At 48.6% G+C, this 144179-nt stretch overlaps 2 protein-coding genes and 1 non-coding gene across 3 annotated transcripts; 1 reads left to right on the top strand and 2 right to left on the bottom strand.

Moving 5' to 3' along the window:
* Positions 1 to 30846: 30846 nt before the first annotated feature.
* LOC144140996 (uncharacterized) lies at positions 30847 to 37763 on the bottom strand. The gene is made up of 3 exons (XM_077672482.1): positions 37504 to 37763; positions 36732 to 36850; positions 30847 to 31042 (listed from the first exon to the last, which is right to left on the bottom strand). The coding sequence occupies exons 1-3, from the start codon at positions 37625 to 37627 to the stop codon at positions 30905 to 30907; spliced, it is 381 nt and encodes a 126-aa protein (XP_077528608.1). The 5' UTR covers positions 37628 to 37763; the 3' UTR covers positions 30847 to 30904.
* Positions 37764 to 38123: 360 nt separating this feature from the next.
* Trnak-uuu (transfer RNA lysine (anticodon UUU)) lies at positions 38124 to 38196 on the top strand. Its single transcript has one exon. It is a non-coding gene; the product is annotated as a tRNA-Lys (tRNA).
* A 13055-nt stretch (positions 38197 to 51251) lies between these two features.
* LOC144140995 (tyrosine kinase receptor Cad96Ca-like) lies at positions 51252 to 108248 on the bottom strand. Its single transcript, XM_077672481.1, has 10 exons — positions 107751 to 108248; positions 75047 to 75514; positions 70829 to 70965; positions 69665 to 69805; positions 68297 to 68477; positions 67406 to 67516; positions 67039 to 67220; positions 61715 to 61843; positions 61381 to 61492; positions 51252 to 56586 (listed from the first exon to the last, which is right to left on the bottom strand). The coding sequence occupies exons 1-10, from the start codon at positions 107896 to 107898 to the stop codon at positions 56315 to 56317; spliced, it is 1881 nt and encodes a 626-aa protein (XP_077528607.1). The 5' UTR covers positions 107899 to 108248; the 3' UTR covers positions 51252 to 56314.
* Positions 108249 to 144179: the final 35931 nt, after the last annotated feature.

Below are 144179 nucleotides of genomic sequence, written 5' to 3'. Positions count from 1 at the left end.
CCAGGTCCAGCGGCGGTGACCTCGTCGAATGCGTTACCCGACGTCGGCAAGGATGGCACCTGACGGATTCAATTCGTCACAAGCGTTCGGGTGCATATATAGCACGAACGTCGAAAAGGATTGTCCAGACAACACTTCTGGGAGGCCCTCCATGGCTGCTGCGCAGAAATCCCGTTCTAACACCGCGTGGTCTTGCTGCAACGCCTTGGAGAGTAATTGCATAGTGAGATAAGAGGCGGTATTTTTTAGAGCGAATCCTCTACTATGCTAACCATTTCAAGGTCATTCATCGCGCCGCAATGACCTTCATCCGCCTCCGCGCAAGACGCGCCTTTCTTTCTGATCGATTCGCTTGCTCGGAGCGTCCTTCCGTACCACGTGACTAAGCGAGGGTAAGCCGGCTGCTTTGCCAGCGCCCTACCGCCCACCGGCGGCTGGGTCGACTGTGCACGTGCGGTTCAGCGCAAGCGAACCGCGTGACTAGGCGAAGGTTGACCGGCCGATATACGAAAACACTGCGCTGGCTCATTTTACAGTAACGAGGGCCGGAGAAACACACAATGCGCGCACACGAAATGGCTGCTTTAAAGGCCAGCGGCTTTGACGGCGCTTGGTCCCTCATTCTCGCAATCGGTGGCGCACTGGCTTGGTTGTCTATGCGTGCCTTTCAGCGCAAGCGAACGGCTGAATCCAATTATCCAGTAGATACAGCTAGACGGCAGGCGGCTAAATCTCAGGAAAAGGCAAACCTTCACGAAACACTCTGTGCATAGTCCTTGCTCTCGTTCGTGATAACATATATGCTTGAGAGATATTGAGAGACGACTGTGAAGCGACTTATTCAGATTGTTCAGATCGCGTACACCATCTAATCGCTGTTGACAAGTTCCGCTCGATACAACGCAGAAAACTCGCCCGTCTCCTCCCGACATTGGAAGGACATGACGATCGTCTGGCGCCGAGCGCATGCCGGCGACTAAAAGCAACGTCGCGTTCAGTATCCGTGGAGCGTGAGGTGACGAATGCGAGTCGTACGGCGTCGGGCCAACTGCTCTGGCAAGATCTTGTACGAACAAAGCCCTCGCTGGGCATTGATCACATTATCAGGTAAGAAAAAAAAATTCTGCAGAAATTCAGAGAATTATCTACTAATGCGTAGCATTCTTATGCCGCTTGTCTTGAGTGTGAGTTTTTTACAGCCAAATTTTTTGGTTTTTCTAAATCCTGTCCGACCAATTATCTCTATTTCGGCCATTATAACTGTGTAACTTTCGCGAAATCTGCATTATTGTGGAAATGCCATGCGTTATACGTTTTGCCATTTTCTGTAATTTTTTAATATTTTTCTTATTTTTGAGTTTTTCAAAATTTCGTCCGCCCAATTATTTTCATTTAGGTTATTATAAGGATTACATTTGGAACTTTCGGGAAATCTGCATTATTGTGTAAATGCAGGGCGTTACATGGTTCGCCAGTTTCCGTAATTATTTTACATTGTTCTCATTTTTTAGTTTTTCAAAATTTCGTTCGACCAATTATCTCCATTTACGCTATTATAAAGATTACTGGTGGAACTTTTTCGAAATCTGCATTATTGTGGTAATGCCATGCGTTATACGTTTTGACATTTTCTGTAATTTTTTAATATTTTTTCTTATTTTTGTGTTTTTCAAAATGTCGTCCGACCAATTATCTTCATTTATGTTATTATAACGATTACATTTGAAACTTTCGCGAAATCTGCATTATTTTGGAAATTGAGGGCGTTACACGTTTCGCCATTTTCCTTAATTTTTTTATTCCTATGTTTTAGTTTTTCAAAATTTCGTGGGACCAGTTATCTCTATTTACTCCATTATGGCGCTTACAGGTGGAACTTCCGCGATATCTGCATTTTTGTGGAAGTGCAGGGCGTTACACGGTTCTGGCTGTGCGGGTACCCGACAAAGAATGCTACGCATCAAAATCAGCTGAACAGTCCGTCATGCCGTGCCTTCGGCCGGTACGCCACCACGGGTGATATGACGAAGGGTGCGAGGTTATGTTGCACCGACTTCGTGATATATGTACTACGTGCGGACAGATCTCTCGCTTGAGGCGGGCGTATAAATCACATTTTGGTATAAAAAGTTGGCAGGCATCTGCGTCATCCCGAGCAATGTGCGCTACACATTCTGCGACGGCATTTCATGCACATCGCTGTGAAGTGAGAGTGATCACGCCAGAGCGCCGAGGAAATATAGTGGAATCGGAAGCGACCACGTGTACAAGGATCCACACGCGCCCTTGGGGAAATTGCACGTGGGGAGGGTGAGTAATGAAACACGGGCCTTGCTCGCTTGCACGCGAATAAAGAGCGTAACTTGTGCACCTGTGGTGTGCATCCCTGCAAGAATCTCCGACAGTTCTTGTTTATAGCACTTTAAAGGATTTGAAATCTGCCAGCCGTCAAAAAGGAGAACATGCAGGCGAACTCACGGATGCACAGCTAAAACAGGCAAATCCTCGCTACATTAGCGCCCTGCAGCTGCCAAAGGGAGGTCGGGGCGCGTTGCCATACCTTTCCCTTGTGCACGCGGCGTCGCCATCGGACTTCGTAACCATAGTGGTAAGTTATAACGCTCGAACTAGTCTAAAATCAACGTTCGGAACGGATACATTTTTATGTCCAATACTGTATATTTGCACGATTCTAACGCGCAGGCAAGTTTAATTAGAAAAATTAAAAACAAAAAGAATAATTTGACGGTGATTCTACCGCGCAGATACAAACGACATAGCATCATGTACCTCTCACAAAGCCGTAAGACATTTTACTTGACGCACGCAACTGTGGCAGCAAAAATACCTTGTTCTTAGATTACATTGAGTTGGATTTCAAGTGGAGTTATGGTCCATGGCGATACGGCCGGCCGCTTTAAAGCTGCTATCTGTTTTGAATCCGATCATAACGCGCACACGGGTTTATAGGCTACTTTTAGCGGGGGAAAAAAAAACGCCCTTTTGTTCGATATTTCGGCGCACGTTAAAGATCTTCAGGTGGTCAAAATTAATCCGGAGACCTCCACTACGGCGCTCCTCATCGCCTGTGTAGCGCCGGCGCGTTAAACCCCACAATCAATCAATCAATACTTTTAGCGAAAAAAAGTGCGCGTTAGAATCGCGCAAATGCGGTATACATAGGCCAGTTGAGCTTCTCCGTTTGCTGGGTATCACCTTCGCCTCGTGCATGCATGCACGGTCAGCCCGTGCTAAATGAAGTCGCGCTTATGCATTCCCCTCCTGCCATCAGGCACATCATCCTCGTCGTGCTCAGGTGCAGTCGGGTGCGCGTGTCTTCGCAGAAGAGTCAGATGGGAGTCAGCCAAGGAGAACTGATTAAGCTTGGCACGTCGATACTGCAAGAGATCTCTGGCCGACAGCAAAAAAAGAACGCGCTTCGAAGACGGCAGGGGACCAATTGTTCACGCAAGCCTGCCGCACGCAGTTGAAAGGGACTTATTATAGTCGTCAGGTGTACATGCTTACTGACCCTGCGGGTGCGCCTGCGTTGAACCGGCGGTGAGGGCGACGATGAGCAGCAGCGGTGCAAACATGATGGCGCGTCGGACCATCGGCGGAGAGAAGCCCTCGGTGCACGAGGCTCTATCGATATCTGGCCGACCGCTGCCCGCCTCTATATATGTGCTTTTGCTCCCCCCCACCCCTCCCCTCACCGAGCGTCGGATGTCGCGGCGAACGAGCCTTGGCTCTCACGCTCGAGTGCTGATATGGGGCCGCCGCCACCCGGCCAGCCACACGACGGGAAGAGCGCCTCCGCGCAGGCTCAGGCATCAGTGAAAACGCGTGTAGCCGCTCCATTGCACTCCTTTCGTGTTTAGTTTCAACAAAGTCTTCTTGGAGTAGTGGATGAAAATAAGCAGGATATATACCTGTCGTATAACAAGGGCCAACATTACCAGTATAGTAACTGTACTCGACGTAAGCTGGAAATCTGTTGTAGAATCGGGTAGTGATTTATATTTGAGGAGAACTTTACAGTAAAGCTGTTTATCTAGCCTCTAGCCCCCGGTTGCATTCCCAGCATGAGTTTCCATGGGGGAGGGGGTATGCTGGGCGGCTTACTTCGGTATAGGGGACAAAATGCCTTGCGGCAAAGCCAACTTCATCGCAAATATCGCAGATAACGCTTGTTTTATGAAAAACTATCCCTCCAAAATTATGACAATTGGCCGCTAAGGCGACTATATCATTACCCCGAGTTTCATTTACTTGTAGTAATTAGTTCTGCTCACAGTGAGTTGTAAACACTACAGAATTCCCGTTTGCTGTCAATATACATATGCGCATATATGGCTAAAGGAACTGGCTCTAACTCTTGCTTTGTCGAAATTGTGACAAATAGACACTCAAGTGGCTAAGGCGTTGCGCTGCTGAGCACGAGGTCGCGGGTTCGATTCCCGGCCGCGGCGGCCGCTTTTCTGATGGAGGCGAAAAGCAAAAACGCCCGTGTGTACGAGATTTCGGCGCACGATAAAGATCCCCAGGTGGTCAAAATTAATCCGGAGCCCTCCACTACGGCGCGCCTCATCGCCTGCGTTGCGTCGGCGCGTTAAACGCCACAATCAATCAATCAAATCAAATAGACACTCAGACGACTCCATCATTACGGCGAGTTTCATTTACTTTCATAATTAGGTAGTTCGCAGTGGATTTGGAAAATTTGTGAAACTTCGGGTCTGCTGCCAATACACAGGCAATTCTGCGGGAGGGTAATGGACGGCCACATGTTTGTCTGCTATAGATAAGACTGGGTCCTTACAAGTTTAATTAAGCTAACTAAAAAGTTTGCTCAATAGCAAATTGTAAAAAAAAAAAATCGGCCGCGTATCTCCTCCTTTCGTTGCAAATGCCGTCAAAAGACGATAGTCTTTATCGGCTTTTGCGAAGTAAATGCCTCCCTTCGCTTTCCCGCTCACCTCTCATGCTCCTCTTGCGTCGCGCTCCTCCCAAGGTAAAGACGCCAAAGGTTTTCTTAAGTCATTTTAAATTTCCCGCGTTCCACTGTTCCAAACCGGGTGTCTCGATGCGAACGCTGCCGTACGGCGAAGACGAGCGTTAATCGAGGCGCCCTACTTCAACGTTTATAGAACCGCGTTTCCCTACTCCACGTGCGTTGCAAGTAGAACGTGAAACCAGAGTCCGTCAAGCATTGACGGACTCTGGTGAAACCTATCTAGTGGAACCTTGCGTAGCTGTTGCCGGTTGATTTCGTAAAATGGCGCCAGAAGCTATAGTGGCGCGAGCGACAGCAGGTGACGGTGGAGTGAAATCTTTAATGAAGTATTTAATTTCGCAAAAGTCAAGCATGTTTGCTTTTTTATAAAGGAACACTGCAATTATCACTTCTGTATTGATTTGTTGTCGCATATTTGCGTAATGTCTTGTTCTTCTTCAACAATGTTGACAAGTATGAACATTACACCGGACATAGACGGGTAGATTTAGCTGTGACTATATAAGACTATTGCGGATGCACTATTTTGCTTTGGCCAGGTGGCTGAATCGAGTCACAGACAGACAGACGGATAGATAGACGTATACAGACATTCAGACACACCAAAATTTCTGGGTTTAAGTAGCCCAAGAAAGACTATCGTCTTTAAAGACGTGTTTTGTTCTGTGCACTCGTTTGGCTTTGTTGTCCAACCACGTTCCCATCATTCCACCTTCACAAAGTCGATTGGCCCTATTTTTTCTAAAGCGGAGGGCCAAAGGCCGATGTGGAGCAGGAACTTCCGCACAGGGAACCTTTTTTCCGGAGTATCTATATACTGCTAGGGAAACTTACTGCGGGGTAACATACTAGAATACTAGGCAATGCTGCGGGATAAAAAATAAACACAGAGAAACCAGAAGTAATGTGAAGCGGGGCAAACATGCAGAGATGCCCTTTAAAGGTAGGTAATGCAGTAATAGAGAAATAACTACCTTGGGAAAAATGCATAGCTGATTCAAATCACGCGAAAGAAATTAGGCGCAGAAATAGTGTGGCCTGGGCTGCATTCGGTAAGTATTCTGAAATATTCGGCAGTAAGCTACCGCAGCCACAAAAAAATGCGCTTTGAAGGCGAAATCATTATCGCTTTCCCTGGCAATGCTTATCAAAGACTTTTTTGACTGCTACGTCGTGTATACGTCTCTGGGGACATATTTTACGCGTGCACGGCTTCCCAAGAATCAGAGTTATCCCTGCCTGGCGTGCACCTGTTCAGCCCACGTGCCGTCACGTTCACCTCGCGCTGGGTGAAGGTGACGGTACGTACGCCTGGCAACGTACTGGGGTAGCGCGGTGTCAACGCGCTCCACTACGACACTGGAGACCCGGGATCAATTTTCATACGAATTAGAATGCGGTCGGTGGCGCTTCCGTCGGCACCGCGAAACCACACGAGGCGCTTGCTTGGCCTTGGCTGAGCTTGAAGGTCAGATTGACGCTACCAGGCGCTTCCTGGGTTTGTACCATGGAGTAATAAGCTTCGACGACGAGCGCTGCTTTAGGGACCCCGCAAATGACGGCCGCTTGTACGCTTCGCAAATTCGTCATTACGCTGTCGTGAGACTCGTGACGCGCTCCGACACTGCGCAGTTCTACCACGGTGGCTTTCCTGCGTGCCGTCTGGCCAGTGCGGCTCTCACACGTGCTAGCTGCTGCCGCGGTCCGTTTTCTAGCCGCCCCCTTCATGAAGCTCCAGGCGTGGAGGAATGTATTCCTGAAGTGCGGGTTCAAGCCATAGCGCGCGCCTGCCTTTTATTGCGTGCATGGGCATCACTCACGCATTACTTACTCATTTGGCGAAAAAATCGCCGTCCCCATCAGATACACGTAGACAGAACCTGTGAGCGAAATTCCCACCGGCGGCCTCACTACATTCAGGTGGACTGGCCAGTGAGGATGACAGCAGCCGTAAGATTGATTGATAGATTTTTTTATTCGAAAAAGCTGAGGACCGGGGGTCGCTGGTGCGGGAAGAGGGCGATCGAAGCTCACTGACAGTTCAACAATACCCATGTGTCCACGAAGGAGGAGTCGCGGTAGGAGTAGACATGACGGCCGTGTTAGCGGGACCCCACTTCGTCTCTCGTCTTCGTTCGTCTCCTCTTCCTCGTCGTTCGCAGCAAGCACTGGGAAAATTTGATGATGGTTGGATGTTTATGGCGCAAGGCCAACTAGGGCAAAGAGCGCCAAAACAATGGTTATGTATGACGGTTGAAGATGTAACCCCTAAGATTGCTCAACAAAAGCAGAGATTAAAATAGTAAAATCAGTAAGACAATGAGGATGGCTGGTGTAAAAGGCCAGGGTGTGATAGTGCAGGGCATGAAACTATGTGCAAGAATTACGCGTGATAGGAAATAAGCTGTAAAAATTTGATTTCGCTAAGAAACGTAAAAGTGCGTTGTATAGAGGGACTATGGGATCATCCGCTAAAAACAGTGCTGGATGTAGTGGGATGTGTTGTCTGTATAGTCGTGGGAAATGTTTGCGTCTTGTTCTGTGGAGTGCTCTGCATGTAATGAGAATGTGAATTACGGATAGGCCCTCCCCACACCTGCTACACAAAGGTCTTGGAGAATCAGTGAGCAGATGGGAGTGTGTTGCATGTGTGTGGCCTATCCGCAATCTAGCTAGTGCAACTTCAATGAATCTGTTGTGTGAGTCAGTAGTGTATGGTCCTAGGTGTGGTTTAATTAGGTGGAACTTGTTGTCTCTCTGGGTGCTCCAGTCGGCTTGCCAGGTTCTGCGAAGGTGTTCTCTTATGTATGGCTTGAGGTCGGTGTACGGTAATTTTGTAATGTCCACTGTGTTCGTGTGTGCCGCAGCGGCGGCCATTTGGTCTGCGGTCTCATTTCCTGCAATCCCACAGTGACCCGGTACCCAACATACAATCACTTCGAGATTTCTGGCATACGCTGACATTAAAGTCTTAAAAACTAGATTTATGACGTGATTTTTAGAACGCTTTTGGGATGATAATGCACGCACAACGCTGAATGAATCTGTGTAGATGATGGACTTTTGAATGTGATGTTGAACAATATGACCAGCAACAAGACAAATGCCATACGCTTCCGCCGTGAAGATGCTCGAATTTACATGCATCGATGTAGAGGCCGTAAAGTTGGGTCCGTGCGCAGCACAAGACACCGCGATGGAAGTTTCCGATGCATCACTAAAAAATTCTGCAGCCTGGTATTGTTGCTGCAGGTACTGAAAATGTTGTGAAATCGCGAATTGTGGTACCCTGCTTTTCTGTAATTGTGTAAACGACAGGTCACACGATACAGGGCGAAATTGCCAGGGGGCTATAAAGTAAATGGTAGATGTTATGAACGTGTCCAAAAAGGAGATTGACAGTTCAGAAGCTTCCCTTCTCACCCTAAGTGAGAAAGGTAGAGACAGAGATGGGCGATTTAAAAACAGCTGTGACGTGGATGTATCCATAAAAACAGGTTTAAAATGATGGTTGTCGATTGATGATATTTTACAAGCATATAAAAGATCAACATAAATTCGCTGGTACTCCGGGCATCACTTGTCACACTCCACATACAGGCTTTGGACAGGGCTTGTACGGAAAGTACCACACGAGAGGCGAAGCCCCAGGTGCAGCACTGGGTCGAGCATTTTTAGCGCTGTTTTTGTAGCCGACCTGAAGGCAACACTACTGTAATCCAAACGAGACCCTACCAAAGCGGTATAAAGGCGCAGCAGGAGTTGTTTATCTGCACCGTATGATTGGTGAGACAGGACTTTCAAAATATTCATTGTTTTTAGACATTTTTGTTTGAGTTGTTTGATGTGAGATATGAATGTGAGTTTTTCATCCATCACCACACCCAAAAACTTATGTTCCTTTTTAACAGGGATTGGGTCACCATTGAGGTTTATTTCAGGATCGGGCCTTACTCCACGTCTCCTTGAGAATACGACACAGGTACTTTTTGTGGGATTAAGTTTGAAACCATTTTCGTCTGCCCAGCGAGAGAGTTTCTTTACCCCAAGCTGGACTTGACGTTCACATATGGATATGTTACAAGATTTAAAAGATATTTGTACATCATCCACATACACTAAACAGGAGATCGATGGAGGCAATGCTTCCGAGGCGAATACATCTTGACGATAAACAGCGTGCAGCTCAAAACTCCGCCTTGAGGCACGCCATTTTCTTGAATGTGAACTCTGGACAGTGCCGACCCGACTCTCACACGAAATGTTCGTTTGAACAAGTAACTATCAAGAGTGTTCAACATATTACCTGTTACACCATACGATTTTAAGTCTGCAAGGATGCCGTAACGCCATGCCGTATCGTACGCTTTTTCGATGTCAAAAAATACGGTCATGCAATACTGTTGGTGTATAAAGGCATCTTTGATGTATGAGTCTAATGCAACAAGCTGATCATTTGTGGATCGCCCTGCCCGGAAGCCTGCCTGGCAGCTCTCGAGAAGACCATTGTACTCAAGAAAGTACATGAGCCTACGGTTTATCATCTTCTCGAGGAGCTTGCACAGGCAGCTTGTAAGGGCGATGGGCCGATAGCTAGAGGGAGAGGAAGGGTCCTTCCCTTCCTTCAGGAAAGCCACTACTATGGCCTCCCTCCAAGAGCGAGGAATGTGCCCCGAAAGCCATATGTTATTGTATAGATGTAGAAGTGTTTAAAGGGTGTCTGAGTGTAGGTGTTGTATCATGGTGTATGTGATTTTGTCTGCACCTGGAGGCTTACATGTTGTCAGGGCTGCCTTCAGCTCATGAATTGAAAAAGGAGAATTGTAAGAAGTGTGCGACTTGTTGCTATCACGCAGGGACTTCTTTTCCGCAGATGTTTTGTGTTTCATGAAAGTTTTTGTGTAGTGTGCTGAACTGAACACGTGTTCGAAGTGTTGTGCGAGTGTGTTGGCCTGGTCCTCGAGTGTGTCCCCTGTTGGGCTAACCAGAGGCAGGCTGTGTGTTTGTTGTCCTTTGAGCTGACGTATGTGTGTCCAGACTTTGTGTGTGTCTGTGTACGAGTTTATGGATGTCAAGAAGGAGTGCCAACTCTCTCGTTTTGCCCCACGGCGCACACGTTTTCCAAACGCCTTGGCCAGTTTGAACAAGAGGAGGTTACTCGACGTGGGGTACCGACGAAGGATACCCCACGCCTTGTTCTGGGCCTCTCGCGCCCGCCTACAGTCCTCATTCCACCACGGCCTCCTCTGGTTGCGTGGGGCACCAGAGGCGTGGGGAATGGACTTTTCGGCGGCGTCGAGGATGTGCGCCGTGAGGATTTGGGTAGCTTCTTCAACGTGTAGGTGTCCTATGGATGTGTGGTGTAGTTTGGATGTCTCTGTAAATGTATTCCAGTTAGCTAGTGCTTCATTGAACCTATTATGGGAAGATGAACTGCATGGGCCTTTACCTATGTATGTTAGTGAGGTGGGGAAGTGGTTACTGCCATATGGGTCAGTGCCCACACCCCACTCGAGAAGAGGAAAGAGAACTGCAGAGCCAATAGCCAAGTCAAGATATGAGTATGTGTTGTGTCCTATGTTATGGTATGTAGGCTGTTTATTGTTGAAAAGGCATGCTCCAGAGGATGTAAGAAACCTCTCTATCAGGCGACCCCGGGCATCCGTACGAGAAGAGCCCCATAGAGAATTGTGAGCATTAAGGTCGCCTGTTAAGATGTATGGTTCGGGCAGCTGGTCAACCAACGCCTCGAAGTCAGAGCTCGAAAGTGCAAGATCAGGAGGAATATATATGAAGCATACCGTTATCAACCTATTAAATATTATTGTTCGAATTGCTACAGCCTCAAGGACAGTGTTCAGAGTGACAGGGTGGCAGGCTAAGGATTTCCGGGCAATTATGGCCACACCTGCCAGAAGAGTGTGTGCAGCCATCCCTGTCCTTTCTGAAGACCATGTAACTATTCAAGAAATTTGTGTGCTTGGAATTCAAATGTGTTTCCTGAACACACATTACACTTGGCTGATTAGCATGCAGTATTTCGTATACATCGTCAAGATTTTTAAGAAGGCCTCTACAGTTCCATTGAATTATGTTTTCTCTTCTCATTATTTAGTGTGAGAGCTACTGGAGTGTGTATGTTTATGTGTCGTCTTTCGGGGCTGTGACTCTCGCCTTTTTTGGCTTGTCGGGAGGCTTTGGCGTCGGGACGCGTTCTTTGCGGTGCACCGCAGACAAGAATGGTTCGACGTCCATTTCATCTTCGGATGTCCTCGGAGCACCTGAGGGATCAGGCTCCTTGGACCGCGGACCCTTTGGGGCGCGCTTTTCCTTGCCCGCAACCGACGAGGGTTTCAAAAACGCCTCAGATGGCGCAGGCGTTGCGGTGGGGGTGGGAGCTGCCGCTGGCTCCCCCATTTCCATCTCCGTGCCCTCGCATGTGGTTTGGGACGGTGGAGCGGAAGTGGAGGATGCAGCATCACTCCCACCGGACGTGGATGCCACCACAACTGCTGCTGGCTCAGCGAGCAGTGCGGAGGCGGGTTGTGCCGCCGGAGGCGACCCGAGGAGGGGGGGGGGGGGGGGGCGGGGGCCGGACCAAGTTCGACTCGCGGTACTGGGTCCCCGCCGAGACCAGACGCCGCTCCGCCCCCCGGCGAGCTACGTCGGCGTACCTCCCCAGGGGGAAAGAGGCGAACCTCTTTCGCGCCTTTGGGAAGGTGATGTTCTCGTTTACTTTCAAGGCAATGATCTGTTTTTCTTGTTTGAATTTTTCGCAGCTCCTAGAATAGGCAGCGCGCGGTCCCAGGCAGTTCGCACAGGTGAAGCTCTCGGATTCGTATTTGTCGCTTAGGTGATCGTGTGCTGCACATTTTGCGCACGTCAGTTTACCACGCCAAGAGGATGTACCGTGCCCAAACCACTGACACTTGAAGCAGCGGCGTGGGTTTGGCACGTAGGGTCGGACCGGACATCTCATGAAGCCTGCGTTGACCGACTCAGGAAGTGTTGAGCGGTCAAACGTCAGGATTATGTGTTTAGTAGCTATTATTTGGTCGTTTCGGCGTATCGTGATTCGCCGCACTGCTGTCACGCCCTGATCGCGAAGGCCGTCGAGCAGATCTGCTTCAGTCTCATTTATTAGATCTCTATCAGAGATCACGCCCTGGCAGCTATTGAGGCTGCGATGGGGCGTGATCTTGATGTCAACATCGACCATGCGCGTTTGCTTCAAGAGGTTACAGGATTGTTGTTGGTTTTGGACTTCAATTAGGACTTCTCCGGTTGTGAGCTTTTTAGCCTTGTACGATTTGCCTACAAGGCTTTCAAGAAACTTGGAAATGAGAAAGACAGACAGGGATTCCATTACCAAAAAGCGCGAGAAATTATCGGGCTTTGGAATGGAGATCGAAGACAAAGGAGGAAAGGATGCGGCCCCTTTTCAGGGACCGATCACGTCTGGGGGGGGGGGGGGGTTAGAAAATGCCATATATCATAGTATAGAAGCAGGGGACGGGGGTACTTCCTTCGCTCGGGTTACCCTGATACTGAGAGAGGTCCCGGAGCTCCCTGCCTGGTAAACAGACAGGGAGCCCATCCGCCGGAGCTTGACCTGGGCTCCGATGGCCACCGTTTGTGGTTTATGCCGTCCACCTTAAAACTCGTAGCCACGGTAGATTACAGCAAGACTATGGGGGCTCGGGGTCCGCGGTATCGCCAGTACCGTCACCATGAATACTCAAGGTGCCCCGTGCGGGGACTGGGAAAATTTACCTTGGGACATTGCTCCGTGGTATTCCTGGTTGGGCTCGTCTATCCATCACTTGTCTCCACATCTTGTCTCCGACCCACACAGGTGGATCGGCCTGTGACGATGACAGCAGCCGTCAAAAGATCACGTTCGTCTGATTTGCCAATTTCCATTCACCACCCCCACAATTCATAGGTGCCAACTCACGGGAACTGATTGGCGAATGACGATGTCAGCTGCCGTCAGAAGCTCACACCCAATTCCCGACTTCGTACCAACCCCCAGTGCCCAAATATACCCCACTCGGGGAGTCTGGCCAGTGGCGATGACAGCAACCGCAAGAGGCTCACGGCCGATACACGAGTTCCCATTGCCAGCGAAGCCAAAATACCCGTCCTCTCATGTGCTTTTGCAGCTCGACCAGAAGGTGATGCCCAAGCTTAGGTGCCTCATAACTTTTTCTTGTTTGCATTGCCATTTAAGCGACACAGTTACCGAGAATAACGAGTTCCATTCGCTTTTTACTTTGGTACACTTCATCAAGCAGACAATACCATCGTGATGGTACCTGTGGCTTCTCTCGTTTCATAAAAGGCTTAGCCAACACGCGCCCTGTCATTCTCTGCACTTCTGTCGACGAATTGGCGACTAGAATTTTTGTCGTAATGAGGCATCTATTTCGCACGCAATAATAATAAAAAGACAACAATTACGCACACATAAACCCAGGTGCCGGCAGGCATCAAACGTCAACGCAAAGAAACAGCAGTGAGAGCGAGCCTGAGCGAAACAGACAGCTGCAAGCCTCTCTCCTGCCTGCAACAACTGTGCCGAGCCCGAGACGGCCAAGCATGATCTCCGCCTGTGCCCGCACCATGCCACAGCAAGGACCCACCTGGAAGCCGTTTACCGACGCCTGGGGCTGACAACCATCGCCCCAAAGTTCACTCCTGTGCTAACTGCGACCAGTTTATCCCCGCAAACTTCTTGATCTCACCTGCCCATCTAACCTAGCTTCTGCCGCCCCCTGCCACGCTTGCCTTCTCTAGGGATCCACTCTGTTACTCTTAATAACCAACGGTTATCTTGCTTTCGCATTACATGCCGTGCCCACAACCATTTCTTCTTAATTTCTACTAATATGTCCTTAACACGCGTTTGTTCCCTGACCCACTCCACCCTCTTCTTGTCCTTTAACGTTACACCTGTCATCTCGCAGGTACTTTGCAGCAACCCTCCCCGTTGACACTGCCAATAAAGACAGTGTGAAAACGGAACCCAACGTTGAAGCACATATCTTCTGTGTAAGGGTCCTGCACGCGTGGCCTTGTCACCCCGAACAATGCGTGCAGCAAAGTTGTAGCTTGTTTGCAAAAAGCGTATGCCTCAAACAATTTATCCATACGCTCGTAATTCACAGAATGGAAAGAACTACAAAACATTAACAACACCTTTCGTCTGCGGCACCGCGGAAGGCCTGAAGATGCACGTGGAATCAATTTTATCAAGCCGGCACCATCGTTAGAAAACAATGACACATGCAGTATATTGGTATGCCATCACCTGTCCGCTGCCGCGAACGAACCGTCGTTGCAGCGAAGCGGACTTACGGCCAGCCGTCTGAAGCCGTGGTGGGCGCTCAATTTAAAATTTTCTAATTTTCTCGCCTCACCAAGAAGTACTCCGATTGAACTTTCTGAAATAAACGCCCTTTGTACACACTTTCAAATGAACGTAAGCCTGTTATTTTTACACGGTCCGCCACACAGCGCGATAAGCGTCTTAACATAAGTAATTTTGCAATGTTTTCAAAGTTAATGCCTTTACCACGCTGAAACTACCCGCTTCCCGGCTCCCATATTTTTTCCCGCACTTAACGTCAACACTATAAACAAACTATGCAGCTGCATTGTCTCTAGAAAGGTTTTACAGCTGTAAAAAATGTGGAAAATTCGCCCACAAACGCCGCTTTGCTTCACCGCAAAGCCCATTTTCAAATACACCAAGCAACAGTCAATGCATTGTAACAAGGAAGTGCGCTTTCTTTTCTGTCACCTGGAATTATTTCACCTTGCTCTGTTTATTTATTGTATTTTTGCGATTTTTTTCGCAAGGTAGGTTTTCGTCACCGCCGCGATTTTCGAACTGCCGTAAGAGACGAAAATGTATTGCGCCAAGAAATCGGCTACGAGAACGAATAGTGTAGGGAACAGATCAATCATGAATATCTGTAGTATAATCGGAGATGGTCCAGCGAACTCTCTGGGACGTTTGGCGTGGAATGACCCTTGCTTTACCGTAAAGTGAAGTGCGGCGGTGATGATGGGGGCTTTAAAGAGCCATGAAGAATACAACTTCGTTTAATTTGAAAGAACTAGGATTCAGTATCTCACTCAGCTCCATTACAGCCACAAAAGATGTTTTTTTTTAACGAAAAAAAAGCAAGAAGTATTTAAAACTTTCAAATTTTGCGCCACAGTGACGTGTTATGAGCAAGAATGACGTCATACGGGCCAACAATAAAACAAAATTATCAGTGCGTTAACTGCACGTTAGCATTCTAGTTATGCGGTCAAATGGAACTAGAGGCCCCATTACAGACGTCCAGTCATGTGTCGTCGCGACAGGTCAGTTAGGCGGCCGCCAATCGCACAAACAAGGTTCCGTGACGTCATAGAAAAGTTGCGGGAATTGGCTAGGGGGTCGCGACTGCTTCACACGTTTTCTTTAATATCTCCGTTATTTGTTCGAAGATTGCGATGATATTGGTATCATTGTTATTGGGACTAAGCAGTCTTTCTAATAAACCCAACTTGTATTTTGCCTTCATGGCTTTTGAAACCGGGGCGTTATTTTTGCTCCAAAGTGGGGCTGGTTTTAAGACTGTACATACGCTGGAAATGAAATGGAAGAGTTCTAAGTTGCCAACGCCATTTTTTTTCTTCACACTTCGCATTCCCTAGCAAAGTCCAAGATTACAAAAACTATCATTTCTGTATTACTGAAGACATACTTGGCCGCACGCGGTTTCCTCTGGTGAAATTTTTAAAAGATGCAGCTGAGAACTTCGATTTTTAAAATTTTCCCCTCCATCACAGCAAAACATTTCAAATTCCAAGGCAATGAAGAATATAACGGCTCTTTATATCTTTATATAAAGTAAACGCTTTATATCTTTTTTGTGCAATGAAAGAATTCTATAGATGATCGGCATGGGACCTCCTAAGACAATATAATCCCCAGAAATGCGAAAGAACCATATAATTTCAAAATGATTTTTGCAACTATAGCAGCTATACATACCGACACCATGTGAGAATACCTCCTCTAAAAATTAGGCAACATTTATGATAGCTGGCACAAGTCATGGATATGAAACACGTCAAAAGTTCAACTTCTTGAGTAGTGTCTGCCCAGAATAAAGGGATTCAGCTGAAAATTCCACTGGCTTCATTAAGTCGACAGCTGGCGTCAGTTATGTGCAAAATGAATGTCTCTTGCTATGGAAGCCCTAAACTGAAAGTAACACAACTGAAAATGCCCCCATGTAGCAGGTGCGGTGAGGCCCTATTCGTAATTCACATCTTGAGTACATACAAGGCACTCGACACCACACGACACGAACATTTTCCTGAACTATGCAGACAACATATTCCCCAACACCCATCATACTTTTTAGGAGACAAGCCCATGTTTTCCACCAAACGCGTTTTCAAATTTCTCACCGACGTCAAATTTTTACATCTCATTTCTTATCATGCATCTTAGCAACCTGGCCCTTTACACCAGTCATCTTCATTGCCTTTTATTTCACTGAATGTTTATTTTTATAGAAATGTTGGAGGTATAGTCATATCAATTTCATGAAATAACTATTCTTTGGTGCTTTTTTCCCTCAGTCGGCCTTGCACCATAAAATTCCAATCACCGTCGTCATCATAAAAATCCCCCCAACCCCTTCTGAAAATCTTCGGACAGATCCCCCCAACCCTTGGATTTAGGGACGAAGGAGCATTATCGTCCAGTTTCAATGGAACCAAAGGTGACAACATAAAACTTTGCTTTATTTGATAAATTCGGCAGCTCCTACTTTAACAAAGTGGAATGTTGGCCTGGTTGGTGCAATTTCAACTCTGTGGAAACAGTGCATGGATAGGACATGCATGGATAGGATGAGGGACTACAACCAAATGCTTTAGTTCCATGAACAGCTTATAAATACATGATGTAGGGGAAATACAAACAGACAAAAAGCATAGAGAGAGAGAGAGAGAGAGAGAAAAGACCTTTATTCGGCCGAAGTTACAGGCCGAGCATGTCCACCGCCTGGGCGACCAGTCTGCGCTGTTCTTCTTCTCCTTCAGAGCCAAGCCAGTCGGTCCAGGTGGTGATGGAAAGGGATGGGGAGGGATAGCAGCCGGATAGCTGAGCCACCGGGCAGTAGAATAAGCAATGAGGTAAATCAGCGTAGGCAGTGGGGCAGTTGGGACAAGAGGGGTCAGACCTATAGCGATAGAGGAAAAGGCGGGAGGGAGTGATCAGGGCATTCATTTGGATGTGCCGGAGGAGTCGAGCCTCCGTTACGGTGAGTGATGGGTGAGGAGGCGGGTAGAGGCGTTTGTCAAGACGGAGCTGAAGGTAGACCTCCTTGATGGTACGGCGAAGGGAGAGCCTCGCACCGTCCTCCGAGGGCCCGGGCCAGGGGATCAACGGTGCCCGGTGAAGAGTTTCGCGGGCGAGTTGATGCGCCAACTCATTGCCGTCAATCCCGGAATGTCCAGGGACCCAACGGAGGAAAACGATGGATGGCTGTAGAGCGGAGACCGCTCGTTCGACCTCCTGTTGAAGGATAGAAGGTAGTGAGCGATTTTGTATCTGTATAATAGCGGCGTGAGAGTCAGAAAAGACTGTGTATTCGGGGACGGGGGGGAGAGAAGCAAAGGACTGAAGGGCATGGGCAATGGCGAGAACCTCAAGAGACATTGATTCCGGAGGGTGAAGGTACGGGCCGCTAGTGTGGGTTTCTGCTTCAGCAAGGTGAGGGTGGTACAGAATGTAACCGCACGAGCCTCGAGGCGCCACAAAGGAGGCATCTGTGTAAGCAATTCCCTGGGTCGCGAAAAGAGGAGAATGATGCTGCGCGGCCGCATGACGACGACCTGCATGAAGGACAGGGGACATGTTTGACGGGAGAGGGAGAATACGAAGGTTGGGCGTCCAAATTGCGTCGGGAGGGGTAATGGGGGAGACGGGAATCGGAGATATACCCGCCTGAACCAGTAACCATTGACCTTGACGGGTAAGGGAGAGCCGAGAAACCTGTGTTACGAATCGGCCAGCAACACGTGTTTTCCCGCATCAGCGACCACGTGGGAATCGACCATGTGCGCCCGCGTGTTGGTGAATCATACTTTCGTGTCTCGACATGCCGGGTCAATCACCTCGCTTTGCAACTTGCTTCCGGCAGCTGCCAGCGCCACACCCTTCAGGCACCTGCTTGACCTTCCCGGCTTAGCCGTTTCGCTATCAGCGCGATCAGAGTTGATAGCGCGACCCCGGCACCTTTCAAGGACACTCTCCCCCCTCTCTCGGACGCCACAAGGGGCGAAGATGACTCGCGATCTTGGAAAGACTGGGCGTGTGTGTGTCTGTGATTTCGTGGCGTGTTACTCTTGGGGGCGTTTTCTGGGTATAAAAGAAGCAGCACAAACGCTGATAATCATTCCTGTCTGAGCAGCGAATCCATGCGGTCGCTCTGCTCCTGTCCTGCATTGTAACCTCGCCCGTCGGGGCATTGTATGTTTTTTTGGCTTCGGCTCACCTCTCGCTATGAAGTAAACAGTTACGTTACCCTACTGCTCTGGACTTCTTCACGGCTGCAACAGAGGCTGGCCGCTCGCTTCACACCACGCTACCACACGTATGTCGCAGGCGACGGAGCTCGGCTCGAGTCGGCCTTCCCGCACGGAACAACTGGGGGCAGCGGTGGGATGACAATGTCGCAACAACTTGTTGGCAGCGGTCGGATGGCAACTTCGTAACACCTGGAGCCAGCGGTGCGAGATCCAACACCACGGACGTCAAGGCGGCTTCGGACTTCGCAGAATTCACGGCGGTCAAGGGTGAGTGCGGGACTTTTCTTCACTGAGTTTTACCAGGCTTCTGAGGATAGCTGGTAGGGCGTCTGTTTTTGTCGCGTGGGTTATTCGCGCAAAACAATTTTGGAGCAGTGGGAAAGCAGTACTCTAGACCGGCCATGAATTTGAAGGCGTTGAAAAAACCGCAGTTGTTGGAGCTTGCAAAAGAGTTGCGCTTGGATGTTACAGACGCGCTGAGAAAGCCAGAGCTGATACAGGCTATACTCGCTGTTGGGGCTGACGATGACGAGCTGTCCGAGTGCATTGAGACGATCAATGACAGGGAGACCGCTAAACGTCAGGCTGCAGAGGCTGTGCGCCAGCGTCAGGAACGCGAGGAAAGAAAGCGCGAAGAGGAACGCGAGGAAAGAAAGCGCGAAGAGGAACGCGAGCAAAGAAAGCGCGAATTGGAACGCGAGGAAAGAAAGCGAGAACAGGAACGCGAAGATAGAAAGCGAGAACAGGAGCGACAGCATGAGCTGGAAATGAAGCGTCTAGACGTCGAGGCGTCTCGAACTAGACGTCAGAGTGGCAGCAGCGTGCAGTCTGCGGCGACTGAGCGACCTACGTTGCGAATGTGTGACCTAATGCGACCCTACAAGGTAGGAGAAGACATCGGTCTTTTTTTGGTCAACTTCGAGCGTACGTGTGAGAGGGCCCAGTTTAGCCGAGACTCATGGCCGCAAAAGCTGCTTACGCTTTTGCCAGGTGAGGCATCCGACGTGATGGCCCGCTTGCCGAAGGAGGAGGCGGAGGACTACCAGAAAGTCAAGTCTAGCCTCCTGCGTAAGTACAGGCTGTCAGCAGAGGCATTTCGCCAGAAGTTCCGCGAAGCCGAGAAAGCTAGAGGCGAGTCGTACTCGGAGTTCGCCTACAAGCTGAGGGCAAATATGGAAGAGTGGCTCAAAGAGGCCGAGGCCTTCGGAGAGCACGACAAAGTGGTTGAGTGCTTCGGTCTTGAGCAGTTTTACCGCCGTCTACCAGAGAACCTGAGACTCTGGGTGCAAGATAGGCCAGGGGTAAGTACTGTGGATCAGGCAGCTCAGCTAGCCGACGAGTTCGTCGCACGTCGAGGTGCGCAGGGGCCGAAAGACGGCCACAAAGAGTTCAGGCCGAGGCCTGACAAGTCAGGGCCGAAAGGCAGAGCTTCCCAGGTAGACGGTGGAGCAAGGGATGTCGTTCTCGTGGATAGAGAAACTGGCCACGATAACGAAGAGAGAGCAGCAGACGCTGAGGAGCAGCGCAGAAAGAAAGCTTTCGAAGCGCGCAGACAGGCTGCATGTTACAACTGCGGCGAGACGGGACATTTTGCTGCCAGGTGTAACAAGGGAAAACTAGTATTTCACGTACTAGATCAGAGTGAGGACAGCAGACAGTTTCTAGAGCCGTACGTACGGGAGCTAGTCGTCAATGGTAAACCGTGCCGAGTTCTTCGTGACTCCGCGGCGACGGTAGACATGGTCCACCCTTCGTACGTGGAACCGGATAAGCTAACAGGGCAGTGTGTTTGGGTGAAGCCAGCCGTAGGTGCACGAAACGTTCGTCTGCCGATTGCTAAGGTCAGCATCGGAGGTCCGTTTGGTGAACTTGTGACGCACGCAGCAGTATCCCCACAACTACTTCCGGAGTACAAGTACCTATTCTCGAACAGGACGGATCAGCTGTTAAGGGAAAAGGGGTACCATTTTGAGAAGCTGCCGAGGAAAGAACCAGCGGGGCTCGCTGCGAAGAGCTCGAGTAACGATAGGGTCGCCACCTCTGTGAGGAATGGCGAAACTCAGACAGAAAGCGATGATGGGGCATTTCTAGAGACTCACGACGGAGGGCAGCGTAAGTACACTGTGTGTAAGGTCCCTACGGTGAGCGGAGATGTTTCGTCGCCATGTTCAAAGTACGCTAGATCACTGGAATCCCTGAAAACGGCTGTCGACCCGAACGCGAGCAGTTCGCGGGCAACTGAGCCGTCTTTTGAGACAGGGCAGCCTAGGTGTAGTGTGGTTCTAGCAGGAAGGAAGGAGAACGGAAACACGCTTCGGTCTTCGCGTGCCGAGGTTGTCGCTGAAAGCGCGAGGGACGACGAGGTAGTGACTGTTGGGAACTGCAAGGTGTCTAATGGGCTCGTCGTGCCCGTTTCACTCCCAGCTAAGGCTCCCGATGATAGGTCAACATCGGCTGAACTAGTTAAGGTTCCGGTGTCGCCTGTGGCTGCACCGAAGTCGGGAACCGACCAGCCTGGAAGAGAGAACGGAAACGTGTTCCGGCGTTTGCTTGCCGAACGCGTTCGTAAAAAGGCGAGCAATGAGGAGGTAGCAAAAACTTCAGCGCGTAATTGTGGCGCGTGTTTCAGTGCGAGCAAAGCCGTGAGCTCGCATCGCGCCGAGGGAACGCCGCCTAGAAGCAGTGCGCGCACAACGTATGAACGGGGGAAAATCCCGCTCGCTCCTCCGCGCGCTCGACCTTTGTCGAACAAGACGACCGGTGTCATTTCACGCGGTCACAGCAGCGTTGAGAGAACGGCTGCAACTAAAGTGCGGTACCGAAAGGGAAAGGCTCAAGGCATTGACGAGAGCTCAAATCGCAGCTCTCGGCGCGAGAAGTGGCCTGTTGACGCCTGACTTTCTCAAATTTCTTTGTTTTTCCTGAAGCAGGTTTCGCCTTTATGATTACGTTTTTTTTTGTGTGTGTGGGACATTTCCAATCTCGCGAAATGTCACCTTTCAGGTTTGTGCACTTGTCTAAAGTACTGCTGGGCAAAAAAATAACTAGTGTAGATAGTTATGAGCGTATTTTTTTCGCAACTAAAAGCCTGGTAGATCTTCAGTGTGGATTTGTCTTCGCACTTGCCGGCGATGCGGTTGTGTCTTCCTGTGTTGTTCTGTTGCTTGCCTGTCCAAGCCAGAGACGTTCTTGGGGAGCCACTACTCGTCCAGTGATCGGCCCTGTGAAGCTCCAGCACGGTGTCGTACAGCCCCGGCCTGGAGTCGAGCGTCTGCTGAGCACTTCACTGCGAAAGCATCCCTCCGGACAACGGTTGCAGACCCTTATCCATCGGGATCTCGGACCCCCGGCGGAGAAGCTGTTACGAATCGGCTAGCAACACGTGTTTTCCCGCATCAGCGACCACGTGGGAATCGACCATGTGCGCCCGCGTGTTGGTGAATCATACTTTCGTGTCTCGACATGCCGGGTCAATCACCTCGCTTTGCAACTTGCTTCCGGCAGCTGCCAGCGCCACACCCTTCAGGCACCTGCTTGACCTTCCCGGCTTAGCCGTTTCGCTATCAGCGCGATCAGAGTTGATAGCGCGACCCCGGCACCTTTCAAGGACACTCTCCCCCCTCTCTCGGACGCCACAAGGGGCGAAGATGACTCGCGATCTTGGAAAGACTGGGCGTGTGTGTGTCTGTGATTTCGTGGCGTGTTACTCTTGGGGGCGTTTTCTGGGTATAAAAGAAGCAGCACAAACGCTGATAATCATTCCTGTCTGAGCAGCGAATCCATGCGGTCGCTCTGCTCCTGTCCTGCATTGTAACCTCGCCCGTCGGGGCATTGTATGTTTTTTTGGCTTCGGCTCACCTCTCGCTATGAAGTAAACAGTTACGTTACCCTACTGCTCTGGACTTCTTCACGGCTGCAACACCGGCTGGCCGCTCGCTTCCTACACGCTACCCATCGTATGTTGGAGGCCACGGAGAAAGGATCGGGTGCCCCCGCCCGGTCGCAACACCTGGGAATCTCGATGGAGATTGAGGAGAGAACGAAGGGAATGGAAGAGGCCCGTGGCAAAAAGCTTATCTGTAGAAGTGGTGATAGGGAGGTTCAGTGCTGCTTTGTAGAGTCCCACCAAGGCGGTCTCAAGGGTATTGAGTTGAGTGTTGGTGAAGGAGATGTAAGGGATAAAGTATAAGAACTTGTTGAGCGCGAGGGCGTGAGCAACCCTGCAGGCATTAGCTTCGTGAAGACCCGCACGTCGAGTGACCACACGACGTAGAAGGTGGGTTACCGAGTGGCAGGTCGCGACGGCGCTGTGTAGGGCTTGTATGTTCTTGGCTGCATGCAAAGGAAAACCAAGAACCTTGCATTTGGTGACGACAGGAATGGGAGAACCAGAAATATGGAGAGAGATGAGGGAATTGTGTGCACGCTGGTAAGAGGAACGGTTGAGAAGGAGAAGCTCGGACTTTTCCGGAGCAGGGAAAGACCAACAGCGGCGAGAAAAGAGTCGATGAGATCCAAGCCACGTTGCAGGGTGCTCTGCACATGGCCCGGAGAGCCAGATGAACACCAAAGGGTGATGTCGTCGGCGTAAAGAATGTGATGAAGATCAGGGATTTCAGATAGTTGGGAAGCCAGAGGAGTCATAGCAATATTGAAAAGGGTGGGGGAAAGAACAGCACCCTGAGGAGTGCCTCGAGTGATGTGGTGGGGGTCGGACAGATGAGAGTCGACTTGAAAGCGAGCCACTCGGTGAGAGAGGAAGGAGCGGAGATAGGAGTACATGCTGGAGCCGCAGGACATTGCGGCAAGCTGTGCCAGGATATAGTCATGGCACACACCGTCAAAGGCTTTACGGACATCGACGGTCACCAGAGCGTGGATTTGGGTGGGGGTGGAAGAGAGAAAGGTGTGCTGGAGAAGCAAAAACATATCCTGAGCACCGACACGGCGACGGAATCCGATGAGAGAATGAGGGAAGAAGTCCCTCTTTTCGAGAAATTCAGAGAGGAGAGTCAGAGCCATACGCTCAAGGGTCTTACCAACGCATGACGTTAAGGATATAGGCCGAAGGTTAGCGATGGAAGGAGGTTTTCCAGGTTTGGGAATCATGGTAATAAGGGAAGACGTCCAGGAGCTAGGTAGGCTGCCACTGTCCCAAGCTTGATTAAAAATCTGGAGGAGGAACTCTTTCGCATTGTCGGGGAGGTTGCGGAGAGCCGTGTATGTGATGGCGTCTTCTCCAGGAGCAGAACGCTTAGCATTTCCCACCAGGGCCGCCTCGAGCTCCCGATGAGTGAAAGGACGGTCCAGATCAGAATTAGGTTCACCTGAGTAGTCCATATAGCTAGGAGTAAGAGGGGGCGGGAGATAAAGAGAGGCTAGTTGGTTGAAGAGGTCGGAGGCTGTTCCTTGAGCAAGAGCTTTAGCTAAAGTGGGAGCAAGCGTGGGCTTAGTGCCTAGGAGAGATTTAAAAAGAGACCATGTCGATCGTGAGTGCAAAGCAGAGTCAAGATTGTCGCAGAGAGCACTCCATCGAGAATGTTCGAGGGAAGCGCAGTGGGCAACAATCTCGTCTCGTAGAGCAGCGATTCTGGAAGCGAGCTGAGTATTTTGGGGTTGGGAGCGGAAGGAGCGCTGCAGTCGTTTACGCCGGCGCCATAAACGGAGAAAGTGAGGGTCAGGGTCTTGGATTGGATGGCGGATGCGAGCACGACGACTGCTGCTCGAAAGCGCAGCGGCAATGCCCGACGTCCAGTTCTCACACGACTCAAAAGAGTGGGAGACCAGAGCCGTGCGGAAGGCGTCCCAGTCAATGTGAGTGACGATCGAGGCGACGTCGCGGGATGTGGGAAACGGATATGGAAAGATGAATCAGAAAATGGTCGCTGAAGAGGTTTTCCGCTGTGACCCGCCACTGAACTGAAAGGGGCCCCCGAGAGAAAGTAAGGTCGGGTGTCGTGGGCCGCTGTGAGGTAGTGCCGGCTCTGGTAGGGGAGCCCGGAGTATTAAGAAGGGTGAGGTGGCGTTCCTGTACAAGACAATGGAGAAGGCGGCCAGGTTTGAGGGTCTGCGGGTAGCCCCAAAGAGTGTGAGGTGCATTGAAGTCACCCCCAAGGATTAGATTGGTGGTGGACGGAAGTGAGTGAAGGAACTTGCCTAGCGCACTGAATAAAGAGGAAGTTACAGGCGGGTTGTAGAAAGAGAGAAGGGCCAGTGAGATTTTAGAAGAAGGATCATAATAGACCACGCCGACTAAATATTTGAGAAGGGTACAGGGTATGTCCAGTGGTTCCACGAGCATGTCGCCACGCACATAAATGGATGCTAGCGGCGTGCTTGTAGCGGCATGATGGGCGCGGTAACCTGGGATGGCACTAGTGGCACGGGCCTCTTGTATCAAAAGAAAATTATTGCAGATACTGCAGGCATGAAGCCCAAGCAGGAGTGGTACAGGCAATAAACAGGAAAAAAAGAATATGAAAAGGCATCAAGCCTGACATCACATACATACAACCAATTAAGCGGGATTACATGACTTACATTTTGCAAAAAAAGGGGGGGGGGAAGAGAAACATGGCACTGAAGTAAAGCAATGCAACAACACAATGAAACAGTGGATAAGACAACAGCAAATCATTTTCACGTCCCCATGAAGACATGCGCGTCGATAGAATCTGTCGAAAGAAGGGCGGCAAGCGGTAACGTGTTCCACTCACTGATCGTGCGTGGAAAAAAACGAAAATTTGAAAAGATTAGTTTTGGCGAAATATGGAGTTAAGGCAAGAGCATGTGAATTACGACCGCGCCGTGTTGCCAGGGGAGCTGGAATCAAATAAGAGCTTCCGGTTAACTAATTGATAGAGCAATTTTAACCGAACTTATTTACGTCGGGATTCTAATGTTGGGATAGCATGTCTTTCCATGAGGGCCGAAACGGAGTCTGTTCGCCCGTACATACCATAAATAAAGCGGATGGCTCTTCTTTGAATTCTCTCGAGGCAATCAATATTGGTTTTCGTGTGAGGATCCCAAATAACGCAAGCATATTCGAGTTTCGGTATTTAACTTGAGATGGAGCATCCTTGAGTTTGTGTCGTAATAAACAAAGTTTACGGAAAGCTGCAGCGCATATGTTAGTAATGTGAGAGTTCCAACTTAAGGTACTGGTTAATGTTACGCCGAGATATTTGTGTTCATATACTTGCTTTAGCGGTTGGTCACTAGTACAATAAGTAAATTCCAAAGGGTGTTTCTTTCTAGTCATTCGGAGGTATACTGTTTTGTCATGGTTTAGTTGCATGAGGGAGGGAGGGAGAGGGAGAAAATGGCGGTTAAAGGGACCCCGAAAAGCTTTGTTAAGGTGGCAATCAAATGCATTCAGGTGGTAGAACACATAACGGGGGATTTTTGAGCCAAGTGTGAGCCCCATACGTTGTACAGATAATTTGTAAACAATTTTTGAAGATCGCCTTTCTCAGCCGATGAGCGCGACGCCGCAGCGAGCCGACCGCGGCTGACGCAACGACGACCGCGGGTGACGCAACGGCGATCGCGGCTGACGCAACGGCGAAGGCGCTCCCTGATTCGCCCAATCGCCGGCAAGGTCGGCCGCCGGCGGCGTCACTGCCATTGGCTTCCGGCTGCTCTTCCTCCTTCCTGCGCGATCCCGAGGCAAAGGCGGGTCCGCAGTGATTGACGCGAGCCTAGGCGAAGGAATGTAGCTAGCTGCTTTGAGGGAGGCAGAGAGGGAGGAGGAGTCGATCGGCAAGTGGGGAGAGGTGCATTTAATTGCTTCTGGCGCAGCTAATACTGAATGTAGATCAATAATTCCAACGGCATTGCATCGCTATATTGGTGCTACGTGACAATACAGGCCTTTTGTAACTTTTACAGAAGGCTTTTCTGGGTCCCTTTAAGGAGGTACTGATGGAGAGGCGTCTTATTATTGCGTAAGTTTCGGCAGTTCCACTGCACCACCTCCAAACCCTCAGCACTGGACATCTAGGTAGCGGTGGATGTAGAAGGACGGTCCTTTTTCTTAGCCGGGGGGAGTGATTCTTGTAAAGAAATAGCAATGGAACCAGAGGACTTAAGTTGCTCGGATTGGGCATTCAGCGCGGTAAGAACTTTGAGGATGGAGGTTTCGAGCTGAACCAATCGAGTGTGCTGGGCGGTGGACGTGCGTTCGACTAAGTCTGCCAAAGGCAAAAGCATAGATATATGCATTACTACATTAGGGAGTCTGACAGATATCCCATTTCCTTTGGTAGTATAAACTTCATACTTCACAATTTTCTTGACAGGACACATTGCTGCTATCACTGAGGGAATAGTACTTAAAGAGGTGGATTTCAAATTAACTGCTTACTGCTCCACAATATGACGTGGAAGGGCTCTGCAACAGACTTGATGGAGAAGCCAAAAATAGTCGTGGGGAAACTGGAAGTGGGGATCGCTGATGGAACCCAGTAAATCCCTCCAGTGCATTTTACAATGTCATAACTCTATACCACGTAATGGTCCTGCCATGGGCTTCATTCTTGCTTCATGGGGCCATGCAGACAAATACAATTTTCTTTTATTCGAAAGATTTGGTGCTTTATAGTGCCCCCAGCGCTTGTCCGGCAGCAAACGATGCTTTATTAGATGCGATGGCATCTCATTCACTCGCCTTGTCCCTCCATACGGCGTTGTCGTTGCCCGTCCACACCCCTCCCCCATTCTCCTCGCTGCGCGAGCTGCGCCCTCCGCCGCTCACCCCCTCTCCTCTCCGACAGCGAACACTCCCTCGCGAGAGGCATTGGATTGGATTCGATTGGATTGGCTTGGATTAAAGTGGATTGTGTTGCGTCATAGCCGCGGCAGGGGGTTCACGGCACGTTTCACGCGATGGGAGAATCAACCTAACGGAAACAACAACGGAACCCCCTATGCGTCGCATCTACACAGGGGTTCCCGCGAGGGGAGGTGGGAGTATTTTTCACTGAGAAATTAATCAATTTAAGTTAAAATTTCAATTCTCCCACCAAATCGTGTGTTTCGCGATGTCTGCAATGACACAACAAGGACAGGTCTTCAAGCAAACATTGGTAAGCCGTTTACTCTGCAGCGGTATGCTGCAGAGCCGTTTACTCTGCAGCGGACACCGGAATGTCGTGTTTACCGTCAGTCCTCCTAGATGGCATCACCATACTGCGCAGGACCGCTGTCTGCCATCGCTTTGTTTATGACCATATTTGCACCTGGCTTGTTTTGGTTGCAGTTGGAAGTAATCGTTTCGTGAAACATTGGGTATGCTCAACAAACAGGGTCACGTAAGACAATGTCACTTACGCAATCGGCCAGTGTCATGTGAGACAACACCAAAGTGCCGGACTGCAGCTATTACAAGCATAGTGCGCGCAGTACCAAAAGCAGTATGCACTGGGGCTTTTATGCTTATGTGCAACTGCTATAAAATGAATACGCATTACATTTAAACAAAAATAACTCGTTCTGCATGCTTATAAGTCCTGCCTAATCTGTGTTTGCTTTTGCCGGCCTCAGCCAATCGCACAGCGGTGCATATTACATCATAGGTTCTAGTGCGGAGAATCAGCTAGTGAATCACATGGCCATTTCATTTTTTCCTAATTATATAGGTTATTTGAGCATAGGTTACGCTAAAAGTGGTGTCAGTACGATTTTAACAAAGCAATCTTTCAAATGAACCAAACTCGTGTTTTGTCTGTGTGGTACCAAACTTGTGTTTTCAGGTAATGAAACTGACCACAATTCGTTGACCTGACCTTACCTGAACTGTCAGTGTCTTTCCGAGAAAATGGCAGGCACAATTTGTTCGTAAAATTTTGAATTCAGAAGCTCTTACGAGGGCCCTCACGAGGGCCATTCAGTGATAGAGCAGCATCCTCACTGTTAGTAGCTTTCATCCCTGACTCATGTTACCGTATTTGCACGATTGTAGGTCGACTCGAATGTAGGTCTATCCCCCCCATTTCATGTTAAAAAAAAATAAAACATGAGCGCATTCCACAACCAAAATATTTTTGTCACGTGACCTACAGCTTGTCCTCGCTGGTGCCATTGCCTTCACTACTGCTGCTGCTGCTGCGGTGCGACAGTACATCGTCATTCAGTGTGAGCTAAGACCAAATCACAATGTCACGCGCGATAACCGACCATGCGGAAAGCACCCACCTGCACAGAGTAGCCAGGGAGGCCCTCTTCACAGTGGGCCTGGCCGGTGTGAGTTTTCAATTGGCCGCTAACAGCCACTCATTGTATACGTAGTGCAAAAGGTCTTTGAAAGACTTAAAACGGCTGAAGTTGCCCCGTCAAACCACAGGGGATCACCACCACCACCACCACCGCTGGCAACAAGATGCTGCTTGTGAGAGCGCACCGAAATGGCCAATGGAAGAGGCCACGTGTATTACCGTGAGCCCAGTAAGAGCAGAGAAAAGGCGTTTTGCAATGAAGTGTTCGGAGTATAACTACTATGGAATAGGTAGAGTTGGAAAGCAAACACACAGTCGCAACTACGTCATGGCGTCCCCGATTTCTTGTTCGGCTTGCAATGGCCGGCGGTACAAGTTTCAGTTTCGATTGTAGGTCAACCCCCCAACTTCACAGTTTCAGAGTTGAAAAAATGGGTCGACCTACAATCGTTTAAATATGATAATTTACTGGGTCGTCCCGGACGCCTCAGGACTCCTCCCAGCTCTCCACTTTCTCCCCAGCTAAACTGAAGTTTTTTTTTGTGTGTGTGTGTGTGTGGGCTTTCCTTTTTTTTCCTTAGTGTTTTAGCATTTCGCTTGTATATATTGTACATGTCTTTTTTAGTCCTGTATATATGTATCCTCCCCTTCTCTTTCCTCCCTTTCCTGTACAACTGTTCCCCATTCCCCCACACCAGCAGGCGTTCCGGTGTCCACCCTTAGGTGAGACAAACTACACCTGTTGGTGGTCTTTCCTTTCCATGTTAACAATAAATTCATTCATTCATTCACCTAAAGTTTTTACAAAAATTGCAAAAATTATTCATTTATTTTTTTTTAGTTTCATGTACCTGGGCTATGAGGCATGCCGTAGTGTAGGACTCAGGATTGATGTTGATCACCCAGAGATCTGTAATGTGTGCTGAAATCTCAAGACACAAGTGTTTTTATTTTTTGCCTCCATCTAAAAATGGCCACCACGACCAGGATCAAACCACATCCATAGGCACAGTAAGTGCACACCAAGCTCTTGCACTGTAACCATTTTTTAATTACCTTACCACCACAAAATAACATTATTGTTAATTATATGCAAAAGTTTGACCTCCAAGCACGCAAAAATATTTCAATTTTCTGTTGCTTTTGTCAACATCAGCCAATTGCGGAAATTATATTTTGATATTTCCAAATCAAGCCCGAGAAAGTTGCTGATAATTCACGACGCTTTCTACTGATTTTCCAATTATGTAGCTTATTTTACCGAAGCTAGCATTAAATTTGGCATGAATGTTATTCCGATAAGGCAATATTTTGAACAGAGTAAGTTGAATGTTCCATTCCGGGCCCCTTTAAAAGCAGAAAACATGATCTCACAGCCAGCACCCCTCATACTGTTGAAGCATCGCAATGTTTTTCTGTCTCTGTTGTTGGGTGGTAACAATACAACTGTTTTTGCTTGAAAGTATCTTTTTTTTTATAAGCATTCATTCAATTCGTATAAAGATTTGCGTATCCTTTCCATAGATTACTCCTCAAGATGGGATATGTTGGACACCAGTAAACCATTCTTCATAGAGCACACAGACAACTGCAGCATTTAAGTGAACCTTATCGTTTGATTGATTGATTGTGACGTTTAACGCGCCGACGCAACGCAGGCGATGAGGCGCGCCGTAGTGGAGGGCTCCGGATTAATTTTGACCACAGGGCATTTTTGCTTTTCGCCTCCATCAGAAAAGCGGCCGCCACGGCCGGGAATTGAACTGCGACCTCGTGCTCAAGTGAACCTTATCACTTCTCTGCATAGCACCACCTTTATTTTACAGTACAGGTGGTGCAAACCCTTAGAGAAATTTTTGTGGGACCCACACTGGCATCACATCAATTTTACAAACTCAGTGCAGCAATGACTGTCTATTTTTGTGTATGCATGCATGTTTGTATATATACAAATAAGGCCTCTTTCCTTTATGACAATTAAACTTGACAGGCACACGCTGCACAAGGTAATGGACAATACGCTACGATTTATTCCCCCCTAGAAGCATAGGCACCTGAAGACAAGTCACCGAACCTTTAAAAGTTTTGCAATGGGATACTTCTTCAAAAGCGTGTTGGCTTGTTGTGAAGTAAGTTGTGATGCCTTCAGGCCTGGAGTCAAGATGCCCAGAGAACCAGTGGCCTTGTACTCAGCATTTTTTACCTGCATGAAAAGAAAGGACACGCAAGTTGTGTTAACCATCCTGCTCACCTATGAGCCAATGCCCTGCACTCAGCAGGAAAAAGAAAGGCGTCACTTACACAAAATTAGAGGTAGTTAGAATGCCATTCTTTTCTCGAAAATGCCTCACCATGGCTTCGTTTAGGTGGGTGTCAGTTTTCTTTTTAGGATGTTACATCATTGTACGAGCTTCTTTTAATATTTGGCTGATGCAATACCAGTACTGCCACTCGCATATTTAGGCACAGAAAGTACAAATTGTACACGGTACGACTCAGTTGGCTGGTTCAGAACAAACAACCGACATTTAACATTGCCTCGGAGTGTGGCACCTATGACTAAATGTAAGCAAATTAACAAAAATTAAGAATGCAATAAATGATGAAAAGCTGCCGATTCACAATGCAGCAGATGGGCGTTGGGGCTGCCTGGAGGTACCCACAGCAATCCACCTCAACCACAGATTAGTCAGGGGACCCTGTGATGACTGGCAGGGGGTACCCCACAAAGTGCACACTGACACATTACATACCGTGAAACTGATTTACTGGTGCACCCAGCAGTCACTAATACTTCTGATTGTTAAATATAATTTTTTTTAAACACGACAATCTTTCTTGACCTGAATGTGAAAGTTTCGGTTTCTCTGTCTGTCTGTCACTCAATTCAACCACCTGGCCAGAAAACAGTTGAAATAATGCTTGAACAGAAATTGTACATAGGCACGGCCGTTCCAAACTACTAACACTGCTGCCATGGCTCATACCTGTCCGCGTTATTCAGCGGAAAGGAAACCTCAGGTACACTTGCGGCAAAATACAGGCACACAACCGAGTGTACCAGCATTAAAAGAATGCACTTTGGATTGGGTTCTTATGATACCATATTAAAAAGCAATGCGCTAAAAATGGTGTCAAAGAGAGGCAAAGCGAGAGACCAGCTTGGTCTACAGGCACAACAGAAACAAAAAGGCCCAACAGACGGCACAGCAGCAGCGCGAAAGTGCGAAGATTGAATTGCGCAAACCTCCCTTGCGTCATCATGGGAGAAGCGAGGAGAGAGGGAAAGGCGTGAGGGGTGGGAGAAAGAGGGTATTACGTGGCAGGGGTGGCAGAAGACTGTTGCCATTCGAAGAAATTTGCAGCCTTTTTTTCTCTCTCTTTTCGCAGCTTCGGTGCGTCGTGGGAAGGCCAACTTGATAAGGTGGTTTCAATGCAGAGGTGGGAAAATGATCCCGCTTCATACTAGAACTACCTTTCTCCACCTCAACTCCCTCACAAAGTTTGAAGCAAGCGCTGGAAAGTGCACCACACTTGTTGGGCACAACAAACCTCCCCTTCCCCTCATAATTCGCTTGCACCAACCCCATGTTGATTGATCTTTCATTAATTCAAAGCTTTGTTCAAAGACATAATAAACTTCATGCATGAGGAACAAATAATGAACTTCACGCATGAGAAACAAATACTCTACCTTTTTTAATTAGGTGCTGACATTTAGCATAAACAATTAGGGCTTACCAGCAAAATGTAGGTCAGTGCTATTCGGCGTTTTCTGCTTTAATTGTTTTAATGCTTAAAACGGAGAGTCTACAGAGGATGCTGCCAAGCTGGGAAAGGAAGCAAGGTCCAGAGGACTAGGGCGCATGAAGATGGAGAGGAGGAACATATGGCGAAGCAAAGAAAGAAAAAGGACATGCACCGCTCATGGTTAAAATGAATGCTCCTTAGAAATAAAACACAAAGAAAAACACCACCCCACACTTCCCTCTTGGCATCCAAGGAGAAGGCCTTGGGAACAAGAAAAAGCTTCAAGGCCACATGCCGTGGACCCGTGGACAGCCAGCTACCAATCACTGTCATGAGCAACCCCTACCCAGGAATGCCTCGGCTTGGAAGAAGAAAGTAATTGGGGAAAGAAGCCCCAGGTAAGAATGATCAACGACTTTTTGGGAAACAGTAGGCAACAAAGAAGTAGAAAGAGGGCTGACCAGTAGAATCACAAAGGGGAGGAAGAAGAGAGCCAGGCTGCTGCGCTGCTAGAGTGAAACCTGGTGGCTACGCACCGGTGGCAGCTCCTAGCTATGCCCAGGGCTACACACCATGGGCTCAAGCCCGTGACTGGCAGTTGCACCACTACTGTTAAAGCAATGGGGAATTCCGTGACGATCACAAACGTGGGAGAGTACTAGGCATAAGACCTATAAAACACACACTCTAATCGTGCGAACATTTTAATACAGCGTATAGTTAATTGTTGTGTTTAGTCAAGCGGGTAAAATACCCTCCATGTGAAGTAAACATTTTTTTTTTCTTTTTTTGTAGACAATCACAGCTGTGTACCCTATCTGCCCAGTTCGTAGGCGTGACAATCACATGAACACCACCAGCCAACAGAGGGTGGTGGTTGGTGCTGGTGGGTGGGGGGGGAGGGGAGGGGGGAGGGGGTGAAAAGAAAAGGAAGAAAAGCAAAGAAAAGCATCCTCTTGCCTTCCTGGAGGAAGCCCACATGACCATCCAGAGAAGACGGAAGCTAAAACAAGTTACACTTTAATGCCAACACAGATCAAACCCATAAATCATCCTTCCAATCGAGCATTAAAGATGGTGTTGTGTAGAGCTGGGTCATTCCATGCCAAACGTCCCAGCCATAAAGTCGACCATCACGGATTTCTTCAGTAAAAATTGTGGCTCATCCTAGCATGGCCCACAATGCTCCCTCAAAGTATTTTTGTCCAGAAAAATTTATTTATTTTTGGAGCTGCCCTTTTATCTTCAGGGTTTAAAGCAAACTTAGGTTTGTCAAGAAATTATTGAAAGATTACTTCTTTTTTTATCGCCACCATTTTTTCTTCGACATCATGTCGAGTCCTTGGACTGCCCTATGCCGCATTTTTAAAAGATTTATGCTTTTTTTGCTCGCTTACGCCAGTCCGGAAATACACGATGTAGGGCATTTTCAAACTATTGTAGCAAATACAAGCACACTCTTTCAGCCAATGAAGCATTTTCTGAATTTCGCCATTGTGGACAATTCGTAAAAATTATATTGGCACTCAAAAAAGGAGAAATGTGCGAGAGAACATTCGTCAAATTTGGAAAATTCTTCTTTCCGGCCCATATTCACCCTCAAATTGCGCATTTTTGTGCTCGTAGTAAACATATCAAATACAGGGCATTCACTAGTACAGATCATTGCAGTTTATTTCAGAAAGTTCAACCGGAACAGTTTTTGTTCTAGCAGAGAAAAAAAATTTTGAATTTGTACACCGACACTTCATTACGTTGTTCCACAGAGCTTCTTCTCTGCACGGCATGTGCCTGCCTTCATGAAAGACGCGCGAGCCAACGGTTTTGCGCTGTGAGATTACCTTTCCCTGCAATTGTATTTCGTAGCGTCAATACGGGAAAAAGGGACAGTTCGAGCCATTAAGGGAAAAGTACAACATGGAGCTAGAGGTGGTGCGTCCATTCTATGAGTATGTGTAGACTCCACGGCTGGCTGGACATCAGACGTGCATTTAAAGCATCAGTGTATGTTATGCGTGATATCCGAAATTCATGCCGAACATTAGGAAGCAAACAGCGGCCGAGTCATTGAGTGCAACGGATTTATTTGCACGTGTTAGCGGGAATGACATACACTGATGCTTTACATGCACGTCTGATGTCCAGCCAGCGTTGAGACTACATGTACTCATAGAATGGGCACACCACCTTTAGCTCCACGTTGTACGTTTCCCTCCAACACGTGAACTATTCCTTTTTCCCGTTATGATGCTATGACATACAATTGCAGGGAAAGGTAATCTTGCAGTGCAAAGCTGCTGGCTAGCGCATCCTTGACGAAGGCAGGTGCATGCTGTGCAGAGAAGACGCTCCGTGGAACAACGTGGAGAGGTGTCGGTGTACAAGTTCAAAATTTTTTTTTCTCTGCTAAAACAAAAACTGTTCCGATTGAACTTTCTGAAATAAACTGCAATGATCTGTACTAGTGAATGCCTCGTATTTGAAATTTTTACTGCGAGCACTACAATGCGCAATTTTGGGGAGAATATGTCAATATAATTTTTACGAATTGTCCACAATGGTGAAATTCAGAAAAATAGCTTCATTGGCTGACAGAGTGTGCCTGTATTGGTTAAAATAGCTTGAAAATGTGCAACATCGTGTATTTTCTGAATGATGTAACGAGAGCAACAAAAAGCAAAAATCTCCCAAAAATGCAGCATAGGGCCGTACAGGGCTTCAGCATGATGTCCACGAAAAAATGGTGGCGATTGAAAAAAAAAAAAGATTTTTTATAAATTTTTTGACAAACCTGGAAGGGTGGCTACAAAAAGAAAGAAATTTTTCTGGACAAAAATACCTTGTGGGAGCATTGTGGGCCATGCAAGGATGAGCTACAAATTTTACTGATGAAATCCATGATGGTCAACTTTACGGCTGGGACGTTTGGCATGGAATGACCCAGCTCTGAATTTTTTGGAGAGATGACCTGGTTGGTGAACATTCATTGTTGAAAATTAAGTGCAAACATAAACACAAGACAACGAAGGAAGCGCCAGTGTTGTCTTCCTTTCTTGTCTGTGTTTCAGTTCGCTTCCAATGCTGAATTTTAGGTACTTGTGGTTCCAAAGCACACACCAGATGTTGTACACAGGGCATTTTTTTTTTTTTCTTGGTCACAGTGGCTGGGAACAGAATCCAGGCCCTCACCCTTACTGTCAAAGTACATTAGTCACTACAGCAACAGTAAATAATTTTCACATGACACTAAGTACTGCAGGGAGTGCATGCTGCCACAACTTCAGGTCCACAGACAAAGCCGCGTTACACTCCCGGCAAGAGTACTAATTATGTCAGACAAAAATATGTACTCATGCCGTGGTGAACAACAGCAAGCTGTCAAACCTTCAGGATCACCTATTCAATGAACAAACATTGCCTAGATGGCACAAAAATGAGAAAAGAAAACTGGTAGAGGCAGTAGCTTTCCATATTCAGTAGCCAAATCCCCTGGCCTTCTCGCACTGAGCAGACATCCATACAGATACCCTAAAGTGTTTTTGCCTTGTTTGTTACAAGATTTAACAAAGCAGGCAACCTTCCCCCTCCCCCCTATTCTGTTTCAAGGTTAGTTGAGTTGAAGGAGCTGCAAGTGATGTGTGTCGTTATGGTGAGGATTATGAAAATTGGTCTCAGCAGCCCTGATATAACGCGACGGTTACTTTAAAATTTTATACCATGCGTCACTTCTATGTGAGCCCATGACACCGTGAATTTCCTGGTTAGCTGCTATCACAATTTAAAAGCCTATAACCGGCTCACTGGGTTGACAATGCACTGTTTTTTCTTTCAACCACCAGAACATCTCTTGATTACACAACAGGTCTGACACGAGCTTCACTTCTTATAGACATCAGAATATGTTTTTGTATGAAATATAGGCCCTCTATTATTGCCTTCTGAAGATGCAAATGAAATAGCATAAGGGCATTCACTTTTCTAGTAAATGCACATTCTTTCGTTCTTCAGTGCATGACACCAGTCTCAACACCAATTTCTACCGCCTAAATACATCAGTTACTTCTTTTAAACCGTTTTAGCTCCCACGGCCACTAAAAGTAGAGCCAAAGTGTGTGGTTCGCATATGCCCAATAATTACTCACCAGGAATTTGTTGTAGCAGCCCTGGAACGCCGTGACTTCCTTTGAGCAGTTATTGGAGTCGTAATTTTTCTCAGCCAAACAAGCGAAAAGGGTCATCATCTCTGGTAAGCAGGCAACGTCTGCAAAAGTGAAAGTTGGTGTGACTACGCTGAAGGCAAAACCTTTCGAAATAGTCAAGCCACACTGCTAAAAATGCACGTTTTTGAAGTCTAATTGGTATTTTCTGGATATTGCAACGACTTGCCAAATAATACTGCCTTCTTAAAACACTTAGTTAAGCAACTTGATGGCGTTCAGTGGAAAGATTGCATTAGGAGAGAAAAACAGCGCAAGTGCGGTACAGGCACTTGCGCTGTTTTGCTCTCCGAATGTAATTTTTCCACTGAACGCCATCAAGTTGCTTAACTAGGCGTTTTAAGAAGGCAGTACGTATTGGTTTACAACTCTGTTGCCCATTCATTGGGAGGGCAATATTTTATGCCAGGGCATTGAGCCCTTTTTGGTGAAGGTAAAACTTCAGCGGATTAGATGCCCACATTTGCATGCACTCTGTCATGCATGTCCTACGACCTTAAAGGACGCAATTTACTCGACGATTCACGTTTCTGTAGCTCCTCGGCCGATTTGGCAGTACGTCAAAAATACATCGGCACTGCTGCTGGCAACCAACAAAAAACATGCGACGCGAATAGAATTTTAGCGACAAAATATCCCGCTACCGGCTCCAGGTATATTGAGCAGACTTCAGTGCTACTACTCGATGTGAACATACCGTTCTGGCGACCTTTCTTTCCCGAGACCTTGTCTTTCAGCTGCATGGGCAGCATTTGTCGGAATGGAATAGGTGGCTTTGCAGGCCATCGACCGTTGCCGTTTAACGGCTCTGTTGTCCGCATTATGTAGTATTAGGCTTGCTCACAGTACGAGGTCGTAAAGCACAAAAACGACGCTTGAAAGTTACACAAGTTACATTCGCAAGCAGTCAGCGTCGGCGTGCGGCACGGCGAACTAGCAGCTAAGGATTGGATTGGGTTGGCCGGCGTACGGACAGCTTGCCAGACAAGAAACAAACGAAACAAATCTACACTTTTTGTCCGTTAAGTTACAGATCTCTACAACTCTACCATTACGGCTTTTTATTGGCTAACATTGCAGCGATTGGTCACACAATAACACATTTATAGCTAACAAACGAAAACTTGGTGCGTACACTTTGGTTACATAATGTATTGCACGGTGCTTTTGAAACCATTAGAAACAAAAGCGCACATAGCCAATACAAACTGCGGCAATTTTTTTTTTGTTACAGCACCAAGTCTATGTGATCGTAAAGGTTATTTAATTAAAAATAATGGATTTTTAAGACCTGTTTGTGACCCACTAAGGCATTCCGCCCGGATAGCTCAGTCGGTAGAGCGTTAGGCTTTTAACCTAACGGTCCGGGGTTCGAGTCCCCGTTCGGGCGTGCTTTTTTGTAGCTCTCAATTTACGTGCACACAATTACGGTATTTTCATTTAATCAACGCGCGATATGCCGACGATCTCCGTCCGTCCGAAGCTTTTATCGTCTTTCCGAATGTAGCTGTGATCTCACCATTGATGTTTCGTTACGATCCCTGCGGAGTGTTACCGTACAAATTTTTTTGTTCGACGCGAATGGGTTGGCTCCTTCGAAGGAGAACTTGGAGCGTCGAGGATGCACCCGAAGATGCGTGTTTAATCGCACACGTGTGTTTAAATGCGTGCTTAAACGTACCGCAGGGATGGGCAGAGATAATAAAAAGTTATTTCGGTATACAAATGTCCTGATAGCTCAGCTTTTATAGAAGGGTACAATGCAGATACTTGATGAGGTACTTGCAACATAATGTAAAGCGGTTTTTCAGAGGTGCTTCTATAAATAAACCAAGTATCCGGCAATACACACACGCGAACAGAGGTATTAAAATAGGAGAAGGATGCAAAACCGGTTTATTGAGCAAAAATAAAATAAAATAAAATATAAATGAAGAAAGTTGGGTGGCCTCTTCAGTTCACGAAGCCGCGCGCTCAGGGGATGGGGAGAGCATGGGATCGAGATACCGTTTTGTTTAATATTTCGGGCAAGTTGGGAATGCATTCGTCAATTCGGCAATGCATTAATCAATTCTGTAGCGTAGGCGATTGATAGGCTCGATTAATAAACACAAGGTAATAATTATTTAAGAAAATTTATGCACAAATGTAGTGCCAGAAACATTTTCTAGCGATGAATAGGCATTGATTTCACGTAGGCAGCACCCCATTTTCAAGAAAAGTTCGGTTTTTTTTTTCACTATAAAGGCCCCATACACACAATACGACAATAAAACAAAACACCCCCGTCGGAAAAAAAAAAATAAGCAACGATAAACATTGAGCTACAGATTCGGAGTATCGATCAAAAATATCTTCTTAACCTTATCTGGCCTTGCGGAGAATTTTAATTTAAGGTTAAGTAACATTGAAATGATTCCTTCGTAACTGACAAAACTGCAGTTCACTTCGGTAGGATTACGTCATCTTTCTGATGTTGGGACGAGGAAATGAATCGGAATAAACGGACTAAAAGAAACAATTAAATTATGTGACGACAACCTGTTAGCAATATCATTCCCAATTTTTATGCTGTTTACGGGGTGGCTTCGGCTCGCCTTCAGGTGACGCCAAAACTTTGAAGGACTAGCTTTAATAAATATAGTCAAGGTGGTAGAATAGCAAAAAATTCTTGCATAAATTTTGTCAGCTGACGTCTGACTGAAGGCGTGGGTAGATGAATCGTTTACCCTACGTTTCTAGCACCTTATTATCTCTCTTACTAAATTATAAATAGTGCGATTGATCCATGGGTTTGAGCGGCGCACATTCTTTGTTTTCACAGGAATGAAGCTTCAGATCCAGAAATGGCAAATGACTTGAGATTTATCCCAAGGGAGTTGGCATCGTTTTCGGCGAATTCATATATATTTCTTATTCCAAGTAATCAAGGGTATACTGTCGTTATTAGCATTATTACAGTGTTTTAAGGCTTTTCTCTCTCGAGAAGAGACGCTAGCCATCTACCTCGGCAGCATGAAAAAATTACGACTCTATGGCTAGAGGAACCACCTAGTACTTCATCTTGTACTTGGGGGCAGCGTGGCACTGTCGAATACAAGATCAGAGGAAGACGAATTCCCTGTACTAGCGTAGGGATATGAACAACTTGGTTAAGTTTGAGTTCAATCACCAAATCGAATATTACGCGATCACCGGAAGAAGGGGAAGCTAAAACGACCCGGTTAATGTCAAGTTGGAATACATTGAAACTTACCGCCATGATAATGTTACTTTTGGAGTTTTTTTACTGAATGGTGATTACGTTTAGAAGGTATCTGCGCAAGGTGCGCATTAAACAGTAATAATGATAAATTATTTTTCGTTCCAGTTTATACAGAGACGGGAGCTTCCATGACCGCAGATGTAATATAACAGAACGGCGTAGCCAGAAGTTTTCTTCGGGGGTGGAGGGGAGGGGGGGAATTGTGCCTCCACCGTAATGTGCCTAATGTGAATATCTATCTATCTATCTATCTATCTATCTATCTATCTATCTATCTATCTATCTATCTATCTATCTATCTATCTATCTATCTATATATATATATATATATATATATATATATATATATATATATATATATATATATATATATATATATATATATATACAGGGTGTCCCAGCTATCATGCACCAAGATTTAAAAAAAGAGTAAAGGCGTAACTCGAAAGAAACCAGGTGCTTGCAGTACTGTGAAGAAGCGGACAGTATTTTTTTCTTTAATGAGACTTAATTAACTAATTGTAATTATTTATCTAACTCGAGAAATACTCTCCTAATCACTAAAGTGTCAATGAGGCACTTGAAGGTAACCACGAGGGGCATCTAATTGCGGTATTTTCAGCGATGAACTAATTGCGTACAGATTTATTCTGACTGATAAAGGAAACCCGCGAAATATGAAAAATACCACGTGGCGGCGCCTCCGCGCGCCGCCACGTGGTATTATATAAGCATATAATCTTGACATTCAACAAATCAAAACTTCCTGAGCACATCAATGCTGGCTTCATTAGGTGTGGTGTACGTCCGTACATACCTAACCCGCGCCGCTGCCACAAGTGCCAGCGATTCGGGCACGCTACAACTTCTTGTCGCGGCAAAACGACCTGCGCGAAATGCGCCGCACATGACCACCCTACTGAAAACTGTGACTCTACTACCTTCACCTGTGCAAACTGTGAGGGGCCGCACGCAGCATGGTCCCGCAGCTGTGAAAAGTTTCAATTAGAAAAGAAAATCATTAACATCAAGGTCACTGAAAAAATCACTTTCCCAGAGGCGCGGAAGAGGTTCGCCTCTTTCCCTCTGGGGAGGTACGCCGACGCAGCTCGCCGGGGGGCGGAGCGGCGTCTGGTTTCGGCGTGACCCAGTACCGCGAGTCGGACTTGGTCCCGCCCCCGCCCCCCACTGGGTTGCCTCTGGCAGCCCAACCCGCCTTCGCACCGCTCGCTGAGTCGGCAGCGGCTGTGGTGGCAACCAAGTCTGGTGGGGAAGCTGCTGCACCCACTGTTTCCTCTTCTCCACCGGCCCGAAGCACACGCGAGGGCCCGGACGAGATGGAGACGGAGGCAGTCGCAGCGACCCCCTCCCCCGCCTCACTGCCTGTGCCATCTGTGGTGCTCCCCACGCCTTCGGCACTGGCAGCGCAGGCAAAGAACACCCGAAAGGGTACCACGTCAAGGGGGCCCAGTCCGCTGGGCACCCCCTTGCCTTCAGATGACGACATGGACTTCGAGCCCTTCCGGCTTTCATCGCAACGGAAGGAACGGGCTGCGACGTCCAGGTCAGTCGAGAAGGCCAGAAAACCCCTTCCAAGAGTGCAAGCCCCGAAAGACCATACATAAATAGTCACACTCCAGTAGCTCTGAACACATAATAATGGGAAGAGAAAATATTGTTCAATGGAACTGCAGAGGCCTTCTGAATAATCTTGACGACGTGTATGAGATTCTGCATGCCAATCAGCCAAGTTTAATGTGTGTCCAGGAAACACATCTGAATTCCAAACACACAAATTTCTTGAATAGTTACCTGGTACACAGGAAAGACAGGGATGGCTGCACACACTCTTCTGGCGGTGTGGCCATAATCGCCCGCAAATCCTTAGCATGCCACCCTGTCACCTTGAACACCGTCCTTGAGGCTGTAGCCGTTCGCACAATAATATTTAATAGGTTGATAACGGTATGCTCCATATACATTCCTCCTGATGTTGCACTTACGAGCTCCGATTTCGAGGCGCTGTTTGACCAGCTGCCCGAACCATACATCCTTACAGGCGACCTTAATGCTCACAACTCTCTTTGGGGCTCTTCCAGAACGGATGCCCGAGGTCGCCTGATAGAGAAATTCCTTACATCTTCTGGAGCATGCCTTTTCAACAATAAACAGCCTACATACCATAACATAGATCACAACACATACTCACATCTTGACCTGGCTATTGGTTCTGCAATTCTCTTTCCATGTCCTGAGTGGGGTGTGGGCACGGACCCATATGGTAGTGACCATTTCCCCACTTCATTAACGTATATAGGTATACAGGCCCGAGCAGTCCATCTTCCCATAAAAGGTTTAATGAAGCAAGAGCTAACTGGAATACATTTACAGAGACATCCCAACTACACCACACATCCATAGGACACCTACACGTTGAAGAAGCTACCCAACTGCTCACGGCGCACATCCTCGACGCCGCCGAAAAGTTCATTCCCGACGCCTCTGGTGCCCCGCGCAACCAGCGGAGGCCGTGGTGAAATGAGGACTGTAGGCGGGCGCGAGAGGCCCAGAACAAGGGGTGGGGTGTCCTTCGTCGGTACCCCACGTCGGGTAACCTCATTTTATTCAAACGGGCCGAGGCGTTAGGAAAACGTGTGCGCCGTGAGTCAAAACGAGAGAGTTGGCGTTCCTTCATAACATCCATAAACTCCTACACAGACACATGGAAAGTATGGACGAGAATACGCAAACTCAAAGGACAACAAACACACAGCCTGCCTCTGGTCAGCACAACAGGGGACGCACTGGAAGACCGGGCTGACACACTCGCACAACACTTCCAACGCGTGTCCAGTTCAGCACACTACACAAACACTTTCATGAAACACAAACAAACGGCCGAAAAGAAGCCTATACTAGATAACAATAGGTCAACATCTTCTTATAACTCAGAGTTTTCACTGCATGAGCTGAGGGCTGCTCTGAGCACGTGTAAACCCTCAGCTCCAGGCCCAGACAACATCACATATACAATGATACAACACCTACACGCAGACACACTTATAACACTTCTACATCTATATAATAAAATATGGCTTTCGGGGCACATTCCACACTCTTGGAGGGAGGCCATAGTAGTGGCTTTCTTGAAGGAGGGAAATGACCCGTTGTCCCCCTCAAGCTACCGTCCAATAGCCCTGACGAGCTGCCTGTGCAAGCTTCTCGAGAAGATGATAAATCGCAGGCTCGTGTACTTCCTTGAATACCGCGGTCTTCTCGAGAGCTGCCAGGCAGGCTTCAGGGCGGGACGATCCACGAACGATCAACTCGTAGCTCTTGAATCGTATATAAAGGATGCCTTCGTTCATAAACAGTATTGTGTAACTGTGTTTTTCGACCTCGAGAAGGCCTACGACACCGCTTGGCGGTACGGGATCCTCAGTGACCTCAAGTTATTCGGTGTCTCGGATAACATGTTAAACATTCTTGTCAGTTACTTGTCAGAAAGAACGTTTCGAGTGAGAGTCGGTGGTGCACTCTCAAGGGTTCACGTGCAAGAAAATGGCGTGCCACAAGGTGGTGTGTTAAGCTGCACTCTCTTCATAGTTAGGATGAACTCTCTTGGGAAGGCATTGCCACCTACAATCTCCTATTCTATGTATGTAGATGACGTCCAGATATCCTATAAATCATGTAATATGTCAATCTGCGAACGTCAAGTCCAGCTTGGTGTCAAGAAACTTGCCGGCTGGGCAGACAAGAATGGTTTTAAATTGAATCCTGCAAAAAGTTCCTGCGTTGTGTTCTCCAGGAAGCGTGGGGTCCATCCGGACCCAGACATTCATCTTAATGGCGTGTCGCTTCCTGTGAACAAGGAGCACAAGTTCTTAGATGTTGTGTTTGACCACAAACTCACATTCATTCCCCACATCAAGGAACTTAAAAATAAATGTCTCAAAACAATGAATATACTTAAGGTTCTCTCCCACCAATCCTATGGTTCCGACAAAGAACTCCTGCTTCGCTTGTATACTGCTTTGGTTGGGTCTCGTTTGGACTACGGCAGTGTGGTGTATGGGTCGGCGACTAAGACAGCCTTGCGAATTCTTGACCCAGTGCTACACTTGGGCCTTCGTCTTGCGTCGGGTGCTTTTCGCACTAGCCCTGCCTAGAGTCTTTATGTCGAGTGTAATAAGTGGAGCCTTGAGAACCAAAGAACGTACATGGACTTGCGTTATGCTTTTAAAATTTCATCGCTGAATAATCATCCTTTTTATCCTGTCTTTAACGATACATCAACATCTCTGCTCTTTGTAAATCGCCCATCCGTTCCTCTGCCCTTTTCACTTAGATAGAAAGAGCGAGCCTCGGATCTCAGTGCTTCGTTTTTAGATGTGTACAGGTTATCCTTTTCAAACAGTTTACCGCCTTGGCAAGTTCGCCCTGTGTCGTGCGACCTTTCTTTTATAAGACTTGACAAAAATCGGGTACCACGAGCTGCAATACTGTAGCACTTTCTGTCTTTGCAGTTTAAATACACATGTGCAAAATTTTTATTGTGACGCTTCTAAAACCTCCACTATGGTGTCGTGCGCTGCTCATGGTCCAAATTTCAATGCAGCCAGAACCATGAGCGTGCACACCACAATTTTTTCAGCAGAAGCGTATGGAATTTTACTGATTGTACGACACATTCTTGAAACTCAAATTCCCATTTCCATCATCTATACAGATTCTTTGAGTGTTGTTCGCGCACTGTCATCGCACAAGCACCCCAAAAACCACATAGTTAATCTTGTATTCAACACTATCATGTCAGTGTATGCACAAAAGCATGAGCTGGTCCTCTGCTGGGTCCCAGGATACGCAGGGATCGCTGTGAACGAGTTGGCAGACGAGAGGGCCGCTGCTGCTGCACTCAGGAACACTGTAGACATTACAACAATACCCTACACAGACCTCAAGCCACACATAAGACAACACCTGCGCAGAACATGGCAAACACACTGGGATGAACAGACAGACAACAAACTACATGTAATAAAGCCACACTTGGGACGGTACACAGCTGACTCACACAACAGACACACGGAAGTCGCCTTGGGTAGGCTGCGGATAGGGCACACCCATGCAACGCACTCGTATCTGCTGACGGGATCTTCTAGACCCCAGTGCAGCAGGTGCGGAGAGGCCCTATCCGTAGTGCACATACTAATCACATGTAAGGCACTTCACACAACGCGACACAAACACTTCAGAGAACTCTACAGACAACATATCCCTCTACATCCATCGCTGTTTCTTGGTGACGATGCCATTGTTTCCGTGAAACGTGTGTTTGAGTATTTGTCAGACGTTAAGTTTTTAAACCTCATTTCCTATCACGCATAATCAAATATGGCCCTATACACCAGCCATCACCATTATCTTTAATTGAGTTTACTATGTTTGGTTAACACGTTTTTTTTTACCTACCTTTTTGTGGTAACCACTTCACTTCATTAAATAACCTTTTCTCTGGCGCTCTTTGCCCTCGTTGGCCTTGCGCCATTAAACACTTACCATCATCATATATATATATATATATATATATATATATATATATATATATATATATATATATATATATATATATATATATATATATATATATATATATATATATATATATATATATATATATATATATATATATATATATATATATATATATATATATATATATATATGGCGCTGCTCCCAAGCACAGGAAACAAACATACCTAACATAAATACCCCAGAATGTGAATGGGAAAATCGCCCTGCCGGTAGCGTAGTGGTTATCGCACCAGACCGGTATTCTGGAGGTCGTGGGTTCGGATCCCACCTGGCGGGCATTTTTTCTTCACTTTCTTTCTTTCTTTCCAAATTCTTAATCTGTTTCAATGATCTACCACATCCTCCCCTTTGCTTTCCGAGGTTTTCTCGACTGCCAACCCCTATTTCTGTGTTATTTTCAACGAGCCCCTCATTTCCTATTCTGATTCGCTACATGCATAGCGAGGGCCTCTGTTCTGGCAGTCTTGTTGCCAAAGGGAGCTTAAGAGGGTTCAAAGCTGGTCGACCACTCTGGACATGTCGTAGACACTCGAGTCACGACCCGGGGGTTAAAAAGAAGGTCCCCTTCACCCCGATTAGTCCGAATGGCGCTGGCTACCACCCCCAAGCACAGGAAACAAACATACCTAACATAAATACCCCAGAAAGTGAATGGGAAAACCGCCCCGCCGGTAGCGTAGTGGTTATCGCACCAGACCGGTATTCTGGAGGTCGTGGGTTCGGATCCCACCTGGCGGGCATTTTTTCTTCACTTTCTTTCTTTCTTTCCAAATTCTTAATCTGTTTCAATGATCTACCACATCCTCCCCTTTGCTTTCCGAGGTTTTCTCGACTGCCAACCCCTATTTCTGTGTTATTTTCAACGAGCCCCTCATTTCCTATTCTGATTCGCTATATATATATATATATATATATATATGTATATATATATATATATATATATATATAGTTTTAGGAAGTCAACAGTACATTTTCTACACGTTTCCTCAAAAGGAAGAGAAGGAAACATCTAGCAACACCCCCCCCCCCTTGCTACGCCACTGGCGTTTACATTCCGCTTAACAACAGCGACGCCGCCATCGCGCGGCGACCTATGGCATCTGTGAATGCGGCAGGAACAATATAGGCATCAGGTATATATCATCATGGGTCCAGGTTCCTGTTAAAACGGTCGCGCGACGATCACCTGGCCCGGAGCCTCATTTGTTTGAATTAAGATCTCATAAGAACATGGGTTAGCAAGATCGATTATAGTTCAGCGGAATTATTTAAATTGGACCTTACAGTCATGCTCAAAAGACAAAGATGGTGCGGGCAAATGGTGGTAGATTGTCATACATAAAGTGGCGGGGAGATGTATGTATTCATTGTTCATTGGAAAGGGAAGATGCACCAACAGGCGTAAATTGTCTCGCCTAGGGGGCGGACACCGGAACGCCTGCTGGTGTAGGGGGGGGGGGGATAGGGAGGAAAGAATACATAGGAATAGGAGGATAGGAAGATAGGAGAGAAGGTTGACATTATCATGTATATAACACACTGGGCAAGTTGACAAGGGAGTGGAAAAGTGGAAAACATTTTGGCACGTGTTTTTCATGTCATGCCAAACGTGAACGTCGTGGTCAATGCGAAGCTTAACGTTGGGCAGGTACAGGTGTTTTTCCGTTGCCTTTATCTGAGCACTTTACCGCAACAGCTTTCAGAAAAAATAAAAAAAATATATATTTAAGGGGTTTTACGTGCCGAAGCTACGCCTGGGCTAGAAGGCGCGCAGTGTTGGAGGTCTCCGGATTCATTTCGACCACATGGAGACCTTCAACGTGCGCCGAAATCTCTACACTGGCGTTTTCTTCTTTCGCCTTCATCATAAAAATAGGCGCCGCGGCCACGATCGAACACGCCTCCTGTCGAGGAAGTTATTTTCTGAAGAACTTTAGCCCTTTTACTTTCTTTGTGTTCTTAAGCATACTGCCATTTTCGCATTGAAACCTGAAAATGTATTTGTTGCTGAGAAGGAAGGCTTTATTGTCGCAGCTTGTGATTCGGTAGTGGGCCAAGTTGTCCGTTTAGCGCAGGAGAGGTTGTTGATTAGGCGACAGGAGGGACGATCCTCCCGCGAGGGAAACGGCCCGGTGTACATAAGCGCGGGCAGCGGCGTGAGCCGCCTTGTTTCCCCCGTGGGATTCGTGACCAGGCACCCAGACTACGTAGCCCTCGGGAGTGTTCAGGCCTGTTCGGAGCATATGGAGTGCCGTTTTGGAAATTCGTCCTCGTTGATAATTTCTGCAAGCGGTCTGTGAGTCCGGGATTATGGTGATTGTGTCGTGGGCAGTAGTTATTGCAGGGTGTATTGCGGCTTCTTCGGCAGCATCGATTGATGTGGTCGTGGTGGACGTTATTTCCTGTCCCTGTCCGTTCACTAAACGGGCTACATGGGCGGGATGGCGCGGATAAGGAGATGCGTCCGCATAGAACGTGTTGCGGTCATTGTTATATTTTGTGAACATGGCTCGTGCTTGGGCACGTCTTCGGGCCTTGTTGTAAGTCGGGCGCATATTTCGTGGTATTGCAGCCACACGTATGCACTGGCGTATCTTCAAAGGTATACGTGTTTTTTTTTATTCTTTGACCAGTGGCACATTATAACCCAATCACCGAAGAGTCGCGCGCCCTGTAGGTTTTATCTTCACGCACTCTATTTGGGAAACATAGTACGCTTCCTGTAGTTCTTCCCAACTGTTATGCACGCCTGATTGTAGTAATTTTGATGTGAACGTCTCGGAGGGCAACCCAAGGGTGGTTTTGTAGGCCAGGAGGATAATTATATTCAATCTTGCTATTCCATTCGTTTTAAGTGCCAGGTAAGCCATTCTACTAATCAGTATGGCTTGCGTAATGCTAAGAGTGCCCGCTTCTTTGAGGCCGTAGCGACGGCGCGCGACGCGCTGAACATTGCGCATGAGCTAGTTAGCAGTCTTTTGGAGGGGGGCGATTGCATGTGTTGATTCCGCAGCTTTTTTTGGGAACAACAAGCCCCCAAATTCGCAAATGTGGCACAGTTGGAATGGATTGGCCATTTATGAGGAGGACCAGGTCCGCGATGATGATCTTCTTTTGTTTCTTGGTGCCAGCATGAAGTGTTAAAAGCGCTGGTTTTTCAGGCGCGCATTCGAGGCTTCGTGTTCGAAGGCAGTTAGGCGCTTTGTTAATAAACCATAATAATAAAAATAAACCATGGCAGGGGCTGTAATCGAACCGTGGTACACGTGGTAGAAGGCAAGGGACGTAAACAGTCTACACTAAGTCGAAGCCGCTAAGAAGAAGACCTTTAAATGAGAGCGGAAGGGTCTCAAGAGCAGGAATAGATCATAAAACGCAAAGAAAAAAATTCCCCCGCACCTCCCCGAAAGGAATCGTGCAGAAATGCGAATGCACTGGGTGCACCGATGAGTGTGTTGCGAGTAATGGCGTTATTAATGACGAGAGTGTGAACGTAATCATTTATTCATCAGAACCTGTTTGTGTTATCGTTGTACCTGACGGCCACAATCACTGCCTTGTGATCGCTAAAGTGCACGGTCAAAGGGTCTTTGAGAAGCATACGCGCGTCACAGTTTCGCGTAACTCCCGTGAATGGTAGTGGGGCACGTGTCGAAGCCGGCAGAGAGACAATGCATAGAGTGCCTGGTCTGCATGTACTCGACCAGCCACTCGCCACTCTTCTTGCGCACGTCAACGTTGAAGTCGCCAACCAAGACTATGGGGTCAGAGGGTTTGGAGCGCACGCGCACACTTTCCATAGCCGCGTCCAGCTGCGCGGCAACGGCGTCTCGAGCGAGGTTGGGCGCGAGGTACACGGTCACCACAAAGACTCCGTCTCCGGTGTAGGCAAGGGTGTACAAGTCCTTGTACGGAGACGTGTCTCGAACGGGAGACGTGGCAACGGCGTGCGATATCATGTTCCCATACACGTTAGACACGAGACTAACACCGCAGTACTCGCCGTCCTTGCCGCTTCGAGCAAACTGGTACAGCTCGCTTCAAGCGCATTCGTTCGGCATTGAGCGCGGAGAGATAACACCTGCGGGCGCACGCCGACGGAGCACGACAACCCCCGACTAAAAAATGCATTCGCATTTACGACGACGACGACGACGAAGGCAGAACTACGAGGCGCGCGCTCACGTGCGCTCGCGCTGGAGGAATGCAGGCGCACGCCGCTCGATGGACGCAAGACAACCCCCGACTAATAAATGCATTCGCATTTAAAAATGGTGCACGCGCCATGTGGCTCCACAGCGCATGCCTCGGAAATAAAAGGCCGAAAAAGGGCACGAGCCTCTGCATGTGGTTGGGATCTGCCTCGTGAGCGATTCCCTATAACAGGGGTTCTCAACCATGAGTATTCCGGGCGTGCATAAATGGCAGGGGAAACTGTGATAAACGATTCGTGTCAAAATCTCAAACAATTTGCACTTGCAGCTAAAGTCACCCACATACTTACCCGATGTCCGCCTTTTGTGTCTGACTTTTATGCTGAAGCGTGTCGTATTGTCAAGCAATTTGCTCTTGCAGCTAGAAGTCACGAAACCTACAGGCAGCCTTGTGCGTGTGTGTGTCTGGCTTTTTTGCATAGCTGAGGTGCTGTGCGCAAAGCCAACCTTAAAACATGTGCTACGCGGAGAAATAAAGGGTACAAGTCATGCAGCGAAGCCACCTTTTGGCGTACCCAGCAAGGTTGGGCAAAAAAGGAGCAAAGAATGGAGGGAAGCGTTTAGGGGAGGGCTTGGGTCCCCTGGGGTCAGCGCACTCCCATTTCAGAATCATTGCACTATAAATGGCGCAAGGTGGCCTAAGACGCTTACTTGATTCTAATGTATAGAAACGCACCATGACGGCAACGATTGTGCAATATTAAAAAAAAAAAAAACACGGCATAAGTGATATAGACACACAATGACACATTTTGCGCTGTGTGTGTCTATGTCTCCTACGTCTGGATTTTTTTTAAATTGCGCTATCCTACTCAAGGTATGGTTTACCGACGTGCTCAGAATGCTACTCATTTTAAGTGTGATACGCCGAATGGCGCCGCTGTCGGCGCCATGGAGTCTTTATCGTCTAAAGTTCAGTCGATCGCACGCTTTCGTGTTCTCATTTCATAAGAACGTGCTTAGGGATCCTCCACATTTCTCTTTTTTGTTTCCTAGGGTGCATGGCCTCCTGTATAACAGATTTTTCAGGACATTAATGATTTTCCGAAAAGCGGCTACAACTGAAAGAACGATAACAAAGGATGACATTTTTGTTGCATTCTGTTGTTCATTGAGCAGTTCCACTGAACGCTGTAGAGCTGTACCATGCTGGTACTATATAGGGCAAAAATCGATGCGATGGTATGAGTATAGTTTCTCAATTGCATCACGGTGGTTGCACGTTTCACTTCGTGGCAGGAAAGTAAATTCAATAGAACGGGCCTGCCGCTAATCGGATGCAGGGAATGTCGCCTTCATTCATACAAAAAAAAATAACAAAAATCTTGTCAGTCGGTTGTGCGTATACGCCTTAATGGACACTACTCGTGAAAGAACACAACCTTTATTCACGCATGACTTAATATATACATGTATATCTACACAGATGTTATGTCGACAAGATGTAACGCTCACATGAACAAGAGTACGCGAGACAATCGACAAAGGCGTCTGAGTGTTAGCAAATGCGAGAAAGCAGGGCGCGTTGCAGTGAACGAGATTCATATGTGCTCTTGTAAGAAAAGAAAAAAAAATGCATTCGTGGAGCGACCAGCTTAAGCTCGATACGTCATTCTGAATGAGCGAAGTTTCTGTAAAACACACAAGCCCTTCAAAACAATGGGATACAAGATACATCCGCTTCAGAGTGACCCAATGCGCACGGCCGGTGGGGTATCCCGTTAGCTCATAATTGTTTGTCAGGATTGACATCACAGTACTGAAAGTGGAACAAGAGTAAAAGAAAAGAACAAGAAGAGATACACCATATTACCTTCCCTTTTTTGTATTTCTTCTGTAGGGTGGGCAAAAAGATATAGGCCGCAGGAGCTAAACAAATAGAGTTTAGTTTTCCATCTTGAGCTGCAGCCCGAGTACTTTTCACGCTTTCATACTTGTAGCAACAGCAAGTGGCATTCCCAATTCCCCAACGTGCGGAAATTAGTTCCTGTAGCGTTCGGTTTCGAGCGAATGGCCCTTGCGTCACACGGCAGCTAATGTAAAACAAGGCCTCTTGTGGGCCAGCTGTGAGGCCGGTTACCTACACGGCCCCGCAAATAATAACAACATAGGTAGCAAAAAGGGAACCAAAATGGTTTTCCTTTTCAAAATGAGCTATCAAGCCGAATGAAACCGAAATTTCTGTGGATAATGATTAGGCATTCCAAATACTGAAACATTAGCTTTTTGAAATTATCGGCCACAAAACACGTAATCATGTCCTGCTAACGGGCACTTGTCCAAGCTGTGAGTCGTCCGCTCAAAAATTACCTTCATGGAAATTTAAAAGGCGGAGTGCGCCGCCAAAGTATGTTTGGTACACTGCACTGTAAGGCAATCCCGTGGTTCACCTTCACCGCAATGCACTCGACTGGCCAATTCATGGCGCGAACGAAGCCAATTCGGCTAATGATGGCAATCTGCGCACTCTAAGGCAATCACGTGGTTCAGCTTCACCGCAATGCACTCGAGTGAGCACTTCATGCCGCGAACGAAGCAAATTCTCATACTGATGGCGATCTGCACATTTTAAGGCAATCCTGTTGTTCAGCTTCGCCGCAAGGCGCTTGATTGACCAATCCGTGCAACCAACACTAAAATTTTGGCGAATGATGATGTCGAGCATACGATGACTCAATAAAACGATGTGCGCTGGAACCTGCGCAATGCAGAACCGCATGCTTGCATTGTATGCTGCCACAGCGCAGATCACATTTTTGAGTCAAGTCGTACGCTCGACATCGTCATTCGCCGAAATTTTACTGTTGGTTGCACGGTTTGGTCAATCAAGCGCCTTGCGGTGAAGCTGAACCACGGGATTGCCTTTGAGTGTGGGGCAATCAGAATGGTGGACTTACAAAACAGGCCCCTGCAGCTTCGCAAAGCTGGTCGCTCGGCGCAATGGGGGCCGGTGCCACAACTTCCATCTTGCCTTCAAAGCACGATTGATTGAGTTGGCACCAAAAAAAAAAAAAAAAAAAGGCCGCGTACCTGCTCCTTTTGTTGCAAATGTCGGCGAAAGACGATAGTCGACTGGCGCTCCTGCCAAATACATAAATGCTTTCCTTCGGTTTCCGCTCACCTCTCATGCTGTTCCTCTCCCGTCTCGTTTCTCCCAAGATAACACTCTAGAGGTTTGCTCAAGACAATTTCAATTTACCGCGTTCCCCTTCTCCAAGTCGGGTGCCTCGATGCCAGCGCTGCCGTACGGCGGAGACGAGCGTGAATCGAGGCACCCTACTACAACGTTTATAGAAACACGTTGCCCTACTCCTGCGAGCTGAACGTGGAACCTATCTAGTAGAACCTTTAGTTGCTGTTGCCATTTGCTTCCTTAAATGCCGCCAGGAGCGCGGGCAACAACAGGCGACGGTTTTCTGCAGTTGATGTAGTAATTCATTTGCTATAGCAAAAACCAAGCATTCATAAATGTTTAATAAAGGAACACTGCAAATAGCACTTATGTATTGATTTTCTGCCTTATATTTGCGTAATCTCCTGTTCTTGTTCAACAATGTTGACAAGTATGAACATTGACACCGGACTTAGGCGTTTAGATTTGGCTGTGGGTATATAAGACTATTGCGCAGCTTCTGTTTCACTTTGGCCGGGTGGCTGAATCGAGTCACAGACAGACAGGCAGACAGACATACAAACAGACAGGCATACAGACTGACCAAAATGTCTGCGCTTAAGCAGCCCAAGAAAGACTATCGTCTTTAAAAGGCGGCGATCAACGGCGGGCCTATACATACGTATGTACTGTTTGCAACGAGAAAGGGTGAGGAGTCCAACATAAATAGCAAGGCCGTATTGAAGTAACATAAGGGAAACTACAATGCTGTTTTTGAAGTCATACATTTGCAAAATTAGGACCGAACTGTGAAAAGGAAGTTTTTACTCTCAAAGCTACGCAAGGAACTGAGTGCGGGCAAGCATGACATGTACCAGTCCTGCGACCACAAGATTTTACTTAAATTTTTACGCCTACTTTTGTGCCGCGTCGATGCGGAGGCACCATTTTTTTTTCGACGTGTAACCTATTTTTGTCGCTTCTTAGTGCTTCAAATAAACGAGTACGAGTCCGTTGAGATCCGTTTCCTCCTATTCGTTGATAGGTCTCATCGCAGGGCGTGAAGCGGCGCCAGGCAGATGAACTGCTCATGGGATTGCGTAATTTACCTTAATCTTAGCATGCTTGTTCGCGCCATGGTGCATCTGTACACAGCTCTCGACAAGATCAGACTAAATTTTCCTGACGGAGCAAATAAGGGGGCGCACACACATATCCACACGCACGAAAAGAGAACGCGAATAAGGAGCCATCCAGGGAGAACTAGGATCAAAGCCATCAGGAACCATGCCACAGTCCCGAAACACGTACACCCATGCGCTACAAAACAAGGGGCATAGAGGGCAGCTCTGCAGCTGTGTTTGATGACATGACTGCGGTGGCGGCACCATGATATTAAACCCACCATCAATCACGTCGCCGTACCGTACCGCACATGGCGTAGCCGAACTAAGAACCAAACATCCGTTTGAATGTGTTCTTTAAGCCCTGTGCGAGGGAAGCATACTGATTTCGATTCACCGACGTACTTGCAAATAGCACACTTCATTACAGATTCACACCACGCAAGTTTGATATGGTGATGAATAACGATTTACGCCTGTTTTCCCTCCAACGATATTGCGAGGGTCTACCGCAGCTTCTAGCGTTTTGACACACTCCTTGCTTGTTGTCTACATGAGGCTCGCAGCACGCAGCGCTGTGTAGTGCTAGTAGAACACAAGCTTGCTCTACAGTAATTTTGGCCATGGGCTTCCGCAGACATTTTCCCAACACGGGGCACACCGCACCCGGTTATCGAGAAAAAAGGGGGGATCGAAGAAGGTAATCAGTGTCTTTGAACGAATAAAGAGCATTCAGTTAGCCCCGGCAACATTTTCTAAGACAAACTAAATCTCCTCACAGGCTTGTCCTCAAAATCACGGGAAGGCGGCCCTCTATATACGGACTCCTCCAGACGCCCATACCATGGGTGCTACGTGCCTCATTTATCCGCTGCGAGTCGGAAAACGCAGATGCACATACACACACATGGTGTAGTGCTCAGTGTGCACCCACGCAGCACCGATGTATGTACAGTTCTTGGAATTCGATCGCCTGCAGAATCCGTTTCAGTGGACAAGAAAAAACTGCACGCGGCTCTCGGTTGATACGCGCTCTTTGGATCACCGTTCCACACGCTGACCAGAGAAAGTCAGGCCTTAAGGACGAGGGCCGTCAGGCGCCGCAAGAGCAATATGACGAAACAAAAATTCATCCAAAACATAGCACCGTTCTCTATTTTGGGGCTGGTCGCTCATTTCTATACGCAAAAAGCGATATATTCGCTACATGAGCACCCATTCTTGATCCCCTGCTCCAAAAAAGCAGCGAAAGAAGCAGCGAAAGACAACCTGTACGGCGTCCTTATTATCCCCCATTTATCGTTCCTCACGTTCAACATACAGCGTCGCTAGGCACGCAAAAGAAATTTCCACTTCATACAATAAACTGAGGTTCCCCCGACCACGAGCGCATGGACTCAAAGATCCTGTCGCCACAGCGTGTCGTAGACTTTACGGTAAGATCACCGCTGATGAACTTCTCAGTTTCCCGGTGCAACGGACCACTTCTGGGACACTGCGCTGTTTGATGTGCACAGCCGTATGCTGCCAGACCTGCAGCAAAGCCTGCACCCGGCGTGCTTCTCTGGAATTCACTCTGGTAGCGGTTCATGTATACAGTAGCGGTATTTCACGGAGCTGCAGACCACACTTACTAACGATATAACACCATGACAATGCTTCTGATGGCATGGTCGTTCGAGAGCACTGTTGTTATGACGAATAATGTATGAAGCGCTCTTTCTCCACTAAGTTTTGTAGCAAGCGAGTGACCACTCGTGGTTCCGAACCACGCCATTCAGCCACCCAAACTACAGCTGTCTCGACGCTCGATCGCAAACATAACAAACATAAATAAAAAAGAATGTGTTTTCACTGCATTCTCTTGCACGTAGAGGCGAGAAAAATGCACTACGGCAGATGCCATACCAGCACACCTTTAGCACCCTTACATGTAGAGACAGTCGATGGCGACATCCTGGAATGTCATCACTAGCTGTTCGGCTGCGAGCGCTTCAGTTGCGGATGCATCCTCCAGCTGTGGGTGCAAGGAGGCATCACCAAAAGTTGCGAACTGTAACTCTAGTGTTGTCTTCAAAGGAAAAGCCGTGGACGTTGTCACAAGGAATGTTGCACAAGCAATCTCTGGCACCTAGCGAAATCTCCAGTTTTCGACCACGGCAGGGGAATGCGCTCAGATGACAGAATATAAGCATCTAAAGCTTTTCGTCCACGCCGCGCTCAACGTTGTAGTAGGCGTGCTCGGGGAAGTTGTCCAGGTCTATGTATCCAGCGTTGAGCTTGATGAGCTGGTCCAGGTCCCGGGAGAGCCGCGAGAAGGCCGGTCGCTCCTGCGGGTCCGGATGCCAACAGGCGCGCATCAGGCGGTACAGTTCCCAGCGGCAATGCGCCGGCTGGGCCATCACGCGGCCGTCGCGGACCGCGTGGATCACCTCCTGGGCGCTCAGCCCCGGGTATGGCGTGGAACCTGCGTTGTGTGGCCCATCAAGAGATACCGGGGTCAGTCAAAGCACACAACACTCCAGGAGTGACGCGCAGTAGCATCCGGTTCAGACTGGTGCCGCAACTGCCGTGATATTCTAAAGCCCTGACGTCATCTCATGTCTCGTTCAACCGAATTGTGTGAAACGCCGTTTCTTACGTCCATAGTAACTGGAACATAGCATTGTGCTATACATACTCGTAGTGACCTCGTTTCCTCGGCCAAGCCACCCGTGGCTTGGTAGAAAACAAGGCTGTTGTGTAGTTCAGGCGGCTGGTATGATCGTGGGCTCCTACAAAAGGGCACTCGGGATGTGAACTAGATTCAGTGGGTTAGGTAAGATAGCAGTAAAAATCCAGATTTTGTTATTTAATGCGCAGAAACAACACATGCACTGTAGTATGTAGTATGAGCAGTAGCTGTATAGTACAGCTGGGTAGTAAATTTAGATTTCGGAGTAATGAGCGCTATTTGGGGCTCTTTAACGAAATCGAAACTTACTTATCACGGGCGTTTTTGTGTTTACCTTCCAAGAGGCCGCCACGTAGGCCAACCGGACCAACGACCTCGTTCTCAGCAACAGAGCGCCTTAGAGTTTTTATTAAGGTAAACCGTTTGGAAGATGTAAGGACATTCTAATGACGCATTTTTATACTTTTTATTTTTTGCTGCACTTTTTACAAAATTTCTAAATCTGTATAAACACATGCCGCCCTAAGTGCACTCGGAATAAAGGATAGCAAATTACAACGGTTCCTCTGCCCCGTACTGCCCGGTGGCTGGCGTTCTTCAGACACTCTCTCAGAACGAAACACAAAAAAGTAATAATGCCTCCAAACCTACCGACGATTTCGATTTACGAAAATTTCACTTATAGCGTTAATGCGGATTATTAGTCATATTTAAAGCCATGTACGTGTTCGCTCGTATAAGACTGCTTTGCTAGGTGTTATGTTCGCCAGGCATGATTGACCCGCCTAGTGCCAGACTTACTGGTGGCCCGTAGGGAGCAGATTTGGGTTTGGGAGTATGAGGCCTAGATTTCCAGGCGGTGTGAACCGGTTGTTTTTCTTGTCTTTCCGTGGCGCTAGCTGCATGCGGCGTACGCTGCTTCCGGCAGCGTGTATACATGAATGATACATTGTTTCTTACTAGCGTATGCGCTAGTTCCCAACCCCTGCTGTACAGGAGAGGCCCAATCACATATATGGGTCATTGCACTACTCAGCGACCGCAACAGTTGGCTTAATTAACTATAGTGGAGCCGATAATTTGGTCGCTGACGTGCTGTTGCCGGTTGCTGGGCCATGCTATGTGCAGAAAGTGATTTGGCTTTCTGACATCGCTCACTTTATCACAAATCTGGCATACCATCTTTATCTGCATCCTGTCAGGCAGGCCTGGAAATTTTCTACCACGCCCTTTTGGGCGGATCGATCCTTGGTGAATTGCTCCAAATTCGACGTGTTAGGCTTTCAAAGGATGACCTCAGCGGCTGAATGGAAGATTATTTTTGCCTAAAACACAATTTCCGCGATACAGGTGCACCCGTCCTTTGCCCGCTGTACCAAAGGAAGCAGCGAAAGACAGTCTTTACGGCGTCCGTATGATAATCAATTTATCGTTCCTCAAGTTTAACATACCACGTCAATGGGAACGCACAAGGCATTTCCACTCCATACGATGAACAGCTTGGACTCATGGACATGCCGCAACAGCATACCACAAATGACGACGCGTGTTCGTTAGGTACGTTTAATCACGAAAATATGTATGTCTGCGCCGAACACAATGCTGCCGTGAATCCAACAGCTAAGACTGCTTAATAGAAAAGTATTAAAGATCATTCTACAGCGAAGATGATTTAAAGTTTCTGGACCAGTCTCGGGCACTAAGGCGTCCAATATATATTTAACCCATTACTGTCTCGCGGCGCGTCAAATAAAATGTTTCCCAGGCCAAACTGTCTTTACTGATCCACCATTTGATCCAAAAGCCCCAGAACAAAATACGATCAGCAGTTAAGCTTATGTTGCGCCTTAAACCCTGAACAAAAGCTGGACATCTTTAGGCATGCATAAAGGTGGATTCGCTACGACCTGAACGTGCAAGAAAAAAAAACCCTCCTGCAGCTGATTTTTGTCAAGAAACTCGGCTAGTGCATCTTGTAAAATGTAAATAAAAAAACTACCCAGACTACATTCAAAACACACGTGTGATTTTCCGTTATATTTCAAGAATGCATCGTAAAACTCAGCCTAAATAAATTTTACACGAGTGCGTATATATGTGTTAATAATATATTTAAGAAAAGATGATGTATATGATGACCAGAGCTTTGCACAAGCCTGACATTCCACCCTCTCACACATCCCTCCCCTGGATGTCTCACGACAATTGGTGGGAAGAGACATAGAGGCTACGGACCACGAGCCCCAGTTTGCAGCTGGAAAGATGCCCCGTTCACTGTCCACAAGATTCTTGACCCCCCGACACCAGGCCTTACTCCTCGATCAGAAGGAAGGGTATCACCAATCGCGGGAAAGCTAATACCACCTCCGGATTTCTGGCTTGCCGCCTGTGGGCTTGTATAGACACTCGACCATGCGCTTTGTCAGTGTCCACGCTATGCAGTGGCCGGAGCCATCCTGACGAAGGGCTTTGTGTACGTCTGACTTCCATGCTCCGTCTCAGTCCCGAAATGCGTGCCGCCCTCTGTCCAAGTACAAGCCTTCCGCTTGCTGGTAATCGTTATCGAAGACACAGGCCTGTCTACTCGCCTGTAGATATCCGTACGCTGAATAGTCATCTATCAGACTTGACAAATGTCGGACTTGTATTTCGCATTTTCGCTCTTCTTTCGAATCCCCGCTGTCTTCCATATAATGTCTCTCCCATTTATACCCTTCTCCACAGCCCTTAGTGTTCTCGCCAGAGTGGCGCAAGTCCTCAGGCTAGTTGTAACAGCAAAGCTGTTATTGGTCGAGACTTTCATAGGACGAAATGTGGTAACGCGGTCGCAGCGACGTGAAGAGGGCATAGACAATCGAAGAGGAGAGCACGCGCCAAGCACGCATACAGGAAGTTGTAAGAATTCTTGAGCGAGACGCTTGTATGGGCAAAACGTTTCTAAACTACAAAATCTGGTGGCAGTGTTTATACTTGTCAACGCTGTTGAGCAAGAAGAAAACATCAAGTACATTTTAGTCAACAAATCAATACATAAGTGATGTCTGCATTGTTCTTTTAATAAAAAAGAACTAAAAGAAATGAAAAAATACGCCGCGAAAAAAAAAAAGCGCCCTCGGCGCTCCCTCGTGGCAGTATTCCAAGTTCAGAAGTTACAAAAGGTTAGCAGTGGAACACGGCAAAAATGAATTGGCGCGGACGGGAATCGATATGCTGGCTTTGAGAAGTTCTATGAAGCTTAGCCTTGCGAATAGGGAATGGCAGGCAGCTTCGCTGTTAACATCAGCGTTCGCGACTTTAAGTCAATGAAGCTGGGCAAATTTTTAATTTTTTTTCTTTCTAACTTAAAACCTCTGTAATAGTGGGGATGATCGGCTGAAAAGTAGCGACGCTTGTTGAATGCTGGGCGGTAAAGATTACGTCACTTGTTAGCTACTTCTAATTGCGCAATAGTACATTGGTTTTACTTTGGAGTGAGCCATAGTTGGTCGCCACTTCCCAAAACACTGCGAAAAGTTTCACGAGCCTTTGGCCCCGTAAGCTCAACGGGAATTTTCAGCACCCGCTGTTTCGCATGACGTGCCGTGTAAATTCTTATTAGTGATGCTATCATAATTTGGACCGTCTCTAGGTCGAAAATTAGGGGAAGCAAAGAATGTTTCATGACAGGTATTTATGATCGGGCGGACTGTTTCGGTGTTCGTCGCATCGAAGAACATATAGCACGTCATTAACGACGTGCGCCTATACCAGCTAACGGGAATGTGGTGATGGTGATAACCGTGAAAGTGATAATGCGAATACAGTTTACGTTAGCATTAAAACACAATGCTAAATTATGCCGGTAAAAGCGATAAAAAGCAAAAATAAAAAGATTGTGAATGATCTTCAGATCAACACTGGGCGCTCGCTCGCATTTTTGCCAACTTCACTAATCCGATCTGTTGTATTACACTAATTTCAACTATACAATTAGCGTTGTTTAACTAGCCTAATTTCAACCCTTGTGTTTAGAATAACCAGCAGGGTGTTTTTCCTATCCTTTGTGGGCAATATTAAGGGGTTTCGTGGTAACTTTTGTTACATAAGCGTCAAATTGCACATTTCGTCAGAGTTCCCGTGTATACGCCGCGGATCGCTTACGTACGCTCACATGCTGAGTATGTCGCGATGGTTAATTACACGGTAGCGAGGAAACGAGATTGCACGGTTTACGTCCTACTACAGTTGGCTGACTTCCCCGGCATGTAAATGTGGCGAGATTATCTACAACCATGCGTATACGGCATAGAGAAAATGTTTCGTTGCCATACTCGGGACGCACGTGCGGGTTGGTTCTGCGCTATGCCGCAAGGATGCTAAGATAATACCGGAACAACCCACCCGCTCCTGCGCTCCCGCTAACCGTGATTAAGGCTACTGATTACCTGGCCTGACTTAGAGAGCTCTAATGACTGTGAAAATGCACTTTGTTTGGCAAAACACCGAGAACGTTTTTTTAGTTTTGTTGGCCAAATGGGTAGAGAACTCTGCGTGCCAGAAATGCTTCCAAGGAGGACACAGAGAGAGAAATAGGAACAGAGTGCGTACCGAGCGTGACGATCTCCCACAGCAGGATGCCGAAGGCCCAGACGTCCGACTTGGAGGTGAACACCTGCAGGTACAGGCACTCCGGAGCCATCCACCGCACGGGAAGCGCGCCCTGCGCGTCAAGTGGAGCAGGCGAAATGGATAAGCGTCCGTTCACCATTGCCGAGGTTTTTCTGCCACCGACAGGACTGACGGCTCACGCGAGTTCAGTGCCGCGGGGCCGAAAGTCACTCTGCCCATGGACACTCCGATGGCAGGCTCAGAAGATGAATGCACGCCAAAAGCAAGCCAACTTTGTAGTCGACGCCAAGAGAGTGCGAGTTCACACCTATACCTTTGATTTCTGCTGGTAAACGTCAGTCTCCGATTCCCGAATGCTGCGGGAGAGGCCAAAATCTGCAACCTTGCATCGGCTGTGTTCGTCCACCAGCACATTGCGGGCCGCCAGGTCCCGGTGGATGATCTGCGGCAGTAGGAATCACCTCTGAAGACGATCCCCGAGGTGCACGGCGGCCGCTGGCTGAGTTTAAACTGCTAGTTGTTCACTGGCCCTTTTCCGTCGTACTTCAGAATTCCGTGCCAGCTCACCACTTAATCTGCAAAATGTACTAGCTTTCCAAATGTGCTCCTCCGTCCACTTGCACCGCTTCATATGGCGGAAACGAGGCCTTTTCCCACGAATGCGTGGAAACTATACGCACATGTTCTTGCAGTATTTTGTGCATGCGCCCGACACACAGATCAAGTTTGGTTCGTCAAGACGCGGAACTTTGTTATGGGTATGCTGCGCGCAGAAGCCAGTTTTACAGTTCTTCGCCGTGGGAACTCTATTGAGATCTAAATACAAACAGGTTTCTTTGTTTCAGAGATCGGCTTGTCTCCTCCTCAAGGACTCCGACTTCTTACCCTGGCATATGTGATGCCTTAACAATTGTGCGCTCTCTTCATGATGATGAATAAGAGCGCCGGCGGGTGAGCTGTCTCTCTGGATTTTCTCCTGCACCACAACCACTCAATGCAAGAGCACAGCTGTGCTTCCACCGACGGACCCTACGTGACGATACCTCTACTCGACCGGGAAACAGACACTTAAATGAGAGTGAGTTCATGCATACTAAATAAGTAGCTAAAGGTAGCTAGCTACCTTTAGCTACTGGGTAAGTAGCTAACCCCTACTTTCTTGGCAAGTTACAAATAACGCGTTGGTTTTTGTCGCCAGCGCTGAGCATGTTGACAAACGTATTCTCGTTCGAGGCATCGCAATTGCCTTGCACATTAATAAGTGAGAGTGCGTCGCTTAATGAGAAATGCTGCATGCTTGTGCCGGCGTCAATTTTTCGAAGAACAAGTGAGCGTGTCCCCACAGAAAGCGAGTAAACGATGGATACTGCTTCGATAATTAGCCAAATGCGATGCGAACAGAATCAGAAAGTTTGACCCCTGCACTTCTGGGAATTTGTCCTGGCACACAACGCCCACAAGCTGCTCATCTCCGGCTGAATTCCTCATAAAATTTGTTCGAAAGAAAAAAAATGGGATGTGGTCACAAGAACTTTTCCCTTCGCCGCGACAGTTACCCAAATGAATAAAAAAAAAACCGTATAACGCCTCTCTTTTCCCCGCCCAGAAAAAAGAGGGGTGGTTATGGGGGTCGTAAAAAACTCTTATACGGAGTTATTGAAACGCATAACATTACCATTATCGCTTGGTCACATGATGCCTTGTTGCAGGAGACCATTCACCAATTCATATAGTCAAACTCTATTAGTTCCTGTTTCGAACACTGTACCGCAGTTTCATCAGTGCTTGTTTGATTAGTTTTAATAATAGTTTCTTTTTTTTTTCGCGCCCGCCGCGGTGGCTCAGTGGTGTTGCACCGATGCTGAGCCCGGGCACGCCGGTTCGATTGCGGCCGTTAATGCTGAGCCTTTTACTGCTTTGCGCCTCATGGCCAGGCGTAGCTTCGGCGAGTTAAATCCACAAAATATGGCCCCTTTTTTTTTCTCGGCCACGTTATGTTCCTGTGCGCTCCCCGGCCCCTCCATTCTGTGATATCTATAAATCATGCTCACGAAGAAAGACAGGACTTTCACGAGATTTTTGTTCTGAATGTCCCTTTACGGGGGCCGTCTGTAATTAGTCGCTAAATTTAAAAAAAAACTCCACATGCGTTAACTACCAATCCATTACCAACTAGCACCCCCCCTCCTCCCCCCCTGAGGCCTGGTAGAGCGATCTATTTGAACGATGTTGGATGCTGACGTGGCACGCCTGGAACCTGGTTTGTTTTGTTTTGTCTCTGTGGCGCTCGCTATGTTCAGCGTTCGGAAGCGTGCGCTCACGTGGCGAAGCTCCCCGGGGTGTCCCTACTGGCGATCGTGAAACACATGCAAGATTCGGCGACAGTGTCACTGACATTGGGTCATGGTCGGGCCTGCAGTGGCGACACGCACCGCGGCTTTCTGTGGCGGATGCGATTCGGCCGCTCAGTTGGTCGGCCGGATATCCGATGGACACAGTTGCATGCGGTTGTCCCAAATGGTACCTTCCCCGAACCACAGGGCAGGTGTGGTGCGCTCACTCGCATGGCCGTGAGCGCGCGCAAAATTGATTTGACGCGTTCCGCTGAGCGAACGTAGCAGTATTAGGACAGCGGAACTGTTGTCGGACGTGCGGCCTCAAACAACAAAAATGGTGTTTTGTTTAGTTTTTCTATTCATTTCTGCAGCGGAGAATGTGTTATTTATCTGGTTTCAGGGGTTTTTCTCGTCACAATAAAGTGCCACGAAATCTATAATGGCAGTGCTTCATACGCGGGCACAAACGTGGCTCTGCATAGTAGCACAAATAGTTGATAACAGCACCCCCTGCCAGCAAACGGTTGAGTGAGGGTCGGTGTCATCGTGATACAGAGCCCAGAGTCGAAAATGAACGTTTCATTTCCTAACTCCCACTGCGAAATTAGTCTCCCCCATTTTTTTGTCTTCATTCATAGAGTTTTTAGCTTTTGTTCACCTCTTCAGAGCTTCAGCTCAGACGTCGTAGCATGTAAATAATGACTGTAAATAATGACACAGCCCCAACCTTCTTGTTGGCATAGAGCTTTTCTGTATCTGAATTGTGCGGCCAGGGCCAACATTCTGGCCATACTTTTTCCGCCCTTCGTTCCGTCTGAAACATTCGTGAAAGTTATAAGCGCGTTGTTATCCCCATGGCTTCAGTTAGCCTCTCGATCGATCAAACGAAGAAGGAAGGAAGGAAGGTAGGAAGGAAGGAATGAATGTCCCCCCACCCTTTGGACCCAGTTTTGCCTTCCCCCGTAAAGTAACGAGAAGAATATGCTTCAATTCTAGAAGTGTGGTTCGGTGTCGAGCCATCTTGATGCTTCGATTAATCTGAACTTGTGAGATCGAAATTGGCTTTTTTGTAACAGGAGTTCGTCAAAATTGCGTCACTGAGTTTGACGAACTCTGGCTTGCGGCTGCATTGTGAAATTAGACGCATGTAACCCTTTATTCACCTATTCAGTGCAAGTCCGGAGCCTTGGTTTACGTGTGCAGCCCCGAAGAAAGAACGTCATTCTCGGCCGTTTCAATAACTACCGCAATGACGTCACACTGGGCTGAAATGGGGTTCGATGCTAACGCACTCTTCAAAATAGCAATTTTAACCTATTTATTAGTTAATATTGACTTTTTACTTGCTCACAGAGAGTATACACAGGTTGAACGTGCTCACGGCAACGCCCTCCAGTGTTGGCAACAGTCCGTTACATGCTGCACTGCGGACTTGCCAGAGTTTCATCCCAGTTAGCGTCCGCAAATCGCCCAAGCGAGCCCTTTTTTCGTGATCAAATGAGTGTAAATACAGCGAACAAACTCATTACATAAACAACACATTCTAGAGCAACTGTAATTACGGAATGATTATAATTTTCTCCAGTGTCCGCTTGAGACGCAGTGATTTCCTGGGACCATTTTTCCCGTGAGCGTGGTATCTGTACTGCCCATTTAGGATGTCTTGCTGTGCTAAGGACCGTCGGCTAAGAGTATACACTGAACTGATACCCAAAGTATACTGTACTAGTGTACTAGTACACTACACCAAAAGGTTATCACCGCCTTGTTCGTTTTCAGTTGATACCACTAACCCTGCACCAAATCACGTGTCTCCCCGCACGCGAGGTTCCTGGCGATGGACTGTTGTATTCCCGTCATCATTCACGTCAGCAGGCACGCGGCCAAGTGTGGTCGCATCAGTCGACCAAGGAAGGACGACATTTCATCACCCCGTACGTAGGCGCGAGCTTGGCAAGCCCAATTTACTTGAGTTAGTTTCGTTATACAGAGCTCCTAAAGACTACAGCGTTGTCCGCAGAAAGGTGCTCACGGGCGGTCTAGATATTTCGTTCTTTTTTTTATCCTGTGGGTTGTGCTCCACGGGTTGTGCTCCACGGATGTCTCAAATTCTGTACATTCTGTGAGGCATCGTGTTAGCTCAGGTTTCCTGAGCGTTTCTAACGGTTTCTGCAGCAGCATCGGCGTAGACGGGGTTTGCGGCGACCTATAGTTTTAGGGCGAAACTAGTTGGCGGAAAACCTTCATTACATTTCAAACTTATTATGGTCTGTTATTATTATGGCGTACAAAACTTATTATGGCGTACAAAATTTTGAACGACCGCTCTCAACGCGTCGATTGTAAAGTGGGCGCGAAGTTAGCTGTTACAAAACGCTGGCACAACCACGCAAAAGAAAAAAGCATGTCTGGGGGGAATGGAACCCGGTGCGTTAGTGCCATTGTCCGAGGCGCAACCCCTACACCAAATTTTTTTTCTTTATTACCGTTTGTCTAAAACGAAAAACTAGGTTACCCCTACACCAAATATGAATACTCAAGATGGCGTCTAATCAGCCGGTTTTACTTTCGTCTGAACGGAACTGTACAAATTTCACGCCGGCTCCGTCTGGACGGAACGCTAAGCTGTCAGTTATATTCCGTCTGGACTGAAGGATGATAACTCGCAGCGCTCCGTTCCGTCTGGACGGAACTTTAGCAATTGTATATCGTTCCGTCTGGACGGAACGCTAGCCATAGCCTTCTGAATATCCATGTGTATCCTCGGCCAGCACTGCTAACGCGAGCATTCTTCTGTTTGCACGATGAAGATTAAAAATCAGGTATCAGCGTCAAATACAAATGCTAACAAGAGAGTGACTTCACGTTTAGTTGAAAAACTGCGGTGCCAAAACGCTTTTCGAATTGTTCAAAAGCTAATGAAAAAAAATCTCGCCGTAATTCCCAATCGGGTATGTTGTCACATAATGAATAGCATTAGTAGTTGGATCGCATTGTTACAAAAACAACGTTTTTATCCCATACACCTTTTTACTTATACTTCTAAATTCTGTTCTTAATAGTGTACACCGTTTTCTCACTTTTAGCTAGCCAACTATAGTCAGAAGAATTAACACACGAACCGAAGGGCATATCAACTGTTGCGCTGCCTGAACTGGTAACAGCGAGTTAACCAATAAAGCGGCTGAAAAACCAAACAAGCAAAATCCTCGTCATTATTCCGTAAAGAGCGTGCGTCAGGTTAGGTATCATCCGAAGCCCTAACTGTGTGCCCCGCAGTGGCGGCGGCGGTGAGACGCACCCCGTTCTTGTGGATGTAGTCCATGCCCTGGGCCACCTGCAGAGCGAACTGGGCCAGGTCTCGCGGCCCCAGGCTGCCGTCGTCCTCGGGGTCGTTGTAGTAGGCGCCCCGGGACCGGTGCTCGCGCAAGAACGACTGCAGCTTGCCCCGCTGCACCAGCTCCATGATCAGCAGCAGGGGCTCTGCGGACGGCACAAGTTTCTAACTCACCCTTCGCACCGGGAGGAGAAGGGGTTCGTGTAGATACACGGGAAGAAGAGAGATGCGCAGCACCGAGAGGAGCGGAAGCCCGACGTGCATAAATGCCTCGGCACCGTGGTGAGATTTGCACAGAAGATCCCTTCGCGTGGCTCGGGGATTAACTCACCGTCTTTGCTGCAACAGCCGAGAAACTGGACCACGTGCGGGTGCTTGCCGAGCTGCCTCATGAGCCCCATCTCGCGCACCAGATCCCGCTTCTCTTCGTTGCTCGCGTACTCTGCGAACGCGAAGTCAATTGGATATCGCTATAAATAGGCTATAAACAACACGCTTTAGGCTTTGTACGACTCAAGGTTTTACGGAGCATGCCTACTGGATGGAATATTACCCATCGCGTGTCGCAAACACGGGACGCGGTCAGCGAGTGGTTGAACTGCGTACCTCGAACTCCTCATGAATGTCAATCACTGCCTATCGCGCTCATTTCCTCGTTGGCCCCGCCCAAATGCCGACAACGTCAATAGCGACGTGTATCCCCAAAAGACCGCTAATCATGAAATTCATGAAGAGCTGTTTGAAACTCGTCAGTGGAATGAAATTTTTCGGTGTTTACCATGATAAAAAATGCAGTTTTACACCCCATATATACTATATCAAAGTAAAAGTGCGCGAAATAATTGCAAATCTACCTAAATTTTGGGGGGAAGTGGATAATGGATGGAGAACAATTAGAAAAAGAGCTATTGAAAGGATATAAGTGTGTGCAGAGCAAACGTGGTACAAGGACTAGACGCGTATTACAAGGCAATTAAGAAGTATACAGAGCTTAGTAATAACTAGAATAACAGAATCGCACAGTGCAAGAATTGCCGCCCTTCGACCTGCCCCGTTCTCCGATCTAACAGACTACAGGAAATGACGTTCAATGAAAAGAAGGATACATATTACGCGTGTTTTTAGTGTCAGCTCATTTCCTTAATTCGGGGAAACATTAATTGAAAAGTGAATGGGAAATTACCGCGTCGAGCGCTGTAGAAGACGGGCATGCGGCACGCACCTTTGAGCGTCTTGACGGCGACGGGCGTGGCTCTCTTGGAGCCGTCCAGGCCGTACGCGGTGGCCTTCCAGACGCGGCCGAAGTTGCCTTCGCCCAGCACACGCTCCAGCCGCACACCGTCCCGCGGAAACTCGTCCGGGTCCGCAGCTGCGGGGGCGCTGGCCCTAGGCGGCGCCGAACTCTGGGTTGCCAGGCAGAACGAGGTTCCTCGTGAAAAAAAAGGTATACCGAAAGTACTCAACGGGGAAACCCGTCTTTCCGTGTGCAACGCTTCACGTGTCACACTTCTGCCGCACACGAAAACGCAATGAATAGAGGACACCAGGGCCTGCATACATCGGTAACAAAATCCTCATGCCACTGAAAAAGTGTCTTCACAGCAATGCGCGTCTGTATGGCGTAGGGCTTGGTGTAGGGCGCACTCCTTAGAAATACATGGGGTCTTACGGGGGTATTTAATGATGGGGAAAAATTAGCATCTCTCCCCAAAGAAAGTTAAGAGAGCGCGAACGCTAAAAGTGCGTCCATTCTTCGCTGAAAGTTGGCCGAATCGATCGTGAAACCTTCGAAGACCCAAGTCGCAAACGAAGAAGGACCCCATGCGACGATTTTTTGCTCACTAAGTAACCGCATCTATAGCGTACAAATGATCCACATGTGTACCGATACGTTATTTATGAGATAAAGGTATACTATTGTACTCGTTCTTCACTATCTATGCGTTTATTGCCTTATCTCGAATAGTTCCTTTTTCGAGATTTTCAACCATTTTGACACAATGGAAGCCCGTGTGTCACGCACGCGCCGTGTGTCCGGAGATCATGTCGATCAACCGGTCTACGGGGGAATGCATTAGTTTTCCGACAGAACGTAATCGGTCCCACTACGAAAGCTTGCGCTTTAATGAGGCCTTCAAACTTTATGTCAGGCTGCTTATAATGCCTCTGAAAAAAAAAAAAGCCTTTCTAGCAATGCATTTTCGGTTTCTAGTGGAGCCCACACAACGAGGCTCGCTTTATAGCGCTCAGTATTTTCCACCATATTTTTGCAATGCACTGGTGTGTAGTGGTGAAGCAAACTTTACCAAGCCTCAGTGTGTAGTAGTTAGAGCTGCTTGTGCATTTTCCGACAATTTCTGCGTGGGAATTTCTAAATTTTTTCTAATGTTACGTTAGAAACTGATTTACCTTTTATTTTAACAGAACGATCGCAGGTTTAGTAGTTCTTTCGGCTTTTTCTCGACGAAAAACGATGCTTATGTTTCTTTAGAAATCAGTATTTACAGCTGACACTTATCTTTTCTAGCTCCTTACAACTGGGGCAGGCAAGTAATGCCTATAGTTCGCAAAATATTGCATGCGTACTGACCGTTGGCATCAGCTCACTGATGGTCTTCGCGTACATCTTGTTGTAAGCGTCCTGGATGTAGCTGTACTTGGTGGGAGGCTCTTGGGGCGCCGTCGGTTTATCTTCATCGTCTTCTGCTGGCACCTCCGTGTTCTCTTTATTCTGCGGTGTAGGATACATCCCGCGTAAATCTTCCCGTTCTGCTTTTTTTTTTCAAACGGGAAGAGCCACATGAATTAGACGGCTCAGTTCAGGGTGAAAAGTCTTTAGATCTCTGACTTGCATCTTTTACAAAAGGTACCAGCTGCCCCACGTGTGCATGTCACTTACATACATACCTTACCGAGGGCACTGGCGTACGCGCTGGGGGGCGGGGAAAGGGCGAAGGGATGACTCTCCTACCCCCCCAAAATTTTTATACCGGGGAGGTGGAGGAGGACGAAAGAGGAAAATACTTCTGCCTGTCAACAAATAATGACTGCCGATGATTGTTTTTATGCGGATAAGCTACGCACCAACCACATGCGACTTCGATGTATATTCTCACCACGAGGATCAGCCATTTTGCAATTTCAGCGGGGGTGAAAATGATCTCGGAGGTTATGAGGAGAACGACTACGACGTCATCTCAAAGTCTTAGTATTTGTAATTTGCAAAAATTTCTCGCTTTGTCGTTTAATTTTCATATTTTGTTGGTTCTTTTTCCCTTTTGATTCCTTTCATGCATTTTATTTCCCATTTTTCGCCCCCCCCCCTCCAATATGAAATCGTGCGTATTCCACTTGATCGGTCGAGGGGTCTGATGTAAAATTCTGACGCCAAGCGTGATGCCATAACCAGACGTTACGTCCCAACAACAATGTCACCAGCAGTAATATCGTGACCGGAATCAATCCCGATCATTCTCTTCCAACGACCCCGTTAGCAGCAACGTCAGCGCGCTTCACTGGCGGAGCGGTGCGTACGGAATTCGGAATCTTGATTCCTGCCAACAAAGAGTGATCTAAACGTGCAACGAACATATTACCGCATCATCCTAATTACCTAAAAAAGCAGCCCAACATCTTCACCATGGCTATTCCTGCTTTGGCTTGCAAGCGTGTGTACCATTCATAAACACCGTATGCCGTGCGCACACACGGGTGAGTTGGTAGTGCGCGTGATGTGGCCCGCTTGTATGCTGACCTTCTTGTTCTTGGCAATCATCTTGCGGACGCACCAGATGACTGCCCCGGCCGCCGGAACCACCCCTATAATGGCCACGATGTAGATGTTCGTGCCGCCACTCGGCTGGTTCTCGAAGTCGTACTCGGGACGCCGGTCTGCGCAGGGCACCGGTAAACCCAGCGAGTAGGTTTAGTACAAAAGGGAAGTGGGTCCAGCGGGAAAATTGAGTACTTGCAAATACCATTCACATGCCTCACAGGCAATGTTGTGACCAACGGACGTGCATCGCTATTGCTAACAAACCAGCAAATATTTTCACAGCGAAGTTAGGAATGCATATTTTAACTATGGTACGCTTCTCTCAAAAACTGTAAAAACGTGGAAATCTGATACTTAGCGGTCGCGTGTGGCTGCCGTTGCAATGGTCCCAAAGTAGCGTTGGTCCCTAAGCTAAAAATATTTTATTTATTTCGACATTTTCGTTCAGATATACATTGCCTAGGATGAGAGGGCTAAAGCCAACAAGCTGCCTGAATAGGGCCCTGACACCCAAAAAGATATTGAACAGGAGCAGTAAGCAATAAAACAACAGTTCACTCGTAGTAAAAAGCGACAGTGATATCTCGGCAATCCCACTTGGAACACAGTTCGTACGAGCACATTTTCGATGCTTTCTTAGAAACTTGAGCGTCGATGTTCGACTACACTTCAAGCAAACTATGCATTAATGTTGACTACATGAGGTATAACTGTTACTTTTCATTAAATACATTTTCGGCTTCAGTTGATTGATTGATAATGAGGTTTAACTTGCCGACGACACAGGCGACGAGGCGGCGCCGTAGGGGAGGGCTCTGGACTAATTTTGGCCACCTGGGGATCTTTAACGTGCACCTAAATCGCGAACACACGGGCGTTTTCGCTTTTCGCCTCCACCAGAAAAGTGGCCGCCGCGGCCAGGAATCGAACCCATGTCCCTGGGCTCAGCAGCACAACGTCTTAGCCACTGAGCCACCGCGGCGGGTTTTTCGGCTTCAGTTAGCGCGGTATGTATGCCTGACTTGCAGCACTGCAACAGAAAATCTAACAAGAGTCTGGCTTGTCAGTGGCAGCTTTCAAATCGCATGGGCTTGAAAGACTCGCTTATATTTGTCGTGAAATACAAGTGAAATAGGAGGCAAGTAGCCAACATGAATCTTGCAATAAAACGAACCTTCAGCACTTCGTAGCTAAGGCGCGAGTAACGTCCTGTCACCTGCACATTTATATGATTAGGAATAAGCAAATGTAGAAAATGCATAAAACGGTAATGTTGAGTGTAATAATTACTGCGGAGTAATTAAAGAGGGCACTTGATAAAATTAATTGCTCGCTTCGTGTCCCAGATACCTTCAGTACTCTATTCAGTACGTTCAGAAGTAGGTTGAGACATGCGTTGTTTTATGCTTTACCACGACCAACACAGTGATGTTTTGTAGCTTCTAGAAGCCTACCTCCGTTTTAAATGCGGAACGTGTTTTGTGCCTTCCCTTGAAAACTGACGGCCCAAATGTGGCTGCATTAGTATAAATCTATTTACATGACATGGTACAGCGATTCCTATGACCACAACTGGGAAGGAACGCGCAATACACGGGATGTACGAAGGTTGTAATGGTATCAAACAAGGAAATGAACTGCGTAACCTGGGACAATACCTACTCTACACTCTCCAGGAATTATAAAAAAACATCCACGAGAAATGCACAGTAACTAAAAAAATATACGTGCAGTATAGCTAAGGAAGAGGCAACTGTATACTTGTAGATGAGACCTTTTCGCTAAAAAATGACGACCGTCGTCTGGGTTTTTTGGCGTGAAGAGTCAAAAGAAGGTTAATTAAGGTTAAAATCAAAATTAGAAGTAGCTGTGTTGCGGCATTTCGTGACGCTGAAAGTCACTATCGCATTCCGTATTACTACAAGAACGATAATACATACATGAGCATATATGCCATTAACTGGGTTTGCTGCGTTTTTCGCAGCAGTTTGCCCGCGGCATGGCTTGTGGTGAAGCAGAACGAGGACAGGGCCTTGAGTGCACGTTACTTGATTGTAGCCAATGCCCGTGCCCAAGCCCCCACAAAAAGGTTTCAACATGTTTCTTGCTACTGCTTGCTCTTTAGTGTAAGCTCGCACATCAGGAGGCGTCCTCTCGGCATCGGACCTAGTTTTCGTAAGCTGAAGAGGCAATGCAGTGGGACCGCCAAAGTCATATGCATTCCAATGCGACATCGACAACGGAGGTTGAAAATGGGTTCCACCATTGCCCGTAACTACGCACCCTCAGGATAAAGGGGGAGAGAGAGAGAGAGAGAGAGAGAGAGAGAGAGAGAGAGAGAGAGAGAGAGAGAGAGAGAGAGAGAGAGAGAGAGAGAGAGAGAGAGAGAGAGAGAGAGAGAGAGAGAGAGAGAGAGAGAGAGAGCTCTTTAATGTGAAATGGTGGGGTCAGCCCTCCTAGTGACAGGGCTTGCTACGCCAGAGGGGGGATGGCTGCAGGGATGAACAGTGAATGTTGGACATTACGGGTAGAACCGCGAGATGGCAAACAAGAAACGTCCAAAACGAGATAGAAGAAAATGCTGCTAGCTAAGTTCGGAAAGAAATGAAATTTGAAGAAGAAATCGCTGTGGCTGAAGTCCGCATGGAAGTAGCTGTGAAATAATAAACTTGATTTTGTCAAAATTTAGTGTTCAAAAATGAGTTGGCATACTTCTGCAGCGTTTGTAACAATAGAAAACACCTAACCCTCAATATAAGGTGGAAACTTGTCGTTAACGAGGTCGCATTCTCCAGCGGTGGGGTATCCAGGATGGAAGTCGTACTCTCGTGAAATTCCGCTTTTTAACGCTTTTATGTGGACCGAGGAACACCGAGGAACAACGAGGAACACCACCTCTCCGTCTGTAACTCTTGATGGGTCACGCTTTCACCGCGCAAGAAAATGCTAATAATAAAAGGGCGTAGAGGATTGATAGTTTCAAATAGACAACTTATATTGCACATACAAATGCATTTTCAAGCAATGCATCTGGGTAAAGTTGTGAATACGACTTTAAAAGAGCTTGGTGTAAGCTGTGTGTTAGGAATGCATAAGGTCTTTCAAAAGTACTTATTAATTGGCTCTATGAACTTTCTACTTTAATATAAAACCCCTTGTGTTAAGGCCCGTTCACACTTACGACTCGAGCGGCAGAAGCGAACGATGCGACTGGAGCGACCGCCGGACAAGGTGTTCACATTTGCACGCGGCACGAGCGATGGCGTATTTTTGCTTTTTTTGTTATTATCTCTCGCTTGCACCGCGACTTCACGGGAGTTTAGGTTTCGTCATAGGAGTGCTATATCATATCGTCATATCGTATTTCGTCATATCGGTTTCGTATTGGGGTGCTATTTCATGATATCACGTCAGGAACTCCCGCCTCCTACCTCCGCGTCAAGAGCAACCGCGGCGACGAAGATTACTCGAAACCAATCGCTCTTTTCGCGCAACAAAAGCGATGCCGGGCAACAAGAGCGGCAGAAATTGCGTCGCTTTTGTCGCTTTCGGTTGCGCCATTCGCGAGTGTGAACGGCTTTTTACCCCGAAGGATTGTTTTCTGAGCAATGCGTTGCTTTATAGCAGTCAAGCTGACTTTAGAGGGTGTTTGCGTAAAGTGTTGAATACATGGCGTTTTATGAAGGTACTTAATTAAGGCCCTATAGAACCTTCCTACTTCAAGATCAGACAGCTCATATTTCCGCTGGAAAATATCTTCCCAGCAATACATTCGCATTTAGTAGTAAAGCTAACTTTGACGTAGCGCGGTGGCTCAGTGGCTAAGGCGTTGCGCTGCTGAGCACGAAGTCGCGGGTTCGATTCCCGGCCGCGGCGGCCGCTTTTCTGATGGAGGCGAAAAGCAAAAACGCCCGTGTGTACGAGATTTCGGCGCACGTTAAAGATCCCCAGGTGGTCAAAATTAATCCGGAGCCCTCCACTACGGCGCGCCTCATCGCCTGCGTTGCGTCGGCGCGTTAAACCCCACAATCAATCAATCAATCAACTTTGACGCAGCTCGGCGTATAGCAGAGCGGATTCCGCATTTGTCGACAATTTCCACTTGGGACCAAGTTTCGGCTGTTTTTTTTTTCTTCTCACCGATACCAAGTCACGTTTCGAGTTGCGTGGGGGTTGTGGAAAGCGCGCGGGGCTCACTTTTGTCGGGCTCTGGCCCACGTGCGACCAAGGTGCCAGATTTTTCCTTGAAGACGCCCGGCTGCTGATTCTTCGCCTCGACGTCGACATCAGGTCGTATGGTTACCGATTCCACGGCCCTGAGCGGCGCCATGCGGGACTCCTCCGAAGAGGTCGGAGCCGCTGCCGTTGGCCCAATGTCGTCGTCCAGAATGGCCACGTCTTCCGCCTCAACGTCCAGCTGTCGTGGCAACACTGATGGCCCAACGGTAGCGGTTGTCGACATTTCACTCGGACGTTCGACTCGGCCCAAGCTGCCGGATCTCCTTGTCGTCCCCTCGGCTGCGGTGCGGTTGCTTGATGCCCGTTCGGCCTTGTCTCGTGCGTCCGCATCTGTGCTGTGCACGACGTTGACTGTTTCGGCGCTTTTCGGCGCCTGGAGTGCTTGGAAGGTGCCAATCGGTGGCGGGTCTGAGCTCGCCGGGTAAACTGCAAGGAAGAATCAATAGAAATTAATCGAGAAACCATCACAAGGGTGTAATGAATCTGCTAAAACATGTTTCAGCTATCGCTAAGCCGCCAGGAGTGACGTTATAAAACACGAGAATAGTGACGGGCAGTAATTTCGTTATACGAAGTTGCTGCCGTTGTCAAAAAGCATGACATGCCATTCGTTTGCGTACATTCGTCTACTGCGTTCCAGAAGACATGCGGGTTCATGAATGAACGCAGTTACGTACGTGCACACTGCGCATTGGTAACAAATTTGACTGAATAATGCTTGTTTGAACGGTTGTAGGGACATTACGAGAATGCATCGTCCTTCGTTCGCCCACTCAGTCGATTTTTCTGCCTCGTTTGTTTGCTTGCTTGAAATGTTTATTTCCACTTATTCTCGGCTAGTGCCGTGCGGTACGGGTTTGGAGGGGGAGGGGGGGTTAGAGGGCGATGTGGTGGAAGGGGAGGGGGGGGGGGGTCCAGAAACGTTAGTGTTCGATACTTCGGGATAAAGATCTGCTTTGTTTTATTCCTTATTTTTGTCCGAGAGTTTTGCCTTTGTGCTTACCGTTCCCTCTACCCCCTTTCCCCCCTTACTCTTCCCCAGCCTCATTTTATATGCCCGTTCTTTCTCTTCCAATACCCTTTCCTTATCACCATGTGCAGGGCAACAAACCGAGCGCGTTTCTAGTTAACTTCCTTGATTTTCCTGCACTGTCTTTTCTTTTCTTGCTTCCTACAGAACACGTTTTCGATGGCTGGCACATGCTGGGTGACCGAAGTAGCGTCCAGTGCGGATCCCCTTGGCACGCACACAGAAGCGCGGATCGCGAGGCGCCCCTGATCCCATGAATGCGAAGGGGCAGCCTACAACCGCAGCATTCCAAGCAGCGCCGCAACGCGCAGGCGGGGGAACAAGCCATTAGCTCCGAGAAGAGACGCCGGCCGTCGTGTAATGAAAGCACCCACCTGACGACGACGAGATTCCAACAACGCGCCCTTCCTGTTCGTCGCAGGGCACGGCGGGGACGCTAACTGCATACACGCTCAAGGCAGCCGTCTCGCAGCCGCCCTTCGTAAGCTTCCAAGGATACCAAGCCGAAAGGTGCCGCGGAGCAACCCAGCTCGTTTACCTATAGCCGGGCTGGCGAAACTCGTACCGCATCGGTCACCCGTACGCGTCAAAACAGCGTAGAGGGGGAGACAATCGGTGCACAAAATAAAAAAAAGGATAGAAAAAGCGCGCGCCAGCCATTAAACCACGCTGATTAAAACAACAGCCAACTAAGAGTAATCTCTGCCTTCCCATGTAACCTTTTAACCTTCACATTCCTTTCCTATCGATCAGTTGCCCAGTGCCTCGTTAGTGCGGATACCGTACGCCTACAGTCATAGAAAAAAATTGTCCGCGTATCTGCTCCTTTCGCTGCAAATGACGTCAAAAGACGATAGTCTTTATCGGCTTTTGCGAAGTAAATGCCTCCCTTCGCTATAACCGCTCACCTCTCATGTTGTTCCTCTTGCGTCGCGCTCCTCACAAGGTAAAGACGCCAAATGTTTGCTTGAATCATTTTAAATTTCCCGCGTTCCACTGCTCAAAACCGGGTGTCTCGATGCGAATGCTGCCGTACGACGAAGACGCGCGTTAATCGAGGCACCCTACTTCAACGTTTATAGAACCGCGTTTCCCTACTCCACGTGCGTTGCAAGCAGACCGTGGAAACTATCTAGTGGAACCTTGCGTAACTGTTGCCGGTTGGTTTCTTAAAATGGCGCCAGCAGCTATAGTGGCGCGGGCGACAGCAGGCGACGGCGGAGTGAATTCTTTTTCTGAAGTTGATGAAGTATTTAATTTCGCAAAGGTGAAGCATGTTTGAATTTTTATAAAGGAACACTGCAAATATCACTTCTGTATTGATTTGTTGTCTCATATTTGCGTAATGTCTTGTTCTTTTTCAACAATGTTGACAAGTATGAACATTACACCAAACCAAGACGGGTAGATTTAGCTGTGACTATATAAGACTATTGCGCAGGCATTGTTTTGCTTTGGCCGGGTGGCTGAATCGAGTCACAGACAGACAGACGGACAGACATACAGACAGACCAAAATTTCTGGGTTTAAGTAGCCCAAGAAAGACTATCGTCTTTAAAAAAATGTCTAGCCGACCGCGCGCGTGACCGGGGCCGAACGGTAGACCGTGGCGATCTAATTAAGCTATGTTTTGATCAAGCGCTACGGAATCGTGGAATCATTGCGTTTTATTGCGCGACCGGGCACCTCCATGAAAGCCCCTGTAATGAGCCCACCATTCAGTTGGCTTTCTTGCTTTCAGCGTTCACCAGACATCCTCGCAGTGAACTAGTACTTGCCTATCCTCCGAAGCTACTATATCCGCACATGCGGGTGACCTAGAGCTTCCGCGTTCCACACGTGAGGCGTCGGTTCGATTCCGGCCTCTTCTTCTTTGAAGTCTTTCTGTATTTTAAGTGCTGCGACTCGCAGAACGGAGATTTTAGATTTGTAAATACGAAAGCATCAGCTAATTCCGTAGGTAAAGAAAAGAAACGGCAACCCTGACACTCAAAATGGCCGGCAGCCCAGAAAAAAAAAATATATATTGGCTCCAATCCACGCGTCCCGAACGCAGCAGCAGCGTCGGTCACGGCCGGGCTAGAGCGGCGGACGTCGCCGCTGTAGCCCGGCCGTGCGTCAGCAGGAAGAAAACGGAGATCGGCGTCTTTCGAAGGGTGGGACAGCGGAACCTAGCCATCCTGATGTGCTAGCTCGGGCTACACCACCGCGCGAGAAAAGCGCGGACACCGAAACAATTCGGCATGTGAGCTTAGTGATTCCCATTTATACCGATTTAAACTAGTTAGTTTAGTAAGTTTGAGAATTGCGAGAAAGCTGAGGGAACTTTTATAATCGCTATTTATCAGAACCAGTTGCTACTTTCGCCTTTTCTAATTCCTCTTAAAAACGCAACCGAATTGCTATTCACCAATTGAGAAATCGGAGTACCTTTTGTGGCAAGCAGTGCGCAAAAGGTAGCGCTTCTCTAGCGGCCAGATGTTTGTATATGATTTGTACATTTTGTTTTTCCGCCCTGTAATCCGATCCCTATCGTATATTTGCCGTACGACCACTTAACTCCATCGGGTCGGGGTTAACCAGGAGGTGCTGTCGAACAAGTTAACCAAGCCGTGCGAAGGAAGCGCGCAATAGACGCGAAGCTGCGCCAAAACAGGCCCAAAACTACCGTCGCTAAAGCAGACGACAAAGCCGTCCCGCCGACGCACCCGCCGGTGTGAGCAGCGGGCGGAGAACGCTGGGTAACCATTCGCCGCGCCATCTACACTCTGCCCCGCGAGTGAAAACCGCTCTCCCTCTCCCCAGCCGCGTTGAGAGTTTCTTGTCCCGCACACCGCGAAGGAACCGTTGGCTGGTAGAGGTAGAAAGCTTTGCTTTAAAATCGGAGAGTTCGAGTGGAAAAGAGAGTTGGGTATAGTTTGGACCTGTGTGGGATATGAAGCAGAGACCTCCGGAATGCGCGACTAGCACGCATCCCAAATGCCAGCCCAGAACACCGAATCTAGCTGAATAAGAGTTAGCCTAGTGATTGCGTTGCGGCCTTCCACTACGAAAGCTTTGTTAGAGACATGCATGCTGTGCCACCTACGGGGGTAGTGTGCGCATGCCAATCATTGAAGTGGCAGTTAGCTAGGGGAGCAGCAAAGTGCGTACGTCGCCGCTAAATGTGCCCTTCGCTTGAGAGAGAGAGAGAACAAACTTCATTAAACTGAGCGTGTCTTCAGTGTGAGAAGTTGGTGGTCGTTGTTATCAGCCCAGTGATGACCGAGGAAGCCCTTGCGATCAGGGAGGTCTGCTCCTCTCTATCGTGGGAGGGCGGCTCTTCACTGCTCAGTAGTGGTGATCCGAGGATACGGATTTTGGGGACGCGCCCACTTGACGATGCTCAGCCATAGTGCCCAGTCTTGTGCCGAGTCATGGTAACAGAGAGTAGTAGTACACTCGGTGACAACTTAAGAACGGCACCAGAAGTTGCCGCTGTGCCTTATCACCGTAGCCGGATGTTTCTCCGCGCGGTGCAAGTAGGGCGTTACAGGGAATATTTTGAACATGGCGTGAGCCGTTCCCGTGATTTTTTTTGACATAGTATGCTTATAAACGACTCCAGTGACGACAAACAAACTGCGTGAGACAAGGCAGACGATATCACGCACTCATAGTAAACCCCTTTCAAAACGCGCGCGCACCGACGTCACGGGTCCGGCGCTTTGGCGGAGTGATACACTCCATGAGGTGGTGCCGTTCTTGAGTTGTAACGGAGTATAGTAATAACCTTAATAATGGAATGGAGGGGATAGGCGAAGGAAGAACACTTCAGAAATTCACGAGGAACCGAGAGAAAAGAAAAAAAGACACAAAGGGAAAAGAATACAGGAAAGCTTAGAGGATGCGTTGTGGCCTTTCACTTACAAGGGTTTGTTAGAGACAAGTACTAAGTATTACAGGAGTGATATGGGCATGATAACTACGGAAGTGGTAATTAGTGTATTCCCCTCTAATTTTCCTCTCTGCTTGGCCACGCTAACGCAGGTATGTGCCTACTCACTGTAACCAAATGAAGAAAGAAAAAAGCCGCAAAAGGTAAAGGATAATGATGATAATGAGAACACACATTCGGAAATTGGACACTCAAGCTTTCGCATTCACTAGACCATAACTCAGGTGCCATCGTAATTTTTATGTTCTGGTGATTTATTAAAGGGGTCCTGAAATGCCTTCTGCCGATGCATGGATGTACATGTAACCAAATAAAGCAATGTATTAGCAATCTCCTCCTGCAAGAATTTTGTTAAAGCGATGAGTATTAGCTGAGAAATCGTAAATCAAAACCCGCGAATTATCGTCGCGCCGTATTTCCTCCTCCTTTCAACTGTTTCTTCGCTGTTGGCCTCCCCTCCCATGATGCTCCGCTCCTCAGCGGTGACGTACTTCCGCTATTGCGCTCCCACAGACTGCCGTCTGCTACGGGCCAGCTCTTTCGGCTTTTTCATCTCTGCAGACACCATGGACACAGGCTGGAAAAGCGAACGAATGACCTGGCCGCATGTGTGCGGCCTGGCCTCGCCCTTTCGCGGTGTACGTAGCTGTAGTTGGTATCGGCGGCGAACTCGCAGCCGCGTGGGGAGAATCGTGCGCTCGTTCCCTTTGGTGCACCGCGCACTGTTTATCCAAAAAGCGCGGTCTCAGAAGTGGCCCTGCTGGTGCCGGGTGTTATTTTGCGGTGGTTGTAATTCCTACTACCGGCGGCATGTGAAAAAAGACATTTTCAACCGACACAGAACCCGTGCACAAAACGCGCCGGATCGGATCGCTTTATCAGCGGCGATGAACGTGAAGGCGAAGAGCAAACCACCGCTGCACTCGATCAGCGAGAACCCGTGTTCTGACAAGCTGCACCCATGTGTTGCATTCAACACTGACGGGAAAGCGTTTGTTTGCACTTGTTTGGATAGTCGTAAAATGTCCAAACACTCCGGCACTCCGCTAGCAGATCAGCCGGCGAGACATTTCGGAAAACATTTGACAGATGGCGCCGTATGCATTAGTGTGTCGCTACGCCAAACTGATGAGACGCTCTACTAAAACTCCCATCGCGGTGTCACGTAGCGGGACGCAAAAATTTAGCGTTTAGCGTATGCAAAGGCCACAAACGCTGTACTAAAACTCTATTAGCAGCAAAATAGTGTGCGTATGTGAAACCGCTTGCGTTTACAAAGCTGCACGCCGAGCGCGTACGTTTCAAACCTAGTGACATCGTTTAAATACACTGGCAAGCACAGTGTAACGTAGTCAGATATCAACCGTATGCTCAGGCGACAAGCAAGAGCTTGTTTTATGTGGGGCGGAGATTGCGCATAAAGGCCCGTTCGCACTTGCGACGAAAGAGAGTGAGAGCGGCAGGAATTCCGTCGCTTTGTCGCGCTACGATCGTTTTTGTCGAATGGTCGGGACAAATTTTGGTTGCGCGACAGAATTCCCGTCGCTTTCGAACCGCGCGATCTGCTCGGGCCGGATGAACGCGCACACTCCCGCACGGCAGCGCCCCAAGCGGCAGACGGCCGCGTACATCGCTCCCGGCGCCCGCCTGGAGCCCGCCCTCGGCACACTAGCCAGTATATTTCAGGCACTATAATGGAGGAAAGATTTTTTGCTTCCGATGAACCTAGTTCTTTGCCCCTGTGTTTTTAAATACGTGAAGTGGTTAGCACGTCGTCCTCACGCAGCTCTGTATCGTCGTAGCATCGCTGATTGTCCGAACGAAGCTTGCAGCTAAGCCAATGCAGCGACCGAAGCTGTGTGTGTGTGTGTGCATCGCCTCCTGTGTGTTGTGGACGCGTTCGTTTCGCGATGAAATGCGACGTTGTACTTCTGCGGGTGGATAGTGCTTCCCATGGTCTGGATTATCTTTCTCGAACGACGTACCACTCAACCTCGTATGGGGTATGTGCAGTGTGCCTGGCTAAAAGCCTTCTCGCTTGCGCGCCAGAGTTGTGACTTGCTGCTCGTCCCCGCAAACCGGGTGTGAGGTGAGTGCCGAATTTACGACGGGCAGGAGGAGGCAACTCATCGTCTGTCAATCGCGGTTCAGACTTGCAACGCATGTTGTGACGTTGCGTTCGTTCGAAACGCATCTCTGGATTGTTTTGAAGTTGAATAAAATGTACGCGTCAAACCCGGGCATTCGGCTCAGGGCGTTCTCTGCGATTGCACCAAAGAAGTGCCACGGGACTTTCTTTATGGTACGTACTCACGTAAGATAAAATCCACGTCGTGTTATGGCCGTGTTGCATTCAATACAAACGGTTAAGCGTTTGTTTACTCTTGTTTCGTTTGTCGTAAAATGTCAAAGCACTCCGGCACTCCGCTGGCAGATCAGCCGGCGAGCCGACGCTGAGCAGACGACTCATCTCTTTGCCGGAAGTGCGTGAAAAAGCCGCCCAATAGCAGGATGTCTAGCTCATGACGAACATCTGGGAATCGATGATGTAGACATGTGAAGATGGCGGCGTCCAAAAACACGAAGGAAAGGGTGAGAAAAAAGCGACAAACTTTGCAACAAAAGTGTGAGCTTTCCGCTGCGCGTAAAAGTGTAATACTTGGCACAGGTGACGTTGGCGACCCAATCTAGCGATTGCGCTAGTTCATTTAGTGTGCTCAAAATGCCTTTCAGGGCCCTTTTAATTTATATTCGATGCCGATGTTGCTAGGAACAAACAGAACCAATATTTTTCGCTTTACCATAACCCTGTTCTGCTTTATAAAGAAATACCTTTTGTCGCCTTTAAAATGTTTAGCCATATTATAATTGGGTTGCAGGTTTTCCATTTCTCTTCCCATGTATCCGCCATCCTATCATTCAGATGTTAACTAGGAAATTGCTACCCCAGGCGGCACAGAAAGTGTGCCCCAAGACCGGCCCGTTTATGGCCGCTTTCTGGCATGTCCGGCCAGCATACAGGTTCTGGCAGCCACTGATCATGCGTTGAACGGCCAACATTCGGCAACCAGCGCTTCGGTATTTTTCCGTCCGCCCGTGTCCGGACGCACAACGGCAGCTAACCGGCTGCCAGATATTCAATTCTCTTACGGCTGCCGATGTTGAGAAAGAGAACGGCCGAAGTACGGCCTTAGGGCATCCGTTTTTTCTTCGGGAAGCGGTAATCGGCCGAAGCACGGCAAGCGACCGGCCACAGGATATGCGTATTCTTGCGGCAGTTGGTGTTCGAATGGAGACCGGCCGGAGCGCGGCTGCCGTGCATTTGTTGTTTCAACGGTGATCCGCGCGTCCGGCGGTAGAATATCCGTTTTCTTCGGGCAACCAGTGTTATGAAGAATACCGGCCGACGTACGGCCCCAGAATATACGTTTTTAATTCGGTTAGCTGTCCTCGGCCGAATTACGGCAAGCGAATGGCCACAAAATATTTGGCAACCGGTGTTCAAGAGGAGACCGCCCTACGTAAGGTATCTGGTTATACGTCATTTTTTCGGCAAACGGCATACAGCCGAACAACGGCACGCGCCTGGGCGCCGAGAATTCATGCACAGACGTGTTTGGCAGGAGACCGACCGGTTTTTTCCTGGGGGCAGAAAAAGCCGTTAGGGAGCCGAACGACGGGGACGCGTTTTTCATCCGCTCCGTGTTTCCACGTTCTAAATGAACGAACATCGTTTTTCAAACAGTAATGAGTGTTCTCGGTGAACGGGCAAGGTGCAAGGACTCACTGGACATTAGCAGGGAACCTTTTAGGCCATCGAAATGTCATTTATTGCCACAAGAAGACTGTGCCACACCGACGGGTGAGCTAAGCCTCGCCAGTCATCGCCGCTACGACGCCTCTGCCGCCGGCTTCGTCGACGCATCAGCTCGAGGCTATTCGCCCCCTCAAGAAATGGAGAGCATTGGAGACATCGACCCGGCAGAGATGTCCGATCCGAGGTGGAGATGGTTCACCAGAATAACTGGCCTTCAAGGGCGTCGAGCAAGCGGCCACCACGCAGGAGCTAAAATGCCACCATGTTAAGGACTCCCCACCAAAGAAAGGCAAGTGCGAGCAAAAGCGCAAGTTATTCTGCGTACAATTAAACTGCGACAAGCAATGCTGCTCTATGTTGTTTGTGGTAAACGTAGAAGAGACTCGCTCGCGCATTGGTAGGATCAACTTCATACCCTGCACTTCATGGGATTTTACGACTGCCTATTTAGAAAAAAAACTATTTTAAATTTGCGATACCAACAGAGCCTTGTCACTGACGAAGCCTAGCTGTTAATTTAGTTCCGATGTTTGAAGGTGAGCTTAGCTACTCTTGGGATATGACTCATTTGGTTAAACGTAATCGCCAGCATCCTAGCAAACACGGATTTTGTCAGGATTTTCTTGCTCAACGCAGATTGTTGAGTTCACGCACGATTTGGCTCTTGCAATAGATAAGCTTAAAGTGGTTGACTGTATATTCTTGGACTGCAAAAAAGCAAATGATGGTGTTCCATATCCCCTTCTGCGTAGTACATTTCATCCTATGAACTGAATGAATCGGTTTTTGCATTGTTATTACTATTGGCCCTATAGCTTTGTTCAAAAGTACTGTGTAGTTTACCGGACTATAGCGAATGAACGTGATTCCGTATACCTGCAGCTTTATTCGAATTTAATAACATCCTGGTGTGCTGATTCAGAAAAGTTTTTGGGATGTTAAACAGTGTGTTAACGTGGCACCTTTACAAGAAAACCTTCATTCCAATTGAATACGTATACCGTAAATTATGCTGCTGTGACAACGGCCGAGGAATAAAATACCTAGGAGTTTATTTAGGGAGTGGTTAGAGGTTAAATAGGCAGGTTCACACCATAAAAGTTACGGCTGCATATGTTTTTGGCTTTCTGAGACGAAATTTCAGTGAACCTCCATCTAACTGAAAAGAACAACCGTATTTCACTCATGTGCGCTCAATCTTGGAGTACGCATGTGTTTTCGTGGATCCCTACACCAAAGAGGTGGTTGATACGCTCGAAAACATACAGAATATGTCAGTGCGATTCGTATTAGGTAAGTGTCCCGCTCAACTTAGCATTAGAGAAAGTAAAAGTAAACTGAAATGGCAGGACGTGAAAGATCACAGACCAAACCACAGGTTGAACTTTTTTCGTAATATCTATAATTCGAAAACTGGAGTAGAAGGAGAAAAGCATGTCCAAGTGCCATTCTACATATCGCAAAGTGGGACCGCTAGCTTAAAGCAAATTATTAACTTTCCTTTAAAGGTGACGCCTTGCCCGATTCATTTTATTTTACATCAATACTGCAGTGTAATTATCTTCCACGTATGATTGCATTAACTGTTTATATTGACGATTTTCAGCGTGCTTTGCAGAATTATTTTGTTATTTTGTCTCATATTTAATGCTTAGTGTTATGTATCTTCCTTCTCTAATGCGTGCAAAGGCAAGCAGGCATCAAATAAATAAATAAATAAATAAATAAATAAATAATAAATAAATAAATAAATAAATAAATAAATAAAACAATGACTAAATAAATGAAATTAATAAATAAATAAATAAATAAATAAATAAACTTCCGGAGGCGCAAGTTCGCCTCCGACGGGTTGAGAACCCTACGGATTCAACCTTGACCAATAAAATATTTATTGACCTATTCGCTGCAGTATGCAACGTTTCCTGTATGCATGCTACCATTGCTATGTTATTGGTTTGAAACAAATTATGTAACTCTAATTTTACGCCTTTCCTTACGTGAACACAGAGGGATACAACTGCAGCCACCTGAAGCAGGGCGTCATTCGCAACGCGACTAGAATTTTTTGAACGTAGTATGACATTAGAAGTACATTAAGTTCTTTTGGACTATTAAGTGGTGTGGACCTATACTCATGAAAACAACGTTAAAATAGATTGAAAATGAAAGTACCTGTTCGCTCCTTCTTAGGATCAGCCCTGCGCAAGATCATCTGAAAAGTTGATCGAGTAGAAAATGTCTTTGCAAGAAAAATGGGCAAAAACTGGACATACTTTTTTGTGAAGGAGTTATATTAAATGCTCCTGAGTGTTTTGTTGAGAACCAAAACGCTTCGTAAAAGCATTCACGCCAGTTTTATATACAGAAAAATTGGTCAAGCAACTGTTATAAAAATAGTTTATGTAGTCATAGCATGAAAGTGTTCCGGAATATTGCCCTAAAAGAAATTGGCTGAAAGCAGCGCAATTTATCTCTCTGAAATTCAACCCCCTAAAGTATGCGCCCTCCGCCCTCCCCCCCCCCTTCCCCCCCCCCCTTCTCTTTCCCCGTTTATTACAGGTAAGCCGCCCCCCAGAGGATATCAGGACCTGGACAATACATCTATTCAAGCTCTACAAAGAACAGAATATTTTCTGTGTTCGGCAGTAAAAGAGGCACAGCAATTAAAGGAACGACAATTTGTGAGCACTGTTTAATAAATGAATTTTGCTGTCAACTGAGGGTAGTAATTAAGCAAGGCTGCGCTGAAAGCTTGACGGCTGGTGGTTGCGCGCCAGCTCACTTTGAAGTGGCTGCATTGGACCCAAAATGCTGGGTTTGTGCTGCTTCTGCACTGCGCGAATGAGTCATCTGCTTGCGCGACATGCAGTGACCGGCCTCAGTACAGTTAACGTATTGTGGCTGAACTCCAATGCCGGTAGCACGGCCGTATTTCCGGTAGCTTTAGTCCAGCTGGAGTCCGACGACCGCATCTCGGCTTTAATCCGTAGGCCGTACTTCGGCCGTACACGGGTGGCTTTGGAATGGCCGGAGCCCTACGGCGGGAATCTGGCCGTATGACCGTAAGCCGGTCGACTGGCCGACGGACACTGGCCGTTGGACAGCCATGGGAGTACGGCCGTATACGGCCAAAAGGCCCACATTTGGACATGGGCCGAACATGGCTGCCGGAAAACGGCCGGACAGAAAATCACCGGCCAAAGTACACCGGCCTGTTTTAGGCCGAACAGTCCTGTGCTGCCTGGGACCACTATGTCATTCTTCGACTTTTGAGTTCGGATTTTCAGCTCTAAATTCGCGATGCCTCGTCAAGGTCAATTTTACGTCCATATATAGGAATTGAAATCTCGAGTTTGTATTTCGCGCCTTCCTTTTGTACACGAATTCTGGAATGGACATGCACGCTGCCCCGACAGCAATTGTTAAAGCTTAAATTAAGTACTACATCTTGCATTCCAACCGTCAGGCTCAATTTTTTTTCATCTCAAATTGGCGTAGTTGTTGCATACTAATATAAACAATTCCTAGAACAAACTCTCACAATCTGCAAATACATTCAAACGGCGCACTCAAAATTTTCTCGTCTATGCCTAACTTATATGCATCGCTTGAATTTCCTGCGCACATGCTATCATGCTGTGCCTTTAATGTCATCTCATTTCATAGTCCAGTCGTAAACAACTTCTTGCACTCCTCACTGAGCGAGAAAGCAGCCATCCTTCACCTTTGACCTTAATCTCCCGCCAAAACATTTCGATTTTGGATGGGGATGCTTTTGCTCGTCGCTGAGCTTTCGTTTACCTTGGTTATGGTCATGCCTCGACCGTATCGTCTCCAACTGAAACCGCGGACGGGGGTGGAGCGCACCGGCTCAACTGTATACGGCCCCACAACTGACTCACCTCGTTCGCAGAATCACGAATCAACGCAGAGGCCTCAAGAAGAAATGGTGCAAGCTCTCCCCATCAGTTGAATCCCATACGGCACCACCTACGTCTCAATCTGACCACTGAACCCACCAAAATCGGCAGGTTGATTTTGCAAGCCATCAAGCTAACCATAGGACTCCCAAATAACACTCCCATACAACGCCTCCTTTAACAACGCCTCCTTTAACACCTCCTTGAACTAGCTGAAGCCCACCAAGCAAGCCAACTATAGAACAACTAAACCTAACCACCACTGGGCGACACACTATAGGTTACACCCTTCCAATGGTGTAAGAAGCCACCTTTTACAGCGCGCGCCTATCCCCACCTATCGAAATTTTACAACCAATCCCCCCCAAAAGCAACTGACCGTACCACTGATACCTCGAAGCGTGCATCCTATGTATACAACAAAAGCGTATACGCATTGCAAGGGGCAACGCCCTCAGCACCTAATTACACAGAAGACCCGACCCACGCAACGTGCACGATGCAAGCTTTTACCGCACCGCAATGTCACGCCCTCACTGTCGTTGACTCGCGGGGTGACACCCTCACCTCCCCAACTTTACCCCCGGTTACCTCCAGAGCCGAAGCTATAGCCATAACAGCGGTACCTCCTGGCAGATATCACCGACAACCAGACTCCTGCCATCAACTGCTTCAAGGCATGCCCCAAACTGCCCTCCGCACCTTCGAGACTATTCGCCCGCTCCCAGAGATACAGATCGTCTGCACCCCTGACACCAGTCCTTGTAGGGGAATTTCCCAGGAATCCCCTGAAAAAGAAATCGACCTGGACCAGGCGCTACTGTCAACCTACCCGTGCTACCGACACATTCTACATCATTACCACCCCTCACGCCGTACCCTCCCCTCCTCTCCCTTAGTATAAACACGGCCGCCACAGGTTATGGTTTGATACTGCGTCGGCCGGGACACGAATTATTAGTTTAGCCTGTCTAAAACGTCCCAAACGAAGTTTAGCTGGTGACATCCGAAAGAAAAAAACGCAATAAACTGACACAAATAACTTGTCTCAAATGGTCAACAATCTGTTACACATAGTAGGGAAGGACAAGAAAAGTTGGATAAATTAAAACGAATATTATACTAATTTTATTATATCATACAGTCTTAACTCGGTAGCACAACCATATTAAATAAACTAATAACTGAATATTAACACAAACATTCAAAGGCAAATGAATGCGTTCGAACAATGGCCCACAAGCAATGAAATAAAACCATCAACACCAATTAACACAGTCTCGGCACCCAGTTCATCCGACGCGAGGGGAAATGCATCCGCCGAAATCTCTCCATTCTATGTGCCACCAGCGTCGTTCTCCAGGAACTCAACCCGATAATAAAACGGTCATGCAATGCATAGTCGGTCTGCGCACGGATTCCGAATGGCGTTGCGTCATGCTTATACCTGCCTCGAATTTTTGCCGCAAAGGACAAAGTCCTAAGGATATCAGTTTTCTTTGTGTTTTGTTTTCTAGCTTATGTGTACCAGGACTTTCCGTAAGACCTCTTGCCGCAAAAATAAAAAATAAAAAAACACCTCACCGTCCTGTCTGCTGCTCAAGTCATCAATTCTTAAGTGGAAAAACAGGCTGTTGGTATCTGACACGAAATCGACGAAGTGGTGGGTGAGTTGTATACCATAAGTAATAATAAAATTTTTATTTCGATGCTCGGGCTAGCGTAAATTGTGCGGATACATTTATGCATTAAACCTGAGGGCCATGACTTTTTGACGCCTCCGCAGCCGCATTGATGCGTCGTTCTGGGCGTGGGAGCTAAGCCGGACTTTAATAGCATTTCACCCTCGCCTTGTTTTCCATCCCGAGGCTTTTATCAACTGTTTTCTGCCCTGACTTGTTCGTCATGGCTGGCCGTTGCCCGTCGAAGTGAGCCCAACGCAAGCTATGCGGTCGGTAAGAAGATGACTGAAGAGCCGCTGAATACCACGAAAAGGGGATTAGGAAACGCCTCGTTTCGAAGCAGCTGGCGTCACCCATCCCTGATGGTGAAGGCGCGCGGGTCTGATGCGACGAGTGGGAGCCACAACAGCCAGGGTAAAAAAAAAATGGCGCAGCTACCACTAGTGGTGCAAGGCTGGAGTAACAGCAGAGCGTGCGGTCCCTCTCCCTTCGTCGGAGACCCGGCTGTTGCACCTCACATGGACTCCCGAACTTGCCGCTGCAAGTTCTCCATGACTGGCAGGCCCAGATCGTTTTAAAAAGTCCCCAGGCTTTCACATCTTTCCCAAAGTGGACCGCGTTAGCACGCGCTAGAACTCGCGGCAACCGGCTTCGCGCGCGAACGCACGTGAACTGGTGAGAACAACAGCACGCGAGAGATCTTGCCATGAACTCAATCACATAGAAGCCGGTTTCATAACCGGAGGGACCCAGGTTTTATTCCGACCACGGGAAACACTGCTCATTCGCCCAACATGTGTACTATACGTTATGAGCTTCCGCTTGACACCAACATGATTCGCGCCTTTAATCCTAAACTCTGTCATCCTAGGAGGCGACGCTGGCTGAGAAATCCGGGGAGGGACAGTAATATTCATGCGCGTCCGTACAACGGCATGCTTCCCATTTCGTCGTTACTACTGTCGATGCCTGTCGCAAACTATTCTTTACCGCGCCCGTGAGTTGTTGCGCCATATCCTTTCATTCAGAACCCCGTACAACAGCTCGCCTCACTTACCCGTGCGCGGCGGCCAAGCAAACTTAACGATGCCTACTTCGCGGTGTCTGGAGAACAGGCTGAGAACATACCCGAACGCGACGTGGCCTGGACAACATTACATGCGTAGAGGGGTCCTGATAATCAAGAGGAGGAGGATATTTCGACTGGCTGCAGTGGCGGACACTCGTTCCCCCTCTTCCATCGCTAGTCTCTGAACAATGGATCCTATCCAAGAACGTATAAAAAAATGAGCCTTGCTGCCGCAGCTAAGTCTCGTTGAACGTCGCGATGTCACGGTACATGTAGTCTACGTGGCAATGGATCGATCACAACGGCTCGCGTCACAAAAGACTTCAACGTCGACTCCCGGGACTCTCCGCCGTGAGTCGCCGTCTCGTCGTCGTAATCTGAGCGATCAGGACGGTTTCCTTCGAACAGTGGCCGCCCTACGCCACTAGGCAACACTACACCAAAGGCCCCGGTATCACAGGCCTCTAGTAGTGTTGAATATTCACAGAATTGTATTTGCCACCTCGTTCAACGACTAGTTTGTACTATTTCTCTTAACGTCGACCCTTCCGCGTGTTTATGCATTTGTGTGTTGTAGTATTCCTTGATAGCGCAAAAAAAACTATATATATATATTTTAATTCAAGGCTCCAATTCGTTCTTTCCGTTAACTTTTTCTTTTGGCCGAGGCCCAGCATCGGATGACCGCCCCTCATAACTGGTGATTGGCACAGTTATTTTTTTTCGGGACACACCCTTAACAGTGATAATTTAATTCAGATCAAAAAGTTTAAACTATAATTTTACACGAGACGCGGGGGCTGCAGTGGAAAGCGGCCGCACGGGGATTCATTCCGTACGCCGAAATCTGGTACGCATCGTGCTTTATACCGTTGGCATTGTTTAGGGAAGAGGTCGGCGATACAGGTCCTCCGTGCCAGTATCATCATTACCGAGGCTTGGCTTTTATGCGTTCTCCACAGCAAATAGACCTTAATGGGGGTGGGGTTAGGTAGCAAAACCATTACCAACGAGAGAGGATACATATCACAGTGTTGAATAATATTGATTACAATGATTTATTATTTACTATGATAGTTTGTGACAGTTTATGATAATTTATGTAAGAAAAACCAACGCCGAATAATTGCAATACGGTCGTGTAAATGAGCTGCCATTTTTTTTGTCTTATTGAGGCGACAGCCTTAAGTACCCCATCAGCTCAAAAATGTCTACAAAAGACGATAGTCGACTGGCGGCCCTTGCAAGTGAATGCATCCCTTCTCTTTCCCGCTCACCTCTCGCGCTGTCCCTCTCATGTCTCATTCCTTCCAAGATAACACGCTAGAGGTTTGCTCAAGTCAATTTAAATTTACCGCGTCCCACTGCTCCAAGTCGGGGGGCCTCGATGCCAGCGCTGACGTACGGCGGAGACGCGCGTGAATCGAGGCACCCGACTACAACATTTATAGAACCGCGTTGCCCTACTCCACGAGCGTTTCAAGCGGAACGCGGAACCTATCTAGTGGAACCTTTTGTTGCTGTTGCTGTTTGATTTTTTGGAATTCTGTCAGGTAGCGCGGGTAACAGCAGGCGACTGTTTTCTGCAGTTGATGTAGTAATTTATTTGCTATCGCAAAAAGCAAGCACCGTAAATTTTTTAATAAAGGAACACTGCAAATGTCACTCACGTATTAATTTTCTGCCTTATATTTGCGTGTCTTGTTTTTGTTCAACAATATTGACAAGTATGCACATTAACACCGGACTTAGACGTCAAGATTTGGCTGTGAGTATATAAGACTATTGCGCAGCATGTGTTCAGTTTGGCCGGCTGGCTGAATCGAATGACAGACAGACAGACAGACAGACAGACAGACCAAAATTTTCCCGTTAAAGTAGCCCAAGGAAGTCTATCGTCTTTAAAAGCGCCGTTGTTGTCCGGTAAAGAAAATGGCCTGCGCTGTAACGGGTAAATAAATAAAACGACACATGCGGGATTTGGTGGGATTTGGACCCTGGTCTCCACTGTAGCAGCCCGATGCTCTGCCGACTAGGCTATTTTTTATTTATTGCCGACCTTCGACATAATCCCAAAAGCAACATCACGTGTTGCCAGCGGCAGAACCTAAGTTGTTGTTCCTTCCTTCGTAGCACATGCCCACTTGTGGGATGGGGCCGGAATCGGGGGCTTTGATAGGATGACGCTCCCGGTTTACAAAATTTCCAAAACTGTGAATTGGAAACGTAAAAGGGGAAGAATAGTGCGTGCCACGTGACATCTGAACGTGATGGCGCGTGCACGGGACCACCCGCGCAGAACTCCGATTCTGGAGGCGGTGGTGGGTGCTAGCCTGCTGGTTGGTGTAACTTGCGCAGTAAGACGAAGAAATGGAAGCGAAGACACAGAAGCAAACACGGTATAGCCGAAAAGGAGGCGGTCGAAGTAATTAGTGCCAAAAGACGAAGGAACGAAAGCTATGAAATAGAAGCAAAAACGATATATCAGTAAAGAAGTTGTTCATAAGCAGCGCCAGGCTTTCGCCATCAAGTGAGCACATAAGCAGACTTGATTTCCCCGACGAATTTTGTCTCTTCCATAACAGATGTAGCTGCTGCGGCAAGCAGCGAGGTCGGCAGGTAATTTGCTTCATTTTCACCGCCTTCATCACAGTGGTGCATGCCCTTATAAATAATAAACGGCCCAGCGTTTAGTTGTTCCAATGGATGGTACAGATTCATTATGAATCCTATGCGGCTGGGCGCCTCGTCGGCCAGACTTCTTTCGCTGCGTTAGGCTCCAAACGTGGAACTTAATGGCTACTACCATGTTGACATGACGGCCTTCTCGAGAACTCGCGACACACGTGATATAGATGTCGCAGCTGTGCGGTTTATTTATCGGGCCCACTGTAGCACGAACTTTAAAAGCCCGAACGGCCACCGCGTGGCCCCGCTACTCCCACGCACCCATTTGGAACTCTCTAGTAGGCGTACGCCCCCACCAATTCCCCCGGCTGCGAACCAAGTCTATGCAGGAGAGAAAAAGAAGGCAACAGGCAACAGGTTACCGTGTCAGTTCATCTGCACGTCCTCTATAAGTCTCCTCCAGTGATGAACACACGTTCATACCGATTGTCGTCCATTTCGGTTGAAGATTCGGCCGTACGCCGAAGCAGGTGAAGTCTGCCGCTAATCATCCGTTCGAGGAACAGTTGCGCTATTGAAGAAAAACAATGTCGGGGCTGGGGTCACCATTCGTCACCATTAATGCCATGCAACCGCACCGCAGATGTCTTGCTTGTGTATTTTCTTTTCTTTTCAAGTGGCTAGAACAGTGACGGCACAATGATTCCGGTCTGCGTCTAACCGGGTCCGATCTGTGGTTACGCGAACCTACTGTCTTAGCCTAACGTTATCCCTCCGGACGACTCCACCCCCGCACTCCCTCCGCTACCTGTGTACGAATGCACAATTACAAAATCACGGGTGACTGTTTCGGGAATGCACAAATTTCTTTTACAGCCATCCACAGTATTCCGCAAGAAGTTGCGGTTTGTTTGTTTTACAGGAAAACAGAAATTCTGCCTTTTCCTTCAACAATAATGACCCATTGTGAATTTCGGATGGGTCCCCCGGGACCAGCCACTCCTCGCAATTCTGCGCGAATCAGGCACCTGTAAGCCCCGCTGGAATAAAAAAAAAAACAAAAAAAACATCGCTGGCAGCACAATTGCGCAATTTAATGAAAGGCTTTGCGGGTTATGGCGGGCCATCGAGTACGCCAACCTTTTCCATGTGTAAACGACCGCACCGTGTGATCACTGTACAAACACCGCAGAAACTGCTTAGATATGTGCACGCACCCACGCGCACTCGGCGGGGCCTCAGCTCGTCTCGTTGACAGGTCGAACGCCCACGTGTGGACGCGTCGTGAACCTCGCGTTTGTACACAGACGGAGCGGGCAACGTGTTGCGCCACTCTGAGACCAGCGAACGGCCCGACCCGTAACCGTGACTGCTTTAACTGCACTGCATGTATTCATGATGAATCCATCTGACTTTTGCGTCGGACCGTCACTCGGTTGGTGAGTGCTCAAGGTCGTAAGCCCGTGTGAGCTGCCCTTGTCCCACACGAGGTAGTCACCCGATAATCACGATGACGATGGGGATGATGATCATGATAATCATGATGATAAAAAGTCATGATGATAAAACAGCATCATGATAGATGCTGTTTTTCGTCTCACATGCGTTTCACGCTCTTCGTGTACTTCCATCGCAAGATAAGTAGGCCTGTTCAGGCTGTACCCAAAATCATCATCGTCATCATCATAATCATCATCATCACCACCACCACCACCATCACCACTACCACCACCAACAACAACATCAACAACAACCTACTCGTAACAGTAAAGAAAGTCGAGCTAATTGGTATGTTTGCATACTTCGAACAGCGGTAACACGACGAGGACAAATAAAGAAGGTCGAACACAGGCGCCGACTATCAACTAAAATTTATTCAAAGGAAAACATTTATCTGGTCATGCGAAATGACTGCGTACATTGATAAAAACAGGTGCAAGAATCTTTGGTCGCCTTTTCCCACTCACAACTTTGACACCAGCAAACCAACTTCCTTATCTGACAGGGATAAGGATGGGTGGCCTATGCAGCCCTCTCCCAATCTCATAATATGGAAAGCTTCCATTACTTCTCTTGTTGTTTGATTGCGGTGTTCGTACAGTATCTTCCTGTCACTGAAGGACGGGGTGAATTTGCATTTTTTGCAATGAAGTGACAAGCGGCTACAGGGCCTACTTTTTAGCTACGCAGAATGCTCTTTGAGTCTAGTATTCACACAACTCCCCGACTTCCCCGCGTACAGGGGCGCAAAGCGACACGCACTTCCCCCCGTCGTTTTACGTCTGGCTTTGCGCCCCTGTGGGAGTGCTCCCTTCAGGGGTTTTCGTTATTCCTCCGACCCTCAAAGCGGCGCCCCAACCCGAGAACACATGCGTTTGCATGGCGCTACCGCGCCGTTTCACAACGCGTCTTCTCGTTTTAGAGAATTGGGCCCCTGCAAGCTCACGAATATTCCGACGTCTCTTAGTTTTGCAGCCACCTCAGTTCCTTGGACTGTTTTATTTTCCGTTTCTTGCTGTATAATAAAACTTTACTCCCGTCGTGCCGTGCATCCTCGTAAACTTTTACACTGCACATGTGATTAAATATGCTTGCACGTCAAGTAAGAATTAAACGAGATCTGTAAGACAATGCCACCTCAGGTTGTCATCCTTAATGAAGCATACTAATCCCGCACCTAAACGTGAATATAAAATCGGCTCACGCCTGAACATAGTAAATTGTTCGCGATTCGCCACTGCTCTCAAGACTACCCAGGGCGATCTGCCAGTAGGCACCGGCGCGTTCGAGGGTGAATTCCCACGACATCGCCTTGACCATCGGGCAATGATGCATTTACATACACTAACGCTGCGGGGAGCGATGTTCGCGACGTTCACGAGCAGACACTGAAGTACTAATTAGGAATACAAGGTCTTCTTCTTCGCACCCTGCACCCTCGTCTCCTTCGGCGCCATGGATACTGTTCCGCGCACATCCATTTCATATGGTACAGCCGAAGCACGAGAAGAATAATTTAATGCATTTTCCTTCGTCGAAGGGGGTGAAGCTGTGATATTTATTTTACGAGCGTATACACAGTAAAAAGTAAAAAAAAAAGAAAACATCTGGGTTCGCTTTGCCACAATGCACTTGTACTACCAACGGCTGCGCGCTGTAGAGAACAAACGTGACGAATTAACAACGCCTTACATATAATTCGACTCAAATGTGACATCAAAACGTGATGTCTGGATTGCGTAATGCCACAATGAACTAGGTATTTTTTTTTTATTTCAGATTTCGGGAGAAACAAACATTTATTCATTGGAGACGTTAGTTCCAAAGAAAAGAGAAGCTGGCTACTCCAAATTTTGAAGAGAAAGGGCTTTCTTAAGAATCAGCGAGGTAATAAAAGTTACAGTCGAAAGGATCAGCTTGAACATTTCGTGTGCGCACAGTAAACAATATGCTGTGTACAGTATACACACTAACATAGCGCAACAGTAGAATGTATGCTCTTCAATACGGTAGGTATATGAACGCTTTCCCACAAGATGGGTATGTGGTGCAGTAATCTTGTACTGCCCTATATGCAAACAATACAAAGTAACCGTAATGAAGTACACACACGTTAACCTATATGCGGTGCAACACATAACCTCGATTTGTGTTGGCACACGTGTCCAACTGAAGGCTCATGCTTTTTATAGTGTTCGCATATCTTTGTTGCTCTAAAGAACTCCCTGAAAGCAAGGAATGCATCGGTCTGGGTTCTTAGATTGTCCCACGGGCCCACACATGCATGCATATTATTAAACCCGATCTGGCGAGAAGAGAGAAAAGATCCCCGTTCCGAACTGCCACCGCTTCTTCTTCTTCCTCACGTTATTACTCTACCGCTTCTTCTAAATTTTCTACACATAATATCATTCGTATAATGTCAGTACAATAACGAGCTTTTATGATTAAGTTTGATAGGCAATTGTCAAGCCTAGGAGGGGGAAGTATGATTAAGCATAGTTAGTACATTTGACCTCAAACTGGAAACAGCAATGGACAAAAGAAAATAAAAAAAAATGCAGGTATTTGCCAGGTAGATCTGAAAGGCAATCTGGTGTTAAGAAAATGGCACTTCCCGGGTCTATACCCAAACACGGTCAATACACGCGATAGGTATGGAACGAGGTTTAATATAAACTATACGCGCACCGTGATCGGAGCTGGCTTGTTTGCTTGCTTGCTTGCTCATTGATGGTAATATAGGGTAATACGGCGTCGAGAAAGCATAACTGCCCCCGGCCCGGTTGCCACGCACCCACACATGACCTATAACCGCGCGGGGGATTGTCAAAGAATATATAGGAGCTGCATTACGTGCGATGTGCTAAGAATGCCGGCTTGTTTGCTCGCTTGCTCGCCGACCTTACACCATACGCAACAAGTGTAAAGCGTGTACATCTTGGAGTTGGCCGCAGGCTACAGCTTCGCTGGTTAACCACCTGTACGGAGTGCATGGGCGCATTTTTTTGTTTGGGATTTCACTACATGTATATTACGTAAAATAAACATTCAGTTCAAAGTCAGCCTAGGCCCTTTTCTGTTCATGTACGCTTGTTGTACGTTGTACGCTTCGCCTCGCCATGATTAAAACAGTCGTAATACGTAGTTTTCGCTTGCAAATCACGTGCATACTTGCATATGAAAACAAATGGAGATCCTATACCCAGCAATATTTTGAATTTTGAATTTTCACGTGGATCTGGTTCCAGTTCAGACGTAAGTATCGATGCCTCGTTGCGTATAGGTCCCGTGCGTTGCGTACAAAACGCCTATCCGGTCAAGGCGACCGGGTCGGAGGTCTTTTTATATCAACTCAGACGCTCTTCGTATTCGCGCTGCTTGGCAGGTTGCAACACTTCGGTGACTCATCCTGCGGGCATGCGTCGGCCACTTATAGGAAGAGCTGCGCAGTTCGCTTGTATACGTGCGTTATTGTCGTTGATGGAAGAACATTCTTTACAGGAATAGGCGCCCGCTACCATTGTGTGTTTGCACTTATGCGTGGTAACGGGGGAGATGGGCAATTTGCGCCGGTCTGGCCCCGCTTGGCTCGCAACCAGAGCCCAAAATGGCAGTCGGAGTTTCAGCTGTTTCTCTGGCTTTATATAGCTTTATCCCTTTTGCTTAAGATTGTGAAAACATTTTTATGATATAAAAGAGCTTCCGACATCACAAATATGAAGTCACAAAAAATTGGTTCATTAGGACGGACGCAATAACTCACTGGGCACTGGGAAACACTTGGCACTGGCTGCCAATATATCAGTTGAACAAGAAAGCTACCTTGATCAGCATGATTTATGGTTCAAGTGAAGGCGATAAGCAACGTTTGTATTGCTATCATATGTATTAACAAGAAAATTGCACAATTGCGCAATTTCGCTTACCTGTCACTAGCCCATTGAGCCCCCGTGCTCGATGCGAGTTGACACGCATAAACAAGACTTTTTTTAGCGCATGAAATTACGTGCTGCCCTCTCTTTTTGAATTTGTGAAGGTCCGGGATCTTTTCTTTGTCGATAGATGGTGTTAAATGTAAAAAAAAAAACACAGCAAAGTGCGAGAAAAAAAATACTGTTTGAGTTGTTGCTCCTGAGCAACATTAGGCATGAATGGTTAATGGGTAAGCACTAATTATATGTGCCGGTACAGTTTCTGCTATCAGTGCTGGATATCTTTGAATGCCTGGAAGTTGAGAAAAAGAAATGGGTTTCCCTGTACACCACCAGCAAACGACAGTAGGTTTCCCGAACGGTAACAGGCTGCACCGTGCACGTATAACGACTTCAAAGTCACAAGATACGAGCTCCCCTTAAAAGATTTAAGAAAAAAAAAAACTCGCAAATATGAACAAAATATCTACAGTCGTGCGGGCAACTTTCTACTACCCAGCTTTGGGAAAGTGCCTTGGCGAGCACCAGCCTTGACGACCAGCTTCGGCTGGCCCAAATGGCTGTCGATGCCGCACGCACTCAAGGCATCTTGCACTCAGGACGCCTCCTTGACACTTCAGTACAAGCCCACCTTTTGCCATCTATAAAAGTTTATTACCCCCCCCCCTTCTCTCTCTCTCTCTCTCTCTCTCTCTCTCTCTCTCTCTCTCTCTCTCTCTCTCTCTCTCTCTCTCTCTCTCTCTCTCTCTCTCTCTCTCTCTCTCTCTCTAGCGCGCGCGCGCAGGCTGGAACCCGGGACGTTGCCACTGTCATTGGGGACAGTACCTCCAGGCCACAGAGGCCGAACGGATCCCCCCTTTAGCAGAGGCTCAAGATAGTAAATTGCGACAGCTTGGTCATTCTGACGAAGACGAGGAAGTATAAGGAAGGTTTCGGTCAACGTAACAAATGCGGGCGAATGTACTTTTGTGTTCAGCACTGGAGGGCTGAACATCGCCAGCAATCCATTTGTGTGAGGCTTTATACTGGCATAACCAGAAGCGTTTTAAAAGCGCTCTAGAGTGAAAAGCTTATGCGCTTATGTACTAACATATATACATGCATTCACAATTTTAAGTGCAAATGCACTTCTTAAGCGACCCTGAACCTGCGTCCACCGGCGATGTCCGCGCACGTGGAGATGGGCGCGCGCAGCCTGGCCGCTGGCATGGCACATACCCACGTGGGGGATTGGCCAGGAATCTCCTCGTCTTCCTTGGCAACGGGGGGAGATGGGCGCGCGCTGCCTGGCCGCTGACATGGCACATACCCACGTGGGGATTGGCCAGGAATCGGGCGTGAGAAGGGCTAATGCACCCGCTTAAAGGAGTACTGACACGAAATTTCAAAGCTGAGATCCGCTCTAGCAATCAAGTACAACGACAACACAAATAGGTGTCTGTGAATAAATGCATATTTCTTTCTTTGTAGTTGTGTGTGTGTGTGATCTCTCTTTCGCGAACATTACCGAACCGCGCAAATTCAACTCGTGCATTCGCACTTTCACATTCTTCCCCTCGGGGAAATGCGGGGAATTTTTTTACGAAGCTCTGCTTTGCGGGGCATGGCTGGACGTGTGTCGAAGAAAGGCTAAATCAAAGCAAACCCGAAAATAAATTGGCCGCGTATCGGCTCACTTCGCCACCAATGTCGTCGAAAGACGAAGGTCTTCTGCCGTCCCTGACACTATAATGCCGATCTTCTCAAGTTCTTCCCCTCCGTCTCGCTCCTCCCACGATAAACACGATGTAGGTTCGCTCAAATCAATGGAATTTTCCCGCACTCGCACTGCTCGCGCGCCACCTATGAGAACCTTTCTTCACTGCTCGACATGGAATGCCGCCTCGGGGTCTAAGCTCGGGCGCGAGACCTGTTTGCATTGTAGATCCAAATATCGTTTACAGCGCGTTTTTTTTTAATTTGCTATCGCGAAAACAGCGCGTTTTATTTTTAATTTGCTATCGCGAAAACCGAGAACACATCAATTTTTCATTAAAAGAACAATGCTAGTACCAAATGTGTGTTGATGTTTTGCCTCAAATATCCATTATGGTTTCTCTTTGCTGAGCAATGTTGACAAGTGCGGACTGTAGTATACCAGATTTAGTAGTTCGGAAAGGTTTTGCCTATATAAAATACTTGTTCAAGAATTCTTTTAACTTTTAACCGGGTGGCCGGATCGAGGAACAGAAACAGACAGTCCGAAATTTCCGGGTTTAAGACGCCCAAGAAAATTATCGTAAAAAAAGGTTTCGGCCTGTGCCGTTTCAACTATAAACCTAAACAAAAGGGCAAGAATATTTACAACATGTGGCACGCGAGTAGTGCGAATCCTAGAAAATTGAGTTGAATGAACATCAATTGCATTAATTCGGGGATGAGCGAGGGGAAGGGGGAAAGCGCAAGGAGTCGGAGGGAGAGAAAAGAGAGGCAGTTACGTGGCAGGCGGGGCAGAGGGCTATCGTCTTTCGAAGACATTTGCAGCGAAGGGAGCAGACAGGGAGCCAATTTTTTATCTTTGCTTATGTTGCGATTTTCATTTAGAGTGGCTATGGAATACTTTACAATGCGCCCACGCACTCCTTGTTAGCCAGCGAAGCTGTAAGTGCGGCCGGTGTTTGACGTATGACGCGTGGCCTACCCTTTCGGAGAAACATGCGGCCGGTGTTCACCATCGCCACGTTGACGCTGCTCTGCCTGCACCGTCTCCGCCCCCACCCGCCGTTGTCGCTTGAGCTTTGCTTCACTCAGTAGCTCGCTGCGCGCGCGCGCTGCGGCGAGCCTGAGAGATTCTTTTTTGCTCCCTCCGATGCGCCATTCCCACCTACCAACGTCGGAGGGTGCGACAGTGTATCTATACGTCATCATATAAACACAGCATTTCCTTCTCCCCTTACTTCTAACTGCTCTCCCCCCTTTTTTTCGCGCATGAGCGTGAGGTTTCGCCGGAGGAGTTTTCTACGTACACGGGGGTGCTGGATTTTCATTTCGCTTAGCCTTAGCCACTGAAGCCATATAAAGGTTCCCTTTAAAAATTGGGTGGTTTAACGCGCCGAGGCTACATATGGGCTATGAGGCGTGCCGCACTGGATGGCTGGAGAGTTTTTTTGACTACCCGAGGATCTATAACGTGCGCAGAAATCTCGACACATGGGCGTCTTCGGTTTCCGCTTCCATCTGGAAAGCGGTCACCGCGGCTGGGATCGAACCAGCGTTTTTGGGTTCAGCGGCACAGGCCTTAACCGAAGAGTACGGAATGATTTATAGCATTGCCGCTGAAAAGTAGCCGTTCAGTAGTGGGGAACTTGTTTCTGTGACGCTGCATGCAGCGCACAATGAATGACGGGACTTTGGAGAACCCAGGAAAGAGATAAAAGTATTTTAAACGAGTGTTTAGGTTATCTGATGTGTGTCAGGAATATTTGGTTAGGATATTTCGCGGTCATCTCATCTAAGGACTGCATTAGCTCACTAACCTTGTCTTAAGAGCGTTTCAGATGTTGAAAACCGTTAAGAAAGTGTTCCAGGGGCCTTTTAATAATGCCGTTTCGTCTTTGAGAGCCAGGCTCAATGAGGGAAACGGGCAAAGAAGCTGCTAATTTGGTCGGGCGCGCTGAGTTACAGTCGGTGCACTGCACTGTATTCACGCTGCATGGCGTGCATGGCTGGGGAAAAAGATTAAGAACAGTCTACTGCCAGTTACACTTGAACATGTGCAAAGCTGCATTAGGGGCCCTACTCTTCACTTCGCAAATTTTCTATAATTCACCACGTTGTTTTACGGAAGCGGTCGGTTTCGTATGCGCGTAAAGTTTTATTTATTTATTTACATACGTACATATTGGGGGGGGGGGGGGGGGCAGATAATCGATATGAAATACAAGATTGCACACTCATTAAAGATAGGAAAGAAGAAATCAATTGTAAGAAAACATACAAGGTTTAAATTTGTGGGCCCCACACTTTCCACCGAAAGACGAAACGCCGTGTAATAGGGTGCTGAATTTGCAGAAATCCCCAACAAGCTTGCGTGGTAACGTTGACTTAAATGCGAGAAAATATTCCTTAAAAAATAGAGAAATATTTAAAACCATTTTAAATGCAAGAAATCGATAAATACAAAAAAAAACAAAGGAAAAATAAAAAATAAACATTTCAATCTTATTTATTTACACATTTTAATTGCTTTTAGTAACACAAGTGGGATCTCTGTTTTGGTGTTGTCTTGCAAGCTGTATTAGAGTTATCTCTATCATGGCCGTCACCGTCGCCACTCTGTGACCTGCTGGTGCAGCGCACGTCTTTCGTAACGCTTACTCAGGTAATAGATAATCATACTTATTCCGCCGATTCATTCATTCGTCAAGCTCGCACTCGAATAGCGCGGCCCAGAATACAAAGGCCATTTTGCTTCATAACAGCAGAGCTGTTTAACCTTTTAGTTTTGCCGGATAGCGTTACCAAAATAATACCAAGAAAAAAAAAAAAAAAAGCGGGCGCACGTGAGCGTGCGCTCGTGAGGAGTTCCCGGCGTCGGCCAGGTTTGCAAGTGGGCTTGCGCCACGTGTGCTCGCAAAAATACCAAGAAAATAGCGAGTGCACGTGAGCATGCGCCTCGTGAGGAGCGCCTGGCGTCGGCGAGCTCTACCTTCGAGAAAACTCTGCCCGGCGTTCGAGGCGTGATCTCTCGCGTGCTGTTCTCTTCTCCAGTTCACGTGCGTTCGCGCTTGAAGTGCGGACCACAGACGCCGCGTTCGCCAAGACGGTTGCCATGGGCTCTAGCACGTGCTAACGCGGTCAACCTTGGGAAAGACATGAAAGGCTGTGGACAAAACAATCCGGACACCTGCCAGTCATGGAGAACTTTCAGCGCCAAGTTCGCAAACCCATGTGAGGTGCAACAGCCGGGTCTCCGACGAAGGGAGAGGGACCGCACGCTTTGCTGTTTCTCCAGCCTTGCACCACTAGTCGTAACTGCACCAATTTTTTTGTATGCCGTCTTGAAATGTGCAAGATTTCAATGTGGAATTGCCGAAGAAACGTGCCTTCCCGTCTGCAACGCTTTATGTGTCACGTTTTCGTCGCATAAAAAATGCTAATAATAGAAGACCCCAGGGCGTTTCATGCGGCCCCAGAAGAAATGTCTTCCTCGCGGTGCAATAGTGCTCAGCCGTAACGCCCACTTTAAAGGGGCTTGTTTTGTATCAGTATGTAAGGATATACAGAGGGTCTTAAACAGGTATTTAATAAAAACGCTGGCGTGACATCACGATGCTTGTACATACACTAAAAATGTCTTCCCAGCTAGGCATTCATGTATGGTAGCGAAGCTACTATTGTCATAGCATTCAATTATGCTCATTTGTAACCGAGAATTCGCCTTCCGTGCGCGTTAATTGCGTTCGCAGAACTCCACCACTGACTTGAGGCGCGCAACTACTAGCAGGTGACTGAATGTTTATTATTGAGTGGTCACGAGCGGTGATAAAAAGAAAGAAGAAATGAAAGCGTCTTCTGATATTCAATGCTTATCTTATTTTTGATTAAAAAAAGGATCCTGTATCGCCTTTCAGCTTACAGCGCTTCTGTTCGCGCCAGCATGGATGACAAAACGGCACTTCTGCCCTCGCTCAAGCTGGAAGGCGGCCAATTCCTTTCTTGCACCCAGGGGTTGTTCGCTTTGTTCGCTGCTGCCGCAAGGCGTAAAAATGTGCGTGTATTTATACTACGCGTCCGTGTACGGGGAACCATGCCGGCTGCGCGTACAAAAGAGGTACGAACGAATATGCAAGCGGTGCTAGTGGCGGCCTTGGAAGAATAAGACAAACGGGCACGCTGTTTGCGGGAGGTTTCGTAAAGACAAATATTCTCCGTAGACAAGTGAGAATGCGACGTACGCGCACATCGTCAAAGGGCTAGAGGCACTCTTCGTAGCTTCACGTTTATGTGCCCCCCTCGACCGAGGCTTTAGCAGAGGAAAAATAAAACACTTTTCAATTTCCAAGGATCATTTGCAGCACCTCATATCTATTACGGGCTGAATTTTCTAAGGTTTCGCTGTTTTTATAAACCTTTAAACATAACGCATAGCATTCCACCAATTAAAGTCGTTCGAAATCCGGGCATCACGCTGGACGCCACTGTGACGACAGTCGTTATGAAAGCGCGCTTCCCACCTTACTTCCAAGCAGTCCCCGCGTTTTGCGTAGTTTCTATACAGCGTCACAACACCTCAACTGCTCATATAATCGACGCAGTTATCCTCCATTTAACTTGTTTGGCTGTTCGGACTATCAACTGTCTGATTGGAAGAGAAGAAAAATCTGCTTTTACTTCTCAAAAAATATTATTTTCTTTTAGCTAATTATTAAATTTACCGCACCATAAACACGCATGAGATACTACAAATTGTGTCCCGCATTGATCCCTTAGTTAAGAACTAGGAAATGGGGATTTTTCTCCTTTTTAACCTTTGCAATAAGTTAGGAAACGGGGGGGGGGGGGGGGGTAGCGTTCATAAGCATGCGTACCTATGAAAGGCCACAAACAGCAATTTCTCCGCGTCCTGTATTGTTTCAGCCCCCCACACTTTACCATTGAGAGGATAAAGAAAGCATATGATAATTAACCAAACGCATTTTTAAAGTTTTCACAGAAACGTCGACACCTCCGTCCGCAGGTACAGTTCATCGTGACAACTCTGCTGTTCAACTCTGGTGGCTCGCGGCAGCGCTTTTTAACCAAATGTTCAGACGTGAGACTGGTGTTCTTCAGGGGGGCGAATTATGCCCATGAGTGACATGGTTCATCCGTCGCAATGCAACCTTTTAGGAAGCCACTTATCCCACTCCCTTTTATAGACTTGCAGCTTTTCACTGCCCGTTTATACGTGAAATACCTGTATGTTAGCCGCGAAGCTTCGGGCAATTCGAGACGCAGCTCATTACCAAAAACTTTTGAGCCTCAGTGTAGTCAAGCCATTTTAAGGCGAAAGCCTTAAGCGCCCCATTCTGCGTCGTCGTTGTTGTTGTTGTCGCCGTCGTCGTTGTTGTTGTCCGGTCAAGAAAATGGCCGCCGCTTGAAAGAGTCAATAAATAACGCATGCGCAATCCGACGGGATTTGAACGCTGTTTCTCCACAGCAGCAGTCCAATGCGCTACCACAGCGCAGCTCCGCATTTTTGTTCGCACGTTGCCACCGACAGAGCAAAAGATGTCGTCGTTGTTGCTCCTTTCTTCGTGGCACATGCCACTCGGGGGATTGGCCAGGAATCGGCAGCTTTAGGGGCTAATGTGCACGCTTCACAAAATTCACAAAACTATGAATCGGAAACGTAAAAGCTGTAGAATAGTGGGTGCCGCGCGGCACCTGAACGTGATGGCAACTGAGTAGAGCAGGTGCCCACCAGTCGCGAAGAGCCCTGATTCTGGGGAAGATGTGGCGTGCGCCAGTCTGCCTGCAGACGTAATGCGCGCCGTAAGAAACAGAAAGGGAAGCGAAGAAACAGACGCATAGCTGGTGGAGCAGAAAAGAAGGCGGTCGAAGTAATTCGCGCGAAAATACAAAGAAAATAAAACGAAGAGAGACACGCAAATACGACGTAGCAGTCAAGAAGTTGCTAATAAATAAGTATCGCCATGCTTTCTAGTTCAACAACACGTCAGCACACTAGAGTGCTCCGAGGAATTTTTCAACCGACCTCAGGCGCAGGAGTGGTGTTTGACGCAAAACGGCGAAATTATTACAGCAAATATGGTGACCACCGTGAATAAGAGGTCAACAAAAACCAGTTCGATGTATTAACGGGCCGAACATGTATAGATGGATCCGTAAAAACACGCAACTTTCCCCAAATGCCGATTCACCCCTTAGGGATTCGTTAGGGCGAAACCCTGGAACTTTTTAAAGATATTTGTATGGGACATAGAAGCAAAAACCAGCTAGACATCGTAAAGGGCCTACGAGATCAATATGCGACAAGGCAATTTAACCCCTTTAACTTCCTTGGGGGCGTAATTTCCAAATATATCCAGCTTTACTGAGCTTTTACGCCAAGATAGGAATGTACTCCCGAAACTCTAGCCTCTATAGATGCAGCAGTTTCGGCTTTGAACGACATTTTGCCATTACAACCAATAAGTTTCAATTAAGGCTGGCCTTCGATGCAAACCCTAGCCGCCGGATTTTTTATTCTATCCTCAGGATGTTTCTGCTACTGTTACGGAACAATTCTGGATGTCAGTGCATGACGTTACACAACGGGCTCTTTGGCACAGCGTTAAATAACAATAGCCGCAACTAGAAAAATAGTTAAAACTGAAAATTGCAGCAAATAAATAACCCCTGCTTTAAACGATGGTACCAGACATGATTAACGAACAAGTAAAACACAGGTATAAGAAAAAATAATTTACTAATAATTAGGGAAGCAATTTTTGTTTTTGTCGCATTGTAAAAAGCTTCAGATCCTTAGTCAATTCGATGTATGAACGGGCCGGACATATAATGAGGGATCTGTAAAAACCCCAAATTCGGATCCCTTCCCCCGTAGCGGTTGGTCTGGGTGAAACCTTCGAACCTCTAGCCCCACCAAGCTCGTGTATTGAGAGCTGGCCCCCAAGTGCTCTGCCGTTGCACGTAATATGACGTAGGGGAGCAAGACCTTCGGCCTTATAAGCATCATGAGCTGTAACGGCAGCGCAATCGACGGCGCCTATAACCGGGTTCTTTCAAACCACCCATCATTAGGAATTTTCGCCAGTCACAGCTGGTCGAACCTTCGCATTTACGCGTACACGCATCCGACAGCGTGACTGTCGTCTGCAATGACATCATGCATTCATATACGCGCCAACTTCCTTAATTATCTTCAGACAAAGACGAACGGAAGATCTTTCATTCCGTTCCCCTTTCTCTAACGCTCTTCTTCAGCGCCGAGTTCGGGTGTCTCACAGCCTGGCCTCAATTTTAAAGTGTCCGTTCACAGCTGACCTTGGCAGAGGCGACGTTGACAAATCCCACTGCAATCACCTTCTTCCCCGAATCAGAGCAAATCGTTCCTCCGTCTTTCCCCGTTACCGTGTAGACTCGCGGTCTCCTTACCAGAGAAAATCGCCAGGACCAAAGCAGCGAGCAGCCAGGACGTGCCCCGAACCAGGTTCGCTGTGCTCTTAGGGCGGGTCATCCTTTGGCCCGTCCGTGGTTTAGGCACTGGTCCTAAAGAGTTCACTCGTGAGCGGGATGCGCGCATGCGAACATCCGCGAAAACTCCCACGCACGCAGCTCAGCGTGCGACTGCGCGTGTTCCAGAAGAGCCGACAACCTTGTCATCGACGACGGGCTCTTCAGTCGCGAGGACCCGGCGCTCCTTCATGTCGCGGCTGCGGCCCTCGCCTCTCGCACGCACAGGTGTTCTTCCTGGGGAATCGACATGGCTGTCGCCCGGCCACCGCCTCTCCGCAGGAACAAGCGTCTTGGTGGCCGCTGTCGCGCCGAGTGTTGTGGTGCGTCGGCGTGATCCGAGAGAGACGGCGCGCGCGTGGGCAGACCGGGCGCCGCGTTCTCCTCGCTGAGCGGCGCCCGACCAAGAAGGAGACTCGGGCTGGCCTTCCGCGGCGGCCGAACTTGCTCCGTAACCCGGATGACGAAAGAGCCGCCGGCTGTGTGTACCTGCCTTGTCGGCCCCGCGCATTACTCGACCGTGACAGACGAACACGCGCGTTGGTTAATGTACCCTGCAGGGACACTTTAAGTGGCGCACGCTGGTTGCGGTCATTTTCGTCTGCCTGGCGGAAAGGCCGGTCGGAGTACAGCGCGCGTTTGAATGAAGCGGCCGACCTGTGGATCTCCTCTAAACTTCGTTATAACGAAGCTCTAAGGACAGGAAACTAATCTCGTTATAACCGGGACTTCGTTAAAAGCGAGAATGATTTTTTTTCTTCCACGCTAAGCAGTTTGCACCTTGAAAAACTTTGTGTAAGGCGAGTATTTGAATAAAGCGATTTCGTTGTGATGACGGTTTACTGCATTTACAGAGGAGATTCAGATCAGCTGAAAGAAGCAGCAACACGCGCTCGCACGAACACACACAAGCGCGCCCACACGCGCGCACGCGCACAAAGTGCACCTGTTATCAACCGCCTACTCCCACTGAATACTCGGAACATCGCTTGTGTGGGAATAGCAACAGTTTTAGGCGCAGCTTATATGGTAGGGTTCCATGCATTTTCCACGTCCGAAAGCAAAAAAAGTCCCGAGGCTCCACGTGTCTTGGAAGCGCGAGGCGTCGGAAAACGAACGTCCTGGCCCCGATGTGTGTGCTACTAGAACGCGATTACCGCCAAAGTGGCACGCCGTTTAAAACATGATTTGTACCAAAAGGTTATACGTCTCATCACTCGGGCATGCATTTGAAGTGGATTAGCTATCACTAGTAGGTGTCATTTTCAGGTTCAGTAGAGCAAAAAAAAAAAAAACTGGGAAAGCTTGAACTAAGTCGCGCAAGGCTTGAACCGTTGCGAAGCTGCAGAATTTTTTTCTACGTGAGCAGTGACGGACGCATCACCACGCATTTATGGAAGTTCGAAATTGTTTATTTGCATGTTCCGTCGTCGCGTTCCACTGGACTAGTAGTAGCGCTCGGCATTTTCTTACTCCTCGGGGTTTGCATCCGCATAGAAATGAGAGTGCCTATCTACGCTCCCACGGCATTAATTAATGACGCTTCCATCCACAACACTCTTGAAGAAAAAGCCTCAGTTTATCATGAAGCTCAGCACCACCGACTAACAACTTCAATGCAAGGGCGGGAACTTCTTCGCGCCCTCGGGTATCCCACCGACCACCTCCCACCCATCACTCCCTCGCCGCCACCCTGGGAAAGCATACGAAGAATCACTGTGCTACCCATACCAAAACACATGAGTCGAGCCACAGATCAAGAACGTAGAGCATCTCGCGCTCAACATCTGCCCGAACCAATCCATGACGCCTACTACACGGACGCCCGGTTTGTGGACCATACAATGACTACGGCGTCGGCTGGCCCCTGCACAGCTCACGTACGGCATCACGTCAACGTCCCCTCGCCCACAGCTGCAGAGACTCAAGCCATCGCAGAAGCCATTACACTTCACCAGCATCGGACCGCCCACATTACAGTCCGCACGGACAGCCAGGGAGCACTACGAAGCTTCGCCTCGAATGACATTCCATCCCCTGTCCACACTAGCCTGATAACATACATGCACGCTCATCCCCACCTACACGTTTTTCTTGAATGGATCCCTGGCCACCAAGGCATAGAGGCTAATGAACGAGCTCACGCTCTGGCCCGCGACGCTCATTTCCCGGGCAGCCCTCAGCCGTGGCCTGAGGAATACAATCCAAAAGAGGATAGAGCAATGCACCATAAAAGGCGCCGCGAACATCTCGGCAACCTCCGCAAAGCAAGAATGGTACTTCCCTCCCCATCTAAATTCATGTCACGGAGACACGCTACATATATTAGACAGGCGCAGACATTGTCCCTCCCCTGTGATCTGTTCCTCCACTACATACAGAAGTCACCAGGCCGTCCGCACTGTCAGGTATGCGGTGGCTATCCGGACAATGAACATACATATTGGCGCTGTGTACGGGCGACCTCGTCTTCCACATTTCTTTCGACCAACCCCATCCCCCCTGATATCCCCTACTCGTGGTCTAGCTGGGCCGCTCCCCCTGAAAACCTACGGGCAGCCCTGTGGTCCCTCTTGGCTGCCCACATTGAAACTCTTTGTGCACCTCCGCCAAGGCCGTTACCGTCGGAGGACCATGGGGCACCCCCTTCCTCCGAGGACTCATAACTCCGCGGCTCGGACTTGAGCTGCAGAATAAAGTTTCATCTCTCTCTCTCTCTCTCTCTCTCTCTCTCTCTCTCTCTCTCTCTCTCTCTCTCTCTCTCTCTCTCTCTCTCTCGGGGTTTTCGCCAATTTTTTTTTTTTGCTAAACCCACTGCGCGTGCTGCGGACGCTCGGCGGTCGCCGCGAGGCACGCGCTCACGAGTGCTCGACATTCCTCTCTGGTATTTTTCTGCGACATCTAACTTACGGCCAGTAACAAAAGCTCCACTGTTAAAAGTGCGGGGGTATGTGTGCCTTTCTTAGGGATGACCAGCATTAATGCGCAAGAGAAATAAAATAGGCTCATAGCTTTCACCTAAAGTCTGCTTCACCCCTATGTCGTGTGCTTAAAAGCTTCGCTGGTCAGTCGCCTTCAAAGAGTGGAATGGCTCATGATTTTTTTTTGTCGTGTACACCTCAGCATTTGTCGCCGCCTTTCCCCGAGTGCGAATACTACGCACCGAACATAAGCTCCATTCGATTCAGACGCGATTCCCTGCAACGCCTGCAACGGTGCAGGATGCGCTGCACCAAAGCGCTCGATTCACCGCTGCACGAGTGGTTCCCTGCACCGCGTCGCTCGATTGCTCATGGTGCGGCAGCGGTGCCGCCAGGGTGCAGAGAATCGCTGCACCTGCTACGGAGGAGGTGCAGCGATTCGGTGCCGTGAGCGTTGGGGCGTTGCGGGTTGGCAGGCGGCTACCGGCAGTTGCGGCGACCGCGTGAAAATGTCCGTCGAGCTCGAAGATACGCGGGACGAACTTAGCGTCGCCGCTGATGCGTACGACGCAACCCAGATGGCCGTAAACATCCAGTTGTAGAGGACGACAGGCGATGATGATCAGCAGACGACTATGCCTGCACCTCGCTCGATTGTGAACACGCAGGGGCGCTGGTGACGGTGCAGCCGTGATGCACGGCACCGCGGAACCACGCTGCTGCACTGCACCGGCACCACAGAACTTTCTCTGCAACGTTGCCGTGCACCCCTTCTGAATCGAATGGAGCTATAATTTATTGCTAAACCTCCGTCTTTCCTACCACCGATACTGCGTCGCATGGATCCGGCCAGTATGGTCCCCGGCAAAATAGTCCCAGACAATTCGGTCCGGGGCAATACGGTCCCACTGGAAACCCGGACGAAGCGGTCGCAACTGGAAACCCGGCTTGTCAGCAAGTCAGCTGAAGCGGGCGAGACATTTGAGTGCAAATTATCGGGGTTAAGCAGCCCGCCAACACTAGGTGGTAACTGATGGAATGTTTCCTTCTATTTATTATTTTTATTATTAATATTGTATTTTCTTCTCGCCAGCCTCACTAGCCGGGATAGCATAGACCTTTTGGGAATAGGCCGGTTCGCAACAAGCAGACATTCGTCATGGGAGGATTTGTCGCGGGCGCGTTCGTCTCAAAGAACAGGTGGTTTGTTCTTTTGTGTTGGTTCCAGTGAGAAGGGGTTTGGATTTTTTTTTAGTTTTTAAGGGCCAAAAAAGCTGTATCCAGCAAGAGAGGGAAGACAGACAGGGGAGGCAGCAGAAGGTAGTGCTTGGAAGAGGGTCAATGATTAATACTACCCTGCGCCCGCTGCCTACTGTTCCCGGTCGGCTTGGCTTCCTCGGGCCGCACTCGGGAACAGAAGAATATGGTTTAGGCTTTGGAAGACTTTATGCCTATCAGAAAGGCCGGTGAGGGTCAAGTGATTCGAGCCTAAATCCTTTCTCTTTCTCTTTCGCCTGTAGATCCGGGGCTTTTCAGCAATGAATGTCAATCAGCATTTCAATCAGATCCCGTGATTCGAGTTTCAAATGCTGTCTCCCTTTGCACATATGAAGGAATGGACCTTTTTTCAGTAGCGATGTGCGTATGCGCGCGCTGCCAGTCCGCCAAAAAGAGGTAATTATTGTGTATGATTTTACTCTTGATTTGGACTTCGAGTTAACAACCACCAACCGAGCTTGTGTTGTGCTTTTGCACAGCGGATATTCCTACACTCGCATCAAGGTTAACGAATAGACGCTGCACTGGGCCTGCAGGCAAAGGGAAATTCGCAAGGCGAAAGTTACAGATTTGACTAATAAACATTTTTTTTGAAGTGCAATGATGAGCTATACCGCGTTGACTTATGAGGGGTGTTTGTTCCAACTAACAAGATTGGAGTAGCAGTTATTAATAGAACATATTTTTCGCAGCATTAGTACATGCCAGCACCGTGTAAATGGATATGAGCGACATCGGATCGCGGCTTATTGTATCTCACTGAAGACTATATTCTGCCTTTAAAAAAAAACCAGGAAATAATAAAAAAAGAGAATTGTTTTCGCACCCCTATGACGAAGTTTCTTATGTGGCGAACTGTCCTATGACGAATGATCCTGTGTGATCAAATTAGAAAGCGGCTTTTGACAAAACGCCATGGTTTTTTCGGGGTCAAAGGATTTTCTTGGGAACATTTTGTCCGGGTTCGCACTTGGAACCATATGGTCCGGGTTCATTTTGTCCGGGACAATATTGTCCTACACCCATGTAAATAACGTGTTAATGCACGTGGCCTAAGGCACTGTTTAGAATTGTCATAAAATCGCCATATGCGCATGCGGCCGCAGATGCGTAGGAAGAGGTACATGAAACGGAAGCGGCCACTGGAACAGCGTGCATTTTGCGTGTATCTATATACCACTTGTCCTTGGCTTTTCCCTGTTCGTTAGATGGGTGTACGGATCGACTCGCTAAATTCTCTGGCGCCTTAAGACCATATGTGGTGAGCTTTTTCTCGGGTGTGGATTTTTGGCATCCGAACTGATGCTGATCTGGTCCACCGTGACGGTGCGATAATTGATATGGGGTCGTGAATCTCAATTCTGATGTTTTTCGCCTTCCACTTGTGATTAATAAAACAAATCCCCCAACTTAAAAGAGCTATGAGCGAGAACGACGTCTCATGACGCTTACTCACCTGACTCTCATCATCGCTTGCCTGGGAACTTTTCGCCAAAATGCGCGCTCACCTCAAGTGGCTCTGTTAAAAGAGTTGGAGCGTTTCCCGATTTCGAGCGCATCCCAGCTGCGTTTCAAGATGTGTGCCGTCAGTCTAACCTGCCTGCATCCTGTAAAATGCGAGAACGGCATCAGGTCACGGGTCGGTTACAGACGCACAACGAGCGGGAGAAAGAGACAAAACTGGCTTAAGCAGCATAGTTTAAGAGGTGTCTCTTCAGTGCAGGAGTCCATGTCGCAAGCAGGAAGTGGTCCCCAGGTCGACAGCTGGACAGCCGTATATGCCACTGCTCGGGGCAAGGGGAGGAGTTGAGGGGCGGAAGTCTGGGTTATCTGCGTCGAACATTATGCATCTCAGGGTTTCAAGTTCCTAGCGGGATGTACACCTTTTGTCAAAATTTTCTAGGCCAATTCTAAGCCTTCTGGACCACAAAGATTTCAAAGCATAAGCCTTACCTTCAAGTGTGACAAAATGATTTTATGACAGTAAGTTTTCTTAGCTTTACGGCATAAAACGTTTCAGCCTCGCTCGGGACGTAAGATTGTACATTGAATTTTTGCGGCCTACGCACTTTAGACTTAGTAGAAAATTTTGACAAAGGCTGTACATCTGGCTGATTATTATGTAGGGATGTGTAAGGGCATATAGGCTAGACAAACGAAAAAGTGCCTCCGTGAATCATAGTGAGTGTGGTTTCTTGACTGCTGGTTAAAGGTGGGTGATGATTGGGTAAGTTCTGCCTCTTACTCGGAAGTGCTGCGTTAATTCTTGGTAAGTTAAAAGAGGTTCCCAGGCCACCTCCCCTCCTTCCCCCATTTCGGCTGTTCGGCGAGAGACATATCGAGCCTTTTGAAGAACCAAGTTATTGCCGGTCATTGCCGTCAATGCAGAGTGCATGAGGGGGAGTCCACAAGATGTCAAAACGATGGGGATATGGCTTGAGTAAAGCCGCAGTCTCTCGACCCGTCCAGACAAGAGCCTGCGGCAGATGGCTTGGGAGTCAGCACGATCTTAGAGGTCGGTTAGGTGATAGCGAGAGCAACTGCTGATTCTTCGGCGTCCCGGGAGGAGGTTGTCCACATTGAGGCACTGGTGGTGGGAACGTTCTTGGCGGTTCTTACAGCCACCATAGCCTCATTGTCCGGGTAACTGGCCGCATCTGTATAACTATGTCGGAGCGGCTAGAGGTAGCGTGGGATTTACTTTATGTCTTTGCCTTTCGTCGACTTCCGTATAGGCATCGGGCAGCTGACGGGTGGCGCCAGCACTCGACGCTCCCCTCGTTAGTGGAATGGGCCGCCGTATTGAACTACGTAGCCTTCCGTTGTATTTTTCGTGTTTGCTTCGGCGCTTTTTATGTTTATGTGGTGCTGTGAGCGGATATGTACGGTAAAACGAAGTCGAGGCAGGTGTGTTGAGTTCTTAGATGCACTAACGACTACGTAAACTCGTAAGACGCTAAGGTTGAGTATGGGCCTCATTGATACGGACGCTTTTTGCCGCGCTGTACGCCTGCCTGCACCCTATTTGAGTTCGAATAAAATTATTAGCATTAGTATTGAAAGGCGAAGATTCGAGGCAGCCTTTTATTTAGGCGATCGGGGCGGAAGAACACCAAATCACACGATGATGATGATTATCTACAAAATGAGGGAGTGGCTGGGGCCACTGCGTGATGATGGGGATTTACAGGTGATGCGTAGAAGTGCGCCCTTGTGAGGGGATTAGCCCTCACACTAGTTCGTCTCTCCAAGCGAAGCAGCCGCCCGTCGCCATCAGTCCTCACACTATTTCCTCCCTCTTCGCGAAGGCAGGTGCCCGTCGCCATTAGTCCTCACAGTATTTAATTCTGCCAGTTTAAATTGTTTTCACCATGGCTTCATTGACTACCGTTTCCACGCCAGCCTTAGCGGTGGGGTACCTCGGTACGTGTTCTTTAAAGAGAAATGCACTTACGTACGAGTTAGAGTTCGATTACCGTGTAACCGTGGAAACGTCGCGGCAGTTTACAATCTCTTTTTCTAACCGTGCTCTTAGTGCCTTCTGTTTCCATGAGTGACAGCATGGGAGCATGAGAGCTGAACCGGAGCTCCCGAGTTTGTAGGGCTCATTTTATCCAGAACCAAAGTAATTCAACCACCCAATAGCCCAAGCACAAAACCCCCTCCCCTCCTCTCCTTTTACAACCTGTGTGCAATAAACGCTGGCTCCGATAGATGGCCAAGGCGTTAAAGAATGTGAAAGGGTGTTAACGTCAGCCGATGGCTCTTAATGCGTAAGCATTTTTTGCCGAGTACCTCAACGCAAACTCTGTAATGCCTTGTTAATAAATTTATCGTTATAAGAGTAAATGTAAACAATTGAAAGAAAAAACAAGGATATAACCAAACGGAACCAAAGTCGTCCAATTTGGATGGTGACAGCCAAATCTGTCAAATCTGGCAACTATCGCCCGTTCAGGAAACCCACTATCAATATATATTTGGAATTAATAAGTCACAGTTCTACGTAATCGGGAGCTTTCAAGCGTGTCGAAAGAAAAGAGAACTGAAGACTAACTGACGAAATCAGCGTGCATTCGGATTCCGTGCTCTCACATGATTAGCTGTCCGGGTTTAAGTATTTAATGCGCTGCTTAAAACTTGAAAGTGTCATACATGTACTTACCTTTGGGGGGGGGGGGGGGGGGGTAGTCAAGCTGTTCGTGCAGCTTTCTTTTCCTTGCCTCACTCATCTGGAAGGATAGAAATAAAAAAAATTCATTAATGCCTCCGAGGAAACGCAAGGTTGGTGAAACGGAAAAACCGCATAAGAATTTTTACTCCTTAAAGGAGCACTGACACGAAAATTTTATGTTACACTTTTATTGCTTTTATCTGTGCTTAATGGTCTGGCGAACCTGAAACAGTACTTCAAATACTTCAGCACGCGATAGTTAATTACATTGAACGGGCTGAAAATCGTTTGTTTCAAATTCCCGCGACTTCATCCCGAACGGCGCGTATGACAGAATCCCTGCCTGACCTCACCGCTTTGTGCGGACGCCACCGGCGCCCGCTTGTAAGGGTGTTGCGCCCGCTTGCCGCTCGTGGGGCTCGTGGGGCCACGCGCATGAAGTGACGTCACGAGTTTTTGATGAACGCTGTCGCGTCACTTCTTTTGGCTTCACGAGGTGATGTCACGCTGATGTCCATTTGTTGAGTGCCGCTCCGCGCGCTGCTCCGTCGGCGCGATAAATGAGATCCAATTGAACTATGTTCTTCGCGTCCCAGGCAGCTGATATTTCAGCCGGGGTATTATGCTGAGTGAAGGAAGCGAACTGTGCAATAATATTAACGCCGAAAATTGGTGTCAGTGCTCCTTTAATAGACAATTCTCAAAATTTCTGCGATTTTCTTTTATGTCGTGAGCTTTGTTAGGCCCTACAACTTGTGACAGCTGCTTCAATGCAGCTCAATTAGGCGACGCAGTTTCTGTTTATTCAAGCGCAGGTGGCCGCTTGTGGTAAAACGCGAGCGCAGTTTTCAGTTGTGAAACTGACGCCAGCTTTTTGCACCCTCCTGTCTCTCGTCCGTCAGCCACGCAGTGATCGTTTCTTGAAAAACCATGATCCAACTAGCCAGCAATTAAGTCTTATTACAGGCACAAAGCAACGTTTTCCGCGTCAAGCAAGAATTTTCTACTCATCATAATCATCAGCCTAGCTACTCAGATCCCCAGCAAGACGAAGGCCCCTCCCAATGATTGACCTCGAACTGCTCCTGTCCTGCGCTGCTCGAGTCCACAGTTTACCCCCGAATGTCCTTATTTCATCCCTCCAACGGATTTCTGGCCTTCCCCTTCTTCTAGACACATCTAGACACATCTCTTGGTATCCACTCTGTTACCCTAATTGTCCACCGGTTGTCGGTTCGTCTCACTACATGGCCAGCAAAAGTCCATTCTTTTATCTTTATTTGAACTATGTCTGTTGTTACTTTCCTCGTCCTCGTCTTCCCTGCGCTGGCTATTTTCTATTACCATGAATCTTCTACTCTAGTTTGTTCTCTGATCCAGGAAGCTCGTCTCCTGTCCCTGAGTGTTACTCCTAACATTATTCATTCTATCGCCCGTTGGGGCGATCTAAGTTTGCATTCTAGTTGTTTAGTAAGGCGCCAATTTCAGTTCCATACGTCATAACCGGCAGCATGCACTGGTTGTAGATTTTTCTTTTGAGTGACAGAGTGACAGAATGACAGTGAAAGTGACTTTTCATCATTGGGAGTGCTTGCCTAGTGCTCTCCAACCCATACCTATGCTGCGCCGTATTTCTCTCTCGGGGTTGGAGCTAGCACTATCCATATGACCGAGGTAGTTGTATTCTTTTACTTCTAGCGTTTTGTTCCCCGAGCTGAAGAGGACGTTTTTCGCATGCTTATTCCTCATTACTTTAGATTTATCCATGTTTATTTTTATCCCCACGGCCGTGCTTTCTTATTGTAGCTCCTCAAACATTGTTTGCATGGGTTGTGCAGTCTCACTCAGCAATACTATGTCGTCCGCAAACCTCAAATGGCTCAATCAAGTATTCCCCATTTATCCTTAGTCCTATGTTTTCCCAGTCAAGATTTCTAAACGCCCCCTCCAGACATGCTGTGAATAGTTTTGCAGGGATGGTATCTCCATGTCTTGCTCCCTTCCGGATCTGGCATTTATCGCTTTGCTTGTGGAGGGTTATCATGCCAATGCATTTTTTATATATGTCTTCTAGAAGTCTTACGTAGGTATCCTCTATTCCCTGGTCTTTTAGTTCTTCTACCACGGCCGCGGTGAGTACGGAATCAAACGCTTTCTCATAGTCTATAGGAGCCATGTAAATGGGTTTAGTGTATTCTGCGGATTTTTCTATGACTTGATTGACAACATGAATACGATTCATGTTGAGTACCCTTTCCTAAAACCAGCCTGCTCTCTAGGTTGTTGGAAATCCACACTGTCACCTTTGCGGATAACTTTGGTAAAAAGCTTGTCCACAACAAAGAGTAGGCTGATGGGTCTGTTATTTCTGAGGTCCTTGGGATCTCTCTTCTTATGAATGAGAATAGTGTTGGCGTTTTTCCAGGCTATGGTCACTTTTTGCGCCTTCAAGCATTCCGAAAATAGTACAGCGAGTTTTTACAGAACAATATCTCCTTCCTCCTTCAAAATATCTGCGGTTATGCCATCGTCAACTGCAGCTTTTCCTCTTTTCATGACCTTTAGAGCCTTTCTTACTAGTGGCACATCGCAAGTTAAGCGGGTACTCTCAGCAGTATCCCCTGGTATAACGTAGCTGGCATACAGCCTGGTGTAGAATCTTTCTGCTACCTTTATTATTTTGTCCAAGTTGTGCGTTATGTTGCCCTGCTCGTCTCTAAGTGCGTACATCCTCTTTGCTGATGGCTAGCTTGCATGCGGTATTTATCCTGGAAACGATTCCTGATGGCTGTTGTTAACGTATTTCTGTTAAATTAACCGCGTTTCTACCGTAAGTAATGAGGTTACGTAGCACCGTTCCTCAGCCTTTTTGTTGTGGTGTAAATCTTAGAAGGTACCCCGTAACGTTTTGTTTCGCTCGTGCACGACGCCGTTTCTTCATCAACATCCAAAGGCGAGCACCGCAGCACACCGGCTTTGCATTTAGCCGCAATATATTCTTCGATGCGCCAAACTGCATGCACGCAGGTAACAATACTGGATGAAAAATTTGCACGAAGAAATGGACTTGCACTTTCAGCTAGACTTTTAACTTAGAGAAAGGCACTAAACGCACGGTTAGAGATAGAGATTTAACTTGGCGCATTGAGCGTCGTCTGCATATTGCGAATACTGAGTATGGCCGTAAATAATACAGATATGGCATGCCTCGTGAAGGTCGCCTCCACTTACAAGATTTTTTGATTTGAAAAAGCCTGAAGTGGGGTTATGTACGCATTGCAAGACGCACCTCAGCAGAACGGCAGAAAGCCATCTACAAGTACGGCGCGCTGACCGCCAAGGGCATTCCACTTACGAGTGGTTCGCCACGGGCTGCGCTGTTCGCTGAAGCGACGGTGGTGCCATACAACGGCCGCCCGGCCCCTATAGGGTCGGTGTGCATATTTTTAGGAAGGGGAAATGCTAAGGTGGTCTGGCGTCAAGTGTCGATAGCGGTGGCCCCGTCGGTGTGGTCAGGGCATAAGCATGGAGTTTGGTGAAGGACGTCGTAACACGACCTGACTCTTTTTGAGGGAGTCGAAGGCATTGACTGGAAAAGTGCCCTTTGATGAGTTCCTCAATGCCGTTGTCGAGTTCCATGCTCAGCAGATTGAAGCTTCACGTAGTCATTGGGAGACCCAAAGCTTGTTTGATGGCTTTCGGGAGTAGACGATTGGGTAATTGTCGGTGTTGCCTGCAGACAGGGCAATATATAATGTAACGCAAGTGAGGCAGGAGATAACAAACGCTCGAACGAGCCGAGGAGTATTTTTCTCCTTCATGACTCAATGCCGGTTGCAGACGGGATGCATCATGTGTATGACCTGATAAGTTGCTCTGCTGAGGTTGTAAAGCGTTAGGTCATTGTCGGTGTTGGCTTAGATGGGAATTAAGGCCCAGGATCTTGAGGGACAGACGTTTCTAATGACGTCTGAAAGGCGCGGCCAGACGCTGGGAACATATTCGGGCCGCCTCAGACGAGTGATGTATGGAGGCAGCCACTTCAGCCTGTTTGCGCTGGGCCCATAGCTGTAAGAGTCGAAGGTCAGGCTTCGGCCGGAATTCATCTACCCCTGTGTTCTGACCACCAAAGAGGTTGTATAAAACTTCTGGAGCGGCGGTCTCCCATATTTGAAAATGCGGGGAGGTGAAGCCGGGCAAAACCGGTCGGCGGCCATATTGCCGCGGGCGATAAGGGCGCTGCGCTGGCAGAAAGGGTGAAGTGCTTTCGTGTTTTTTTGTGGTTTACATGGGGTATAAGTTGGCTTTGTCGATGAGGATATTTGACGGAAGCCTTAATCTCGCCTTACGCGTAAGCTTTGACATGATTCGAGCAGCGAGTTTGCGTTTGCATCTCTTTGAGTGGTGGAGAGGGCCCTCACCGGGGGAAATAACCTAGTTCGGGGCTAAATACACCACTCCTGTTTTCATTTAAATAACCGTTTATTCGGTGTCTCTGAACCCCTTATGCATTAACATTGCGTCATGTCGCATGCCATGGCAAGAGATGCCGCCTGAACGCGGCAACTAATGGCCGCATTTTGCGCTGAATAGTGTGGGGCACCTCTGTTCCAGCGCGATTAGTTGACGCTTGCTTCTTCTAGCAGCAGTGCCAGAATCAATGAATGTTAGTCACGCATTAACTCTCACACCCAAGCTAGCTTTGTCGGAACGGTGTAGCGAGTCGACCTTTTTTTAGGCAGTGCTCCAAGTAATCAGGATATTGCTGTGTTTATATGTTCTTAATTTGCAAGTTTTCCGGTTTATACAGCATCCACACGAATTGCACATGCACAAGGCCAAATTACATAGCATGCTGTGTTACTATGTGGCCAACACTTTACAATTTCGTGTTTCAGCTTATCTCCGCGTTTCTAGCTTTTACTCGTATTTTATAAAAAGTATAAGGACTAAACTGAAGCTACTTACAGCAGTTTGTTTATTCAGGGTACACAGTCAATATCCTCGACGCACTTCACAGAAAGCATGAGAGAAATTTAAGTATTTTCGCTTCAAAGTAAATTGAACACAGTCGGTCGCCGTCTCTCGGCTTCCAGTTATCTCACCTAACAGCACGTTCTCACGCAAAACGAAGCGCTTCATTTTTAGGAAACCTGCGACAAGGGCAAATGTGCAAATGTTACGTATATGGATACAAAAGTGCAGTACTTCCTGCCTTTGACATGATCATCTCATGTCCGTGTCTCTCTTGCGCTGTTTCTTCTTTTCTACTTTTCCAGAGGGTTACTCGAATTCTCAACCTCGTTAACCACGCACGTTTGCACGCGAGTAGCCTGCTATTGATGAGAAAACTGCGCGCAGGACGTTACTAATAGCGTTCACAACGTCCCTAACCACGTTCGTTTGCACGCAAATAGCCTGCTGTTGATAAGAAAATCAGGGAGACGAGAAACGCGAGAGAGCATTACATCAAAGACTTGTACAAAGATAAGCGAAATGGCTCGGATAACCTCGCTTTTACAATTTTACTCTAATGAAAGCCGTGCGAGTACTTGCGTATGGCCGGCTGAGCGCAAATGAAATATGAGACGGCGCTGCCTTGGTTTATGCCGGTTACTATCTGAGCAAACACTCTGCATTTAAATTAGTGCGAAAGGACAAACTGCGGCATGCATACTATACAAACATGTGATTTCATGCAGTCAAACGACTACTAGGACCACCGCAACTAGGAGTGGAAACATTTGCGTATCTGCGCAAGCATGGTGCGTAAACAAGTAGGTGGACGACCGGTGCTACGTCGAATTTCCCCTTAATGAGGCCTACCGGTACCAGCCTGCACAAATAGTGGGAAAGTGTACACTTATAACGCTGTAAACCCGCGGGACACAAAACGAACAGAGCCCAAGGTGATCCCCGGCGTCTTCTCCCCGCGATTAGCGCAGCAGAATGCGACGCACGAGCACCATTGCTGATTTCTACACCCTTGTAGTGCCCAGACAATATTCACGGTGAACTAAGTCATAAATGCACGCGTGCGAGGGTGCAATACTGCCAGACGTGCAGCAAGGAGCCGGCAGAACGCGACGGATGCGGTGGGGCTGCTACGACGGAGCGAGTTTGTGCCCAAGGCAAGTGAGAGAGAGAGAGAGAGAGAGAGAGAGAGAGAGAGAGAGAGAGAGAGAGAGAGAGAGAGAGAGAGAGAGAGAGAGAGAGAGAGAGAGAGAGAGAGAGAGAGAGAGAGAGAGAGAGAGAGAGAGAGAGAGAGAGAGAGAGAGAATGAACTTTACTGTTCTCAAAAGAGTTGCGATACAGCTATTTTTGCTCAGTCGGAGTGGTTCCTTATTCACAGGTTCCCATATGCTTCCGGAGCCTCCGGGCCTCTGTGTATCAGCCGAAGTTGGTCTTCCAGGGCGGGGCTGGTCAGCAAGATCTCCCATCGCTCATTCTCTATGCTGACGGAGTCAGCAAGAATTGGAGGGAGGGGGATAATAGTTTAGTGCATTCTCCGACGATGTGTTTTCGGGTGCCTGGTTTGGAGCATAGGGTGCATTCTTTTGCGCATCTAACTGGGAACATGTGGTTGAGGAGTAGGGGGTATGGGTAGGAGCCTGCCTGTATTTGCCGATATATTCATTGTTCTTCTCTGTATAGTTTAGGATGAGGGTGCGAAAGGCTTTTTCTGTTCTTCTTGTAGTGTTTCATTTCTGCATATTTCGTTATTGGGTGCATCCCTTCGTCCGTTTCCTCTGTGGCCTGGAGGTTTAAGTGTCGGGATTGTCGATGGGCAAATTCGTTGGTCTCGATCGACGAATGGGCAGAGACCCAAATGGGTTCGATTCTTGTTTCCAGGGGCTTCTTGTTTGTCAGGATTTTGGCGGCCCCTTTTGAGATGCATCCTGTTCTGTATCTTTTGTAGGCTTTCTTTGAGTCCGTGAGAATTGGGACTGTACGAGGTTGCGTAAGCGCCAGTGCTATGGTGGCCTACTCCGCTTTCTTTGGCTCTGTGCAAGGATGCACAGTTTAAAATTTCGTTACTTGTGGTCACTCTATTGTTGCTTTGTTGGAGTATTTGGGTAGGGCGGCATTCGTGTACAGTATTCCCTGATGCCTCTTTCCTTCCATCAGTTTGTTTACTGCCTTTTGTTTCTGTTGGGGTCCATGTTCTTCGGGGTCGGTTTGTTCTCGATTTTTGATGCCCATTGGTCTGGTAGTTGTCGCTCCGATCATGTTGCGCTTTTTGCTACCCTATCTCTTAAGTATAGCTCTTCCTGCTTCCGTTTTGCTGAGGCGAACTCGTTGGTTCGAAAGGTGGGCTTCTACTAGCTCGTCCAGCATGTTGTGGACAGCCATGCCCAGCAGCCGCGCTGTTGGCGAGTTTTGTGGTGTCCCCAGTGCTTGTTTGGTCGCACTTGAAGTGCATGCGGGATTTTCTTGACCGCAGCCTATGTTGCTGTTGTTAAGGCGTTTTTCCCTTACGAGATTGTTAAGATCCGGCATGTCAAGGCAAGGTGTTACGTATAAATAAGTAGGGCGCCACTGCGAATGAGTTACCCCCGAGCGTATGCGAAAAAAGCGGTTCTCCGGGTGAAGGTTATGTACGGCCTTCTGTTTGGGCGTGCACTAAATAAACGCGCCGCGCACGTGGGTCCGACGAGTGGGCGTCCCGCGAGCCCACTGCCGTCGACCCATATGAGCGCTGCGTCGCTAACCGGTCAGCTGGTGCGTCTAGTCGGCTGCTTGCGCCGGCACATGCAACCTTCTGCTCGGTGCACTGAACTCGACGCGTCTCAGCAGGAGGCGCCAGGCCAATGTTTATGTCTAGCAGGATTTCTTGGACAGCTGCGCGGGCCCACCCCCGTATGCAGCGCACCTTGCACACAGGTCGACCTTGACATACGGCTATTGTGCTAAGCTCGTCGTCACATTAGGCGTGGCCCGCCGGCGGATAAAAGTCAAGCTCCAATTTCACATAGTGCGTTCAGCAGCTGCTAATAAGGCAGGGATTAGGAGGGTGGGAGGGGGTCAGTCATAATTTTCGACCACCTGGAATTCTTTGGCTTGGGCGACCATGAGTCGAAAAAGGAGGTTTACTGCATGTGTAATGGCTGTTTTTTAATTAAACGACATCGCGATGAATGGAGACCAGATTTTAAGCGAATGTCTATTTTTTGTCGTGCGTATATCAGACGTTTTTATATATATGAGCATGAACCAATTCGTTGTCGTTGTAGTGCCTACATCTAATTATTTCGTACGTTGGTGCGTATGCATGCCTATGTTAGGCAGTACGGTGCCAGTAAATGCCCTGTTTAGAGTGCAGCTTTGCTGCCGAAAGCAGTTTAAGCGGGACTGTCAACAGTGACTTTTTCGAATGACGACACGTAACGCTAACGCATGCAGCTTTATTCTTTCCGTAGTCAATTACCGATATGCACTGGTATTCCCATGCAAAGCTCAGAAAAGACCCCATGACCACATTGGACAGCTAACTAGTTGTGTTTGATTGCATACAGACCAAAAACACTGGGTACTTCCAAACGTTCCGAAACACGATGAGGCGACGCACTCCACGTGTCAAGTACGTTTCGCTTGCTTTAACATAAATAATGTAGTACTCATTGAAGCACTATTCCGGTCTACTCATCGTCTATTCCTTTAAAACATTACTGAATGCGCTGGGATGTCTGTGTTTGATTAAAACTGTAACCCCTTGGAAAGCTGTCATTTTTTGCCAAGTATACATCTTCAGCTGCATACTCCATTGTGGGAATCACAAAATGAAACCGTTAAAAGCTTTGCAGCAACAAGAAGTGGCTGTTAACTTTGATCGAAGTGATGCTCCAATTAATACCGCTGACCATCATCTGATGGGAGAATCACAACTCAATGGGAAAACCATACGAGACAGTCATCTCGTTCCTCACTGACGTAATTCCTCTCCTTTCCTCTGGACGAGAGTAATTACAACTTTCCTCTTGAAGGGGAACAATGCATGCCGCCCGCTCCATACAGAAGTCGACAAGGGCCTTCACGCAGAAATTCGATCACCGAGAGGAAACACGTTGCTCTGACCCCTGTAATAAGTATATTTATATCAGAAATCGGAAAAAACTAAATTGACTGCGTTCCCTTCCTCAAATGAGGACTTGCATGCTGGCTTAATCCAACGAACCATTGAAGGAAGACCTTTAATTTTAAATTTATCCTTAGCATTTCCTTGAGTAGAGGTGCCTCGGTGTGTCGAGGAGCCCTTTGTGAGTGTCTGGTGTCGAGAATGTGCACCTAATAACGAAAAAATTAATATACTTGTGTGAATATAAGGGAAAAAAGGCAAGCACGCATCTGTAACGTCATACGTGTGTTGAGGTACACGGGCTTGTGTACGCTCTTTCGGTGTTTTAGAAATAGTCGAATGCTCCAGATGACTTCGCGGCAAAACAGTTTGACGGCGTCCAATAGTTAACGCTGCAGCGGCAGCGAATGTTCGCTCGATTCTGGCATTTCTGGAATTTCCTTTATGCTAATCTCCATGCACCAAGCCCGGAAAGTTATTTTTACGATATAGGCAAAGGATCTGATCTGCGAGTTCTTCCGGAAACATCGACGTTGAATCTCGAAAATTGACACTGTTTTACTCCTACAGAAGACAACAGTTCGGGAGAAACTGTGCACCGAATTTAGTATACCGTACCCAGTGGACGGCATCATGAAGTGAAGCAGCTGAGGCTATGGGAGAGCCTGAACCGCAGGTGGAAGAACAATAATGCAAGAGACATGAGAGGGCTCATGACTAGATATATGTTGATAGCGTTGTGCATGCTTGGCGTGCCGAATATTGCAAGCGCCGCTGAAACTGACCGCCGCTGAATCCGCCACTGACACTGACGGATAAGTACCGATGTCGCGTGTTAAAGCTGCCGTACCACATGTTACGGTGCGGGTACGGAACCCGTTTGACAGCCACCAGCCGCTGGAGCCATTAGCTAGTGCGGCTGGCTGCATAAGCACAATGGAGATCGAAATTACGTGTCACAAAAAAGACGATGGCCAGCGAGTAGTTGTATAAGGAGGGATTTCATGGCAGCATGTCACTCAATTGCTGGGCTGGCAGAAGAGCGAGAATTCGCGGTTTTGTAAAAGATGTGCATTATAGTGTGTACCACGTCCCGTGCCTCCTCGCACTCTGCTGCCGAACAGGCTGTGGAGCCTACTTGTGGCAATGCCTGAGACTCCGAGTGAAGCATTGACAGCGTTGACTCCCCGTGCACTCCCAATAGAGCCTTCTCCGCGTCACTGGTGCGTGCTGCTATAAGTTCATCGCCACACGAAGGGGCTGAGCACGTCCCTTCGCCTTTTGCCAGGCATCATTTTTTCTGCCCGTATTGTGACGAGAAGTGCATCCCTAACCCGTATCATTTGATATGGCACTGTGCGCACTTCAAGACCGGTCGCGAGCCACTATTGGACCTGGGTTCTCCACCCGGAGATGAAGAAGCGCATATGCAACGCGTTCGAGAGGACCCCTCAGTGCTTGAGAAAGTTATTGAATTCGCACTAACCAGTGGTCTCTACAAGTTGGTGTAATAACCTGGACCGATACCTACAAAAAATTGTCGCACCTACCTCTTCACGATTTTTGCGAAATATATGTTCATGGACTTTAAAATGCTATCCACCATTTCAAGTGATTGAACCTTGAACAGTGTTCTTTTTTCGATTATTCCCTCCCTTCCTTCATGTACCTCTCCTTCCCCAATAGGGCATTCATGCCCCCTCTGATAATAAAGGCATTCCCCCTCCTCCTCTTCTAGAACGGGCTCTGTCGTCCAAGCCCGACATTCCAACGCGAGCAATGTATGAAGACAGGCAGCATGAGGAGATGGAGCCCGAAATGATAGAAAAAATGCTTGGCGAGCCACCATCTGCAATATTCAGAATGCCAAGTATGCACAAGGCTTTAAAAATTAGGGCAATTTGTCTGTGGCGATGGAGCAGCTGGAAAAAGCAGCTACATGCTAAAGAATAGCGGCGGCGCATATCATTGTACAGAGAGGGGTTGCAGGCCGACAAGCCAATGAAAGTCCCCAGAAATTCAATGTGTCCCCTCAGAAGCAAATTGAAAGAAGTGCAACAAGAGATGACACTGCAAATAATGGACGCCATCCCGCCCTGCGAAAGTGGATGTCCAGCGCATCTGTTATAAACAACTACAAATGCTGATGGGGGACGGCATGAAATGTTCCTCGTTGTCTCGGCGGGCCTGTCGCTTGCACTCGGCTTCTCTGGCGGAATATCCCGGATGATGTCCTCGGCGTCTTGGGCGAGAACTGCTGGGTGGGGAGGTGGTGGTGATTTATTGAGAAAGCAGGGAAGAGAAAAGAACTGAGGATATTGTTGAACTAAGTCGGGGAGTCCACCCTCATACAACCCAGTCCAGGGAAGGGAAGGGGGAAGGGGGGGATAGGAAAGAGAAAGGATAGAGAAAGAGGAAGGAAGGAAGAGAGTGGGGCACAGTCTATGTAAGGTTCGTCTCGTCCAAGACTCAACAGCTACAAACGCTGCACCAGTCCTGTCACAACCAGGAAGTTGAGGAATGTGCTGGAAGACCTCCCGTCGTAAGACGTCCGATCTCGTGGGGAACAGGAAGTCTTCCAGCTTGTGGCTTGGTGCACCGAGTCGCTGGAGTGCGGCCCGCAGTTTCTCCCTCGCGGTGTCGTGCTGGTGGCAAGAGCACAGTAAGTGCTCGAGCGTCTGGGGCTCTGGGCAGTCGGCGCAGGTGGGGGACGCTTGGCGGCCCTAGTGGTGCAGGCGGGCTCCCACGTTGCAGCAATTAAGCCGCAAGCGAAGCAGAAGCGACGGGGCGTCTCTGCTGATGCGTCCGGGCAGGACCCCTGGGGCCTGACCACTGACCACTCGGGCATCTGTATGCAGGGCCTCCACCACTCGGACCAGGATAGTCCTTGCAGCGTCGAATGACCACATCCCAAGAGGCTGGTACCCCTGCCTGGCGAGCAGCACCCTTGGCCAGGGCGTCTGATACCTCGTTGCCCATGACGCCCACGTGCGATGGTAGCCAGTGAAGTCGCAGTGGACACCCTTGGGCCTCCACTGCATGAAGCTCGGCCGCCAGCGACCGCTCTACGTAGCCGCTGGAGCGGGCTGGCTGGTCGGCAGCTCTTAGACGGAGAAGGGCAGACCAGGAGTCTGCCAGGGTTATGGCCCCCCGGACCTGTGTCCCCTGCTCTAGAAGAAGATCCGCAGCAAGTGGAGTCCAGCCAGCTCTGCGTAGGTGGATGAGTCCGGGAAGGGGAGGCTGCACACCTGGCTGGTGCCAAGCTCCAGGGCCGTGCAAGCAGCTCCGGCTCTGCCCGTTGACTGTTACACGGAGCCATCCATGTACACCTGCAGAAGTCCGGCAGTGTCGTCCTGCAGCAGGGCGGCCACCTCTTGGTAGATGGCCTGGGGTGGAGTGGACCTCTTCCTACGGACCCCCGGCAATGTGGTGGCGATGCGTAGAGCCTGCCCCGTGCCTGGTGGTGGTGGCTACAGGTGGGGCCGATGCGGCAGTGCGATATGGCTCTCGTAGGTACTTAGCAGCACGCCCATGCGAGAGTTGGGCCGGCTGCGGTAGCGCTGGAGGAGTGCCACGCCGTCCGGTGTGCCCTTCAGGCGGTGGATGGGGTGGAGCCCCACCTGCAGGGCCCGCATCTCGATAGGCCAGGAGCTTGCCTCCGTGTGCGTCGCCGCCACCAGGGATGTGCTCGCAAGGCCCAGGCAAAGGCGGATAGCCCGGCGCTGATCCACCTCCAGCTCCTCCAGTCAGCGCGGCTTGAGTTGCACCATAGGAAGAGCATAGAGGACGGCGGACGACACTATCCCGTGGAACACCCGCATGGCCACGGTGTGTGTGCAGCCCTGACCACGCGCCAACAACCTCCGCACGCCCTGGTGAACCCTCTTTGTGCGTTGCCGGGGCGCCTTCGCCGCAGGTAGCCAGGACAACTAGCAGACGACCTGGTGCACCGCGGAAGGGACTGGCCATTCAAGTTGAGCGGCGGTGTTGCCTTGCGTGCCCTGCAGCCCCTCGGGTGGAAGACCAAGGCCTGCGTTTTCGACTCGGACAGCTGTAGGCCACAGCTTGTCAGGAAGGCGGCGAGTGCCCACAGCACCTCTTGGAGGCACGCCCTCACCTTGGAGAATAGTCTCGTTGGTATATGGGCCCAGATGGCGATGTCGTCGGCATAGACTGCCATCCCCACTGAAAATGCAAGCCCAGCTGGGATGCAGTCCGGGAGTGGAGCCAGGACGAGGTTGAAGAGTAATGGGCTGAGCACACTCCCCTGAGGAACCCCAGAGCTGACGTCTCGTGGGCTGCTGGTTGCTCGGCCAACCTTGACTCGATGGGTCCGGTTGGTCAGGAACGCCCTCACGCAACTCCGGAGGTGCCCCACAACGCCCATGCTGTCGAGGGCATCCACGATGGCCGTGGAGGGGGTCGGAGTCGAAGGCCGACTTCATGTCCAGCAGGAGCAAGAAGGCCACCTCCTTGTCATGGTGGGCCTGCTCCAGCATAGACACCACATTCCCCAGGGAGTCCGCCGTGCAGTGATGGCGCCTGAAGCCGCTTTGCTGCTCCTGAAAGACGCCCCGACAATCAGCAATCCACTGGAGGCGGGCCAGGACCATTCTGTCCATCAGCTTCCTTGCTGCGGACGTCAGGGAAACCGTCTGGTACGATGCAGGCTCGGTGGGTGGTTTACCGACCTTCAGCATCGACCTGACAAGTGCCACCCGCCAAGAAGGTGGAAGGCTTCCCTCCCTCCACACCCGGTTGACGAGCTGCAGAAGGGGCTCCAGCTGGGTGAAGTCCAGGTTCCAGAGCATCTGGTACGTCACCCCGTCAATGCCAGGTGCGCTCCGCCACTTGGGGCATCGATCCAGGGCTGCCCGCAGCTCCCGGAGTGTGATGCCGGCACTGCAAATGGCCACCACTTGCGGGTCCTGGAGGGACGCCGGCAGAACGTGCAGCTGGGCCGCAGTGGCAGGTGAAGCAGGGGTGAACTGGTCGGCTAGCCGCTCTGCCAAGGCCTCTTCGGTGATGCCCAAGGAAATGGCGGAGGCCAGCAGAGGGTGCCGGTTGGTGGCGGCAGGCTGGAGCAAGGCCCGGAAGGCTCTCCAGGCTTTGGCTGGATCCCTACGCGAGTCCTTGGAGGAGCAGAGTGACTCCAAGCTCTGCCTCCGCCACTGCTTGGCTCTCCTTCTGCACTGCGCATCCACTTGCCGGTACGCCGTCCAGTCTTCCGGACGCCTGCTCCGGATGGCCCGCCGTTGCAGCTGGTTGCGCCTGGCCCGGAGTCTCTGGAGCTCCAGGTCCAGCAGTGCCGTGCAGAGGGGTAACTCCTCCCGTACCGTAGCCTTGTTGGCACTCCGCACAACTGCCAGGAAATCAGCCTCTGGGTGCTCCAGACACTTTGCCATCTCCTTGCGGCAGTTGTTCCTGTTGGTGATGGCGTAAACGCTGGTGTCTGCCGCCTGTGGTCACTACAAGGGGTGACCAGGATGGGATAGTGGTCCGACCCCCAGGTGCTCGTGGTGGTTTCCCATGTGTAGGCACACCGCTGGGACATCAGTGTAATGTCAATATGGGACAGCTGAACCGTGCCAGAGGGACCAGGGCGGGTGAAGGTGGCGCTGCCTGTGTTTGCTACGAGCAGGCCGCTGGATGTGGCAGTATCCAGCAGCTCTCGTCCCCTGCGGGTGATGCGGGGGCTTCCCCAGGCCGGGTTGTGCGCGTTAAAATCTCTGCACACGACAACGTCCGGGCCCAGGTGGGCCCGCAGCCACCCCACTGCTGTGGCATCCCAGGGCCGCGTTGGACGGACGTAGACGCTGGCCACAGAAGTGTCCCTGGACCCCATGCACACCGTGATGGCGGCGCATTTCATGGGGCCATCCACGATCGAGGCCAGGTCCACTGGAGCACTGTTGAGCACGGCCCTCACGTAGACAGCTGCCTGAGACTTGCCTGGTGGGTGGCTGGTATCTTGGCACGGATGTCTGGTACAGGAGCGCAGGCTGCAGCTGGTTGCGCTGGCGTGGCACACGTACCCGGCAGGAGCAGCGAGCTGCCGCAGACGTTGGTCTCCTGCAGCGCCAGCACATCGTAGTGCTCCCGTAGCAGCTGCTCTGCCAGTTCCGCATGGCGTGGCCCCAGGTGGTTGCAGTTCCACTGCAGGATGCGTAGCCGCTGGTCTGTCCTGCAGCGTGTGTTAGCCATGCTTGGGGGCGGGGTGGTTCAGGTGTGCCAGGGCGGCAGTGGCCGCCTGGCGTGCGGGGTCATCAGCAGGCAGGCTACCCACCAGGCTGTGCACCAGGGCCAGCAGAACTGGCACAAGCTGGTATTGACCGGTTGCGGTAGTGGTCGCGGGAAGCTGCTCCACCCCTGTCTGTATGAACGGCTGGGAACATGGGCGCCTGGCTGGCTGGCGTGGCTGCTGTTGGCACCCCTGGTAGCTGCAGGCTTCTGCTGCGGCAATCTCTGGGTGGCAAGAGGCTGCTGCAGCTGGCGGCTGGCCTGCTGCTGGCTGGAGCGTCGCCTGGCCATCTCCGCGTAGCTTGGTCGCTGCTCAGTGCGGACCGACGCTGCGGCCTCAGCTAGGGTCACTGATTGCGGTGCGCTTCCATAGCTGTGACAATCTTGCGTTCGTGTTGCCAGCGGGGGCAGCGGGGGTCGGTGGCTGGGAGCCACGGCAGTTCGTGCAGCGGGGGGTAGAGGCAGGGCACTGCTGTGCGGTGTGGCTTCCACCGCAGCGAGCACACCTCCGTTTGTCCCTGCAGCTGGCAGTCACGTGGTCCAGTTGACCACAGCGCGCACACTGCGTGGGCCGCGGCCGACATCCCCGCACAGTCAGCAGCAACTTGTACACAGCCACAAACGGTGGAGGGCAAGGGACAGCAAACGTGATCAGCACAGCCCAATCAGCCTTTTGTGCCACACCACTGACAGCCACCTCGCAGTCAATGTTAGCGTGTATCTCCTCGACGGTGAGTCGAGGGTCCACGCCAAAAACGAGACCACAGCTCGTGCCTCGACTGGCAGGGCGGCCGGTTTGGACAGCAATCCCAGCCACCTTCTGAGTGGCCAGGAGGGCAGCCAGGCACTCGTCCGTCTCGGCGTCGGCCGCAACCACATTCAGTCGGTATTCACCCTCACTTGGGAGACCCCGGGAGTTGCGGCGGGCTCACGGGCTATGGCCGCCTTCGATGCCGTGATGAAGGAGGTAGCTCGGTTCGCCGGACGGAACAGGCAGGTGCTGGCGGCCGGCTGCGCGATCGGGAGCCGCGCGGCCAGTTCCCTGGCCTTCCACCGCTTCGCCTTGCACTGCTGTAGGGTCCACGGGCCTTCGCGTTGCTCAAGACCAAGCTCTGAGGCCGCGGACCCGCCAGAAGGGCCGCCGCAGGTAGCGATCTCCATAGGAAGCGGCCCGCTAGGCGGTTTGTTTTGGTCCTGAGCGCCGCCATCTTGTGCGACGACCGGAGGAGAGGCAGCGGCGGTGGCGATAGGAGAGACATGCTCTTCATGAGCTGGCTCCGCTGGCTTGTACCAGCAACGGTTTCAACAGGCATAAGAGGAGGAAACAATTCATGTGAGTCAAGAGTCTTGTGCGTGGTCACCGCAGTTGACCCGGGCGCCGTGGCCTGGCTTGCCTGTAGCTTGCGCGTGTGCTTGGGACGTGGTTTGATGCGCGGAGGGGAGGGAGGCGGGGCTGGCCAGTTGGAGATGTCCACGTCGCTGACGTCATCACCCGTAGCGCATGTCATCCTCAGCCTTGCCGCAGCTATCCCTCGTGCGCTTACGTAGCTGGGCCAATCCCATTTCTTCTCCAGAAACCTCTTCCTGGGTACACTCCAATCCTGGTAACCCATAATGTAACTTCTAAACGGAAGTAACCTATAAAACAAAGGTTACAATGGATCAATTTTTATGTTTTCTTTATCCCAGTCCATTCTAAGTGTTACAAGCGTGGAGTTAAAAGCGGTTTATAGGTTACATTAATGATTTATAGGTTACATCAACGAAATCTGACATGTAACCTTTACGTTGTAACCTATAAAACGCCCTGTAACCTATAAGAGGTGCTCTTCGCGCCTTCTCTCCAGGCGGCCGTTCATTTCTCCGTTGCATGACCGGATATAGAGAAATGGCGGCGCCCGCAGGCTAGATGGCCGCGTTTTCGCGCCACTCGAGCCTGCGGAGGCTGCGGCGAGCCCATTTGTGACTGGCAGCGCTACACGGCTCGTTCTTCTACGACCAGCATCAAGTTCGCATGTTGGACCAATGCCCCGGCGCCAGTGAAAGCGAACTCGGTGAGTATATTCCTGTAACGGTTTCCGTGTTTTCATTGGATGTATATTTTCGCTGGGGGCTTTTCAATTTGAAATTGCAGCATTCGAGAGGGATTTTCGTTACCTGACTGGTTGCTTCGCTGGACTTTTCTGTTGTCCACGACGGCAATTGAATGAAATCACGGGCTTGCGTTCGTTGCGTCAGACTAGAGCGGACGATCGGGAAAACCCGTACATTGTAATAGATAACGGCACTCCTGACTTGCTTTCTGCTCTGTGCGCGCCTTCGTCATGTGTTGAGCGTTTTGTTTACGCTGTTGGCTGCATCGGGCGCACTTGACGAGTTATTGGCCCATGTAATTGTCAGGTAGCTCTGTTTGAATAATTGATTTTTTTCCCATTAAAGTCTTATATTATCGCGCTATTCTCTGGGTAATATCATTTCGTTTCAGCCGTCGGGAAAAGTTCATTTTTCTCGCTGCATATATTCGGAATGGTGTCTAGTTTATTGGTCTTGTAGTAATACATCCGGATAAACACAAGGTGTGTGCTGCAGAAAAGTAGTGCACTAAATGCTGCCCGAAATTTCTAAACTCACTTTTGTCCAGCACAAGCCTCTTTTTTGTGAAAGTTTGCCCTACCGCGCAATAAAAAGTTTTCATATGTACAACACTCTTCATTTTTGTCATTCTTTTTCTTGACTGGGTAAATTTGGTGTTACTCATTTTGAGACAGCGGGCCATTTTCACCATTTTAAGTGGATTTATTATTCTCATTCGCGCAAATCAGTCGTTTATTTATTCGCGTGGTATTGCAGAGCAAATGCTTGTCTCGCGTGATCGTAGTGTAGTGCAGTAAAGCGACTTTACAGAATGGTGGTATGTATGAGCCAGCATGCAGGCTGCTTGATTGTTGTTGTTTTTTGATGATACAGAAATTGTGACGAATTACACAGAGACAGGTGCAGGTGTAAAAATGGGTGCTGTACCCTCATCGGTTCCTGGCTGTTCGAAAAGTGTGGTTACATCTGGCTACCTATGCTATGACTTATCAGCACAACTGTTTTTCTTGCAGGCAGTGTTCCTTGAGCTGACAACCAGGACTCCCCTGCGTATGACACAAGTTGAAATGAAGTCTGATTTCACTGGAAACAACGGTATAAAAATACAACAACTAAAACACATTCATTCAAATATTCTTTGTAAAGATGGCACCAAAGCCTGCACAGACAAAATTATGATTCACTTGTAAAAATGCGAGGCCTTTCTACAAGTGTTATGATGTTATATTTCGTATCTTATTTTGCCTCATGTTTAGTGACCCTTTCTATCAGTTCGTTACTACATGAGTGTTATGAATTCACATAACGATTTCCTCAGCATGTAGCTTTGTAGTTTTTCAGCAACTCTAGCTGTTCTATAAGATGCGTGGTTTTGCAGAGCTAACAAGAACTCTTTTTCGAAAAGAGCTCTTTAAGAAAGCTCCAGTTGTTAGTGAGTGTTGTGCTGGGTTTTTTTCTTCTTCTTGTCAAGTTTGAGGTGTTCTTTCATTATGAATGTATACCAACTGCCCAGCTCTAAAGCCTATTATTAAACACAAATAACCCTTCGAATCGTTACAGGTACAGACCTCCTGGGAATGCCACTTGAAGATCGGTGGCCGGCCGTGTGGCCGGCAATTTATTCAAGGGACGAACAAAAGGCATCCGACGCAAAAGTTTAGACGGCGCAATGGACAGCATGGTCGCACAGATTGTCTTCCACTAACGCGATGTTTGTTTACCATGCGGGAAAGGCGCCTTCGGGGTGCCGCCACAGCGGCGCCGGCGAAAGCGCGCCTGGCGCGCAACATGACACCTTCCAGGTGTGTGGCCTTGGACGGCGGTAGATGCAACTTATATAAAGGTATACATGCTGAAAGCTGCAAAGTAACCCATAACTGAGTAACCCTTACATATGTAAGTATACGTATATAAAGGTTACGAAGATATAGATTATATTTGTACCTTATAAATTATAGGTTACAAAAATTCGAAAATGTATACCTCTATTAAGGGTTACCCAGCTTAGAATATATGATGAGGGCTCGAAATGGACGCGTTCATATACTTGAGGCGCTCAGGGACACAGTCGTACATTCGAGGGCATGCTGAAAGGCCGGCGTCCGTTGGGGCGGCGAGGCAAGTGCGTGGCAAGTGGCTGGTGGCTGGAAGCCAGCCCCTCCACGGTGATAGGCCCGCAACAAGGCCGCTGCACATTCCTGTTCCGTGATGATGCGGTCACAGGACTGGACGAGTAGCTGGAGGATGCGTGAGCAGGTGTAGCTGCTTGAGCGCCGATGCCCATGTCGGGCTGGTGGCTCCATGCTGGGTAGAATCCAGCGACAGAAGCCCCCAGAAGGGCTGCCGCGCTCGCAGCAGGGTTGTGGCCGGGTGCGCAACTCAAGAAGGTTGAGTGAGGCTTCGCCCAGCGCTCATAGGCGCGCGCCCAGAGTGCAGCGCAGCAGGGGCTGTGGCGCCAGTCCTGATCACGCCTAGCGAAGGGTGCGAAGTGGAAGGAACTTCGGGTAGCGATTACTGACCGCTGGGTAGACCAATCCTTTCGATGTTGGTGTCGGGTTGATCCGCTTGACGTAGCGAATCGTTCGGTGCCCGTGCAATCAGTCCGGGGTGGATGTAACCGGTCACCTTCGCTTCCGAGTCGGGAGCCGGTGTGCAGTGCTTGTGCATGCCGTGGTCTCCTGGCAGACACTCCCTGCTGGGTCCTGTTTAGCCTGACGCATGCGGTAGACCTCCAGTGACGTCAACCCCCGCCCCTTTCGAGACCAGCGGGTGGTGGTAAAAACATTTTTTATTGAGCAGCCAAGGGAGCTGGAAAGGGACGTAGTCAGCCTCCTACGTCCAGGAGGCCGCGAGCCTGCGCCGAATCCAGGGCTCGTTGCACCAGGGCGATTTGATGCTCCGGCGCCGAGCTGGTCAGCGGAGACTCAGGCTTAATTTATACCGGAACACATGGGGGAGGGCGGGTCACATTGTTCACCGGCGCCTTATCATCCATAATGCGGTTTAGATTTGTGTTTTGTGGGTGTTTTCTGCACGAATACTGAGCTCCATGCTGCACGTCTGATTAGCCTGACGCATGCGCTCAGTGTCTGGGGCAAGAACTGCTGGGTCCTGCCTGGGTTTTCTGTTTACGACCCGAAATTTTTTGACCAACGAGAGGATAACAGCTTTGCTGTAAAAATGTGTATCGCAGCATAAAAAAAGCGTATCGTTTAGAAACTTATATTCACGAAGAAAGCCAGCAGGAAATGAAGACCTTGGGGTACACTGTTCATTAACGCATTATTTCACCATCTTCACGCGCCAGCCCTTAGTGAATACCCATTAGTTAAGCTGGCGTCTCAGTTGTGTGGCAGGCAATGTTTGCGCGTGGGCTGTTTTCAGATGATCTTCCTCGGATACTACATTCTTTTCGTCCAAGGAGACACATCCACTTTACGAGCGACGTTATGCAGTGCCGCACTTATTATGGTAACAACTGGTAACATGGTAACATGGTAACATGGTAATTATGGTAACATTCTTTCATTTTGCTTTGGGGCATTGTTTAGAGCCCAGCGAAGCATATTTTCTGGATGCAAATTGGTATGTGGCACGGATGTATAGAACAAGACTGCTGGCCCTGGCATAGACGGAGGCGTATACTCTCACGGCCGAATCTAAAAAACAAAACAAATTTTCAAAAAATAAACCAATGCAAGCAATCAAAACCCCAAGAAAGGAAAGGAGAAGCTGTCCATTCTTTTTTTTCGTGTGGAAGTATAAATTTCGAAATGTTTGAAAGAAAGCAAGAAATAAACATGCGCAACCTATACATCCAGGTGGCCTTTGTGAAAGAAAGTGTTTATCTAAACAGCAGAAAAATGGTGGCTAAGGAGAACGATGATCACGATAATGAGACACGTTCGGCTATTGGCTGCTGTTGCTTTGGCCTTCTCTACATCAGGGGGGGTAGGTGTCTTCGTAATTGTTTATTTAAAAGTGCGGTTTCTGTTTTTCGACAGTTTGCGTCAAAATGTGCTTGATTGGTACTAATTCACCTAAAATGGTGAGCTTGACTAATGTTTTCCGCTTTTGCAGTGCCGAACGTGGCTACCATAAACATTTAAGTACTGCCGCGTATCTGTCAGTTTTCTGTACAGTTGTTTTGGAACCTGTTCTGGGAAACTGACTGTAGCATCCTGGAAGCTTGTAATGTGCTGGGAGTGGGAGTGCGACAGGGGAATGCTAGGACCCGCTAGCTGAGATATTTCAGCAAAAATAAAGCATCAGCTTCGTCGTACTGCCAATCGTTAGTATATGATCAATAAACCTTTATCAGTACAGGGGCTTGTAATTTCAAGGGGTAAGGAATTTTGCCCCCGGACGTCCCATAGTGATATTAACGTAGTTTGATTTGATTGTTGTTGATTGTAGGGTTTAACGCGCCTACGCAACGAAGGCGATGAGGCGCGCCGTAGTTAAGGACTCCGAATTAATTTTGACCACCTGGGGATCTTTAACGTGCGCCGAAATCTCGTACACACGGGCGTTTTTGCTTTTTTGCCACCATCAGAAAAGCGGCCGCCACGGCCGGGAATCGAACCCGCGACTTCGTGCTCAGCAGCGCAACGCCTCAGCCACTGAGCCATCGCGGCGGGTTATATTAACGTAGTTTGGTTCTCATTGTAGTTCCATTGACGTTCAGCTAATGAACTTGAGGAATGTTCGAAGAATGAGGAAATGAATAGGGTTATCACACGGTGGCAACTCGTATACTGAGGTGGCAGCACTGATGCCTTCATGCTGTATGTTAGTGTGCAGCGACACGATGACAAGAGTAGCGGGCATGTATGTGCCCGACGTCTCAGACGAAGTCCCTGGTATCCTTAACGAAGGAGCAGAAGCAGGCAGGAATATTGCGAATAAATATGTTAATATGATCTAAAAAAATTCTCGGTAACAGTTCAAATGCCAGAAGCAATGGCGCGAGCCGTAATATTTGCTTTGTAAAATATAAGGGATGAGCTATATAGTCTCCCGGCTAGTGACGTTAAATGAAACGGACGGTTCTCGAGTGTTTTGCGTAGGTCATCGGTGCCTGAACGCAAAGTTACTTAGGACACTTATTTCCGCTTACGTGCTTTCAATGCAAAAGCAATATGGCGATGACAATTGCTGAATCGTCCGTGACCCTCTGACCGCAGCTGTCATCTCAATTCACTGGAAAATTCATTTTAGTCGGTGGGTGGGTATTGATGAATCGGCTGTGAGCTCTGACGGCTGCTGTCATATATATCGTCATTGACAAATCCCCTTCAGCGTATATGTGACATACCCGCCGGGATGGCTCCGTGGCCAAGGCGTTCTGCTGCTGAGCACGAGGTCGCCGGCTCGATTCCCGGCCGCGGCGGCCGCTATTCTGATGGAGGCGAAAAGTAAAAACGCCCGTGTGTGCGAGATTTCAGCGCACGTTAAAAATCCCCAGGTGGTCAAAATTAATCCGGAGCCCTCCACTACGGCGCGCCTCATCACCTGTGAAGCGTCGGCGCGTTAAACTCCACAATAAATCCATCAGCGTATATGTGACTTGACTGAGGGCCGCTAGGAATTCCGTACTGGGACACTACGAATCAACTGCCGTAGCTTTATGGAACCAGCTTGAGCACATTTCGAAAAGCTGAAACCTTATATACTGTTATTAAACTTTAAAATCTCGTCGGCACAGAAAATGCAGCGAATCATATTTATTTCACCCCCTAAAAAAATTAGAAACCGCATGCAGCAGCATGCTTAAGCTGACAAGCGACAGCTGCGGGTGTGCGCCCGCATTCCCCCAGGTTGCAGCCGAGCAGGGAGCAAGAGATCGTTCAATAAAAGTAAGCAGCTGCGTGAACTGGAGGCACGTGTGGTCTTCGGAAGCAGTGCACGATGCGGTGCAGTCGATTAGAGTGGTGAAGCATCCCGTCCTTTTCAGCAGCCAGGGCTCGCAGGTGGGCGGCTGCGGCAAGTTGGAGGTGCGCTCGCTGATCTGCTGAAATGTCGCCACTCGCCTCCGTGCACGTCCGCTTCTCGTCGTCCTGCACGGCCAAAAAAAGTATCTGACAAAGTGGGGCAAAAAGATATTGAAACGTTGAGTTCACAATTTGAACGTGCCCGATGTTTATTGTATGGAAGTCACTTCGCAACAAAACAAAACAAAAAAAAAAGATACGATGACGCGTAGTTCGGGTATAAGGCATTACATTCAAAGCACACTGGGTAGTAGCGGTGCATGTTCGGTGGCGATGGCTGCCGAAGCCTGGACACGAGTTAATTTTTACGGCACGATTCAGCGGTGCAAAAGTGAGGTCACTGGGGCTATGCTCCTAGACTGATTATTGCTGCTGCACCCAATAGCTGCAAGGGACGGGAAGGTACCACCCATTTCCAGAAAAAAAGGGTATGCTACTAGCCTTGGGCCTTAGGGTATATACGCCTCGAGCTTCGCGATCGCTGCGCCGCCCGCCGCCGCTTCTCCGCGGCGCTTACGGGATGTCCGCAGCGCACCTGATAGCGGCCCATGCAGTGTTTTGGTTTTCTTTCGCTTCTTTTTGCCTTTCCGGGCCCTAAACATCATGTTATTCTGATGTCTGTAAGCAAATAGTACGTTTAGGGCACTTTAAAAAACAGCTGCGCCCTGATTAGAGTTGTTAGAGTGCTCGAAAGCCGACAAGAGCTAACCGGGGACGCGGTACTGCGCGCTTCTTCGCCGCTCTTACGGGCGTCGGTGACGGCATGCAGCGGCATATCACCACTGTCACCTCCGAATATCTCAGGCGCAGGTGAATTCTATTGACGCCTCGTTTAGACCTGGTATTGGCACAGTGAGAGGTAGGTTTCGTTTTGCAGCGCGGACAACGAATCCGGCCTTGTTTTGAATGTATACGTCGTCCAAAAATATCATTCGGGGAGGTGATTACCTAATATACCTGGTAATAACTTGTGCGTTTTATAAAAATAGAGGCCACGCGTACATATTAAGTATATTCCATGTCTATGGGTCGTTAAATATGTTCCCGCTCCCGCCTGATAGAACGGACCGAGGGGAGTTAATGAAACCACGTAAAAATAAATGGTCTGCCAAGTCTGGAAGCAATGTGCGAGAATGAAAAAAACACACACACACACACACACACACACACACACACACACACACACACACACACACACACACACACACACACACACACACACACACACACACACACACACACACACACACACACACACACACACACACACACACACACACACACACACACACAAAAAAAAAAAAAAAAACAGTGCACCTTCGCAAATCCTAGAGACTTTCGTCTTACCTCAAGCTAAGTTGAACTCACTAGACCAACTAGATGCGAAATGTACTGATGTTTTTCAAGACAGGGGGAGGAGGAGGAGGGGCGCTTAACTATCATTGTGTACAAATGCGGAGCGAAATCAAGGAAAGCCCGTTTTAGAAAATCACACACAAGCTGCGGGTTCACCTTTATTTTGTTTTTGGACTTTAACGAACAGGGGATCACTCGGCGGAGACATTTTTTGAAGTACAGTAACGAAGTTCACAGGAGATAAAAGGTGTCGTTGGATTGAGTGGGGTCCCCTGATTTCACTTTTGTGCTAAATTCGGCAGGCTCCCTGCTTCATATGATGATGTTTCGAAAAAGCGTTTAGTCACGGCCGCGGATATCAGCGGAGGATATATGTAACCGATGACTGTTTGGGGAAGCTCACCTCGCGACAAGATGACCCAGCCGTAAATTCTTGGTGCTGACTCCCGCATGTAATTTTGCATTATCAATATTATTTATTGCGTGGAATGACCGTGATATTGTCACGAAGACAAGGACGATGCAGTGGTGTTGAATGAGAAACACGTTTATTGGAGCGAACTTGTGCTCCCCTAACAACTCAAAAGAATACAGAGGCGGCGAAGCAGCGGTCAACAAAGTGACTTGCACAGGCGAGTGACGTCGAATCGAATGCCCCGGCGTCCGCACTGCAGGCTTTTTATCTTTTGGCGCGCGTGGTTCTCGAAACGTCGATTCGCATCGAGAACATAGTAGATCCAAGAAGATTATTCTGGGCTGTTCACGTTAGATCGGAATGCTCTCCCTATCACAACAGATAACACATGCGGCACAGAAAGAAAGAATGGAACACGCGCTTCCCTTGGCGCAGAGATAACACAGACCGGCGCAGCCGGGCGGTAAAAGCAAAACACAAATAAACAAACCCAATGTATGGTTCGCGGCATTACCCCCCCCTCTAAGAGTGCATCGACCCGATGCTAACATAAGCGACAGTCCGAACAAATGAAAATAAAAGTTCGTCATCGTCCGTAGAAAGGTTTTAAGCGAACCACGTGGACGACTTCAGGCCGCGTGCGTCGTCGTGATGTGCCGGAGTCACCATCGGGGATCACTTCGTAGGTAAGTTGGCCAACACGTCGTAGAATCTGGTAGGGTCCGAAATACCTTCGCAGGAGCTTCTCACTGAGTCCGCGTCGTCGGATGGGAGTCCAAACCCACACACGATCCCCTGGTTGGTACTCGGCGTCTCGGCGTCGGAGGTTGTAGCGGCCCGCATCCACCAGCTGCTGGTCCGTTATACGAACTCGAGCGAGCTGGCGGGCCTCCTCCGCACGTTGAAGATATCCGTAGACGTCGGCGTTGAGGTCATCGTCTTCTACGTGCGGAAGCATGGCGTCGAGCATCGTAGTCGGCCTTCTACCGTAGACAAGCTCGAACGGCGTCAGCTGTGTCGTCTCCTGGATAGCCGTGTTGTACGCAAACGTGACATACGGGAGCACTTCGTCCCAAGTCTTATGTTCAACGTCAACGTACATTGACAGCATATCTGCGATTGTCTTGTTCAGACGTTCTGTTAGTCCGTTCGTTTGGGGGTGGTACGCCGTCGTTCTTCGGTGATCCGTGTTGCTGTAGCGTAATACTCCTTGCATCAGCTCCGCAGTAAATGCCGTTCCGCGGTCTGTGATTAGGACTTCCGGGGCTCCATGTCGCAGCACAACCTGGCTTATAAAGAACTTCGCCACTTCTTGTGCAGTCCCCCTCGGAAGAGCGGCGGTCTCTGCGTAGCGCGTCATGTAGTCTGTCGCTACGACAATCCACTTGTTCTGTGATCGTGACGTAGGGAACGGGCCTAAAAGGTCCATTCCAATCTGTTGAAATGGTCTCGATGGGACGGCGATCGGTTGCAGAAGTCCGGCGGGTCTTGTCGGCGGCGTTTTTCGTCGCTGGCAGTCACGGCAGCTCCGGACGTAGTGGGTGACGTCAGAGGTAAGGCCGGGCCAGTAGTACCTCGCCTTGATTTTTCCGATAGTGCGGGCTGTGCCCAGATGTCCGGAAGACGGGTCGTCGTGGCACGCTTCCAAAATTTCGTCACGAAGGTCCGCGGGGATGACGAGAAGGTAATTCGCTCTTGTTCCGGGGCTGAAATTCTTCTTCACAAGGACGGAGTTTCTCAGGCTGAATGCTGGTAAGCTGCGTTTGAAGGTCCTAGGAACGGCAACGTCGCATCCCTCGAGGTACTCGATTATGACGCGTAAGTCGGGGTCGGCACGCTGCTGGGCGGCTAGGTCGCTCTCCGTCACGATCCCGAAGAACGCGCTGTCTTCATCAGAGTCTTGTGGTGGTGGGTCGACGGGGGCGCGGGACAGGCAGTCGGCGTCGGAGTGTTTCCTGCCGGATTTATAAACGACTGTAACGTCGAACTCCTGCAGGCGCAAGCTCCACCGCCCAAGACGGCCAGAGGGGTCCTTCAAATTGGCGAGCCAACACAGCGCATGGTGGTCTGTTACAACCTTGAATGGCCTTCCATACACGTATGGGCGAAATTTTGAAATCGCCCATATAATAGCCAGGCACTCTTTCTCAGAGGCAGAATAGTTTTTCTCCTCCTTCGACAGACCACGGCTAGCATAGGCGATTACCCTTTCGAAGCCGCTTTGCTTTTGGACAAGGACGGCACCCAAGCCTATATCACTGGCGTCCGTATGCATTTCCGTTTCGGCATTTCCGTCGAAATGAGCGAGCACGGGCGGGCTTTGCAGGCGTTTTTGCAGCTCGCCGAATGCTTTTTCTTGGTCGTTTTCCCAGCTGAAAGGGGTGCTATCTTTCGTCAAGCGCGTGAGTGGCTCTGCAATGCGTGCGAAGTTTGCGACGAAGCGCCGGTAGTATGCGCACAGCCCGAGAAATCTCCGCACGCCCTTCTTGTCTTTCGGCCTAGGGAAGTTCGCGATAGCTGAAGTTTTTGCCGGGTCAGGTAGGACTCCCGCGGCGTTGACGACGTGGCCCAAGAACTTGAGTTCCCCGTATGCGAAACGGCACTTTTCAGGCTTCAGCGTCAACCCCGACGTACGAATGGCCTCGAGTACAGACTCCAACCTTGCAAGGTGTTCGTCGAAAGTCCGGGCGAATACCACTACGTCGTCGAGGTATACGAGGCAGGTGTGCCACTTAAGGCCAGCTAGCACAGTGTCCATGACTCTTTGAAACGTCGCTGGTGCTGTGCACAGCCCAAACGGCATC

This window comes from Haemaphysalis longicornis, unplaced genomic scaffold (assembly GCF_048455015.1).
Source record: "Haemaphysalis longicornis isolate Haplotype H1 unplaced genomic scaffold, Haemaphysalis longicornis Haplotype H1 scaffold_58, whole genome shotgun sequence".
In the NCBI taxonomy this organism is placed as follows: domain Eukaryota; kingdom Metazoa; phylum Arthropoda; class Arachnida; order Ixodida; family Ixodidae; genus Haemaphysalis; species Haemaphysalis longicornis.
Note: the sequence above shows the minus strand (reverse complement) of the source record. Positions and strands in the feature narration are given on the sequence as shown.

Bases quoted from the DNA above. Each gene is read 5' to 3' on its own strand.
- LOC144140996 (XM_077672482.1), bottom strand. From the start codon at position 37,627: ATGCGGACAACAGAGCCGTTAAACGGCAACGGTCGATGGCCTGCAAAG. The intron at 36,851-37,503 runs GTATGTTCACAT...TCACTTTTGCAG, and splicing joins AAAGAAAGGTCGCCAGAACG to ACGTTGCCTGCTTACCAGAG. The intron at 31,043-36,731 runs GTGAGTAATTAT...CTTTTCATGCAG, and splicing joins GCTGCTACAACAAATTCCTG to GTAAAAAATGCTGAGTACAA.
- LOC144140995 (XM_077672481.1), bottom strand. From the start codon at position 107,898: ATGCGCGCATCCCGCTCACGAGTGAACTCTTTAGGACCAGTGCCTAAA. The intron at 67,517-68,296 runs GTGCGTGCCGCA...TCGCGTTCGCAG, and splicing joins CGCCGTCAAGACGCTCAAAG to AGTACGCGAGCAACGAAGAG. The intron at 67,221-67,405 runs GTGAGTTAATCC...TGCCGTCCGCAG, and splicing joins CGGCTGTTGCAGCAAAGACG to AGCCCCTGCTGCTGATCATG.